The sequence below is a fragment of the Acartia tonsa genome, chromosome 1 (assembly GCF_053477335.1).
Source record: "Acartia tonsa isolate MP-2025a chromosome 1, ASM5347733v1, whole genome shotgun sequence".
Lineage (NCBI taxonomy): Eukaryota > Metazoa > Arthropoda > Copepoda > Calanoida > Acartiidae > Acartia > Acartia tonsa.
The window spans coordinates 10,527,095-10,671,273 of NC_137260.1; the positions used below are offsets into that span (position 1 = coordinate 10,527,095).

Genomic DNA, 144,179 nt, shown 5'->3' on the forward strand with positions numbered 1-144,179 from the left:
ATTTAACACACAATAAGTGTCTCTAAGACTTCACTTTCCTCACTCTGTATATAACTTTATAACTATGTAACCATGTATATAACTCAGGTTACTTTATAGAATATCTTATTATGTTATTTTGGGATTGTAGGAAGGCGTTATTGGCCTTGGCAGCTTTTTATAGTGCCTATAAAAATGACGTCATACTGTAGTACTATTGGTAAATCAAAATGTATACTGGCCTGCCATTGGTAATTTAGTCTGTGTATTTGCCTATCATTTGTCTTATTTGTCTTTTGTATTGTATGACGTAATATCTCCTTCGACACCCCCCACCCCATCCTTCCTCTCGAATTGTACAAATTGACATTAATTTAATCTAGTTTTGAAAGAATAGCTTAATCTTATAGCCCTTCATAAATGATAGCGGCTGTGTCCCTATCATATTGTGGAGGTAGGGCAGTAAAATGACCCAAAATCATCCTAAAGCTTCAGTTTAAAACCTTTGTGGAGGTAGGGCAGTAAAATGACCCAAAATCATCCTAAAGCTTCAGTTTAAAACCATCCCGTTACCTATATTTGAAGATTTCCAAAAAAAACTTAGTCAGTGGAGTGTTTTGTGAGATCTTAACGTACAAACAAAAAACATTACTGCATTATATATGGATTTAAAATATTTTTATTTGATTAGTGAAAATATTTGTTTAAATCTTTCAAAAATAAATCTGCTCTTTAGTAAATACTCAAAAAGATATCAACCATAAAAAAGGATGCTTTCTGATGTTTGATGTTTGGGACAAACAATGAAAAAAAGATCCTATTAGATCCAATTGTAGTTAAGTAGCTTGATATATAAGGCATACCAGAGACGTTGAAAACAGTACCTACTACTGCTATGTCTTGCACATGATACTTATAGTGTAGTGAGAGTAGGTGGAAAGCCTTTGTTTATAACAGTTAGGACTTCCAGAAAAAGGTCGCGCAATGAAAGGGTTGGCTATCTGTTGCATGTTACCTGGTATCCTATTACATTTTTTTTTTTTTGGGGGGGGGGGGTTAAAGGTTTGAGGTGTGCAGTATAATGTATTTTCAAAAAAAAAAAAAATTGGGGGGAAGGAAACACCCCTTTACTCACTTTAACCCCTATAGATTTCCTTGGGGTTACTGCCTTTGGTATTATAAATTAAAAGGCAAACCTAAAATGTTTCTAAAAATGTTTCTATTTGAACAAAAAGACTCAAACTATCCGAATCAATTAGTTTTTAACCAAACATGTGTATCATATACGATGTACCTACATATAGTATTTTCATGTTTAAACGTGGTAGCAAAATTACTTGTTTTTTTTTACATTATCAAAAGATATCAGAGATAACTTCCTTCTGCAAATGGATGTAAATTATACGTGGATATTATGCCAAGGAAAAAATGTCAATATAGTTCGCCAGTTTGGTCAGTTCGTATATCCAGTAAGCTGGAAGGAGAGAGTGTAAAGGGGGTGGGCGGGGGTAAGCGTTATTTCAGCCCGCTGCATGTTTCACTTTAGTTATTAGAGAACATGAAAATCTGGTGTAAGATCCAAGTGATAAAAAAATTATTCTTCAGCGTTTAATATGTTATCTCTTAGAGAAAAGTATAATATAAATCTTTTTGCTAATATGTAATAACACTAACTAAAAATAAAATTCGCCAAGTAATTCATTTCCATATTAGAATATATCATGCATTTATTACATTTTATGCTAAAGTCAATGCTATTTTTTCGTGTAACTGATTGAACACCTATCATGTATTTGTATTTTCTTTTCATCTCTCTCACAGACTTTAAAGTTTATTGGTGCAGATAAGCTGATATACGTTTATACAGCTAGGTTATTATCCTGCTTTAGCAAATATAAGTTTATGGATGATGGTCATCATTGCATATACTCTCAAAAGATGAATTAATTTTAGTATCTTGTATTGGTGCAATTTTACATAAACTTTATTTTGTAATATCATTAATCAAATCCTTATTAATTGGTTTCGAGCTTGGTGTAGGGCAACCCCCCCCCCCCTATCCTCAAAATGCTAAGAGCGAAGAAAAATATTATTTTTTAAAATCAAAGTATTATGACCTTAGCTACATCAACATTGTACTTATAAGAACATAACTAATTGTTATAGGAATCCGCTTGTAATATTAAATAATGTCAAAATTACTTAGTATTACACTTTATAGTTTTAACCCTATAGTTACAGGTATGATTAAGCAAAATTTGAAAATTTTATAAAGAATAAATGACATTTCTGAAGTAGAACAATTAATAGCTCTTTTCGGACCTCGGAAAAAAACGAAGGAGGCGGATTTATTGTATTTTCACAGTAGCTTTCTCCTATTTCAAGCTCTAACCTTGAGGGCCAATAATTATCATTTACCTAGCCTAACCTAATCTAGATAACTTATCAAAATCTACATTGACAATACGACGAAACTCGCTACTTCATTTTCTTTCCATGATCCCTCTTTTGAAAATATTTTTTTGGTGTTTTTAAAAGCACACCCATATTAAAAGATATTAAGCGGTTTCTTTTTATTGTAAAACCTTTCAACACGATGCTATCAAATTTTGAGTGTGTCTTATCCTTGTTTTATCTTATTATCAGCTTTCTAATTTAAATTTCTCGTTTAATTTATAAATTCTTATTTCTTACTTTAGCTTTTGGAAATAATATTCAAATTAAAAGTATTCCTACTTAGAATCTATCTAAATTAATGTACTTAATTCTGTATTTATCTTTTATCTATCTAATCTTATACTATTACTGGAATCTAACACCAGATTTTCATGTTCTTTTATAAAGGGAAACTTGCAAACCCTCTCTTCCCCCTCCCCTCCCCTCCTACTGGTTGAACGAACTGACCAATATTGGAGTTAGCAACCTAAATTGATGACAATCTTTTCCCTTACATAATATTCAGGTATATTATACATCTCTTTCTATGTTAGAATTCAAAAACTTATCTTTCTTACATCTTACATCTTATTCTAATAAAATGTATTTCATAAAGTCAAAACCCATTAAATAAAGTGAACAAATTTGGATACCTTTTTTCTTTCTTTCTTCAATAATAATAAATTAGATAAATCACCAAATTCGTCCCATATTTTCGTGACAAAAAACCTACAAAAAAATGTCATTTTTAACCCCTAAAAAAAGGGGTCCTTTGATGTAAGCTTTTTTTTGTTTGACATCCCACGGATAGAATACAGGAGTAAGGGAATGGTATATGAAAATAAATTCAAATAGGAGTACCTATGTCAACATAAGTATAACTATTTACCACAAAGACTAAACTTTTCTAACTAGCATCTATGGGCTCTGTATTCAAAGGGTCAGAAAGGGCCTGTAAAAATAACTTAAAACCATCCAAAGAATGAAATCTAAAAATAAAATAGTCTAAAACCATCACAATAACTATGTGAAGCTTATCTAGAATAGAAAACCCAACTGGTTCTTTAGTTATTGAGATCTTAAGCTTTAGACAAAAATTACATAACTAAATTTTTTTTTCATTATAATTTTTTTAACTCTTAAAACAAGTTTATTATACCCCCTAAGCCCTGTAGGTGAAACCATACCTATGGCGTGTTTAAAAGGGGTATTCCAAAGATTAAGATATTTAGACCTTACATTCAAATTGTTAAGTTTTATCAAGTTATAAACTTAAAATAAATTAAATTTTTATTATTTCAAACATATTTTATTGTGATTAAAAACTTCTCTCTCTCTCTCTCTCTCTCTCTCCAAATAATTTTAGTAAGGTAAGGAATCCTTCTTTAACGTAAAAAACCTTGGCTTAAACAAGTCCAATTACGCCCTTATTACAAATTGTTAGCATATGTATTTAAAGATAGGTACAAAGATTCTAAAAAAACATTGTAAAAAAATCCCAAAGTTTGGTTATTGAAAAAAAAACAATATGGCTATGAAATGTAATTTAAGGATTTAAAAAAAATCTAATGTCCTCAAATCTTAGTGCAAAGCACTAACAATATTTTATGTTTTTTTTCAGGGAGGAAGGGAAGGGGTTTTTATCCCAAATTTTATGTTAATTTTTATAGGGATTATAAATTCTAATAAATTGATTTGAAGAGGTATTCCACCTTAGACATCCTTGACCAAATGAACCATTAAAACTAAATGTCAATAAAGGCGTTCTTATTGTAATAGTTCTTTGTTTAGTTTGCTATAATGTTTGTTTCTGAATAACTTTCCTTTTCTATGCATGTATCCTTATTTTGAACCGTGGCTAACAGGATTTTTAGGGCACATTGAAAAGAGACCAAAATATCTGAATAGATCCCTAAAAAATATCTGTTTCTTTTTTAGTAGCGGAGCAACTCTTTTTTTGTAATTATAAAGAAGTCCGTACGTTCATATATCAGGTAATTTTGTAAACGTAACAAATACAAATTAAAAAACTGTTAAAATTGGTTTTAAACCTATTTGGTATTGTAAATAAAAACTAATTTGTTATCAATTTGTTTAATAGTAATTTTATTTGTATTACTAACTGCCTAATGGATGTAGAATATATGTGGATATTATGAAAGGGGAAAAATTTCGTCAATTTAGTTTGCTAATATGGAACTCATTTCTTGGTTTATCCAGTAGGAGGGGATAAGGTGGATTATGGGTATTTTAGCACGCTGCGAGCTTCAATTTATTTAAAAAACATTTAAATCTGGTGTAACATCCAATTAATAATATATCCATATTTCAAGGTCATTGATGCTCGACTTTGATGCATGTTAACATACTTGTTTTGGTATGTGTACTGGAATACGTCTTATTTGATATTTGTCCTAAATATATTACAAATATCTTATAAATATTATAAATATTTTATTTTAACACAATCCTAAAAAGTAGTAAGTGCATTTTGTCTGAAGCTTAAGATCTCAAAATTACTCTACCGATAGAGTTTTCTTTTTTTAGGAAAGCTTCACATAGCTCCTGTAATGGTTTTAAGCCTTTTTATTTTTATATTTCACTCATTTGGTGGTTTTAAGTTATTTTTAGCCCCTTCTTGCCTCTTAGAATAACGAGCCCCTAGATGCTTGGGGCGTAGCCGCTAGTAATTTAAAAAGTACCTTTTATTGTCTATAATGGTAATGATTTTGATATGACAAACAAAAATCAAAATTTCTAAAGTGGACTTTTTGGTATAGATTAAAGAGTTGCTACCCTTTTTAAATTTTACATAAATTCATGAATCATCACACAAAGTTTAAAATCAATAGAATTTGATATTAAAGCTGTACGTTAAGGAAGGACAGACTGTCCCAAATTAAAGAAAAGTTTATCTTTTAAAAATCAATTATGAGCATCAAATATAATATTATCCTGTAAAAGGATTAGAAAGAATTACAAAATTGACATATCATAATTTTTAATGTGTGTATTCGTTTGGAAACAAAATGTTTTTCATCTCAAAATTATGAAATAGCTAATACCTTTGAGTACATTAAACAAATGTTTATGTGTATATGCTATTTAAAATCTCGCTAACCGCCTGGGACTGAATTCAAAAAGGTGGAATTCAGAGTGTTTTAACGAATTTTTGGGGAGGGTAGATCAACCCTTCTAAGATAAAAGTATTTAAGTTGCAGATTCACTTTTGTTTAGTATTATTTTTAGAACACCCCCCAAACCAGGGATACTTTTTTTTCTTTTGGTTGAGTTGGTTTAACCCTAGAAGTGAAACGGTGGTCATACAATTCTGTCTACTCTGCTGTTATTTAATGAAAAATATGGTTATTTTCTTAATTTAATTTAGTTGCCTTTTCAGTCACTCGCAGCTACACTTATAGAAGCCTCTAGGGGCCTTAACGTGGGGTGGGGTGGGGTAAGGGGGGAGGGAGTCGACACCCCACTTTCAATTTAAAAAGAAAAAAAAAAAATTTTACGGGGTCATATTTTTCTAGGGACAATTTATCTTGGGAGTGTGGTGGTACAAAAACCCACAAAATAGTTTTATACCTTGCCAGGACCTATGAGAAGCTATGTGGGAAGATTCATATCGGTAGTGGTTATCGTGATACTTCGATACACACACACACAAACACACAGATACTGTTACTTTATTATAAGGATGAACAATTTCGGTTGTTTTCCTTGATAACTATTGTATTTCCTTTGATGTTTAATAATGAATTGATCAGAAAGTAATACAGTAGGGTAACATATGACCTATACCAAGCATTAATGTGTTATACATAAGTTTCAAAATTATATATAATACTCTAGTTTAATGTTCAATAATAAATTGTAATATACTATGGTAAACTATGACCTATACCAAGCATTAATGTTTTATACATTAGGGTTAAAAACATTTACCATGAATTGTAATATCCTTAATATGTTAAGATATGACTTATACCAAGTTTTAATGTTCTTTACATACTGTTTTTTAATGTTAATTAATGCATTTAATTATGGTAAGAGATGACTTCTACCAAAATTACTGTTTTATACATTAGTGTTATTATTATTGAACTATTATTTTTTTGAATAAATAATAAGAATAAAAAGTACAAAATATTGTATTGTATGTTGATCACCAAGATGAGATAATATTGATTTTAATTGGATTAAGTTATTCTCTTTCTGTTTATATTATTTTCCCAGGGTGTGTGTGTGTGAGTGTGTGTATTGTCATAATATTTACATTTGTAAAAAGATTAATTTTCATTTATATTAATTAAAAGTTAATATTCCGTTTTAACTCTAGAACTGGCAAAATAGTGTCAATGAACAATTTGAAACCTTCTCAAAATAAAACACATTACTATTATCTAGAAATCTTCTAAAACGAAACCTTAATATTTTGCTATCGTCGAAGTCCCTAGAAACAGTAGTGGCACTAGAGGTTGTGAGGAGGGGGAAGGGATTGAGAAGAAAAACTATATCGGTTCAGCTGTTAGCGAGATCCTTCGGTGCAGACACAGGTACGCAGAGCTCTTGTTACTTTATTGTAAGGATTGTTAGGCTTTATTAGTAGATGAAATACAGATAGACAAACAGGCAACCATATCTATAAAGAGTAGCTGCGCATCTTATAACCCATGAAGTTGTCATAATGATTGGCAATCTCCGTGTCTTTCTCTACCAGCACCATGTGAAAATAAAGTATAACCAGGGACATTTCCATCAAAGTCCATTTTCGAGCACTAAAGCTATACCCCATATTTTGGAAATTAACTGAAAATAAAGGTGGAGGTTCTTTTACTTTAAGTCGTGTAATATTGGGTACTGGGAAGCCCCAGTAGGGTTTGGGCACATAAGTTATAGAGCCTGCAGGCGTAGGGTTAGGGTCCCCACATTGGTTATGTATTGTAAAAATCCCTATTCCCTGGTTAATATTACTAATACAAAGACGACAAAACAGTCATAGGGAGCAAAAAGAGCATGGAAAATTAACAATATAATGCCATCAAAACAACCAAAAAAATTTCACTTCTTAAAAAGTATAAAAAGAAACATCTTATTTGATAGAAATACCAAAATATAAAAATTTCCAACAAATTTTAAGTAAATTAAACTACTGAATATCTTAAAATCGTCCCAAAGCTTTAAAAAATGTGTAAGACTGCTAAAAAATTGTGTTATTTTGTATGAAGAAATGTAAAAGTTTAACTAATATACGGTGTCATGAGAAAAATCATGAAAATTGATATAAAACATGATACTCAAAAAAGTTAAAAGCAAGGATGATATAAGGAAAAGTTGAAAATTAAATCAATTGCTATAAAAGTAAACATAAGTAAAATGGTACTACGTCAAACCCTAGATACGTCAAACAGTAGATGCGACAAACGCTAGACAGACAAACAGTAGACAGACAAACCCTAGACACGATATACGCTAGATACGACAAACGCTAGAATGCGACAAACACTAGAATATGATAAACGCTAGATTTTTTCTAAAGGGGACAAACAATAGATACGACAAACGCTAGAATTAATCCTTATAACAAAGTAAATGATGTTTGCTTGTCTGATCTCGCTAACCTCTGAACCGATCGGGTTCTCCTTAACAGGGTAGCTTCTCATAGGTCCCGGGAAGTTTTAAACTTTTTTGGGGGAAGGGTACTACCACCATCCCAAGATATTTTGCACCTAGAAAATAATTACACCCCCCACCCAAAAAATTTTTTTTTTTAAATACTAAACTAAAAATAGAGTTGGGGGATGGGGTGGGTTTAGAAGAAAGTTTTCTTATTCGTTGGCTAACCAACTTTTGGTAATTTAATAAATTTTGCATGGTTGGTTTAATAAGTTGAGTGTTCAAACGTTTCAACCACTAATTTTATGCAATAGGGGATGTACATTGTACATAGATTTTTCGGCCATTATCTTATCAATTTAGATCCCCCCATTGATAGTAATATAAATTTAATATTAATTAACAAAAAAATCCAGAATATTTTTTTAAGTTTAAATTCTAGCGTATGTCGCTTCTAGTGTTAGTCGCACTTTAAAAATTCTACTGTTTGTCGCGAAATTGAAAATTCTACTGTTTGTCGTAGTCTAGTGTTTGACGCATCTATTGTTTGACTGTCTAGTGTTTGACGCATCTACTGTTTTTCTGTCTAGCGTTTGTCGCATCTACTGTTTGACGTATCTAGTGTTTGACGTAGTACCAAGTAAAATATACATATTTTTATAATTTGAAAAGCTTTATTTGAGGTTTTAAGATATTTTTTAATGTTTGTTTAACTTTCTTAAAAAGAAAAAAAGTAGATATTTAAAAAGACTGTTTTATAAAATCCTTCATGACGGATTGTCCTTAAAACAATTTTTTTCTTGTTGAATATCTACATATACCCAAATATCCAATTTTAATCCTTTATGTAAAAATCCTTAAATTTAAGTAAAAGAAAATGTTCAAAATTAATGTTACTCAATTTTATTCCACAAAAGGCATGTTAGTTCGTCAAATATAGTAATTTTTTGCGTAATTTGAGTTTTATTTTTGGCAATTTATTATCCTTTGTTTGTCTTGTAATAACCAAGACTTTTCAAAACATTTATTACAGAAATTTTAAAGAAAATGAGAATGAAAACATCCATAAAAGCGAAGCTGAACAATTCAACATGACAACATTTTAAATACTTTAAGAAGCAAAATATTATATTATTAATATATTAAAATCTAAAGAATTAATTATTAGTATACAGTCTAATGTTAATGTTAATGTATATAGTCTAAATACAGGATATTCAAAAATATGGATTGCCTTCATATTGTTACCTAATTGTTTCAGGAATTATGTATAAATTAACGATCAATGCTAAGCGTTATACCCAAGATTTTAAACCAAGTTTAAACCAGTTTTAGGCTAATTTGACAAAATATTGAGAAGTTTGTTCAAACTTTTTACTTAATAATTTAGTTTTTACATAATTTATTTCGAGTTAAACATGAAACAAACTATGAATTTATGTAATTTTAAATGTTTATAATAGATAAATTACGAATTAAGGAATATAAATCATGTACATTTGAAGTATGAGATATTATATTTTTGTTTTAATAGAAACTCAGGAAAATCATTTAGAAAATCGGAATTTATACCCATATTATGTAAAATTGTTAGAGCAGATTTTACAACAAACAATGATTGAGAGAAACAGTTTAAAATGGTCCATCTTGATAAACATTCAACTTTACTAATTTTTAATGAGCGATCTTTGGCAATTAGAATTAGCAATGATAGTTGAAAAAATATTTCATTTTTAGCAAATATAGGGTACCAAACATTAAAAAGATAAAAAAAATTTTTAAGATGAATGAATTCTGGGGTGTCATTATTAAAATAATAGTCTAAATATAAGGCAAGTGCATGTATAAAGAATTTTGGGTAAAGGCAAACGAATAACGAGTGTTCTATACTACTTTCTACATTACATAGATTATATTTAGTAGAATCACTATGACCAAAAAGACCAAGTTTTCGTTTTGATACAAGAGTGCGGGAATATTTGATTGAAAAAGAAACTTTTAAAATACAGGGGTAGAGGAAGAGAGAATAATTTATTGAAGCTCAATTCAAAAGTCTCTGTGTCAGGGGAAAATAGACCATCTCTCAAACGAGTTTTTTTCCATGCTTAAACATAAATTATCATCAAATGAAATTTCCCTTCTTTAACAGAATAATATCATTACAGTTGCAAATATTTTTAACCACAGAATAATTGGAGATCTATTGCATCTCACTTTTCTGTAGTCACCAGAAAAGAGTTTATGAATTTAGGAAAACCCCTTATTGACCTAAACAATTTTAATCTACTTAATAATTTTAATCCATAAAACTTTGCAAAAATTGTTTCTTTCTCTCTTACTCACACAAAATAAAAAAAGCTAAATACAACTTAAGTTGATACTATATTACCTTTGATTTATATCTTAATATAAACTTAGCCTCTAGGGGCTACTACCAAAGAAGATCCCTCCGCTCCATATATTTTAATTATAAATTCTACCTCCCCCACCCTCCGAGACAAAATGCTCAGTAACCTGTGAATAAAAACATTCTTGTTTTTCATAATTTCTGTGTTTCCGTTAAAAAAAACACATTTTTTGAGAAAAAGGGTAACACGCAACACAAGTTGATTCGATTTGGTTTTAACACAAAAACTGTTTAGTTTTTTAATAGCATAGCTAAGATATAAGTCTGACAGTGCGTCCGTCCGTAAAACTTAATGTAAACCATGACTGTTTTAACTTTTAACAGACTTGAGAATGTGGTTTACACTTTGATAAAACTTGGCGTTTTTTTTTTATATTGGAACTAATAATAATTTTGTTGCCATATTAGTAAACAACAGTTTACCGTAATACCTTTATTAAAAATATTTTTTTTGATTTTCTTCTTAACGATAATGTTCGTTAAGATCTCGCTAACCATATAAAAAGAGTCACCTAGTTTTCAGGATGGTTTACAGCCCTCTTACAGCCACTAAACTTTGCATACAGAGCACTAAATGATAAGGGCGAAGTCTGCATTGTAAATCTTTAGAAATCTAGTTATTATAATAGATGGCTACAGTTTTCTATAAAGCATATAATTTGTCAGTTTTATAAAACAACGTTGCTAATGATTTTTTGATTGCTGTATTACAATATTTTAGATGGATGGATACAAAAATGAAAAAAAATTGTTCTTTTTAAAAATCTTCTAAATCTAATTCTGGATCAATAAAAGCATATTAGAGTTATTAGTCCATCCGTTTACATGATCTTACCAGACAACAAAAACAAACATATTATGTAATTAATAAAGTTTAGATAAAATGTTAGATTTAGAGATTTTTATGAATCCTCATACCCTATCCCTGTCGAAATAAAAGTATATTGGCATAAATACAGATGTTATCAACGGTTTTCAACAGGTCAACTGGAAAACAACAGATAATCTGACATTCATTTCACTTCAAACAAGGATGACAATATTGGTAGAGGCGTAGTCTATGACAATTGCCAAAAAAGCTCAAGACTTTGGGCTGTTTATTACACTAGTCCCAAAATCTTCGGGTATAGTATCTTTCGTGGCAACGCCTCTTAAGGGGCGTTTCGTCGTATTTTCACAGTAGCTTATCCCCTATTTCTAGTCCCTGCGGGGCCAATTGCCTAACCCTGCGAGGCAATCAATAGTTTAGGTTAAGTTATGTTAGGCTAACCTAACTTAACCTAACCTGAAATAACCTATCAAAAGCTATTGTGAAAATACAACGAAACGCCCATAAGAGGCGTTGTCACGAAATGGACTATACCCAAGTCTTCTAATAACGTTTTATTATTTGTTGGCTTAACAACCAATTCGTTGGCTTGGGGACTGTTATTAAATTTCGATTGGTTGGTTGGTTCGTTAAATTGATTGTTCAAATATTTCAACCACTAATTGTAATCTACAGAAGGGGCAAATTGTGCATCATCAATGGGGATGTCCAATAATTTTTCGGCTATTGTCTTATCCCTTTAGATCCCTTGAGATAAATAGATAATCATGCAGAAAAAATATGTAGTTTCTTAGGTAATTGAAAATATAAGTTTGTAGAGTTGTCACGCATCCAAAATAAAGATGTTGTATTCCGCCTTAATTTTCCCATCTTATTTTTTTCCATATTTTTTTTTAACGGTTAACTTTGAAAAATGAACTTTGAATTTTGAAGTTAAGCAAATATCATAATTATAAAATGTTGTAGTGAAATTGACAAAATGTCTGAAAATAATTTTAAGATTAGGGCTGGCGTCATTGTAGTCAGTAGTCACTAATGCATTAAAATAGGACAGAGCTTGAAAATATAAAGTTTTTATAAATGTTAGGTTGCACATCCAATCGAAGACAATTTATCCCCAGAAAAAAATAACTATAGACATAAAGCTTTCAATGTTAAATAAACGTGGATATTATGCCATGGAAAAAATTGTTGTCAATTTAGCTTGCTATCACGGAAGTCATTAATAATTGGTCAGCTCGTGCAACCAGTATGAGGGGTAAAACGAGGGAAATCGTTATGTTAGCCCGCTTAAAGTTTTACTTTTTTAGAGAACATGAAAATCTGTTGTAAGATCCAGGTAGTAATATGTCCATTTAAGTATCATAATATATTTTTTAAAATTGTATGTAAAAATTCTGACAGAGGCTAATTTTTTTCTCTTGAAAATAAATCTATGTCCTGTAATATAATTACAATATAATACTGTGTCGTTTTTAATTATAGGGCTCATTTTTTAGAAGAAAATCAAAACCCCTTTTTTCAACCGAAAATTTGGTGTAAATGAAAAATTATATTTTAATTAATACTCATGTTCTTTTTTGTCAGGAAGGAGTTGGTATTATCAAAAATTTTCGTAGATTTAAAAAAAAAAACAAGGATTACAACCTCCAAAAGTACAAAAAATATGGTTCGACAAACAGACAAAGTTAATTGCAGAGAAGATAAAAATAATATTAGGAAAGCAAAAATCACGAAACCTTTATAAAAATATAAAGTTCAAAATTATGTAGTATAGCCATGAATCCGACGGTCCAAGTAAATTTACAAAATATTTCAGACGTCTAACTTAAAAAGTCTTATAATTTTTTATTTTAATATCCGCAGAAAGCTGTCTGTAATACGATGGGCTACATTACCAGTGGCGTGCGAAGCACTTTGTCTAGGGGGGGGCATTTTGAAGATTTTGTAAAATTTTGCCCCCCCCTAAATCAAAGTGCCCCGGGGGGGCACTTTGCTTTAGGGGGGGGCATTTTGATTTTATATACTAATTTTAAATAAGGGCGTGTTAAGGGGTGGGATTATTTGATTATGGGCCTTCTAGTCCTTATCCCTTTTTCCCCATCCCTTCTCCCATCCCTATTTCCCATTTATATCTCCCATCTCTTCCCCCCCTATCTTCTCCCCCATCCCTTCTCCCCACCATGCAATGACCGAAGGAAAGGGAGCTAGAAAGCATCTTCCAAAAAAAAGTACAAAAGATAATTTAACCTTCCAACCCCCTCCCCCCCCCCCCACCACCACAAAACATTTTTTATGGGAGGAAGGGGATGTTATAAAATCTCAGCAGGAAGGATGAATAACCCCATTAAAAAAATTTTTTGGGGGGGAGATAAAAACACTCATTTTGGAAATAATTTACCAAAAATAAACCTAATATGTAGAACTGATTTTAAATATTTCTTTATTGTATGACAACAAGGATGACAACATCTATTAGTAGCAAAGCACAAAAAATCATTAATAAGAATACAGACAAGAAGATTTAAAGAGCATTAGTTTAAATAAATATATATTTTAGGTAGAAAAAGTCACAAATCCTTTTTCTTGTATGTTGTGTGATGACAGTCAAAGTAAATTACATACTAGATGCTCAGAACAACGAGAGATTTTATTTTTTTGATATTATAATCCACAAAAAAATTTATTGTGCTATAAAATCCAAAGATATAAAGAACTTTGTAAAAAATAAAAAAAAATACTTGTCCTTTCATCTACAGATATGAAAATCTCTTAGAAATATGGAAAACTTTGGGGTATAGTCTCTTTTGTGGCAACGCCTCTTAAGGGGCATTTAGTCGTATTTTCATAGTAGCTTTTAATAGTTTATTATAGGTTAAGTTAGGTTAGGTGATTTTCCCGCAGGGTTAGGCAATTGGCCCCACAGGGGCTATAAATAGGGGAAAAGCTACTGTGAAAATATGAAGAAATTAAGAGGCAATGTCACGAAAGGGACTAAACCCGAAATTTGATTTTGATACCCTTAGCTACAAAAATTTTGAGAATTGGACCAAACAATGGGGGAATTGTGAAAGATACAAAATTGCCAAAAACGTCATAAAAAGCAGTCTGACCTCCAGAAATTTCTAATATTTAATTATACTCCATAATGTTGGGAGTGTTAACATTAAGTTTTAGCCTTCTATCTTTAATTGCAGTTAAGAAAATTACATTTCCCCATTAGCATTACAAACTGACAGCCATAGTTATTATAGAGAAGAGAAAAAGTTATATCAACATATCCTACCCTCTTTAAATGGCAATTTAACAATTTGTCAATTTTTCATGAAGTGGTGTTTTCAAGGATTTATTAGGGCTGTGTGCAAAGCGCACCGAAAAATATTTATTTCCTCTTTGAACTAAAATCAATTAACTACAACAAGAGTGACGTATTTTAACAAGTTTTGTAAGGGTATGTACACAAAAAAATTATAAACTTATCCTGAACATCATATGACATCATATATAGTTATTAATTTAGACAGACATACAATGTTGAAAAAAAGGCTTAGATAAATACCAACGCTGTTTCATTTTTATTTAAATAACTTTTTGATTAAATATTTGATTTTTACAAATGTTTTTATACAATGTGATAAAAAGCAGAAACCAATTGGAAGGGCGCGAAGCGCAAATTTTTTTCTTCAAATATGCAGGGAGGAGGGAAGGTGTTTTGGGCTATTTATTACACTAGTCCCCAATATTTCATATAAACATTTTCTTATTCGTAGAAAAAGTCACAAATCCTTTTTCTTGTATGTTGTGTGATGACAGTCAAAGTAAATTACATACTAGATGCTCAGAACAACGAGAGATTTTATTTTTTTGATATTATAATCCACAAAAAAATTTATTGTGCTATAAAATCCAAAGATATAAAGAACTTTGTAAAAAATAAAAAAAAATACTTGTCCTTTCATCTACAGATATGAAAATCTCTTAGAAATATGGAAAACTTTGGGGTATAGTCTCTTTTGTGGCAACGCCTCTTAAGGGGCATTTAGTCGTATTTTCATAGTAGCTTTTAATAGTTTATTATAGGTTAAGTTAGGTTAGGTGATTTTCCCGCAGGGTTAGGCAATTGGCCCCACAGGGGCTATAAATAGGGGAAAAGCTACTGTGAAAATATGAAGAAATTAAGAGGCAATGTCACGAAAGGGACTAAACCCGAAATTTGATTTTGATACCCTTAGCTACAAAAATTTTGAGAATTGGACCAAACAATGGGGGAATTGTGAAAGATACAAAATTGCCAAAAACGTCATAAAAAGCAGTCTGACCTCCAGAAATTTCTAATATTTAATTATACTCCATAATGTTGGGAGTGTTAACATTAAGTTTTAGCCTTCTATCTTTAATTGCAGTTAAGAAAATTACATTTCCCCATTAGCATTACAAACTGACAGCCATAGTTATTATAGAGAAGAGAAAAAGTTATATCAACATATCCTACCCTCTTTAAATGGCAATTTAACAATTTGTCAATTTTTCATGAAGTGGTGTTTTCAAGGATTTATTAGGGCTGTGTGCAAAGCGCACCGAAAAATATTTATTTCCTCTTTGAACTAAAATCAATTAACTACAACAAGAGTGACGTATTTTAACAAGTTTTGTAAGGGTATGTACACAAAAAAATTATAAACTTATCCTGAACATCATATGACATCATATAGTTATTAATTTAGACAGACATACAATGTTGAAAAAAAGGCTTAGATAAATACCAACGCTGTTTCATTTTTATTTAAATAACTTTTTGATTAAATATTTGATTTTTACAAATGTTTTTATACAATGTGATAAAAAGCAGAAACCAATTGGAAGGGCGCGAAGCGCAAATTTTTTTCTTCAAATATGCAGGGAGGAGGGAAGGTGTTTTGGGCTATTTATTACACTAGTCCCCAATATTTCATATAAACATTTTCTTATTCGTTAGCTCAACATCTTTTGGGACTTAAATGGAATATTGATTGGTTGGTTAATTAAGTTGAGTTTCCATACGTTTCATCCACTAATTGTAATCTATATAAGGGGTAATTTTGTGTATCATCATTGGGGATGTACAAAAAAAGATACTTCCTATTAAGGTTAAATGAATAGTAACTGTCTGTTTGGCGCGAAGCGCCAAAAAATTTTTTTGTTGAGTATTTCTTGATCTTTTTTTTTGGGAATTGGGAGAGTTTTGCTTTTTGTAGGGTAGGGGGCAAAAAGGGGCATTTTTGTTTACCAGGGGGGGGCAAAACGGGGCATTTTTCAACATTTAGGGGGGGGCAGGGGGGGCGGTCGCTAGGGGGGGGCAGGGGGGGGCGTTTTGGTCGCTAGGGGGGGGCGATTGCCCCAAACGCCCCCTTCGGTTCGCACGCCACTGTACATTACTATTAAATGAATCACCATGTAAGATTTGATAATATTCCTTGCAGTGATTGTAAATTTTCTTTTTCGGTGGTCCTGCATTTATTTTACAAGGTTAGTTTGGTTTAGAGTTAGAAAATACGATTACTTTGGTTTAACACATTACTAGCTGCTCCATCATTCAAGGGTACTGAATTAGAAGGGAAAGGTAGGCGCCATGGCAATAGGCCAAATCTATAAAAAAAATCAAATAAAAAAAAAAATAGCCTAAAACTGATCTAGGACCTTTGTGAATTGCACGGCACTTTTTAAAGGACAAACCAAAAATACTCAGAACTTTGTAAAATAAGATATATTCCTGAATAATCAATCATCATTATCAGCTCTAAAGGGTTATAAATGTTATATTTTATAGGTAGTTACTTTGACTTTTTGCTCCTTCTTTATATTGTGTAGGTATTAGCTATAATTTTTAAAAGCGAAGCTTTTCTATAATTAGGGTCGGTCCGTCCGTCCGTCCGTCCGTACGTCCGTCCGTCCGTCCGTCCGTCCGAGATAGATAGCTTTTATTCGTTAATTTAGGCATGTTAGAATAGTCCTATCGATATCAAACTTTGCATTGTGATTCCTGTAGTAGTTAGGTACGATTTAGAAAGCGTAGCAACTCTATAATCATTACCAGAATGTCCGTACGTCCATTTTAAACATGTTGATTTTTCTACTTTTTTAAAAACAAATTTTTATGTGATCTAATTATCCGTTTGATCTGATTTTTGGTATATTGATTCCTGGGACAACAAAGAAAAATATTTAAGCGAAGCAACTCTATAATCAAGTCCTAAAAATGTAAGTATATCCATAAACATTATCCTGTATCAAGCAGTTTTTCAACAAATTTATTTACAATTTAGCTTTGACTCTTATACTTTTATATTCTGATCATTCAGTTTAGACACTATACAAGTGTTTATGTCCGTTTGTCCTACCGTTTCAGTGCTTCGCTTTTATGGATGTTGTCATCCTTGTTTTTTATATATTTTCCAACCTTTTGATATTGAGGCCTTTATCCGGTGGTCCCTAGGTTCATATTTGCAATCAAACTAATGTCAAAATTGATGTCTACATTAGAGTTTATACAAAGAAGAAGAAGAATACCAATTTTCCATTTAGCCAACCTGAAACATGATCATTTTATTTTTCGATTGTTTACCCAATAAAAGATTAACTTAGAACAATAATTTGTCGCATATTATTATAGGCAGCTTTCCACGGATATCAAAATGATAAGATAAAAAGAAGGCCCAACCTGACAAAACAGGTATTAATTTTCGCGGTGAATTGTCTGTATTACGATGCTTAATTGGTTTCGAAGCTATAATGGAAAATTATTCAAGAAGAGTCCAGCTGTTTAAGGAATCTTAAGCAGCAACCAAAGAAAGAAACCCAACTTCTTTATTAAATAATTTTTTTATAATAAGAATAATACTAGTTTTAACTTTATTTTTGTATGAAAATTAGTCTAAATTAAAGTGTATTTTAACTAAAAAGCTAAATCATTTCACCTCTTTAATATCTAGCTAAAATACAATATTTTTACTGCAGTAGTGTATGATATATTTTAGTCCAAATTGACGTGTATTTCAGCTACCGTTCTCAAACTCCCGCTAATTTCTGGGACCTGTGAAAAGTATTATGGAAAACAACCGAGAGAGAGAGGACAATGGGCTGTTTCTTTTACTAGTCCCCAAAGTTTTATAATAATGTTTTCTTAACAACTTTGGGAACTTTAGGGAATTTTAATTAGTTGATTCATTAAGTTGGGTGTTAAAACGATTCAAAAACTAATTTTAATCTACTGAAAGGGTAATTTTATGTATCATCAATTTATCGGCCATTGTCTTATCCCTTTAGATCCCTGAGAAAACAATCCTGGTTAAACATGGAACCATTAAACTTTACTATGAAAAACCTACAAATTAATGCTATTCGCATAATGAATGCATACTTATGTTGATAAAATGGCAGCACAATGTCTAATACTATTATATAAAGTAATAGGTTTTTCTTTGGATGTAGCTTAAGATTTCGATAACTACTGAACAGATTGAGTTCTCCATTTTATGGAAACTTTCAGGTGGTCCCTGGATGGGTTTAGGCTATTTGATTGTTATTTCTAAGTTTGGTTTTAGGCTGTTTTCCTACTTTCAAAACTCCTTCGAATATTTACCTCCTAGATGCTTAGAGCGCAGCTTCTAATAATTAATTAAATCATCACATCTGTTTTTTACAATCCTTATTTCTATGACTGACAAAGAAACCCCTTAATTTGAGACCCATCCCTAATTTTTTGCTATTCTTGATTTTGCTTTTTCTTGCTTCAATTTTCGATTTTCTCTTTTTTCCTTTACTTTTATATTAGACAAATATATTAAAGTAGCTTGATATATGCGTTTGTTTATGTTCATTAAGATGTTAAATTTAGATTGAAATAGTCTATCCATGTTAAGATATCAATAAAATTGAAATATGAAATAGTTTCATATTTCTCTGATTTATACTTATTTTAAAAACCATAGTAGTGTAAGTATGTTGATATGGTCGTCCAGTTAGATCATAAGAACTGTCGGAACATTAGGTTTGTAATTCTTGGGCAAGCTTTCAATTAGTATTTGGTAGAATATGTTATTGTTTGTTGAGGGGTGAACCTATTTAATTTAAAATTTCTCTAAAACACAGAAACCTCCAATATTTTACTTGGTGATTGATACTCATAGTCCTTTTCTGGAGCAAAGAAAATGATGGCTAGTGGCGCAGTCGCTTGAATCTATACTAATAACTCAATTATCTCAACTAATTTCACTCAGAAAATGTAGCAACTTCATCAAACCTAAGTTTTGGTTTTCAAAGGTCACCATTTACTGGGATATTACAATATGATTTCAACTTGATTTTGCTACATTCATAAAGTTATTATTCAATATAGAGATCCTTGGAAGCATGTACATATAACGTAGCTACTATAGACAACATTTAAAGATTTATAACTAAATTTAAAGTAGTATTTGTTATCAACTAGGAAAATTAGAAATAAACTGTTTTTTTTTGATTATTGGAAATGCAAAATTTTCCAATCTTATGTAATTAGGGCCTTATTAATTATGGAAACTAGTACTCTAATCTAGACTGTCTTCAGAAGCTATTTCCCTGGGCCCAAAAACGGAAATTATTATCCACTCATGCCCCGGCCCCCTACTCAGACAACCCTATCCCTGCAGTGCCCCTCTGCCCACTTAACCGTACCCCTGCATTGCCCCCTGCCAACCTAACCCTAAGTAGTTCCTCCCTCCACTTTATAAACTCTTCAATGTTCCATATAACATCCCCTACCTATCATCAACAGAGAAAAGTATTATAAAAAGCAAAAGATTGGACATTGGACTGTAAATTACATGGAACCAAAATTTATATAAAAACGTTGGTAAAACTTGGCGCTATCACTCAAAATACCCTCTTAAGCAGAGATTGTATTTTATAGAAAGGCTAATTTTGGTTATCAATTTTAATTTTTTTTTAAATTGGGAATGAAAATCATTTTACCATCCCTTTAAATGATCCCTTAATATCTATAGATATAAAACAGAGAAAGAATGGACAATGGTTCATAGAATATTCTTAAAATTCTTGCATATTAAAGCTATCTTACTGCTCATTCGAATACAAAGCCTTTAGATGATAGGGGCGTAGCAGCTAGTAATGCAAAAAAACTTATATAAAGCAGTTAAATAGCTGCTTTAATGCTTTAATGTTATTGTAGCAGTAAGTAAAAGTGAATATCTTTTCTAAATGTTATTGCTATTTGGTTTAGATATTAAATTATTTTTGAAACAACTCTTCTAATATATAAAGGTAGGCATCTGAAGGGTGAAGACAATGGCCGATACATTGAAATACATCCCCAATGATGATACACAAAATTACCCATTCTGTAGATTAAGGAATCAACTAATTTAAATTCACTAAAGTCTCCAAAGTTGATAAGCTAACGAATAAGAAAACTTTTAAAACTTTGGGGACTAGTGTAATAAACAGCCCATTGTCCCCTCTCTCTGGGTATTTGATTTAATTTTCAGAATCTTTGTCAACATACAAACTAAAGTCCTCCCTTCCCTCTCTAGCTCTGATTGTGTTGCCCCAATTGTGTCTTAGAAGTTAGTAATTTAGTCATCTTCCATGGTTTGTATACATAGTTAGATAGATAGATAGATGGGTTGGGTAGATAGATCGAAATATATCAAACTTGGTTGGATAGATAGATAGCTCTTTCTTCCTTCTTTATCAATCTCCCCCACTTACTCAAATACTACAATATAGTATTACCTTCCTTCCCCTCTCTGTTTACATTAAACAATATCCCCCCTATTCTGCTTTGTTATATTTTCCTTATGAGTAACCATAATTGAAGAAAACCAAAGAAATCAGGGAAATCTTGCCGTACAGGCACGACATGCTATCTGCCTTATTGAGCTAACACCACCGCACCAGTACGTTATTTTCCCCATGTGTGTGTGTGTGCGTGTGTGTGTGTATTGGGTAATAACATACTTCGTTCAATTTTGTCTTTCCCGCGTTTGACGGATAGATGCCCGTCGGCTAATTTTTCACCGGCTTGATGAAATTCCCCATACTTCCCCCCTTCTCTGTCTCTCTCTTTCTCTCTATGTGTATGTGTGTGTAAGAAATACCACCCAAATCGACGGACTTTAAGAAGTTGTAAATGTAATAGTATACTATAAGCATTTTACACAAGAAGCATATATTTATTAATGCTTATCAAAAAATAAGCAATTTTGCTGTTATATTAATAAAATAGTGAATTATTTAATTAAAAGAACTTAAAGTGATATAAAATGAAACGATAATTATAAGATCAATAAAGAAGTGATTTTTATTTAATAATATTTTAGTGAAATGAAAATATAAACAAAAAATATATAGCTAAAAAATGTTGTGCTTTAGACAAATTTTGATTGTTTCTTCCTTTTTCACATCATCGTTAGCTGTTCAGGTATAGTTTTTAATTTTTTTATGTTGAACCAGCGGCTGCGCTCCTAGCATCTAAGTGCTTTGTAATAAAAAGAAATAAGTAAGTAGGGGCCAGAAATATATCTTAAAGGCTTTAAATTTAGCCTAAAACCTTCTCTAATAATACTTCCCCAAAAAGGAAAACTCAATCAGTTTAATACTTTTGAAATCTTTACTTTTATATAAAAGGTTTATAACATTTTAGCACAATTTATAAGATGAAAAATGATAATTTAACATTAAGCTTTTGGAGGGATTTGACACACTAAAAAAACCTTTGACTCCTCCAAATTTTTGCAAGTAAAATTTAACGTATCCTTAACTTTTGACTGTCTAGAAATTGGAATAAAAACATTTTTTTTTATAGATTCGATTATTCTTTACATTATTTCATTAGCTAAAATCTATACCATAAAGTAGTAAGTTTTTTTTTGACATTGATAGTCCATATGGGTTGCATTTTTTATGAAGTATCAAAAATTGTCTTTAAGTGGTTACCTCCCCTGGCCTTCTTTTAGATGCTAGGGTTGAAGCAGCTTATAAAAAATATAAGGTTAAACAATTATCTTCATATAGTCAACAATTATCTAACTATTATCCTGAAATTCTAAAACAAAAACTATAAAATTATTTACTAAGGATATATAATTCAATCCAATGGAATTAATTAGATATTATTAAGCTTTTAAAATATTTAAAAATGCTAATTTTAGAAACATAATATTTATATAAATATAGATTAAAATGTAATTAACAATGATAAAAACATGTTTGATTATTGTCAATTTAATTGTACGTTTTAAATAAATAGGTTAACTACTGCAATTTTGTTTCATTTTTATTAACGTTTCAAATACTAAAACTAATTTATTCGAAGCTTATTTCAAATTTATATTGTTTAATTCATATATTTTGACTATTTAGTTTTATATAATTTTAGATTTATAACTATTTAGGGGGTGGGTAATTACCACCACTCTTCTCAAAAAAATTATCCCGCCTCTCCTAAAAGATTTTTTTTCTCAGTTTTCCATTTAAAAGTAAAATTGAAAGTGGATTGTCGACTTTCACTCAACCTTCTCTCAAGTAAATAAAAACATTAGTTAAAAAAAGATTGATGAAATTTATTGCTACCTAAGTATTATTAGGAATTAAAAAAATAAAATAATAAAGATAAATTTTCAGGAATGGATAGAAAAACCTGGATACGCCGAGGTCAACCCGGGCGGGTCCGTGATCCTACCCTGCAGGGTGCTCAACAAGAAAGGAGAGTGTAGGTGGGAGCGTAACTCCCTGCCTGTGGGTGTCCACCCTGGCAAGTATGAGTGGGCCACTGGTAGTGGGGTGGAGGACTGCTCCCTTAGGATTCTCTCAGCGGAGATGGAGTATGATGACGGAGACTGGGTCTGTCAGGTACACGGACGGTTTAATACTTTTGTAGCGTGGTTACTCTTCAATTTTTTTTTATATAAGTCTGAATATCTATTAGACATATATACATTAATGTGTACAGGAATATTAAACTTATCAATTTAACAAGTTTTGCTTCAAATGTAGATATACTTATTTGTAAAGAAAAAATAGTCTTTATTTCTTTATTCTCATTAGGAAGGGAGTAGATATTGCACTGTAACTTAAACTGGTACCCAAAGTTTTATGAATAAATTCTCTATTTCATTTTAAAAATCTTTATTAGTTTGTACAATCCTTTAGTGTCCAAATGATTCAACTAATCATCTAAATCAACAGAAGGGGTTATTGTGTATATTGTAAATGGTGTTTTACATCAAATTATAGTCCATTGTCTCATCTCTTTTTAATTGTAGGTGACCGCCAGCAGCTTTCAAAACAGGGACACACTAATCTCCGAAGCAGCCAAGCTTGTTGTAAGAGGTAAAAAAATAATTAGAACAAGGATGACAACATCCATAAAATCGAAGCTCTAAATTTAGAAGGTAGGCCTAACGAACATTGATACTTGTAGAATGTCAGAACTAAATAAGGACTTACCCTATTTATAGGAAAGCTTTGCTTTAAAAGCAATTTCATTGGAACTGTATCTGATTTCTTTTACTTTGTACTTATTAAAAATTTCCTTTAGACTAAATGCTATGCTGAAACTAAAAAGAAATTTACCGTAGGTTATATACTTTATATAGCATTTTAAGAATTTAAGTTCCATGAGGAACACATTTTACACATTTATACAGTAAATATAGTAAAATTGATACACTTAGATTAAAATAAGACACTATTTTTATTATAAATGTCTAGCTAATATTAGTAGCGAAGCAACTCAATAATTCATTTTGTATGTACGTCCGCTTGTCCGTATTTTTAAAGAGGTAAAGTCATTTGCTGCGCTACTATTATAAATGAACTGTATTTTTTTGTTTAAATTATACTATAGCTGACTTGCATTTCATAGTCTTATGTTGCTATAATAACAGCTAGAAAGTCCCAATTTATACTGTTCGCCTGTATACTCTTATTGTGCATGCATATTAAAAGTATTTTACTCCATAAATGTCGCTTAGGCCGGGGCATAAATAAATAATTTAGTCTCAGACCTTAAAAGGTAAAGGATTTAGCCCTGCAGGGGTTGAGGGAGAGGTAAGTTTGGTCTAATAAAATCAAACTATTTCTTAGCAAAGACTTGGGAGAAATAAAAAAAAATATTTTGCTTATGAACATATGTCAATCAAAGTCATTTTATGCATTTTTATCTATTACACGTTATCATGCTGCAATTAATATCATCCTAAATATAGAAATACTAGCTGGTATTTTATTTTCAGTTGTGGCATTTCTCTTAATTTTTCTTATTATATTATTATTGACCTAGCCCTAAATGCCTGAATTAGCCGGGTTGATCCCATTTTATGTGATGATATCTCATCCAAATTGCACGATGGATATCTGTAGAACATTTTTGGACAATTTTTTTTTGAGATTATTTATATTATCTTTGTTAAATTCGAGTTATCTTTATTAATGGAAATTGCATGAATTATCTATTACTAGCGGCTGCGCTCCTATCAACTAGGACCTCTGATTTAAAGGAGTACGGAAATTAGGATAATAGCCTAAAACTAAACTAAAACCTAAAACCATCTAAGAACCCTTAAAATGAAGATCTTAATCATTTCAGTAGCTATTGAAAGTTTTAGCTACAGTCAAAGAAAACCTTATTACTTTAATAGACCAATGTGCAAATAGACATACGTTAGGTTTAAAGACGCTTTAAGTGGTATATCACAATTGCATTATTAAAGCTAATGTATAAATTCAATTGTTATATCTTAGCTTTAAAAATTCTAGGACATAGGCAACTAATGTCTTAGGTATATATTGTGTGTAGCTAAATTAAATGTCCTCTATTCAAAAGGAAAAGCCTTTACTTTTTTGGTACCCTATATAATTTGATACTATTTAAATTATTCTACCTGCATTGACTTATATGCTAGTAGACCACCCAAATCAATCCCCTTTTAAGTAGCGAAGCTACTCTATAATTCACTTGGTCCGTCCGTCCGTCCGTCAGTCCGTAACGCTATGGGGGAAATGAGATTTACTCAGCTCCTATAAAAGATAGAATGCTGAAATTTTTTGACAACATTCCCATCATTAAGAAGCACAATTAATTATAAAACATCAATGGCGTTAGGACCGCTTTTTAGCAGGTTTAAGGCTATTTTTGTATTTTTCACATTTTTCTCCATATCTTCAGTGTTTATGGTGCGATCTTCAAATTTTTTTCAGTTATAGATATCTAAATTAAATTTCCAGTCGTTTAAGGAAAACGACTATGACGGTCAGACTGGTTTTAAGCAGGTTTTAGGCCATTTTTGTATTTTTCACATTTTTCTCCATATCTTTGGTGTTTGTAGTCCGATTTCCAAAATTTTTTTAGTAATAGATATCAAAATTAAATTTCCTCTCCTTGAAAGAAATCAACTATGACAGTCAGACTGCCTTTCAGGAGGTTTTAGGCTATTTTTTGTATTTTTCACATTTTTCTCCATATCTTTGGTGTTTATGGTAAGATTTCCAAAATTTTTTCAGTTATACATATAAAAATTAAATTTCCTGTTGTTTGAAGAAAACAACAATGAAGGTCAGACTTCCTTTTTGCAGGTTTTTGGCTATTTTTAAATTTAAAAAAAAATTTTTTGGGATATCAGTATCAAAAAAATTTTCCCATTGTTATGAGCATCTTTTATGTAATTTACTTTGACCGTCATCATTATACAAAATAAAACAGGGTTTCGTGTTTATTTTCTCCAATAAATCAATTAATAAATACACTTCAAATCTACTTGTACGTATTACCATTCATGATTTTATTTTTTGTGCTACGCTACTTATGGATGTTGTTATCCTTGTTTCCATTTTATCTTAAAGAAATTGTTTTAAAAGTTAATTTTTTAGTGTCCTGAAATGGTCTCAGGCTATTCTTTTAATCTTCACGTCCTTCCCTAAAGGCTAGGGGCGAGGAAAATAATATTTGATAAATTTCTTAAATGTCGGACCTTTCTAAATATGACTAAAAGTCTTTAATTTTGTACCAAGCTTGTTAAAGTTGAGACACAATTGACACCAAAATAATTACTTTTTTTATAATTGACGACTGATTAATATTTTATTTTTTACTAAATACTTTTCAAACAAGGATATGACATTTTTATCCATAAGTAACAAAGCTAGACTAATTGATAAAGAATATATTTATGTGGATATTATGACACGATAAAAATTGTCGTCAATTTAGGTTGCTAACAAGGTAATCATTTATTGGTCAGTTCGTTCATCCAGTTGGAGGGAAGTGATGGGGTAAAGTGGGTACATTTTATCGTTGTTTTATCCCGTTGCAAGTTTCACCTTATCAGAAAACTTAAAATATGGTGTAACATCCATATAATAATGTATCCATTTCTAGACAACAAAAATGAATAAAATGTATATAAGATATTACTTTTATCCATAAATCACATGACTTTAAAACGCCCGGTGTGATATGCTTTTTAGATAATTACATAAAATTGATAAAAATATTAGTGATATGCAAATGGAGAAAAATTATTTAAATATCAAAACTTAGACTACGCCTATAATTCATATGTATCTAAGTGTATCTAAAGGCCAAATAACTTATTATTAACATAATTTATATTATTGGAAAAGCTAATTTCATTTCATATATCTTTTATATTGAAACTACCGGCTGCGCTCCTAGTAGAAAAATAGTCTAAAACCAAACTTAGATATAAAAATTAAAAAGTTTAAAATAAGAAGCTTCCATAAAGTGAAGAACCTAATCAGTTTAGTAGTTTTCGAAATCTTAAGCTGCAGACAAAAAAAACTTTACTCTTTACTATAATAGGATTGTTCTGATAGATCAAATTAGCATATCTCTTTAGTTCTAACTAAAAATGTAGGAAAACATTATAGAAAATCTATATTTCCGAAAAGGATATATTAATAGAAAATTCTATGTCTATGATTCAATACCTTTTACATTTTTTTTCAATTTATGCAAAAGATTGAGACTGGTTATTAATGAACCAACCAACTAAAATTTAACAAAAGCCTCCAAAGTTATTAAGAAAAAGAATAAGAAAACGTTATCATAAAACTATGGGGACTAGTGTAATACACAACCCAAGTCCCTTTTCTCCCTGAATATTCAGTAATATATTGATAACAATTAAGATTTATCTCATCAATAATGATGCTAGCTTGTTATTGCTGCGCTTTTTACGAACATAACTGTTTGTGATGTAAATCAAAGTAAAATTTTAAAATTTATAGATAGATATTTAGCCCCATATTACTTATTTTTAACTTCTATACTAATCCTCTAATCCTGATGATTAGTAAGCTTAGCAAATTGGACAATTTTCTTCTCACCTAACTTCTTTTACTCAGGGAAAAAGGAAAGGTAATCATTAATTGTTGATAGTAGTAAAGCAGCTTATAGTGTCTAGTAAAAAAATGATACGATCCAATACAAATGACCAATGATAGGCTATTATACATAATACCATTGGTAAATTACAATGTACACTGGCCTTCCATTAGTCATTTGTATTTTATGACTTTTTTTTTGTTAGGCACATGATTTATTATATCATATTTTATAAGCTGCCTCATGCAATTATCTAATTGAATCTTTTATTCAACTCTTACAGGAAGTTCTAACCCTGCGGGGCCCTTTTTAAAACTTACTTAACCTAAACCTAAAGTCGTACAATTTACATATTCCTAGCGTTGACTAGCTCAAAGATAACCTGGGGTAAAAAAAGGATTAAATTTCTTTACATGTTGAGTCAGTGACAAGTATTAAGGAAAACAAACTTTAGAAATGAGGTATGATGCAGAGAGGTATGTCACATTGGGCTGTTCTTTACACTAGTCCCTAAAGTTTCATAAAAACGTTTTCTTATTCGTCGTCTTGACTTTGATTGTCCTTTGATTGGTTGGTTAATTAAGTTAAGTGTTCAAACGTTTTAACCACTAATTCATTACCCCCATCTTAAGAAAAAAAGCATAAAACCATTGTTCGGTTCAGCTGTTACTGAGATCTTAAACATCAGAATCTGTAGACAGACAGACGGACATTCTCCTACTTTGTACTATAAATTGTCTGTATCCCAAAATGAAGCTAAAGGTTGACAACATGTAGGGACAAAATGTTTTTGCTAGGCTAATCTTTCAACCTACAAAAAGCTAATTCCCTACAAATTTAAGATGCGTTCCATCTCTAAAAGCTTTCTTCTCGTGTTCATTGTAATAAATTATCTTTTCTGATTTATATTCTACTCTTCATTTTATTATTTTTTTCTATACTGGCGGGTGCGCCCCAAGAGGCCTCTAGTGGCGCTTGAAGGAGAGGGGTAGTCGAACCACTACACTTTTGATATTAGTTTTAAAATTACCATAGTAATTTGTTTCTTGGGGCTATTTCTCTTGGGAGGGTGGAGGTACCCTCTTCCAAAACCTTTCCAGAACCTATAAGAAGCTTCACTGTAACCATATCGGTTCAGCGGTTAGCGAGATTCTTCGCAACAGACAACAAAACTTACTACTTTATATAATAGGATTTTAATTTTTTTATGTCCTTTTTTTCTCTCTTATGTACATATATCAATTATATTTTCTTAAAAGAGAGCTACGCATTTTGGAAAATAGTTTCTTGTTACTCTAAAAATAGTGAGCAAAGTTTAAATAAACACGAGGATGTAGGGTTAGGATATCTTATACCTTGTTTATTTGTAAATGGGCAAATTTAATTAATGGATTTAATTTCACAATTTTTAAAAGAAAGCTATACATGTTCTTTTTATCTTCCATTTACGTATATCTGGATTTTTTGTCGCATGCTTTTTTGCACATTGTAAAGATAAAATGACAAAATATGGTAACTTAAAACTTAGTCTCTAATTAATAACACAGAGCTATGTTATGTTTCTACTAACGTCTGCGCTCCTAGCATCTAGGAGCTATTTATTCTAAAACCAAACCAATATAAGAATTTAATAGCCTAAAAGTATCACAGGACCCATTTAAAGCTTACCAAAAATAGACAACCCATCAGATCACTAGTTATTGAGATCTTAAGCTTCAGACAAGAAAACCTTACTACTTAATATACGGGGATGTATGTATAATATCCATCTAAGTAACTATTTAGCTATCTATCTCTAAAGAATTAAATAGCCTCAAACCATCACAGGATCTATGTAAAGCTTATCAAAAATATAAAATCCAATAAATTCAGTAGTATTCATTAAGATCTTAAGCGTCAGACAAAAGCAAACCTTACTACTTTTTAAAATATTATTATTATATGTATAAACACAGTTTAATTTTTTAACTTTTTTTTATTGATGGAAGACGTATGTTTCTCTATAAAAATAGATCATCAGTTCCAATTGAGATGTATAAAATAAGAGTTAAAAAAATATATGTCCTTCCATTTTGAATCCTTTATAAAGACTAAATAAGAAAGAAGTGTTAGAAAATTATACCCCCTGCGGGGTTTTTTACTGTTTATATCCTCTTGGGGTTGGGGGGGAGTTATCATCTTTATATAAAACGGGGCAGGTGTTTAAAGAGAATCTTTAAAGAGAAAAAATAGGTCATATTTTATCGTTTGCAGTTTTACAAATTAATACATATTATATAAAAAATAGGATGTATATTTATCTATCTATCTATTTCAGTACCTCCAGAGAAGGTATACCTGAGGCTGGCAGGAGAGAGCCAAGCTCTGGTAGGAGATCTGGTGGCCGGAGCCGGGGAAGAGGTTGAGGTGGAGTGTGTTGCAGGTATATATTTTCTATAGACACCTTTCCGCGGATATTAAAATGAAAAAATATAAGATTAAAACCATTTTTATTAGCCCCGAGGGGCAAAAGGCCCGGACTAACAAAACTTCGTTTTATGATTTTTATTTTAATATTCGTGGAAAAATATTGTCAGTCAATGCTATTGTTTTTTTTTCATTTCTAGTTTTGAGAGAGTGTTAACACTTCTTTTTTGTTCTCCTATGTTTGCAAGTAATATCAATTATTCTTAAACATTCAAAATTATGCACACTTTTAATTTAAAATGGAAGAGATATTTTAACTAAATAGATTTTAAAACTTTTCCATTCTGAAATTCATACATTATTTCATTTTATTGGTGAAAACTAGTTACAATTAGTTAAATTTTAATTAAAAAAATGTAAAATTATTTTCTTTTCTACGGAATTAATATCCAAAAAAAAATTTGATACTTATTTAATAATAAGTATTTTGTATATATTAATACCAATAAAAATAGAATATATTAAATTCAATAAATCCGTAAGAATAATCCTATTTTAAAATGATTATAAGCTTAATAAAGAGATTTTATAATGTTTAAAACCACTTATCCCATTCAGTAGCATAAAAACATAAGAGCCACTTATAAATTCATAGATTTTTATTTAAAGTTGAAAAGTAATTTATCGCATCGTTTTGTAGACAGCTTTCCCAAGATAATAAAATGTAATATTATAAGATTAAAACCAGTTTTATTAGACCCGAGGTCCCAAGGCCAGAGATAACAAGACTGGTATAAATAATATTACAATTTTTATTTTAGTTTTTGTGGAAAATTGTCTGTAATACATTGCTATACATGATTTTTTAGTATAGATGAGAACCGGTTATAATCCTGCGGATATTGATCGAATTTAAAGCTATACTTGAAAATAATCTAATGGAACCCAGTATTAGTGTCGGACTGATTATGACGTAAAAAAAATAAAATTAGCCAATGAGAGGCCATAATTGACCAATGGTAAAATTTATAGTTGCCTCTCATTGGCTAATTATTTTTTTACGTCATAATCAGTCCGACACTTTTACTGGGTTCAATCTAATGGTAAACGCATCTAAAAAACCCGTAAGCAGTATTTTAAGCTGTACTTTAATATTTGTCTGTTCTGTTCCATTTTTTCTTTTGTTGTTTTGTTCCTGCGGTCCCTGACATGATTGAGATATGAATTTATGTAAATTTGAAGAACTACTTTATACTTTCACGAATATATGGATAGATAGATTAAACTAAGAATAATGTTTAAAAGTATTATATCATATCTTAAAAATTTAAGAAGGAGGACACCCAAATATTTTAGCTAATTCAAACTACAGTTTCTTTTTTTTCTCTGTTTGATGTTAGAGGAAATATTTATCTTTATTATTGGCGGCGGTACAATTTTTCTTTTATGAATAATCCTTCTATTCGTGAATCTTATCTATTTTAACAAGATCGATCATGTTAAAAAACTTTTGACATATTCATCTAACCCCAAATCTTCCAAAACTTGATAAATAATCTGAATAGAACATGGCCCACTGTTATTAAGCACAGATTAACTTTTTAAATACTTTTCTATTTACTAAATGCCTCTAGGGGCAGTTAAAGTTGAAGGAAAAAGTGGCATTTTCAATTTAAAAACAAGTAAACTTTTTTTGGAGTGTCATATTTTTTTAGGGACGATTTCTCTTTGGAGGGTGGTGGTACCCTCTCCCAAATAAATTATTATATTTCTCAGAACCTATTTGATGCTACCCTTTAAAGGAGAAGCATATCGGTTCAGCGATTAGCGAGATCCTTTGGTACAGACAGACACACACACACACACACACACACACACAAACACCCTGTTACTTAATTATAAGGATATAGTTTACTCTATTCTAAATCGAACCGCAATTATTGTCTTTCTTCTATTGATTAGTTATCATTAATTTTTATCTCTATTCTGAGAGATTTTTCTTTCCCCTACTATTTAAACAAACCTTGGTAGAAAAGTGTTCCGTAAAAAAACGTAGATTAGTAATTAATTAGATCTTTTTTTCGAGTAGAATTATAACATAATAACTTAATGAGTTTTCTCTTTAAAAATTGCCAATTGGTGTAAATAAAAAATTATAGGGAGATTTTTTCCAGTATGGCTTCACAGCCAAGCGATGTCCGCTGGATTAGAACCGGTTCTCAGCTATACTGAAAATCATGTATATCAAGTATTACAAACAATTTTCCTAAAAAATTATAGTATTGATATTATGATGATATTTGGGGTTGATCAACCCCCCCCCCCCCCCTTATCCGTAAAGCCCTGAACACAAGCTATTCTAACAAAAAGAAAAAAAGCTAATGTTAAAAAAATATTTTGGTTATTTTGTATAAAGACAAACACAAGTGGTTTCTAATTTCTATTGAATAAAAAGTTTTTATCCTAAATATTCTATAGCAAGGGAATCCATTTATATTCCGGTGTATCATCACTTCCACCCAGGGGCGTCCAAGCTTTTTAATTTGGGGGGGGGGGGGTAAAAATTTGAAAATATAAATTTTGGGTGGGGTAATCCTAATATCATAGAGGCAATTTTTTTTATTTGGGGGGGGGGGGGTAAAAATTGAAAATCCAAAATTTTGGGGGTGCCTAGACACCCCCAAATTCATTTGGGGGGGGGGGGGGTAATCACCCCTTTACCACCCCCTTGGACGTCTATGCTTCCACCAAATGGTTATATTATCCAAACAGTATGACTAAAAAATACTGTTTTTGTCTCCTTGATAACCTCACATAATTTAATTAAATGATCCCTTAATTTTATTTGCTCTTTTGTCTGTTTTTAGTTAGACACTTTTAGAATATAAAAATAATGTGAAGTGAATATTTCACAATTAATCAGAAATATAGTTATAATGTATATCTTACTGCATTCTTTTGATTACAGTGTCTTTGTCTTCAAGTCTTAAACTTAAAAATATATTAGATTTTTAATTATTGGTCAGAAAATCAAAACTATTTGAACATAATTTTTTTCTGTTATATCCTTATCTTCTTCTTCTATAATGTTTTTTATTTATAAATATAAGATATATAATATTTATATTATTATGTACCTATGTACATAAAACCCTATGTGTGTATTTTCGGAAACAAAATATATGCTAGGTGTATTGCGAAATTTAGTTAAAAGACCATTTTGTTATCAAAATAAATGTTTAAAGGCTGGAATGAAAAAGTGAAAGAAGATAAACTGTATTTACTCCAAGTTTTCCACCATTCAAAAACCAGCAGTTTAATGGAAAAACAATTGATTTTTTTTCATAACATCCCTACTAAAAATACATATACGCTTTTATTGAATAAAAGATGGATTATTTTACTTTAAATTTAGAAAATATTGTTCCATTACTCAAGGTGGAGTATACAAGTTGTTTTTTTTCTTTACCACGGGTTTGGGTTTATGTTAACGTTAATAAAATTAGCAAATTTTAAAATTTTGGTATTTTGAATATAAAACAGGGTAGAAAAAAATAAAAATTGTTTTCAAGCAGATAACAAACTCATTGTCTATTAATTTCCATTATTAGAGGATTTTGCTAAAACATCTTTTGCTGAGCATACCCCAAACCTATAAAAGCATATTTTGTACAAGTTATGAAGAATGGTTTTAGATGTTCTATATTGTATGTTTAACATAATATTGATGGATTATAGAATATGTTTATTCACTTTTTTTTATAGAAAGGCAAGGATGATAAGTTGCAATCCTAAAAAATATTATTATTCATTAAGTTTTAGGCTTTTGAGAATCAAGTCACTTCCCTAGTCCCCAAAGTTTTATAATAACGTTTACTTATTCCTTGGCCTTACAACTTTGGGGACTTTTTAAAATTTTGAATGGTTGGTTGATTGAGTTGAGTGTTTAAACATTTCAACCAATGATCGTAGTCTACATAATGGGTAATTTTGTTTCTTATCATTGGGGATGTCAACTAATTTACGATCATTGTCTTATTCCTTTAGATCTCTGTTAACTTACAGACTGACCATAGTTATAAAGTAGCTTCAATACTAAACAACAGAAGTGGTAAGGTTTATTTGACCAATTTAATACAATTAGGGACGTTCTACAATGAAATAACAATATTAACACCGAATGATGTAATATCAAAATATTAAATAATATTAAACTTTATATGTTTCTAGGGTTTTAAAAAAATGACCTAACTAAAAAATTAAGAGAATTAAAAACTAGAAGCAAAATAACTAAATACTTGAATGTAAAATCATTGACTTTTTGTGTCACCACTATGCATTTAGAAAAGATGGACAAACAAACAGACAGACAAACACATGACCAACAAAGCTCTTGGTGCATTGTGTCTTAAGTGTCCTATACAAATGTTTTTATTAGGTGTTCTTGTAATGTAGTAAATATTGTACACTAGCTTATCTACGAGAAACTGGTTTTATTGGCCGAAAGTCAAGACCTCATAAATTCTTGCTTTTAAAATAAAATACATATAGCAATTATATCAATTTAAAAAAGTACATATCGTGCTAAAAATGTAAACACTAAAATGCCTAGGTTTTGAAAAAAACATCTATTCTGTTTATAAAAAAATCCAAAAGAATGGAAATAGAATGAAAATGGACCTTTTTCAAACAAATCTTTGTTGATTGCTGAAAGTAGAGAGATTTTTATTCAATAAAATATTTTAGAATCTAATTAATATTCAAAGATTTTTAGGAAAGTGCAAAAATCATTTGTTTTCTTCAAAAGCAGAGCAACAAATAATTGAAAATATATCAGAGAATCTGCGCATAGTCTAGGAGCGTAGTTAATGTCGAATGTAAAACTTGTTAAATTAGAGTTGCCTTAAAAAATACTAGCGGCTGTCCCCTTAGCATCTTTAGGAGGGAGAGCAGTGAAATTTGCTGAAACCATCAAAGACGTAAATTGAAAAATAAAAAGTCTTAAACCACCCAAAAACATGAATTTTAAAATAGAAATAGACTTAAACCATTTCTTCTTACTAATATGAATTAAATTTGCCTATCTTTTAGTTTCTGTTTTTAAATCTTTTTCTGTCCGTTCTTGTGATTGTTTTTCATAAGTCTTATCCTTGTTTTAGGTTAATTGTATTAGATTTGTTGAGTCATTTCTACAATTAACGTTTTTGTTAAACTTGAGCATCAAAACGGTCAACAAGAATTGTTTCAAATATTTGTACAATATTTGACTTTACCTTCTCTGTTAAAGCGGTCGACATACACTCTTTTGACATTATTTATGGCTGAAGTATCATTGACAAAAACTATTGTAATGGATTATCTTGAATTTTTCAAAGTTTTTTTATAATATATTTCTGTACAAAGTTTGTAAGTGATCCATTTTTATATTTCTTTAAGTAAAACTAAAAATAACACTCACATACTTATTTATAACGACTTTTTAAAAAAAAAGACAATAAAAAGCTTATTTTTCATCTAAATCATAAGGTTTTAGTGCTTTGCTTGGAGATTTTTGTAGGGGTGTGAATAATAAAATAATACAATTATCATAAAATAAAGTAAAAGAACTAACTATTTTATATTTTCAGAGGGAGGAAACCCCGCCCCCCGACTGGTATGGTTCTTGGGAAGCACCCCATGGCAGAGCAAGGGGGAGGCTATAGAACAGGCCCTTCAGAGTCAGGTATATAAATAGATAGATAGATACAGTGGCGTGCACAGGGTGTGTGAAAATATGTATAAATAGACATGTAATCAAGTAGGGAGGGGTGCATTAACATTAACAACACTAGTCCCCAAAGTTTTATAATAAAGCTTTCTTATTCGTTGACGTCTGGGGACTCCAGTGAATTTTGATTAGTGTGTTCATACAGTTCAACTATAAATTGAAATTTACAGAAGGGTTAATTTGGTGTATAATAATTGGATATGTACATTAATTTATTTGCCATTGCCTTATTCCTTTAGAAAAAAATATAAAAGTTTTATATAATTCATTAAAAAATATATTTAAATTGTATAATTCATTTTAAATCTTTTTCTACGGTTAAACCCATCCAACAGTCCTTTAAATTTTTCTCTATCTTAGTAATTCCAAATAATCCTTTTTAGGATTTCAACTTTTTATATTTATTGTATTGGTTTATAGTCAGTGATTAGGATTTAGATTAGCAAAAAGAAAATTCCACTAGTGCTTCGAAACCGTCCAATATCCGTTGGATTAGAACCGATTCTAATTAAAATAATAATCATAAGATTAATACCAGTTTTCTTAGCCCGGGCCTTACGCGATGTGATATATCACTGAACTTTACAATACAATTGTATACAGTAGTAATATTGTCATCATGACAATAGTGTTAAATTGTATATAGAGGTTTCTACCAGTAAAACTTACTTTCAGATAAGAACATAAATAATGTCGACGTAACAAAGTCATTTTTCATGATTATATGTAAAATTTTTCAATGACATATGGCCATGTGTAGGTCAAAGCAATTCATCCTTATTAATAGGGTTAAATGGTACAAATTTCTATATAGATACCTTTTCAAACAGTTTTTTTTATAAATCTTATCCCTGCTTCTTTTAAAAACTATTTCTATAAAACTGTCTGAAAGTAAATTGAAATACAAAATGGTTCTAGGAATAAAGTCTGTCTGTCTCTTTGCTTTTCTTTTAGTTTTATATGGTTCATTCAATATGATATATCAAAGATTTCTTCTTTTGTAGCGCAGCTTCTCTATAATTAGACTTTGTCAGTAAGTTTGTCCGTCTGTACATTAAAATTAGGCGAGTTACATAAGCTGTTTCTCAAAATTTAAGAAATATTAATCAATCATATTTTTAGGTGTCACGGGTTCGAATCCCTGTGACGCGCGAGGACCACGGGACCGAGGTTAGGTGCGAGGTTAGGCACGAAGCCCTTCCGGAGGACAAGATTCTTATGGAGGCAGCTAACCTTAACATTCACTGTAAGTACCTTTTTATAATTTTCTGACCAGAAACATATTCCTATAAAGTAAGGAGCTATCTTCATAATAAAGTAAAAGGATCTCTGTCTGTGTGTGTGTACCAAAGGTTCTCGCTAACCACTGAACCTATAAGGTTCTCTCTTACAGGGTAGTTACTCATATGTCCTGGGAAGGTTTACAGCTATTTTTGTGGAGGGTGCCACCACCCTCCCAAGAGAAATCGCAAAAAAATCAAACATAATTGACACTTAAAGTCAGTTTTTCTACTTAATTAGAATATCTTTGAAAGTGTTTATTCTTGTTGATATGAATTAAGATATCTTGTTTGAAAAAGTTTAATAGCAGAAAAATTAGGTAGACAAAAAAGTTTTAAAAAGCAATTGAATTTACATAAATTTTTGCTAAATATAAAGTGGTGTTTAGAAAAAGACGCTAATTTTATATTTGATTTTTGTTAATTATAAATTCTAAAACTAATTAGTGCATCCATCTTTCCTTTTTCTCCTTACTTACTGACGGATTTGATCAAAAAGTGATTAAACGAAATAATAATTTATAGAATTTGAAAGATTTCTTGATAAATATTCAAAGATTTTTTGTTGCTTTTTTCGAACATTTTGTAAACACACATCATATTTAAAGTTTTTGAATTAATCTTAAGTTTTCAAATAGTTTACAGATTGCTGAATTTTAGTTTAGAATTAGGTTTATCTTTTTAAAAACTTTTATATTTTTAATATTTTCCCCCTTTTTATCTCTTTTATTTTGGGCTTTTATCTCTCTCTTTCTCTGTCTCTCTCTCTTTCTCTATCTCTCTCTCTCTCTCTCTCTCTCTCTCTCTCTCTCTCTCTCTCTCTCTCTCTCTCTCTCTCTCTCTCTCTCTCTCACTCACTCTCTCTCTCTCTTTCTCTCTCTCTCTCTCTCTCTCTCTCTCTCTCTCTCTCTCTCTCTTTCTCTCTCTTTCTCCCTCACACTCTCTTTTATCTATCTATCTCTTTATTTTCTATTTTATTAGGGGAAAGAATAGTTATCTCTCCTTTTTAACCATAATTTGATTTTTTATTTGAATTTCTACCAAATTACCTCCCGAGGGAAAAAAAAGTCTGTAATTTTTTTAACACGCTAAAAGTGTTCTAATAAACTTAGATTTCATTCAATAACATAATAACTGTTATCCTATCTTTTTTTATATTTATTTGGTATTATAATTTAGAAAGGGTCAAGTCACAAGTTTGACTATTTGCTAATATATTCCCGTAGTCTGTCCGTCCGTCAGTCAGTCCATCTGCAACGCTATGGGACAAATGAGATTTACCCAGCTACTATTAATGATAGACATCTATTTTTTTCTTTCCAACATTCCTTTTATTATTGGATCTTTCATGTTAAGAAATTTTTCATCCTTGTTTTTAAATCTCACAAAAAAATATAAGGGGGAAGACAAAAATTAGGTTTTTAAAAACAATTTATAAGTGTTTTTGTAATAAAAGCCTTTTAAAAACTTCCTTTTTTCCTAGTTTAACAAAAATAAGAATCTAAACAACATTTAGATTTTTACCAAAAAATTTGATTATTGTGGAAGTTTTAAGATAGGGTTGATATAGGTTAATGTTGGTTAATATTATAATGGACATAATGTTCACGCAGATATCAGATAATCAAGCTTTTATAATGTCCAATTAAATATATTTTAGTCATTATCGACTTTTATAACTTGTAATTAAATATATCAGAAGCTAGAGCCTATAAAAATGACGTCATACAATACAAATGACCAATGATAGGTCAATACACACGCTAAATAACCAATAGCAGGTCAGTATATATTTATATGACCAATGGTAGGCCAGAATGGCGTCATTTTTTACAGGCACTATAAAAAGCATCATGTATCGACTAACTTTTTAAAATAGAGAGATTCCCCCATTACAGCAAGTATGTTTTAAATTTTTGCATTTGCTTAATAAGAAAATTGTCTACATCAAATAAACACTAAACCTGAAAGTATAAAGAAGTAGATTTTATTTTTATTATATGTAAAAAGGAAGTCAGAATAGAATACTAATGGTGGAAAACAAGGTTTGAAATAAGTATTCAAAAAAGGGATTAGGTATAAAACTGTATGATTTAAAAAAAAACGAAATATCTACCCACAAAGTATCATTCTCATAAATACATTATTACAAATAAGCACCATTTTTACCATTTAGTTTTTAAAAGATGGAGACGAAGTAGATAACATTACCTTTTTTTTTATCATATTAATAGTTTTTTTTAGTTCATACTCTATGTCATTATTAGATTGTAATATTACACCTACAGTACTCTTGTAATTTATGCTTTAAATACTTTATCTTAAATGGTTACTTTGATAACCACATAATTTTAGATTTATGATTATACATCCCTATCCTCTTTCCTATTAAAAATGAAGATATGAATTTCTGTAATCATGTTCAAAATAATATTTTATTCATACATGTATGACCCATTTTTTCAAAGATTTTTACCTAATTTAAATATGTATCTAGAAATTTGTTCAAATATAAAAAGCTTTTTTTATGAGTTTATTTTTTTATTTCTCAATTCTATTTCATTAGAAGACATTTAGCAATTTGTAAACATACAATTTTAATGATTTATTTGCTGTTAGCGAGATCCTTCGTTACAAACAGACTATTCTTTTTCCTTGTCTAATCCTTTTATAACTGGAATGAGCTATGAATAAAAGCATACTTGTTAAGTATAAAAAAGGGCATAATGTACATTGTACGGCTCTTTTGAGTCCAACTGTGCTAAAAATCACATTCATATTTCAAATCTTCGAAATCAGGAAAGATTATCATTTGAAATAGAATTATTATCTTTTTTTTTCGCCGCCAAGAAAAGTAACTAAGTTAATGCAAAATTGTGATGTAATCGTTATCAATAAAGAAAATGATATAGGCAGAATAACTTTCTTTATATGGAATATTTCATTGTGCTTGACTTTTCAAAAACATTTTAAAGATCTTACAATAATAAATCTCTTCAATTGCAAAAATAAATAAATTTCTATAACGTAAATGTTAAATTGTTATTGTTTGTAATAGCGGCTACGCCCCTAGAGATCATAGAGGGGGGGGGGGGGGGGGGATCAACCCTGTAGACCTTCCAAGTACCCATGTAAAGTTACACCTTCCAAGTTACACTGTAAAGGAGAACCATATCGGTTCAGTGGTTAGAAAGATACTTCAGGTCAAACAGACAGAGTTCCTGTTACTTTTATACAAGAATTGTGGGCTACAGTTTTATTCATAGAGCATAACTTTTTTTCCATTGATGTATCCCTGTATAACCTCGCTAAATGACCAAAAGTTAAAAGAAATGTTTGTAATATATCTGTGAATATTATAATAAATTATCATGGTAATTTAATGTTTATTTCTTATACGTGCTAGGAATATTTTTACAGGAGAAATTTTATATTCATTATATGTTATTAAGATACTATAAAGTCTTTTTTAAATTAATGCTTTGTTATACTTCTAATAAAGAAATTCAAGTTAGATTTTTAACCATTTTAGGCTCTTCAGAAACTTTCTGATTGTTATAAAACTTTATAGTGCCTATAAAAATGACATCATAACATTAGTCAATTGAAATATATACTGGCCTATCATTGGTAAATTAAAATGTAAACTGGCCTGTCATTAGTAATTAGTCTGTTAAATGGCCTATAATTGATTATTTGTATTGTATGACGTCATTTTTTATAGGTACTATAAACAGATTCAACTAGGCTTTTTTTTGGTCAAATTAGGACTAAATAATTCCAACTATCTAACATTACATCTGAATATTATAATTATTCGGTATTTTTTATACCTTAGGCCACACTTTTTTTTTATTGTTTTACTTTCGACCTGGTGTTATTTATACTACGCTTTACCGTTTAATAGAAACCGAGTTCAGAAGAGCAATTTCAATTATTACAGTGACAAACACATAAAAGCAAACATACCATAAGATTGTTCTTTCATTCTAACTAAGTTTTATTCGATAGCAAATTATATTACAATTATAACGATTGGTCAAGCTGTTGGTAATTCTTTAGTTATCATGGTAGCTGGTTAAAGTGTCTTATAAATCAGCCATGTGACGTCTTAAAATGAGGGAGATGAGAGGAGAAAACACTTTAAAAAGATATGAATAATCCCTCATTTTTATGACGTCACAAGGCTGATACACTTTGTCCAGCTACGTTATCAAGTGGTTTTTAAAACATACCCTTTTATCAACAATTTAATTTAACTAAATAAGAGACTTTTTTCTTTCTTTTATATTAGTTTAATTGTTTGTGTTAATTCAAGTACATATATTTTTACACAACAAGTAAATAAAACCAATGCATTTTTTCCTCCGGATAGTATTAATTGCGTCACTGAAAAGGTTTAAGGTATAGATTTTTTCAGAAGAAATTTTCTTGCTAAAGAATAAAACAATTATAGTAAATCACACTTTATTATATATTTTAGTACTTTATTATGATAGAAATCACAATCACACATCCCCTCTTTTTTCTTAAGCCTTTATTTATTTTATTATTTTTCAACCCTCTGATAACAAAGAGTGGTTGTAGAGTTTTGTACACTAAGTACAAATAAAAGACCATTCTAAAGTAATTTGTTTTAGCCTCTATGGTCCCTAGACCTCTAAAAAAGATTGGCTTTTATTTTGGGAGAAGGGGGGGTGGAGGAGTTGACCATTCACTTTCAAGTTTAGTTTTAAAAAGAAAAAGTAATAGCACTTTTTAAAAAGGGATTGTTTTTCTAGGGATGATTTCTCTTTGGTGATTGAAGGTACTCTCCTGAAAATAGTTTTAAACCTTTCCTAATACTATGAGATGCTTTAACATAAAGAAAAACCATATTAGTTATTTTTACACACTCAGAAGTTCAATGTACAAACAAAACAAAAATCACATATAAATCATTGCGACCAATTCTTTTTTTCCAAAACATTTAGTTCTAGAGTATAAGCAGATAGGTTTAAAGGGATGAGGACAATTATACGAAAGAAAAAAAACAAATAATCGAACGAGACAGACAGTTGATTTTGTTGTAAGTATATTTGATAATAAGATTTTCTATAATTCTAAAATTAGCCCATAGTCAATAGTGTGTTGATAAACCATAAACTCTTTTGTTAAATATTTGTCACAAGCAATTGAAACTTTTAGATGACAAAAAAACTTCCAGATTTAAACTGAAATAGTTGAATTGTTTCACACAATATGATCTTTTCTCCTATAGCTTTAGGGATTTTGAAAAATAGGATAATTTAAACATAGATTGAGAGCTTTTGTGTCGGGTAATTTATTTGAATTAAAAATAAATGCTTCTTTACATCATGTATATGTTTAGTTAAAATAACATGAACAAAACCGAATAAAACTAAATTCAGATCAATGTATTCCGATCCAATGAACGATATGAAGTATAAAAGTTAGTTTGCCTAAAATTTAAGTTAACATTGTGTCAAATAATAACTTTAGAATTGTTACTCTTTATAATATCTGATGGTTTCAGTAATCACCTTGCAAAGTTTGAAATCAATAGGACAATTCTAACATGCCTAAATTAACAAACAAAGCTATTTGATGCAGATACAATATTCGATCCTATTATTGAAAAGCTTTGCATTTAATAAATATTAGCTATATTAAATGACAACCTTTTCGATATAGATAGGATTTGGGGTTAGATTAGCTATACTGATCGATTCACTTGTAATATATACAATACATACTATAGAAAATGTTTAGAAAAATACCAAATAGATTACAGATAAATCGCATATAAATCAATCATTTTTTTATCAGACGTTTGGTATTTTTATAGGGTATCTTTTATGTTATTTTATTTAAATGGATGTAGAATATTCATGGATATTATGTCAGAGGATAAATTGTCGTCAATCTAGGTTGCTAATGTGGAACTAGCTTATTGGTCAATTTGTTCATCCAGCAGATGGGGAGGAGATAGGGTAGAGGGGTGATGATGGTTTTATTTGGCCCGCTGACTGTTTCACTTTATTAAAGAACATAAAAATCTTGTGTATAAGATCCAAGAAAATATATATCTTGAGAGAGAATTTTTGTAATTTCATAAACAACTTTACAAGTCAATATACCTAGTCTTATTTAAACTTTTTTTCAGATTCGCCCCGAGTAAGCATCCAACCCTTGGCTAAGAAGGAGCTGACTGAGGGAGACTCTATTACTCTACACTGCGCTGTGTCCGCTAATCCGCCAGCACAGGTATTCAAATAGATAGATAGCTGATAAAGGAAATAAGATAGATGGAAAGACAGTGCCTATAAAAGATGAGGTTATACTGGCCTACCATTGGGCAATTAAAATGTATACTGGCCTGCCTTTGGTAATTTAGTATTAATTTGGTCTGTGTAATTGCCTATCATTAGTCATTTGTTTTGTTATAAAGAGCTTCATTCAAAGAAATAAACAGAGAGCATAAAGAAAGATAAACCGCCAGTTAGACTTACAGAAGATTAAAAAAATATAGATCGATAGCTAAGTAGTAGGATATTAATAGACAAATTTTTGGGTATCGATGTTAGTATGCTATATACGATTTTTCAGTTTGTCTGAGAATTAATCGGTTTTGAAGCCCTGCTTAAATTTTTTTCTTTTATATTTAAGACTCTATAGTAAGTATTTATTTTTATAGGTTGAATGGCGTATGGAGGGTGACGAACAGCCCATAAGTAACGGAGAACAGCTGGAAATCCCCCGCCTTACAAGATCCCACACCGGAAAATATATCTGCCAGGCATGGAATAATATGTAAAGGAGTATAAATCATAGATTTTAAAATCAGTGAAATTTAGAAAATTTAAAAAACTGTTCATAGTTTGAATTAACAGTAATAGTGTTTTCAATCAACCCGACTTAAAGTAAAAAGATTATTTAGTCTTAAATACTTATAACATAGTTACGTTAATTGTAGTAATTTTCATTTTGAACACAGTAAAAGTGTCGGACTGATTATGACGTAAAAAAAATTAGCCAATAAGAGGCCATTATTGACCAATGGTAAAATTTATAGTGGCCTCTCATTGGCTATTTTTTTACGTCATAATCAGTCCGACACTTTTACTGTGTTCTTCATTTTCTTTGGTTTCAGTAAAACAAACTACCTCAATTCTTTCTACTCTTTACTTATTATTCTATGAAACTCTCAGGCTAAAAACTCTCTTGGTATTAGCGGACCTCAGAAAATTGATCTCAGTGTTAAGTGTAAGTTTTTTTCTTTGCTCGGGTCCCTTCAACAAGAAATTATTCGTATCATGGAGAAAAAAAACGAAGTAGCGGGTGTTGTCGTATTTTCACAGTAGCTTTTCACTGGCCAATACCCTAACCCTGCAGGGCAATCATTAACATTAACATTATCTAAACTAACTTAACCTAACCTAAACTAACCTTTTACAAGCTACTGTAAAAATACGAAGAAACCCACTACTTCGTTTTCTTACCATGATATCTTTGGTTGGTTTTAGGCTACTTTCCTGACTTATCGTGCCCTCCCCTCGAGGGTAGGAGTAAAGCAACTACTCATTTTTAAAATGAATAAAAGCTTTAAAATCTTTAAGCTTTAAATCCAATTATAGAATAACAGTTTTTTTTCATGTATTTTTTTATTCAAAGTTGGAAAATAAAAGAAATAGGAGTCTTAACTATTCGTATTGTATTGTGTTTTTAAAGACAATGATTTTACAAATATAAGTTCTTTGTTATTAATATAAAATGCCTTTAAATTGGACGATATTATCAATAAAACACCTTACTTTTAAAAATTATAGTATATTTCCTTCGGGTACTATTGCAAGACTATAAAGTTACATAACAAGGACGCAATTGTGCAACAATTGACAGACTACTTTTTAAAATAAAGGAAAAGAGTTTTAGCATCATACAGGGAGAAGAATGTTTTAAAATTCAAAGTCTTATATTAATTTTTTCTTATTCGTTTGGGAATAATGAATTGTGTCCTAATATGTGCTCAAAACATTTCAACCACTAATTGTAATCTACAGAAGGGGTAATTTTGTGTATCATCATTGGGATGTACATCAATTTATCGGCCATTGTCTTATCCCTTTAGATCCCTAGTAAATTACACATACGGACTTGAAAATGTGTATTGATTGTTGATATGATGCTGTACTTTTACCACAATTTTTAAGCTCTTTGGATTTTTCCTTTATCTGAGAAAAAACGTTAAATACACATATTTAGTAAAGTTTCAGCACTTTTCATTTTTAATAGCACATTAGTCTCACATTTCTGTTCAAATAATTATATTTATGGCACTTTTTACTATTTAAATTGGCTTATGGGGGCGTTAATTTAAAAAAAAGTTTGGATTTATAATTTGGGAGAAAAATAATGTGTTATATTTTGTTGACTTTAATAATTATATTTTAATTTACATACATCATATAGGAGAAAATTAAATATTTTACATATTATAAAATAATTCTTTAAAGTGCTAATCAATTAAGTAAAGATTATTAATTGTTAGGTAACATGTTTTAAAATATTTCGACATTTCTTTTTATAAAAATTAATACAGTTCTTATGTGCTAATAGGGAAAGATATTTTAAATATATAAAATCAATAAATCCTTCAATTGTAGGCAATATAAAGTGCTAATAAGTTTTAAATTGATAGGACGTTTCACCCATAAATCTGTGCTAATAAGGGAAGATGGATAATTGGATTTAAATTTATTTCATCTTGTTAACACACCTAGACTTACCAAGGTTATACATACAGGACACTTATTATTTTTTCTTTGATCTAAATGGATACGACAATGGCCGATAAAATGATGCTCATATCTAATAATAAAACACCTATTTGCCCCTTCTGTAGATTATAAGTAGCTGTTGAAACGTTTGATCACCTAACTTAATGAACCAACCAATCAAAATTTAATAAAAGTCCCCAAAGTTGTTGAACTAACAAATAAGAAAACGTTATCATAAAACTTTGGGGACTAGTGTAGTAAACAGCCCAATGTCCCCTAACCCCCCCCCCCCGCATATCTAAGAAATATCTAAGAGGTTAGAAAACTATGCTATAGTAAAACTACAGATAATCTTATGGCATCTTCAGTACATATACCAATCTCTAAGCAAAACTAGAAATATGTTTTAAACAAATGTCTATTTATAAGTTTACCTTTATTGCTGACTCTGAGACTAGCCTTCGCTTCGCTTGCTAAAAATATTTTTGGCTTTAATCGGCTTAGGCTGTTATCAAAAACAACGTTTTAGTTTTTAAGCAATAATTTTTCCACCAAAATATTGTTTTGTTATCAATAAAAACAAAAATTTGTCATCTTTTACTTTACCTTTACTAATGCTAGATACAGTTTACATAAATAGTTTAACTTTTATTTCAACTATAATATATGGTTATTATTTTACAAGAGTTTTGATTCTTGAATTTAAAGATTCATTTTATTTGCTGTTTTGGATAAACGTAATCAAAATCTGGACGCTCTGTTGACTTTTATTAGCACTTTCAAGATTATAGGGAGCGAGAACAGATTTTTTGAGCATGTGTTTTGAAAATTTAATTTTAAGTTAAGATTTCCAAAATATCCTCATGAATTTTGAGTAGAAGCTAATAAATTATATATAATGAATATTAATCCTCTGCCAAACTCTGTCTTAGGTAGCTTGCAATTGTTGGAAGAAAGTAGGGATTGAGATTGATTTATCCCACATTATCATTTTCTAAGACTTTATGAATTAACTTGATTTTCATCTATTTGTAAAAAATGGCGTGACATGTAATACAAATAACCAATTATAGGCCAATACACAGAAAATTACCAATAGTAGGCCAGTATACATTTTAATTGTCCAATGGTAGGCCAATATCACGTCATTTTATATAGGCACTAACTGTATTTGAGCAAGTGAAATGTTAAAATATTATTATGAAAGTTAATCTTATTTTGGCCTACAAGAGCTTAACGTGACGAACACAATAGTGATAAACAGATTTTAGCCAGGGAGTAAGGGAGGGGACAATGGGCAATTAATTCAATATAAGAGTTATCAAAGAAAGGGCATGAAATCCAGTTTAATCCAAAAATTTGTAGGAAATTATAAAGGGATTGTTAATTGAATAATAGATTTCCATAGCGTCATGTAAAGTGAAATCACAACTTGTTTTTGATGAAATATATTGAGGTTTTTTGGTGTGATTTTTATATTAAAAGATTATTGGACCCGGCCAGCTGCTAGCAAGAATATGACTGCCCCTTTTTATTCTGTTTATTTCCCTTGCCCCTTGCCCCCACCTCCCTTCTCCCTTCTCCCCGTCTGCTACATTCCAAACTAACACAACGAGTGTTTATTTCCCTTCCCCCCACTTCCCTTATCCCTTCTCCCCGTCTGCAATATTCAAAACATACATAACGAGTAGCGGCATTCTATGCGCAAGTCCCCAAACTCAGTCAGAAACTGCTAAATTCTTGCACATTCCCTTTAAGCCAGTCCCCAAAGTCTGAGACTCCTAAAAATTGAATATTCGATCCATTGTCCCCTCCCTTACTCCCTGGATTTTAGCTCAAATACACAAGATTAGATGTTCCTTCAAACATATCTGATTTTATAGTTTCAAAATCAGCTAATTATTTTTTAAAAAAATATTTCGTATTGATGATTAGAGGGGGGGATATTTTACCCGAGGAAACATTATTTTGTCAGTAATATTAATTTACAATTATAATTTTATAGTTGTCATCAAAAAAGAAAATTATACACTCTTTAAAAAGAACTGTCATAATGCAAAAAAATTGGTTTATAAGTTTATGTTTATGTTTATAAGTTGCAACTTTATTTACAACTTTCTTGCTAAGTAAAATTATTTGCTTAAATATAAGAACACTCTCGTCCAAAGCAGATTAAGGCCTAAATATTAAATAACAAACAACTTAACAAAGCTAAACTTGATATTATGATAAAATTTTGGTATTAAAAAGATACATTTCAAATCACGAAAATGCCTTATTTTAAGAATGAAATATTTATTTCAGAAAAAATTTATCAACTTTCTTTTCTGTATACATTAAAAATTAACTTTTTTTAGATGGTGCCATCGTGAAATCTGTAGAACCCGCGGAGAGCAACCTGCACAAGATGGTCAGCGGCAGCACAAAATTCGTCTGTCACGGCGAGGGCAACCCCACGCCGACTTACCGCTGGATCCAGGTGTCCGCCAGCGACCACACGGAAATTGTCCGCTCCGAGGACAATTTGTTGAACATCAATGATATTACATTCAAGGACCAGGGGGTGTACATGTGTGAGGTTAGGAACACAATTAGGGGCGAGCATCTGGTGACGCGGAGCGAAGCTATTAAACTGGAGGTGGAAGGTCCCCCTATGCTGGAAACCAAAGAATCCAATCATTATGTTGTAACCGGAACTGATGCCAAGCTGGAGGTTAAATTTTGCGCCGACCCCAAGCCGGAGGTTGTATGGGTGCGCCAGGGCAAAACGGACGGCGAAAGCGGCCGGGAGGAGGAGATTCTGTTCCAGGGCAAGAGCGATAATTTTGTGATCAATCAGCTGATTGAAACTGCCAGAAAAGACTGCTACACTTCAGTGCTGACACTTAAGAGCCCGAGCAAAACTGAGAACCATGAATATCGAGTGAAGCTTAAGAATCAACACGGAGAAAGGGAACACCAAGTGTCACTAAGAGTTGGAGAATTGTTATCACAAGAAACACTTATCGGCGGGTTGGTCGGCGGTCTGCTGGCACTTGCCATCGTTCTGGTGGTCATGGTCTGCTGCTGCCGACGGTTTGTCTGCCCAAAAGATCCTAAAACAAAACAGGATATTGAAAGGTGAGACTTTTTAAAAATTTTCCTTACAAATTGTAAAAAAGTGTATTTAAGAATTAATGTGTATTTAAAGAAGAGAAACGTATTGTTATTTTTTCTCAATAATGTTTATGGAAAATCAGGGAAGTAGATGACATTGGATTGTAAATTATACTTGTCCCCAAAGTTTTTATACACACTTTCTCATTTTTGTTTTGAAATCGTTGTGGCAGTCTCCAAACTTTTCAATTAATAGATATAATTTTCAGAATGGGGCGAGTTTGTTTATACTAATTGGGGACATGCATCAATCAATTTAAGTCCAATGTCTTTTCAATTAACATCTCTTTGGAAAATAAAATCATATTTCTATATTTTTTTCCCGTTGATTCATTTATCAAAAGCTTTTTTAGTAAATTAATCTAATTAATTACACTTAAATACACTTTTTTTTCTATGATTTTTTGCATGTATTGTTCTGTGAGTCGTGTGTCTATTTCTCTTATCTATGAGGATTTATCTTTTTTAATGATATTTTCTGTTATAGATTTTGATATTTGTAATCTTTGCTAAGACATATATATGAATTCTAAAAAACATTGGCCTATTTACTGTTAAAGTATAAGAAAAAAAATGTTTTTTAGAATTTATGTCCTTTTATTTATTTTTTCGCCAATAAATTCTTTTCATCTTAGCACGTGTTTTAGTGTTTTCTTACTTTTGTACTACTTTTGATATTTTTGTTTTGTTTATGCTATCATTAATGTGTGAGTAACTTATTGTAGATTTTTACAAAGGAATCTTTTGCTTATTTGAATTAATATTTCTTTATAGATCCAGCATAAGTTACTTTCAAGAAAGCATTTCGACTTTGTATTTAATGTAAAAAATGACAATTTGATTGTTCAAAAAAATCTGATTTGATAAATGTTCTGAAATGCTTTCTACGTTTTATAATTTTTATTTTATTTTTTTGTTTTGTGTTTAGTCCCGTGAGTTGTTCCTCTAGTGACGTCAGCTCTGAGTGTCAGCACTCTGACGTCAGCAGCCGCACCACCACCAATACAGCCGTCGCGGCTGGCGGCACAAGCAGCGGCGGGGTTCAAAATTACCATTTCGGTAGCGTCTTAAGCGGGGAAGAGTTGTACATTGAGGTAGGGGCACGAGAATGGCCGTTTGGCGAAACAGCTTAAAGCTGCTTCAAGTTTGTCCTACAAACCAGCTGCAAGGCTGGTTTTATGGAGGGGAATGCCTTAGTTTTAATTATGGTGGTGGCTTAACTTTACTGTAATCTTTGATTTAGAATGTGGTGGAATGCCTTGGCATAATGTATCGGTGATAGTGGTGAAAATATTAGTTTTATAGGATTAGACTAACTAATAATATGATAATATGAAACAATTGACAACAATGTTATGTAACAAAACTAAAAAATGCATGCTTTATAAACTAAAATACTTCAATGTTTGTTTTTGTTTATCCTTATATCACTTATATCTTTAAAACAGCTCCAAAATAGAACAAATTCATGTTTTATGCCCTTTTATTGGGGTAGCAATTACAATTTGTGTGTAAGAAAACTATAGGTCTCTAACTTTTCTTAACATGGTCTAAAATTTAGTTTTAAACTAGTTTATTTGTTGCTTTTAATTTCCCTATAGATTTAAGTTTTTAAGCTTTCTAAACACTTTTTGATTAGGAAATAACAGTAAAACATTAGTCTAGCTTGGGTATTAACTCTAATGTGATATTAGCATAGTAAAACAAGTGTCTAAACCATGTTTACCCAGTTAATCTTAGGTGCTGTTATTAATAGTATAGCTGTCTCAACCATGACACTTTGGTTGAGTGTGACTTCCGAATTAGCGGGAAGTTCTCGAGATCTTGTTGACTTACAGACAAACCCCCAATACCAGGAACCATCAAGTTTCAACAGCAGGTTTGATTATAGATTTATTGAGGCAACTATTTCAAAGTCCTGAAATTACAAAATCAATTAATTCATAATTCCAGTTTTTTATAACCACGTAATCTTAATTGCTTTTTAAAATCATTTTTCTCTACGGTTAAGAATCTTTGGAAACTTTGGCTTTAAAGGAAAATTATTTGGTTTAATAAATCATTGTTAAATGCAAAAATAAAAGCACATAAAAAATTACTAAAACATAATATTAATCATAATTAAGTTTCATGCTTAGCTGGCTAAAGCCTTTTTAACTAAATATAATCGTCCTATACACCATTCCACTTAATAAAATTAACAAATTCTACCTGAAGTTCTTATGGTTTCAAATCCCTGGTATACTAGGGTTGTTCACGCACTATGAGACCAATGATAGGCCCAATTTTGTTCTCCGAAATCTTCACACACTCATATCTCATTCAAAAGTAACGAACGTGGGCGCATCAAAATATAAACAATCCATACCGCGTCACTTTATGAAAGGAAAGTCAAACAAGACGACATTTGCGCTTAATTTGGGATAATGATAAGGAATTAATTTCGATCTTGATAAACACAAAGCTTCCTCGAAAAGAGGTTAAGACACACCCCCCGTTTGAAAGTCAAATTAACTTCCTTAACGAGATTCAAGGTTTTTTGCGCTGAGCACTAGCAACATTTCTCACTAAACTCAACTCACCATAATCACATGAGAATGGCCACATCCCGAAAAACGTGACAATTTTTGCTCCTAACTAAATGAAACCCCGTGAAATGCATACACTATATTATACTCCTCACTAGGACTCATAATACCTCACATTTTAGGATAGAAGGATGGGGATTGGTTTGTACCATACAATATTCCAGGCACATGACACTCACAAGATCACATACACAAATCCTAAAATGTATAATCCTATTAATCATGATGTTGTAAATATAACAACTTATACTAAATAATAATCATTTCATAATCAATAGGTAATAATCATTATTAATAAATCAATAAGTACCTACGAAATCAGATTGAAATGTAAACAATAATGGTAATATAAAACGGAATAAATCTTAGACAAGAAATTTAAGATTTATAGGTACTTAAAACTAAATTTGTTAAGCATCAAAAAGAGTAGTAAGAAAAATATTTCAAAATCCTTGGGCAGAAAGTTTTCAAACTTAATGAATAAGAACTGTAACTATCTTAATCAACAATAAAACTTTTCAATACTTAAATAATAGCAAAATAATAATAATATCTTCGTTAGAATTTTCATCGAAATTATGAAAAAAAATACCAATTTTTCTTTGTAAAAAAATATGAGACTTTAAATATGAATTTTCAATCATTCCTTGATCTGAAAAAAAATGTTTTACTTGATTGAAATTCATATGTAATTTTAAAAAAAAATCTGCTAAAAAATACTTGATTTTTTTCTTAGAATAAATATCGAATCACGCAACCTCGACACATTTATTCCTTCTTGGTAAACTTTTCAGGTAAGTTTTATAATGAATTGTACTTTTGAAAAGAAATTAAACTCAATAAAATTAAATTTGAGCATATGAAATAGAATAAAAATTAATCGCATTTCGGTTGATTCTTATTTTAGGCATAAAAATAGGCATATGAAATGTGGCTTTTTTTACTAAAAAAAATCTCAGTTTCCATAAAATAAGAATCAATTATTAATCATAATTTTTAATAACTGCCTGACTGATACAGCATGTTCTTCCAGGGGAGATTTATCTGTCAGCCTGAACATGACTCTTGCAGTCTTTCTCCCATCCTCAATCCTCGTCACACGGCCCATCCGCAAACATCTCATCAGCGGATTGGTACTCGTAACCAGCACTATATCTCCGTCAGCTAGCGGCTCCGCCATCTCATCTTTCCACTTGGACATCCTTAATATCTTCGGCAAAATCTCCTGGCGGTAGGAAGTCCAAAACTGGGCAGACAAATCTTCTAATAACTTCAACCTGGAGGAAATTTGGTCCTCCGGTTTCATCGCCACATTGCACAACGGCTGGCGGTCTACATTTCCCAGCAGCTGGCCAGGGGTAATCAGCTGCCAATTCTCCACATCGTTCGCAGCTTCTATCGTCAACGGTCTGCTATTCATTAACTTGCTAACCTCTGCCAACAGCACCAGGAGCTCATTAAAATTAACAGAACTATTCACCAACTTCTTGAACAGCAATCTCTTGGTTAATCCCACCATTTTCTCAGCTTGCCCAATAAAATGGTGGGCTCGGGCCGGGATCTGGGACCAAGAAAACTCTACCTGGCTGCCCAACTTCTGCTCTAAAACCTTGCGAGCAGCGGATAATTGTGTGCCCATGTCGCTTACTATAACCTTCGGCAGACAATGAACAGCCTCCAACTTGCGCAGGGACAACAGGATACTGCTGGTATCATACTTCTCCAAGGCATCCAGCCATAGGGCCCCTGAGAACCTGCAGACTACCACGAACACCCACACCTTCTTCGTTGCTGTCTGACTCCTCGTTTTGGCGGTAGCTCTCCTCGTAACCAGCGGACCCATAAGGTCAACTTGCACAGCTTCAAATGGCCTGCTCGGAACCAACTTGTCAGGTAACACATCCTTCATGGTAGTACGACATTCCTTGGCCCTCTCAACACTGCAGGGCCAACACTTCTTCACCTCCATGATGGACAACCTCCTTGCCTTTACAATCCAGCACCAACGGCGGCTCTCAGCTAAAGTTCCACGGACACCAGAATGAAGCTCAACATGCGCCTCTCTCATAACGATAGAAGCTAACCAATTACTAGGCTCCAAAATTACTAAACCTGGCATGTCTTCAAAAAGCATTTTACGGCCACCAGTAATGGCGTCAATGACGGGCTCGCCACGACCAACCATCTTTAGGATTTTCATCTCCCTGGTCACATAATTACCTCTGGGACCAACGACAGGCCAGGTCAATGATACTTCATGCACTAACGGATTCAATGACGAATAATTGCCTTTAGCGTCATTTATCCACTCATCCTGTTGGCTACGTGACACAATGAAAAGTTCCGCCGCCGCCATAAAATTGTACAAAGACGGCTTGTACACAGAATCTGCGGCTGCTACATGACTACCAGCGGCTGTAGTCTTGCCTTCTTGTCTGCTCTTTAGCTTCTTCAACCAGGTGTTCGATACTTGCAGGACAGCTGCCATAATACGTTTGGCCTGTCCAAATGATCTCCTGTGCTTAAACCTAAAGACATCTTCAGCGGCTTCTCCGGCAACTTTCATTGAACATAACTTAACCATTTTGGTATTCAACTCCTCCGGTGGTAAATCCTGCTTGACTTGCTCGGCAGTTTTCACCGGCCACGCACTTTCATCCTGGCGCAACCATTCTGGGCCCAATCTGTACCTGGAACCTGGTCCTAAATCTGATACCTTGCAGGTGCTTCTGGTGCCCAAATCTGCAACATTGTGTGTCCCAGGGACCCACCTCCAGTCATCCTTGTTGGTTGCAGATTGGATTTCTCCAATGCGATGAGAATTAAATGTGTTCAACATGGCACTGTTGGAAACAATTTGTGATAAAACACACGATGAATCAGTAAAGTACATCACTCTGATAACATCAAAGGGCAGGGCATCTCTGATGGACTTTGACAACCTGGTGGACATCTGGCAACCCATCAATTCAAGGCGTGGAATTGATTCAGTCTTGACCGGCGCAACTCTTGACTTGGTGGCTAGCAGGAACGTTTCAAACCCTTGCCTAGTTGGCCACCTCAAATATGCCATACATGCATAGGCCTCTGATGACCCATCCGAAAACATCATCAAGGATGGAAGGCCAGTTGGTTCCTCCGGGACCACACAACGGTCAAACTCCAATTTAGCGACCTCAGCTCTGTCCTCCAGCGACTTAACAAGTTCATCCCGTAGACTTTTTGGAATGAAATCTTGCCAGCCCAAATTCAGCAAACATGTTTTCCGCAGGACAAGTTTAATTCTCAACAGGATAGGGCTGCAAAGCCCGAGCGGGTCAAAGGTCTGGGCGGCGAACCTGTGGACCATCTTCTTTGTCAGATTCTCGTCCAAGGCGTCCTGGAGGTTGTACAAATCAGCATCCTCTTTCACCTTCTTTCCCTTGACTTTACCATCTTGGTTGACTCTCGTGGCGATGGATAACACATCAGTGGCTGGCTTCCATATCAGCCCAAGAACCTTGGTTGGCTGGCAATCATCACCAGAATAAATGACTTGTTTGAAGGAAAAACTACCTTTGCTGATAATTCTGTCGGCTTCATTCATCATCTCCTTGGCTTCTGGCACAGATCCTGCTCCCGAAATAACATCATCTATGAAGCTGTGCTTCTCAAGCTTGACTGCAACTGGAATCTGAGGTAACTTGAAATCTTCCTCGGGGTAGGTAGGTATTTCTGGCTCCTTCCACAATTCAGGTTTTGCAACAATATCACTACCGTTTATCTGCCCCTCTCCATACATCTCCTTGACCTCTGCTTCACTCTTTCCGCCGAACAGGCGGGACGTCAACTTCAGGGCTGTAACTGCCAAATTTCCTGCAGCCAACTCGCCAAAATTCACCACTTTAGTCAGGTAAATTTCAAGAAGACCGTCTGGCGTCGGGGAAAATAAAACTCTCTTCATCTGGCTGTTGAACTCTGTGGCCAGGATGGAGTTATAAAACTTGGAAATGTCCGCGGTTAAACCAACCTTGTAACCGCGGAAAAGCAACAAATGATAAAAAATCTTCTGCATTGGCGGCGGACCTCCCAGCATTATGTGATTAAAACTGGTACCCTTGAACGTCAGAGAACTATTTGCACACAATCTCATGGGTGTGGAACTTGAATCCTCCTTGAAAGCAACCACTATTGATGAACAAGACTTAGGCCCTTCATACTTCAATTCTTCAGGCGTTGCTTTTTGAAACACGCCTCTGGATATGGCGTCATTGAATACCTGTACATACATATCATAGGTACCTTCCTTGACCATCTTGGCACGATCCTTTTCAGCAATTTTGCGGGCTAAACTCTCGTTGTAGGGCAAAGTGTGAGGATCTTCAATGTAAGCATATTGACCTGTCCACTTGTTGGATTGCAAGTCTAGTGTTAAACCTGCCTCAATTATTCTCTGCCTCTCACGCTGGTCCCAGGTAGTGCCGTCGGCCATAGCCTTGCACTCTTGACAAGCAGTACATCCTGGACAAAGTGCCTGCGGCTGTACGCCAAACGATTCAGACGTCAAAAAGTCTGGCAAGGTGCCTCCACTGACACTGACAGCCTTATATGCCGACTTTTGGTCTCCAGCTCCACCGTCAGCACTTGTACAGATAAAACCACTACCAAAAATGGTTCGCCACAACATAGACTGGCCCACTTTCTGGTAGGTTGATGGAAACACGTCAGGATGTGTATTTCCAATGATGATATCTAAGCCTCCACTAATATATGTAAATCTTTCTGGCGGCATCTTAAATATTTCGGCGGCAGTTTCGGGGTGGACCGAACGCATCTCGTTGGCCCCGCCGAGGGTAGGCATGACAGCTGCCTCAAACTCCCTCAAATTACCGTCCCTATCCTTCAGATAAAACACAACATTGCGGCAGGAAGTCTCACTGCCGTCAGCTACAGAAATAGTTGTATATCTGCCGGTAGATTTCAGCTTCAACTTGTTGGATAACTTCTCAGACACAAGTGGCAAATTTGCACCAGAGTCAAACATGACAGTGGCGTGGCAGGTGCCGCCGCCAGGTGCTACAACAGGAACTAACTGAAGTAAGAAGGTACAGGGGCTGGGTGCAGAACTTGACTTGTAGACTGTATTCACACCAGCACTAGCCTCATGGATCAACCGGCTATGATATCTGTTGCAATTATTGGTGCCACAAACACCAAGCTTATCCGATTTATTACACTTGTCAGCAGCATGGCCATCACACAGGCAGAGCTCACACAACTTTTTCTGCTGGACAACTTTCTTTCGGTCAACCACATCCATCTTCTTAAACGTGAGGCAACGGAAAATCGGGTGTTTCTCCTTGCAGCTTTCAACAGGACATGTACTGTTCCACTTGGAAGCCTTGTCCTTTCCAGCCTTTCCATTCTTATTGTCGCTGCGGCCAGATACTTGCGCGGCGGCAGCTCTGTCACAATTTCTCTTGCCGGCGCTAGTGTCATAGGACATATCACCGGCCAACATTGCTCCCCTGGTCCTCTCCAGCAGTTCTACAATCTTCTGGATGTTTGGTTGGTTCATGCTACCTAGCTCCATCATAATTTTCTCTCTCAGGCCATCTGGGCACTTGTCTTTGAAAATATGAATAAGAGTTAGGTGGTGGTAATCCTTAGCTGCAGAACCAACGATGGCTTCTACTTCCTGCATCGTGCTCTTGAAGGTAGCTATTGCACTAACCACGTCCACAGGTTTATCCACAGGTTTCATCTTGTTCAGCTTAGTTAAAATCTTCATGAACCGGCGGGTGTTTGATAAAAACATCTGATCGAGAAACAACCATTGTTCATTATGATCTCTAATCGCTGACACTTGCTTGCGTAGCTCCGGGTTGGTTATCACCTTCTCCATACACAACATCAAACTTAACCTCTGGTCAGAAAATCCGTAACCAGCGCATAGATCTTTAAAGACCTGTTTAAAGTTGGAGTAATCCGTGTCAGTACCGTCGAAGGACGGCAACAAACTGTTGTCCCAGCGCCCATACTGCGGGTTGGAACTCCGAATATCCACGGCAGACATACTTCTGGAGAGTATGGCAGGTGTTCCACTCTCATCCAAGTTAGATGAACGACGTTCCATCTCTCTAAGCCTTCGGTACATATCACGTACTTCTTGGCGCAACTCCATGGAAATTTTAAGCACTCCCATGTCCATCTTCACCTTCTCAATGACGTCGAGGTTCCTGGCGACAGTGCTTGACCTCGCGTCGTCTGAATCATTGTCAAGCCAGTACAGAATTTTTGTACACTGCTCCAACGACGCATAAACTTTATCTGCAACAGTTTTCTGTTCACTAGCTTCATCCAAATCACGCTTGAACTCGCGCAACTCACTAGTCTCCACGGCAGGTTTTAGACTTTTTATTAGGTCAGATTGGTCCTTGACCTCACTAAAAATGTCACGAATTGATTTTAAATTCACATTTTCACATGAACTAAAACTTTGGCAGGCTTTTAGATTGTCATAAAACACTTTTAACTGTTCGTCAAACACTTCTAGCCTTTCACTGCCAATAGCGATAGCTCGCTCAATTTTCTGCTTTTTGGTTAGTGGCATATTGATTCACTAGGTACTTATTTCACAGAAAAAATTGTCACAGTTTATTGCATCAATAATCACTGGATGCTATTGATCTCTTGAAGAATGCTAACGCCTATTCTTCAGCTACTTTGAAATTGTCTCAACCATGACACTTTGGTTGAGTGTGACTTCCGAATTAGCGGGAAGTTCTCGAGATCTTGTTGACTTACAGACAAACCCCCAATACCAGGAACCATCAAGTTTCAACAGCAGGTTTGATTATAGATTTATTGAGGCAACTATTTCAAAGTCCTGAAATTACAAAATCAATTAATTCATAATTCCAGTTTTTTATAACCACGTAATCTTAATTGCTTTTTAAAATCATTTTTCTCTACGGTTAAGAATCTTTGGAAACTTTGGCTTTAAAGGAAAATTATTTGGTTTAATAAATCATTGTTAAATGCAAAAATAAAAGCACATAAAAAATTACTAAAACATAATATTAATCATAATTAAGTTTCATGCTTAGCTGGCTAAAGCCTTTTTAACTAAATATAATCGTCCTATACACCATTCCACTTAATAAAATTAACAAATTCTACCTGAAGTTCTTATGGTTTCAAATCCCTGGTATACTAGGGTTGTTCACGCACTATGAGACCAATGATAGGCCCAATTTTGTTCTCCGAAATCTTCACACACTCATATCTCATTCAAAAGTAACGAACGTGGGCGCATCAAAATATAAACAATCCATACCGCGTCACTTTATGAAAGGAAAGTCAAACAAGACGACATTTGCGCTTAATTTGGGATAATGATAAGGAATTAATTTCGATCTTGATAAACACAAAGCTTCCTCGAAAAGAGGTTAAGACAATAGCAGACAAAATTATAAATTATTTTAGGGTAGCAATTATTAATGTTAAAAAATGCAAATAATCTTTAATTGCAGCATTAATCTACCATGATTATTAATTAAATTCTTATTTGTCGATATAAATCAAAGAATTTGTATCTATGTCAACATTACACTTCCATTTTAACAGGATATTGAGTCTAGTAAGTTTGTAACTAACTACTTATTAAGTAACAAACAAAACTTCTTGAAACTTTCAAAATTTTGTCTAAAAAGTAAATTAAGTATGATTCATGATTTGTTCAAACGTCATAGCAATCTAAGTATATGCTTTTGATTTTATGAAGGTTATAGATTAGAGTAAAACACTAGAGAGAGAAAGGGTTAAATAACTGTATCTCACCATCGCAACCACCTTGTGCAACCTTTCTATTGGGTCATTGAAAATCAACCAATGGAGTCATTTATATGAACACAGACAAGTAGCAGAAAATAATTTAGAAGCAGACGAAAGAGGTCTTTGCAAAAGGAAGGGAGGTAGTTGTCTGTATATTGTACATCTATACTATAGATCTGTTGGTTATAGACCCAACAATTTCATTACTACATGACCAAATTGAAATAAAATAGTAGGGAGTGGGATAGTTTTTTCTCCATATACCTAACCTATGCCATGAGATCTAACTCTTTGAAGAACCTATACCTAAAAATTACAGAAACCGGTCTTTTTGTGTAAAAAAACTGAGCATCCAGCCTATCACCTTGTGGTGCATTTAAGTAAACAAAGTGCATTATAATATAAATACATTTTAGCCACGGATAAGGGATGTTCATAACTCGTTCAAATTACTTTATTTCTTCTAGTGTTTTCTACCCTATTGTCTCGGGAATCTCTTTTCTAAGGGGGAGGTCAGCAAAATAACCTACAACCATCCTGGGAGCTATTATCAAAGCTTCTCTGAATAGGAGAACTTAACAGCATGATCAAATTCACCCTATTATACATACACAGTAGTTAGGTTTTTTAGCTGATGCTTAAGATTTCAACAACAACTGAACTGATTGAGTTTTCCTTTTAAGGGATGTCACATAGATTCTTGGCTGGTTTTAGGCTATTTCATTATTAGATTTAACCTTTGGGATATAGCATTCGGTTATTTTTTTGCCAACTTCTTACCCCTTTAAATACAGAACCTCTAGATCCTAAAGCGCAGCGCTTAAAACAAATATAGTATGACAACTATGATGCCTTTATCCCTGGTATTTTTTTGTGGTGAAGTTGCTTGCATGTGCAATTTATCTTAAACTTTAACTCAACAAAAATCTAAGTACCTGCAATTATTTATCCAGCAATATTTGGCGCGTAGCATCTCTATAAATATAATTTGGATTTGAATGTATGTTTTAAATCGCTCTATATGTTCCATTTCCGTTTTTAGTTAAAGTCAGGGAGGGAAGGGACGTTGGGCTGTTTATTACACTAGTCCCCAAAGTTGTATAATAAGTTTTCTTATTCGTTAGCTTAACAACTATGGGGGCTTTTATAGAAATTTAATTATTTGGTTTGTTAAGTTTAGTGTCAAACCGTTTCAACCACTCATTGTAGTCTGTAAAAGGGGTAATTTTGTGAATCATCATTGGGGAAGTACATCAATTTATCGGCCATTGTCTTACCCCTTAAGATCGCTGGATAAAGTTATTCCTTCGTATGTTCATTTTATCCATACCTTACTCTTTTTTACTTTTCCCCCCTTGTTTTCGTCTTTGATCATTTTCAAACTTGTTGACTTTTTCATTATGCATCGGTTTAATCGACAATTTTTAGATAACTAAAAAATTTTAAGATTTAAATTTTAATGGTTGATAAAGTTTGAATTTTTCTCATAATTATTAATAGAAAAAAGTAAAACAATATCACATATTTCTTTAAAATTGAAAATGAGTTAGAACAATATTAGATTGATTATTCTTTCCCTCCATGATGGATCTTTAGGAAAAAGACAATGAAGTAGATACATGTTTATACACTATATCACAAAAATTATCGCATCTGTATATTAAAACTAAAGATACAGCTAGTTTTTAGCATATAGTCAAGGAGTTAAAAGTTTAATTTGTGTAATTGTGTCTATCATCATTGGGGATATATATCAATTTATCGTCTTTTTTCTTTTACCTCAATATTCCTGGATGCCAGTGAAATTTACGGTCTAATATCCCCTCCCTCCCTCCCAAACCCAAATATTTTAAACAACAAAAGCAGAATATTACGAATAAAAATCGAAGGAAAAGATTATTTTTTTAAAATTCAAGTTAAAACTACTGATTAATCGTTTTATGTAGTCGTTGTTAAAGTCAATTAAAGTATTTTTTATCAATAGTAAATACTAATACACAGGTAAGTGTCAGGGAGGAAGGGAATGAATACTGCTTACATTAATCTCCAAACTATTTTCTTAAAAATAATGATCCCATTTAAAATTAGGGTCAAAATTGATAAATAATTAATTTTCCAGTATGGCGTCGAAGCCAATTAATATCCGCTGGATTAAAACTTGTTTTCAGCCATACTGAAAAATCAGGTGTAGCATAGTTTTACAGACAATTTTCTACGAATATTAGATTTTTAAAAATCATAAAATTAATACCAGATTTGTTAATTCTAACAAAACTGATTTTATTGTTATAACTTTTTATTTTTAAATTCGCGGAAAGCCTTCTATAAAACTAAGAGATAAATAATTATTTCTCTCCCTATATCCTTGGAAATTAGGGTAGTAGAATATAAATATTTCAAGCATGTCTGAACAATGCTCAAGTTTATATATTTAACTATAAAGTGGTCCTACAAATTATTGAATTGATTAGAGGAAAAATTTAGTATGTTGAAAATCCTTATAGTTCCTATAAAAATGACGTCATACAATACAAATGATCAATTTTAGGCCAATACACATACTAAATTACCAATGGTAGGCCAGTATGAAGTCATTTTTGATAGGTACTATAAAAAGCTTCAGTATGAAATCTGAGACGATAATATATTCTAAATCGCAAAATAATTTTTTTTATCAATTAAAGGCCAAACTTAACACATGCAACCTTTACTCATATTTTTGTCGGCAAGTACTTTGTAGTAGTGGGGACAAAAAAATATTTACACTCCCTTTGTATCACCCCCAAATAAGTTGAATAAAGAGAGAAAGACATGTGTACATCAATAGAGTGGCACTAATTTTAATCCATAGTTTATTATAAATATATTTGCTAAAAGTTTGCTTCTTGGGCTATAAGAAAGAAAGGTCAGAAGAAGAGCCTAAAATCCTCCAAAGACTTGAATGTTAAGATGGATAAGCCTAATACCACCCAAGCTTGCTAAAAATGTTAAGCTTGCAAAAAAGCATGCAAAAAATGGACAAATAAAAAAACCTTACTACCTTATATAATAGAACTTACTAGCTGCATCGCCCCAAATAGATTAGTTGACAATTAACTATTCTACTGTTTTAAACCTCCATTTTAAAAATTACTTCATATCATTATTGTGATAAAATTTTACAAACCTTCCACTTCTTTTAAAAAAAACTGGGGTGGAAATTATTTTTTTTGGACCATCCTACCAGAGAGCTGACTAGGGACAACATTCCTAAAATGGTTGAAAATTTAGCAAATTAAAAGAAAACTTTGTAACGAGCAGAACTTTTCAGAGAGGGGTCTAGAATTTTATTAAAATAATAGATCTAATAATAATGGATACATAGTAGTACAATTATTTAATAAGTCATCTGAAATTGTAAAAAAATGCATTTAATGAAATAGTTTTTTTAAGTTCCCTATTTTGGTGAATGTTGTTATAGAATTGCTCATTTGATCAGGAGTAATTTGGGTTTACTTTAATTTGTACATAAATAAAACAAATATTTATGATTTTTAAGAGGCTAATTTATTGAAACATTTCAAGTACCTTGTCCATATGTTTTTAAATCTACTATTTATCCCAACAAGTTACTGGCAACAAAGTAAACTCTTTCTACTTACTTGGTGGTCCAAACATTTGAAACTTCTCTCCCCCCACCACATCTTCTTTTGTCGCGCAGGGATAGTCACTAGGATAATGAAAAACAGTTGAACGAAGCAGACAAAACTATAAGTAATTAACAAAAGATAAGTCCACAAATATGCATGCTGTAAATATTATTAATATAGTAATATAATATTCAAAGAACTATAGTAATGGATTTATTAATCCTTAGATCTTACACCAGATTATCATGTACTGTAATAAAGTGAAACTTGTAGCTGGCTAAAATAACGATCTTCCAATCCACCCCTTTTTCCCTATCCCCTCCCCACCATCTGGATGAACGAACTTACCAATAAATCAAGTCCATGTTAGCTACCTAAATTGATGACAAATTTTCTTCTGTCATAATATCCAGGGATAAGGGATAGGAAACCTGGCCATTAATTAGGTCCCGGCCTAGATTCTAAAGGGATATTGCAACTATTTCAAATTACTATCAAACTGGCGGATGCTCCCAAGTATCTATCGCTCTAAACCAATAAGAATCGGCCTGTTTTTAACAACCAATCACCAATTGGCGAAAATTTTAAAAGCAGACAATTCTAGAAAAAATAATGATTTCGTCTGCTACTAAAAAATAAATATAAATGGTGTTAGATCACATTAGCTTAATTATTAAATCTGCTTAGAGTTAAACATTAACCCTTACAGATCGGGGGGGGGGGTCATATTGACCCCCCCCCTCTAGTTTTTTCAATGTCATTTTTTTTGTAGGTGAGATAGAGAGTTGTGACTTCATGACTTTTTAAGTTTAGTAATTATACGTCGGCAAGAGTTGATTTTATTAGGATATCTGGTCTGTGTCGGTCGTGGTGTCCGGTCAAAGTCGGTTGGGTAGCACTAAAATTAAAAAAAAATTCTAAATAAATCTTAATTTCTACATTATGACTTTTGTGTATAAGGTAGAAACCTAAATTTTTTTTTGTGAATACTGACCTTATGAGAAAAGTGGTGTTATGACCGTTTGACCGCACCCTGACCGACTTTATGACCGATTTTTGTCCGGCTTTTACTACAGACATATATCATGAATATCGTGGCTTCTATTACAGCTAGAGACCTATAATTTTTTTTGGTAAATCCTTGAGCAACAGTAAACAGATAAAAATATTAATTGGTGCCGCCAACCGCCGTTTTACCGCCGTAACCGCCGAAAATGGCGGTTTCCGTTATTTGCCGTTTTTCGGCGATGATCAGAAAAAGTAATTTTTTTGTTATGAAAAATAAAAGTTCGTCCTAAAATTTTGTCATCCTAGCTGCAAAATTGGCCGCTCTACAGCTGTTTTAAAATTTAGCGGCTGGCCGCTAAAAAGCGGCTAAGGAGCGGCCTGACTGCTATGACTAGAAAAAGTAATTTTCTCTAAAAATACACATGAACCACCAGAAAAAAATTTTACGTCTTTATCTGTAACAGAAGCCGAGATAGAGGGGGGGGTCAATATGACCCCCCCCCCGATCTATTAAGGTGGGAATTGGGGCCCGATCTGTAAGGGTTAAAAAAGGGCCATATAGAAAAAACAAAAATAACGGGATTATTTTTTGGAAAGGAGGTACGAATTTTCATTTGGTAGTTTATAAATTAGATGTTGTATTTTGAATTTTAAAAATGTAATACGGAATTGATACAACACTTTAACCCTAATATATGTACAATACACAATACAACACAGTACAAATATATCACTACTAAGAATACTTGATAGAATGTTACCCAAGTGCATATTAATTTATTTATTTTGAATTTTAATTAGCAATGAAATTTTCAAATAAAATTTTTACTCATTAATAAAAATGCAAATAATACAAACTAAAATCTGTCTGAGGGAAACCCAACGATAGCTTTCTGACAGTTCAAATTACCAAAGTAAAAGATAAAAAAATTTTGGGAGAGAAAAAACTTCATTTTAACAAAAGCCATTAATATATAGGTTTATAAAAAGTTATGTTTTTTACTTTAAACAAGCTACCTGAATTTGATTCTATACTTTATCTACACACACACACACAGCTTTTTTATTAGCGTTTTATACGAAGCACTGCGCCATCCCAAAACTGGTTTATTAGGCTAGAAATAGGCCTAGGCTTGAAATAGGCCTGAAATAATATTTTCCTACGTTTCCCATCTCTTATCCCTGATAATATCCACGTATATTCTACATCCTTCATTACATTCTACTTTAAAAAAAAAAAAAAAAAAAATATTTTAGACATAATAGTTTTTCTTTTATTATTATATCCCTATTTGAACAAATAGTCCTACCTTGCTTTGGTATTTATATTTACCTTAACCTAACTAGAGATGTATGTAGAATATGTAGTTAAATTATGTATTTATGAATTTAAGCATTTGAAATTTGCTTAGAATTAGAACACTAACCCAGGACAGTAATATAAATAATCAAAATTAAATACTGTAAAAGAAAAAAAGAATTGTATGAAATGAAGAAACTACATATTGTTTTTAGTTTTCTTAAGTATATTGTTGAAACGCTGGAAAGTGTCATGTGTGACGTCATAAAAATACGTCAAAATCCATCTCTTTTTTAGGGGTTTCCTATCCAACTTCTCCCCTCATCTCCTGCTTAGACGTTTTTTATGACGTCTCACATGACACTTTCCAGTGCTTCTATATTGTTTTGATTGTTTACTTCTGTTGTTGTTACTAACATTATTAAACTAGCTAAATTATCTAATTTATACACTTACCATAGCTACTTAATAGTTTATAAAACAAGGTTAATTATTTCCTTAAGCAGCGCAGTTAAGACAGGATAAACTTAGGTCGTTTAGCAGAGACTAATCATTGATTCATTATAAACAATGGCATGATCTTAGGATGTTATTTACATTTTTTTTCCACTATTAATTTTATTTATAATTTCAGGAACGTATGAGTGGCCACTATTATGAAGGTGGACTGAACAAAGTTGACCTGCACAACGACTCAGCTGATCGTGTGTACGCTGGCGCATTTGCACATGCGCAGCAGCATCACCGACCACTCAGTGTTCAGTCCAGCACTGCTTCCTCCAGCTATCCACAATCTAGTCCAAATAGCCTTGTCAGCGACAACAGCCAAAAAAACCGGTTCAAACCAGTTGTTACAACAACAACATCAGCTGTTTTCCAAAATGGCGGCGGTCCTGCTTCCCGCCAAAATTCCCAAACCGCTGTTAACTACAAAGACTTGTGCTTTCCTAAGACTTCCAACTATGGCAGCATGCGCAAGCAAGCCAAAAAGGCACAATTTGTTAATAAATCACGCAATAACGATTGTTCTGACTACAGTGATTCCTCTTTAACCGATATTAACCAGCAAAATCAGCTGTTTTCAACACAACAACAACTACAACAAGCAAATAATTCTTCACCAAACATAATGACTCAGTACACGGCTGTGAGTGTTTAAAAACTGATTTTTTTCATACATATTTAAAAACTGTCGTTTAATCAGAAACAATATCTAAAAGTGAATGTACCTAAAAGTGCATATAAAAAGTACCAAAAAATGTGAAAATCCCCTCAAGTCTTGAAAAGTACCATGTGTTAAAGACATTCCGGTTCTAATCCTTTCTTAATGAAATCATATTGTTGTTATATACATACAGGGTGTTCCATATATGTTTTTTTTGTATAATTGTTAAGGCAACCAATATTCAAAATAATTAAAATTATAATTGTACAGTTTAACTTGGTAAAATCTACATCATTAACATTTACAAATTTTATACATATTTGTGAATTTGGGTTCTTAGATCATTTAATTTTTGTTATTTTGGAACTTAATGTTCTTGCTTCACTTTTTATGATTATAGGATCATAATTTCAAATAAAAATGTATTCATTGACTGTTTTTCACTATTTTTATAATTCATACTGTATGTAACAGCATAAAATTTTACTTTTGGAACACCCTGTAGAATTTACATGCTTATTAAGTTATTATTATTATTAATATTAAATGTATTACTAAATCATAGTCTTTTTCAATAGTCAACGAAATATATGTATTGTACCAGTAACAAATCACTTTTATTTTTTGTAGCAAAGCGTCTCTACAACTATTTCTTAAAGATTGTCTGAAATATCTGAGTAGGAGGAGATATTAGTCTGTTTATGAGACTATTCTCTAAAGTTTTATAATAACGTTTTCTTATTCGTGGGCTTAATAACTTTAGATACTTTTATTGAATTTTGATTGGTTGGTTGATTAAGTTGAGTGTCCAAACGTTTCAACCACTAATTGTAATCTACAGAAGGGGTAATTTTGTGTATCATCATTGGGGATGTACATCGATATATCGGTCATTCTCTTATCCCTTTAGATCCCTCATGAAATTTAATTTTCGTTTAATTACTTATTTAAGTTTTTAGGACAAAAGGTATAAAAAAAATAAAAGCCTTAACAAATCAGGATTATAATCCTCTATATAAAAGTAACAGGATGTCTGTTTGTTGGCATACAACCTGAAGATTGCAAATAGATAGAAATCTCAAAAGTTTCGACAGGGAATAGATAGATTGAATAAAAAAATGTGATAAGTATAGATATAAAACCCAGACAAGTACCTGGCCCCGGTCTTGAAGGCCTTTTTTGTCTACTATCAAATTGCTTTCTTATGTTTTGAAGCGACTTGGCTGTTGATATTTACGATGCTATTGGCCAATTCAAAGAACCAATTGAAAGTCGGCACGGGGTCCACGGTGTGGGCACTTCTTTATTGTTTTAATCTAATTGTTTTGTAGATATACTACTAAACATTGGAAACAATGACATGATTTAAAAGTCATCTTTCCACTAATTTTATCTTTATAAGTGCTTCCTTAGTGTCGAAAATTGGTTAAAATTACAGTATAATAATATTTTCAATTATTTGTGTGAGGTTATTGCAATAAAAGCCAAGGCCTAATAGGATGTATGTGCATGTAATTACCACATACATTCTCATATTATCTATCTATTTATCGATATAACAAGGAAGACTAATATACTCTGAAGCAACGTAAATTGAACAAAAAAGTTGACTGTCTTCTTTTCAGAAATAACCTAGAGGCTAGGGTTAAGGGGTCAAGTATCCAGTTATAACGCTGTAATAAGATTTAAAATTAAATTTTTAAATGCTTAAAGATCTTTCTTATTTACTAGTTTACTAATGATGATCAAAACAACTCTACTATAATGAGTAAATATTAATAAAATGCATAAAGTCTAAATATGCATAAATTTCTCTATAGCGATAAAACCTATATAAATATGGGTCTAAGTAATCTCTATAATAATGAAATCTGTATAAATATGAGTCTAAATTATCTCTATAATAATGAGATATATATCCCTGGGAAATTTACATTTCCTTGTGCTCCCAACTTCCCAAGATCTACATTTATACAAAACAGCTTGAAACTTGTCTTCTTTCTTTGCTGTTTTGTATCCTTTTATATAAAGTAATAAAGATTTTCTAAAGATTAATATCTCAATAACTACTGAACTGATTTAGTTTTACATTTCAGGAAGACTTTACATAAGTCCTGTGGTTGTTCTAGGCTATTTTAGTTCTCATCAAGCCTCGGAAGGTTTAAGCAATTTTCTAGCCCCTAACTGTATGCGGCATGCCCCTACGTTTGCAGAGCTCCTAGTTGCAAGGAGTGTAGCTGCTAGTTATTATCACTAAAGTCTGAAAGATATCCTTAACTTTGAACTTTGATAAAATGTGAAAACAACATTTGAAGTTGGTATACTTAAAATATACAAGTAAAAAATTATAATATATTCAATTATACGCTTTATGCTTTATGGCATAATTAATTGAAAAAAAGTCTTTTTATTAGACTAAACAAATAGCAAAATATTGTTTAAGTGTATGAACATCCTGGCAATGCCTATAAGTTGAACTACTGAACTTGTAATTACAAACTATCACCTTTATGTACCACTACTATTGCATGTATGTGGTTATCTAGTAGAGTAGCTACTCTATATATTACACTAGCAGCTTCGCCCCTAAAGGTAATGGGAAGTCAACCCCCTATATAGAATCGTTCTTAAAGCTGAAGAGATATTATCAAAAAATTTCACCTAATTCAGTCTATGGAAAAATTAAACCCAAGAAAAAAAAGCAAAATAAGGAAAGTTAAAAAATGGTGGGTTATTTCTTTCTTTTTTTTGGGGGGGGGGGAGGTATCTCACAATAAAACCAAAACAGGACCAATAGGTATATTCCATAAATATTAGAGCCCTATCGGTTCTGTGGGTACCGAGATCTTAAGCTTCAGACAGACGTAAAACTAGAAGTGTATGTAATGTATTTGTTTATTAAGTAAGATGTCTCATCTTATGTATTAAAATTACCACCCATTGTCAAAAACACTATTTTTAAAAAAATATTACATTTTTTCATAAGAGAAACAACATAAAAACAATGGTAAAATGAATTACTAATATTCATGCGAGTCTGTCTATCTATTTACCAATTCATAATTACTATTTGAAGAACAGCAATTATAGAAAATGAGTTTTGGACCGCCTAAAATTAATATCAAGGTTTGTAAGGTTTGTAAATTAGAGATCTAAAGGGATAAGACAATGGCTGATAAATTTATTTACATACCCAAAGTGATGCACAAATTACCCCTTTGTAGATTAAAATTATCGGTTGAAACATTTGAACGTTCAACTTAATGAACTAACCAATCGAAGTTCAATAAAAGTCCCCATAATAGTTAAGCCAACAAATAAAAAAACGTTAATAAAAACTTTGGGGACTAGTATCATAAACTCCCCATTGTCCCCTCTCCCTCTAGGGGGAGCGTGTAAAAATGGAAAGACAAATTTAAAGACCTTACTTAGTTTTAATCAAAGGAAAGGTTTTTAATCTATCATAAGCTAATCTCTTCATTGATATCAATTGCAGTACCTAATTATTTACACAGAATATGTTTTATATTAAAGAGAAAGTTGACGCTAGTTAGATACATCTTGGTTTTAAAAAAAAGGTCTTTAGGTGACATTTCTTATAAAGAGAAAATTTTAGCAGACAAGATTTATATAAATTTATACAAAAATTACATAGAATTCAGGGAAAAGGGAACGTGATTCTAACAAATAATTCTAAGTAAAAACTTCCCCTAAACCCCTTCCCTTTTTTCTCCTCTTCTTACCCTTTCATTTACACCAAGAAAACAAGTTTTACTTCAAATTTTCTCCAACAAAATATTTAATTTTAGGCAATGGAATTAATTTGCTGAATAACCGTCCCTGCATAGATAATTTATAACTTTAAATAGATGTAGAATATACGTGGATATTATGACAGGAGAAATATTGAGTCAATTTATCAATAACATGTAACTCGTTTATTGGTCAGTTCGTTCATCTATTTAGAGGGTAGATGATGGGGCAAAACGGGTGGAAGAGTAAAATAGCTATTTTATCCCGCTGCAAGTTTATTTTTTTAGAGAACAAGCAAATCTGGTGTAAGATTCAAGTAATAATATATTCAGCATAAATACAAATTCATATATGTATAAAGCTGTATAAATCCTTAAAATAAATATAGGCGATCTTGGTTTTAATATATTGTATGTATTCTCATAATTAACCTATGCATACCATACACAGGATACAGAATACTAAAAAATAATTAATATAATAGGGGAGTTAAAGATTTAATAGATTGTTTTATCCATATAATAAAGTAACAGGATGTTTATCTGTCTGTTTTTTTTGTACCGAAGGATCGCGCAAACCGCTGAACCGATATTGTTCTCCTTTACAAAGTAGCTTTTCATAGGTCCTGGAAAGGTTTATAACTGTTTTGGGGGAGAGTACACCACCCTCCCAAGAAAAATCGCCCCTACAGACAAAACAACAGACAGACATCCTGTTACTTTATTATATTTAAAAAAATATTATTGCTCATAATTCTTTTTCTGAATAAAAGTCCCCAAGACCACCTATGCATGTAATCATTCTTATTTTGATTTCTTGAATATCCTATGGATGGTTTACGATATAAAGAGTTATTCTTAATTAATTTATCAGGATCTATTGCTCTTCAATATTCTTCGATGCATATAAATAAGACCTTTTTGATTTTATCCTATAACATAATGTAATAAGCTTTTTTTTGTCTGCAGCGAAGGATCTCGTAAATAATAAAATAATATGCATACTAGTAGCAGGGCTCGGCAGCTGTGTATATGCTGCAAATCTGAGCCAGTTTTTATATTAAAAATGTTAATTATAAAACGGATAGTCATTATTATTAAGCTTAGCCAAAAGGCATCAAGCCGATATTTATAAGTTATATAAAAGTTGAATTTACTGCTGTCAAGCTCGGTTGCCGAGCCATGAGAAGTAGCAAAAATTATCTGGAAATAATAGAAGACTAGTAGCAACTGTTATTCTGTGTTACACCTGCACTGATATACACCATGTTACAATGGAAATAGAAAAGTTCCAATAGACAATGTTTATTTTTCCAAAAAGTGGCGATTCTAATGATCTGCGTAGCATTTTGTACTGTTTACACAAGCCGCACAATTTAAATTTTTATAAAGGATACATTTTTTGAACAACCTTTGATTACCAAGCTCTAATATGACAACGCTGAAAGTTAAGACTTCGGAAACGGCCCAGAACCATTGAACTATCAAGTTTTATTATGTGTGACACATGACATTCAATACCAAACCCACGGCAAACAGTGTTTATGTAAAGTCGAGAAAAAATTTATTGAAGTTTTTATTATGAATATTCCATACGCTATTAATACAATTAAAATAATAGTTATTTATCGCATCGTTTTCGCTTGAGACTTAAACTAAATGTGATGCAAAAAAAAACATTTTTTCAACCAAGGACTTCCAAGCTTTTTTATTGAAGGGGGGGGGGGGGGTGAAAAGCATTTTGGGGTAATCTTTATATCACATAGGCAAGAACGTCAAAGCATTTTTTTGTTTGGAAGGGGGTTAAACACCCCTTTACCGTCCCCACCTCTTGGACGTTCGTGTTACCCACATTGTATGAACTTAAACTAACGCATTCACCTTTGACTGTATGCCTGTTTTTTATGCCATACATACACACACACACTTTTTGCAACCACGATTTGTGTGTTCGTTAAACCTATAACAACCAGTGATATTAAGGCTTAACATATATGATATAACAAAATTTATAAGCAATTAGCTTTCAAAATTTAGGAAAAAAATTATTCATGTCTAAAAGTAACCGTACTATTATTAATAATAAATTTCTTTAAATAACCTATAGTTTATACTTTGCTGTAATTGAAATCCTAAGTATTTTCTTTTGGAAAACTAAACTTTAAAAAAAATATTCTTTTTGCAGTAGTAAAAAAAAGGAAAATTACGCTTAGTTTTTTATTTAAATAATCAATAAAATTAAAATTATATTTGAAGAAAAAATCACCTCACAGACAAAAAATGTACTAAAAGCACATGTAATTAAAACAACTCTAATTTTGAAATTCGTAAACCCTTTGTTACCGAAAAAAAAACATTTTAATTAAAAGCGAAGCTTTTCTATAATTAGGATCGGTCCGTCCGTCCGTCCGAGATATTAGCTTTTATTCGTTAATTTAGGCATGTTAGAATTGTCCTATCGATTTCAAATTTTGCATGATAAAATCATCCGATTGATCTGATTTTTTGATTACTGATTCCTATTACAATAAGGTACAATAATATGAGCGAAGCATCTCTATAATCAAGTATTAAAATGTCAGTATATCCTTAAACAGAATTCTGCATTTAATAAGTTTTCCAACAAATTTACGTATAATTTTGTCAAACATTATATTTTCATATTTTGTATATTCAGTTCTGACACTCAACAATAGTTAATGTTCGTCTGTCATATCGTTTCAGAGCTTCGCTTTTATGGATGTTGTCATCCTTGTTGTGTTTAGAAAGTCAATCAAATCAATTTAATGTCAGGTCCAAAATCAAAGCCAGGGAACTACAGAGAGCCAATCTTTCTTATATGTCCAAACGACCGGGATACTAGTTTATGTAACACCCAACTATTTGATTGCACGACCTTTGTCTGGAAGTCCTTCCTGTGCATGGTGATGAGTTGCGCCTGTTTTGGACCAAGACATCCCCGATTATGATATTCTTTTAATTTGTGATTTGAGATTTGAGATCACACCCTCAACGATGAGGGGATGTGCTGTTCATCTTAACTTTACATTACCTTCCTAATATTCGTAATCAATCAAATTATGGTAAGATTTCATTATTGGCTGTATTGCATGAACAAAAAATGCGCGATCCTCCAAGTATGGAGCTAGAAAAAGGGCACAATGATTTTTTAACACCATATTGGCTTTTTAGAGTTCATAGCTAAAATTAATTCCAAATGAAGTTTATATAATTCTTAAGGACTTTTACTTTTGAGAACAGTCGGAATGATTGTACAAAAAGAATAATGCTTGTTTAAATTCCATTGACCTATCCAAAGCGATTTTTTTTTATTTTGGGTTGGGACAACAAAACTGGTTTTAATCTTTTAATGTCAATATCCGTTAAAAGCTGTCTATAATACGATGCGATGAATAACTATGTATTTATTGAATTATCCTCTACTACGTAAATTAAATTTCATTGTGGCTGCGAAGTAACTCTATATTTTACTTTGTCCATCTGTATGCTGTTCCTTGCTTAAATCTATAATGGATCAATAAAAGAATATCTTAATAACTGAGACTTTTTTATGCCGTTTACAAGCACACATAGATAGAAATACATCTAAGTACTTAATTCAGTATAAAAAAAAATAATTTTGAAATGTCTCATTCCAATTTTTGTCTATATAAAAGGGCATACAGGTATTTTTATTACAATTAGACATTACATAACAATTCTGTTTCTTGTACCTACGATTAGGTTGTATTATAACAAGAACATTTATGTTTATTTGTTGCCCAGCTATGTATCTAACTATTAATATATAAAGGTAATTTATAATAGGTATTTCTATAATCCTTATGATAAAGTACCTGGATCTTTGTCTGTCTGTCTATCTATACGGAAGGATCTTACTATCCGTTGAACCGATATGGTTCACTTTACAGGATAGCTTCTCATAGGTCCTGGAAAGGTTTATAACTTTTTTTGGGGAAAGGTACCACAATCCTTCCCAGAGAAATGTAGAGGAAATTAGGTCATTTGTTATTTAATTTTTAAAATATCTCAAAAAAATAAGGAAAAACAGTATTTTTAGTGACGGATGGACCGAAAGAGGGACATGCCCAAATTAATGAGTAGCAGCACTAGAAAAAGGAAAATGAAAGTGTGTTATGTAACATTTAAACATTTGATTATCGAAATTATGTATTGAGCAATTTTGCTTTGTAGAAAACCGCCTTTCAATTTTCATTACACGTTTAAGGCTTAGTTTAATGTTGATTGTGGAACGTTTGAAAAACTTAATAATTTAGAAGCGAAGCTGCTCGTTGACTTTAAATAAATTATTCAGTTTGAGAAAATCTTATTTAATTTTGCTTGAGATTCTTTAGCAGGTAAAAGCTGATGAATAAAGGAAATAACGGGGATAAGTTTTTCAAATTTTACATTTCATCTGTTTAAGTTAAAATCACAATGTTCTTATGATTTATTAAAAAAAATCCTTAAATTCTAAATTACTTAAAATCTAGAATATACAGTAATATACTTTCTCAATTATGCAGTAAATAAAGTATGCAAAATCTTCCTAGGAATTGCCAAAACATTCTCAATTGAAAAAGGTATTTAAGTAATAGAAGTACAAACCTTCATATCATGAATATAAGGATCTGGTAAATCTTTAAGCTCATGCCTAATTGTAACAGCAATCTTTTTACGAGAGTTATTTTTAATTTGGAACAAAAGCACATAAATATCAAAAAAGAACTAAAAATAAATGAAGAAGATACATTAGAAAAACATTTCAACAGTTATTTCCTGTTCAAATTGGGTTATGCCGAATATTGATTAAAATCCACAATCATTAGAAAAAGACAAATAGAAGTTATCAAAAAAAATGCAATTTCTCTAAAATAATTTTAGCAAACTAGAGACGTTAAACTGAACTTTAAAAGTTAACTAAAAAACATATATTAGGTCCCATTTCTATCTCGTGGGACTCTTATGACTTTTACTTAACCTAACCTAAACTAAAGTTTCTATTATTTTTTGTTGTGGTCCATGTGCAATATATGAAAAACCACCATAAGGCCTAAATCAAAAGACATATTTTGATTTATTGCATTATTATTGACAGCTTTCCGCTGATATTTAAATGAAAAATTATAAGATTAAACCAAGGGTTTGTTAGCCACGACGAGGGGCCAAAGGTCCGGGGTAACAAAACTTGTTTTGGTGTAATGATTTTTATTTTAATATTCATGGAAAATTGTCTGTGCTATACATGTTTTTTTAAGTATGGCTGAATACTGGTTCTTATACAGTGGATATTGATCGGTTTATTGTTTGATGGGCCTCACTTTATTTATTTCCCAGTCATTAAAACTAAAAATTCGGCCCAGCACTAATATGAAAAGACATTAATATGAGGGTACTTAGATTCAAATAATGCTAGAAATAAATTGATGATAAAACAATTTTCGTGTTTACAACTAAAATGAGTTCCCAGATTTTTTTGGAACATTAGTTTTACAGTAAAATTTCAGCTTAAATCAAATATCTTCTTTACTATTACGACACTTCTAACTAATATCTAAAGAACCGTTCTCTAGAATTAAAAGTTAGGGGGGAGGATATGGGCTGAAAAATTATTTTAAGTTCAACACCACACCTAATATTAAAAAGATAGTATACTATTATTATTTGGGAGTTGATAATTATTGAGATATAGAGACAATATCTGCCAATTGATGAAAAAAACATATCCAACAAATGATAAAAAACAGATTTTTTTATGATACAACCAATGATGACTACATTCAGAAGAGCGAAGCTCTGAAACGGTAGGACAAACGAATATTAATACAGTATATAGATGTATACAAGTAAAAAAAATAAGTAAATTTGTTGAAAACCTGCTTAAATACAGGATACTTATTAAGAACATACTGATATTTTTAGAACTTGATTATAGAGTTGCTTCGCTTATAACATTGTAACTTTTGCTAATGGGAATCATTATTCCAATAATCAACACCACCTTAATATTAACAAGGATGACAACATTCATAAAAGCGAAGCTCTGAAACGATATGACAGACGAACATTAACTTTTGTTGAGTGTCTGAACTGAATATACAAAATATGAAAATATAAGGTTTGACAAAATTATACGTAAATTTTGAAAAACTTCTTAAGTACAAAATTCTGTTTAAGGACATACTGAAATTTTTAATACTTGATTATAGAGATGCTTCGCTCATAATATTGTACCTTATTGTAGTAGGAATCAGTAATCAAAAAATCAGATCGATCGGATGATTTTATCACATAAAAATTTGTTATTAAAAAAGTAAAAAAAATCAACATGTTTAAAATGGACGTACGGACATTCTGGTAACGATTATAGAGTTGCTAAGCTTTCTAAGTCGTACCTAACTACTACAGGAATCACCATGCAAAGTTTGAAATCGATAGGACAATTCTAACATGCCTAAATTAACGAATAAAAGCTAACTATCTCGGACGGACGGACGGGCCGACCCTATTTATAGAAAAAGCTTCGCTTTTAAAAAGATAGTTTACTGTTATTATTTTGGAGTTGATAATTATAGAGACATAGACGAAGCAGTTTTAAGTGCATATAAAATATGACGTCATACTAGCCTACCATTAGTCAATTAAAATATACACTGGCCTGCCATTGGTAATTTAGTGCGTGTATTTGTGTATCTTTGTTCATTTGTATTGTATGTTGTTATTTTTTATGGGCACTATAAAAAGCTTCGACATAGACCCAATATCTGCCAATAGATCAATAAACATATCTAACAAAAAGGAAAAAAGTTGATTCTGATAAAACAGTTAAAATCTATTGGCCTATCATTGGTCAATTGAATTGTATGACGTTATTTTTTATGGGCAATATATAAAAGTTTCGATATAGACCCAATATCTGCCAATAGATAAAAATAAAATATCAAACAAAAGGGAAAAAAGTTGATTCTAATAAAACAGCTTAAATCTATTGGCCTATCATTGGTAATTTGAATTGTTTGACTTTATTTTTAGAGGCACTATAAACAGTATCTGCCAATAGATTAAAATGAAATATCCAACAAAAGGTAAGAAAACAGTAGATTCTGATAAAAAGCTATAATGTATGAATTTTCTCATGCTTGTTTGTTAATTGTTAATTTTCGGAAACCATTTTGTATATTGAATACTTTTGTTGTTGGGAAAATATAAGATTCTCACAATGCAATGAAAAAAGAAAGATTTCTAAAGATTCTTTGGGCTAAATTAAGAGATATAAAGAAGGGTAGATTTGCAGCCTAGTTCTCTAAACCTTAAAGCAGTTATTTACTAAGTATATTTGCGATATCTTTTATTTAATAGATTCTTCCAATTTTTAACATTTACAAAATGACCTGCTTTATTGCTTCAAGATCCATGTCAGATCTGTATAGGAAATAAATGTCTATAAAGAAGCTCAAGTTTTCCCAAAAAAAATGTTTAAAACTCATAGTGCTCCAATAATCAATAATAAACTCTCATTGGCCAGAACGAAAAGACCCATTATTTTACTCTAATAAAAATAAATTATTTTTTTTTCATTTCATATTGCTACTTACATTATATTGAAGTATTTAATTTCTTATCATAAAAAAGAAAATTTTAATTTATAGTATAGTAAATTTAAGAAAACTCTGTTTTAAAAGAATTCGATTGTGGCGACACCCTTTGTGTGTTCAAATATTAAAACTAAAATATTAATCATATTAACCCTTTTGTGATGGTAATGTGAAAAAAATATATAATTGAAAAAATCTATGTAAAATCATTTAAATTATTAGATACTTATAGAAAACTAGCCAATGGCGAGATAGTTATATAGAGCCAACTCTAGTTATTGATATGTTACAGCATTAAAAAAATTTCTGCTTGTGTTTTTAAAGTAGTTTCCCATTTTTAATAATCTTTATTAATTCTAAGACTTTTGGGGAGACAAATTTCTAGAATTTATATGTTATAATTATTATTTTTTTATCATTTCTTTTCAATCTTGATATTTCCTTTGGTAGTTCTAGGTTACTACTAGTAGTAATGCTTATTGTCAACGAAAAACCTACCAATTTAGCTTTCATGGGCAGCACCATTTTTTCATTATTTAATGATCACAACTTTAACATATTCCTAATTCTCTGTGGTAAATTCATTCCTTCGAAGTTGAAACTTGGTTTTGAGAATTTTTCTTTTCAAAATGTTGACCCCAAAACTCCCTCATTTCCGGTAATTAGAACTATGGCGGTTTCTCCAGTTGTTTTCTATATAAGATTACATAAATATTACAATTTTGATAGACAAATAATTTACTGTATTGATAATATTACAAACTTTAAAATTTACTTCACCTCACCAATCGATCTATTCTTACTTGGATGTTGCACCAGATTTCATGTACTCTGATAAAGTGATGTTCGCAGCTTGCTAAAATAATGATAAACCCCGTTTAACCCCACTAATACCCCACACTGGATAAAAGAACTGACCAATAATTGAGGTCCATAGGAGCAAACTTAATTGACGACAAGTTTTCCTATATCAATATATCCAAGTATTGTATATACTACATCCATTACCTAAATTTTCCACTAAAGGTGTGATTTTAAAACAACATAAAAGCTTTTGAAGACAAATTTTTTGACAAAATACATTGCTTCCTCTGTATTTTTGTCTTGTATTATAAGCTGTATTTGTTATTGACAAGAAAACTGACTATTATTTTTTACTGGCAGAATAGTTAGAACACATATCTATTTAAATCCACATTGATATTTTGGTAGCATTATAAGAACACTGAAAAGCCTAATACAATAATTATCAATTTTCTGCTAAGAATTCAATTATTGTGTTCCATTTAAGATTAGGCAAACAATCACTTCAATATTATTTTTTTTAAACAAAAAAAATAATCAAAACTTCATTATAAAGTTTACGTCTCATATAATTAAAAACCCAAATAAAGTCAAAATCAGACTATACTATGTAAAAGATTTAAAGGAAATGAGTTAACATAATGGATATAATATACAAGGATATTATGACTGGGGAAATGTTTTCTTCAATTTATTGGTCAATACGTTCCTCTAGTAGGATAGGGATGGGGTAAAATGTGTGGATAAAGGGTATTGTTAAATTAGCCAGCTTGAAGGACCATTAGATTTAAGTATGCTAAAATCTGGTGCAATATCCAACCAATTATATTTCGATTGTTAAGATATGTATATCCTATTCCATTCGATATATTATTACTTGGATGTTGCACCAGATTTTCATGTACTTGACGACAAATTTTTTCCTGTCGATATATCCACGTATATCCTATATCCATTCATCGTTTTCCAATGATTGTGGTAACACCTATAGTATTTATCTAAATAATCAACGGGCCCAAATCAGATTATATTGACCTGACCTAGAGGAAAGGGAAAAGACATTGGGCTGTTTATTTTACTAGTCCTCAAAGTTTTATAATAACGTTTTCTAATACGCTGGCTTTACAACTTTGGGGGCTTTAGTGACTTCTGATTGGTTGCCAAAAACGTTTCAACCACTAATTTTTATCTAAAGAAGGGGTAATTTTGAGCATCATCGTTGGGGATTTATCTAAATTTATCTGTCATTATCTTATCCCTTTAGATCCATGAGAGGAAAGTCTTTCAAAAGTTTATTTATTTATCATCTATTATCATCTAAATGTTTTAAATGGTTTACAGAAATAATCATACATTAAGCATAAACCTATCTTAAGCAGTGGCGTGCACAGGGGTTTTTTCCACCTGGTTTTTTTTAGTGGGTGAGAAAAGAACCTTTTCCTACCCAATTTAAATTTTAAGGGGTATGTTGACAATCCCTTCATCAAGCATCTAAAGTTTCTTAATATTCAAATAAAATATTATTTTATATTAAGTGTGCCTTGATTAACAAAACACAAGTCATTTTAAACATTTAATTCTAGAAGGACAGTCGGACATGCGGAAATTCCTTGTTGAAGATAGCTGCGATACCTAAAGATACCATTAAGAGTGTAGAGGCATCTAAAAAGGTTGTGTAGGATTGACAGAATGATGAATGAAGCAAGATGTTTTTAGTTTAATCTAAACACAGGGGGTCAGTCTATTAGGTAGGCTCCCGCAGGGAAAGGGGATACTAAAATTTATTTTTTTTCTTAGTTAGAGTTGTAAAAAGATATGTCAATATTCAAAAACATAATTTCATTCTAGAAGATTTGTTTTAAAGTACATTTAAAAATATTTATTATTGACTACTTGATATCATCATCATCTAACTAAGATGAAAAAAAAACGATGAATTATGTTTATTATTAAGCATTATTTTCAGAAACTTATACCTACAATAACATTAGGGACATATACATATCTATAATACAAAGTAGAACGATGTCTGTCCGTCTGTCCGTCTGTCTGTCTGTCTGTCCCTTAAGATCTCGGTAACCACTGAACCGATCGGATTCTACTCTTCAGGGTATCTACCTATTGGTCCTGTGGTGGTTTTAAGCTATTTTCTTGGGGGGTGGGACACCCCCAACCCCCCAAAAAACAAAAAAAATCCCCCCCCATTTTTTTTTTTTTTTTTTTTTTTACAAATTTTACGAATTTTATGAATTTTACGAATTTTACGAAATTTACGAATTTTACGAATTTTGCGAATTTAATCGCAAAATGTTTTCCTGCTGGGTAGGTGCGAAAATTTGTGATCCGTTCTGCTGGGTAAGTAATAGAAGATGTAATTATACCTCTTAGGGCAAAGCCCCTAGAGGCTAGGGGCGAAGCCACTAGTAATCTTATATAGAACTTAATAGAGGTAAAACTAACAAAATCAATTACAAATCTAATTATTTGTTCAATGACTTATCCTATCGCCCCTGAAAAGAAAGGCACAAGTGTATAGCAGAATTTCTACATACAATAAGTATTTAATCAGGGATATATGAATAATTTTATTTTGTGTTTGTCGGTTTTTCCTTTACCCTGGGGTCATGGTGACCTTGTGGAGGCTCGCTGACGCTTCAGGTACAACTTTTCTCCACACATATTCTGCTTTTAAAATGCAGTGTAACGCGCTCAATCGCCAAGGGCAATAAGTAAGGTAACACCCATTAGACAACCAACTCTTTGATGTTACGACCTTTGTCTATAACTTGAAGTATCAAGAGTGCATGGTAAGAATTGCGCCTGTTTTTGTCAAAGGCATTCCCCCTACTCTAACTATTTATGTCTATCACCTGACATAATAGCAATAGAAAACATTTTTAACGTCTTTAGTTATGGCGAGGTGTAGGGCCGATATTTGGACCTAGCAACTTCCCGACAACGAGCAGATGCACTACGTCTTATGTCACAGTCGCAGGTTTACCTGGGTTAACGAAATATGAAACTTTAAAAACCGGGCACAAAGCTTTAAGAGTAATTGGTTTATCAAAATCAAAATCAAGTTATTTATATGAAATTATGTTGCATACTAAAAAGTACTTAACTATTTATCCCTTTACATTAATATGCCTAGTTTCTTATAGAAGCAACTTACATACTTTTAAATAGATTACTTTTGTTAGTTTATATGGTACAAAAAAAATTACTAAAAGTCTAGTAATATTGGATTCTAAGATGCATTTATAACGAAAAAAAATAATCTAATTTGTATTTTTTGTTGCTTTATGATACCCTTTTTGGAACTCGCTTAAATATTACATTTCTTACCCTTATGTGACCTTCTAGCAATGCATATGGCAGCTTTAATGGCAGACAGACAAACCTACCGACATAACTGCTTGCCATAAAAATTATATATTTTCCGTTACTTAATTAAATTTCTATTAAAATAAGTGTCTTTAGCCAAGAAACTATCAAGGAAAAATATTTGTAAAAATCAAATATTATCTTCAAGAAAAGTATATACGATATAGATAAAATCTTCTAAAATTCTATTTAGATCTAAGCACAAAGAATATTCAATCTAAATATATGTTTGTCTGTACTTCTGTCTTTCTGTTTGTCAGTCTTTCTGTCTGTCTAACCCTTTGATTGTGAATAATGACATGAAAGCCAGAATAGATGGATAAAAGAGTAAAAGTAATAGAGTTACTAAAACAATTTTTTCATCTAATATTTTTTAACATGGTAAATAATTTCCTTACAGCTTTGATAAATTCCATTTGATAACAAGAATGACAACATTCATAAGTAGCGAAGCACAAAAAATATCGATCAACGGACGGAAAACAGAGAACGTAAAAGAAAACACTTCGTTCTTTAACAATTCAATGTTTGTGATAATATTTCTTATTTTACGAAAGATGTAAAAATGGAGAAAAATGTTAACTCTAATAGATTGATGGGCAAGAGCATTTAAAATGCTTTTCCGCAACAGAGGTAACTTAGAGCATAGAGCAATAAAAATAATCTCAATTAGAGTTATAAAGATTTGTGTCTTTTTATCTTTAGTGTAGATACTTTTGAATTGAGACAATCACATAGCTAGTCAATTTGTCAACTGAAGAATGCTTAGAAAGACTGTATTTTTATTACATTCAAACATTCAAAGCCAATAAATTTTGAGTAAAATCTATATCATTGGATTACATTGATCTTTTTAATCAAGCAGATTTTCTTATGTCAGTAATACTTTTGATAGGAAAATGAGTCAATCAAGAACTTTGTGTTGGTCTAATTCTTAGAATACATGGTCTACTATAAGCAGAACCAATGTTGAATCCTACCATATCAAATCATTATTCTCTGCCTATTTTCAAATTTTTTCTCCCTTTTTGAGTAGCGAAGCTACCCTATAATTGTCTTTCTGTTAGTCAGTCAGAGCGTAACACTATGGGAAACATGTGATTTTCTTGGCTGCTATTGTAGATAACTATCTGAAATTTTCTGTGAGGACTCCTATGACATATGCACATCTAGTCCATCTGATCAACAGAACATCTGCTCTATAGCTTATTTTGTTTTGCTAATTATGGATGTTGTCATCATTGTTTTTTTTTGTAGAGGTTGAATTAAGTAAAATGAGTTTATTAAAAGATCAACTTTCTCAATTGCAAAGCATATCAAAAGTAATAACTATTGAGACCTACTTTTTTTGTATGTTCGGATTAGTGTGAGCCAATTTAGATTTTACAATATTTTAAAGGAAATTGGAGCTATCTATTGATGAGAAAACACATTTTTTCAATCAAAATACATAAAAATATAAATAGAAAAATATATAAATATTTTTTCAACTATTTTTGTCTTTTTTGGCTATAAGTTATAAAAATTTGGCTCTGCTTCTAAAAAACCTGGAAAAATTGGTATACAGCTCCAGATAAATTGGTTGGCTGAAATATATTCTAGCAAATATGATAATATATCTATCTCTACGATTGTCCTTTTAATGAATTAAATTGGTAAATGTCTCCTTGGCCTATTTTCTTTCTTTGAAAACTTTATCTAAACCTTACAAAAGTCAGTGCTTTTACCCTTCAGCAAAATATTTCCTATCACCTATATCAGTATATATTTATTTTGTTATTTATTTTGATATACAAAAATGATTTCGATGCATTAATAGTTATTATAAACAGCTTTCAGAGGATATAAAAATGTATTTTTTATTTTTTTTTATTTGTAGAAAACAGGATATAATACGATGCTGTATAATTTTTCAGTATGGTTTAGAACCGGTTCTAATCAACCGGATATTAATCGGTTTCGAAGCGATAATGAAAAATACTTTACATTAGATTTTATGTTGATAATACGATTAAGTTATTTGTTAAAGAAATATTATAATTTTTGAAGATGAGCAAAATTTTGTAGGACTATTTGAACACTTTATAAAAGTTTAACATTTGGTTTCAATAGCAAACTTTTTAACAATGAGAGACATTGAGACTAATTTTGCCAACTTTTCTGCCCTTCTACTCTTTTTTATATAATTTTGTTTTATAATTGCTTTTGGAAAAAAGGGTCAACTATTTTCTAAATATTTTTCATCAATTTCAAATCGTCAACTTTGATTTTTTATTTGGAAGGAGTTTACAAGTGGCCTGTAGAGAATTAATACCCGCCCCTCTTGTGGGGCTACCCTTAGTACCCAGAATAACCTAACCTAACCTGATTTAAAGTAACAAAGAAATAATGAAATAAAGGTAAGGGGTGGTGGGTTACCATTGCTGCTGAAAAGGGTACTTTGTTCGCCTTTTTTTCTCATTCTAAAATTCAGTAATTTTCTATTAAAAATAATAAAAAACCCAAGCACATTATACAATCAGTAAAGCCCCTTAATACATATTCATTCAATTAATAAGTCAGGAAAAAAACAATACGAATCTTAGCAAACAGACATTTTAGGGAAAGTTTGATTTATAGTCTAATAATTCTCTAATTTTAATAGAGTCATGTTAATCACATTACATTGTAAAACTTCGTCATAAATATTTTGCAGTTTGCTTATTAAGAATAATGAAGCTAGCCTACTAAGATATTCATTATAATTCTCAAATATTAACAGAAAACAACAAGTGAAATAATGAAAATAAACTACCCTTTATACAAAATAAGTTGACCAATTAGTTCACAATTTCACGTAAGCTTTGTATTTATCCATGGAGCGTTAGTATGGGGGGTGGCACTTTCAATGGAGATATATTTAATTTATTAAAAAGGGGGAAGTAAGACTTTAGATAAATTAAATAAAAAAAACCGCAGAGCTAATTGAGAATTTCATTAAGTCTTTTTTTTTTTGGGGGGGGGGGGGGCGGGGGGGGCAGCACCAAGTTTCTTTAAACCCGTAAATTTTCAACCTTTTTGAATAAGTTTTGAGTTTGACGTTGTTGTTTTAATAATCTTACTAATCAGATAACGATGCACTAATCGTGATTTTTTAACAACACACACTAACTACGCCCTTACAGTTTAGAGCATCTTCTCTAGAACATCGTCATGTTTGTTCTAACGTATTATAATAACTAGTGGCTTCGCCACTAGCCTATAGGGGCTTTGCAACAAGAGGTAATTAAAAAAAAACATTAAGTAATACTGGTGCTGCCAGTAGCTTTATAACACTAACTTACCCATAAACAAAAAAATGGTGGGGGGGGTATTGGGGGTGTCCCACCCCCCAAGGAAATAGCTTAAAATCACCACAGGACCAATAGGTATATATCCTGAAGAGTAGAATCCAATCGGTACAGTGGTTACCGAGATTTTAAGGGACAGACAGACGGACGGACGGACAGACGGACAGACAGACATCATTCTTCTACTTTGTATTATAATAACCAAACGGTGGCGTGCACAGGTTTTTTTTCAGAGGAGTGTAATTTTTGTGTGGGTAAACATAAAAAATGTGAAATTCCAGGGAGGGATGGAACATTGGGTTGTTTATTACACTAGTCCCAGAAGTTTGATAATAAGGTTTTCTTATTTGTTGGCTAATGAGTTTTGATTGGTTGGTTCATTAAGTTGAATGTCAAAATTTTTCAAGCAAAAATTGTATCATAATTATGGATGTACTCATTTTATCGGCCATTGTCTTATCCCTAAAAAAAGCATGTCTTCATTTACCCAATAAAAGGTAATATATATACTTTTTTATAGAATAATAGTCCATTTCAATGCCTAATTTACATTCTCCACTGACCTTTCTACAGAATGGGACACTTTAATCAAGTCCTTCATTCTAAGTTTTGTCTACGCAGAGAAATATTTTTTTTTTTTTTAGCAATTTACTTGGATGTTGTACCAGATTTTCATGTACTTTGATAAATTAATGCTCGCAGCTGGCTAAGATAACGATATACTCCATCGAATCTACTCCCTTTTCCATATTCCCTCCACTCATATGGAGATGCGATCCCCAATTTTCAAATTCTTTGAACGTACGAATAAGACTTTTACAGAAATGCTTCGCATCCAGACTATCTACCTATGTTTAATATAAAGTTTACACTATATAAGAGTAGAATCTAAATATTTGATTGACGTGCCCCTGTAATTATCAAGTAAAACTCAGACACGAGACACAATTACTTTAGCTAGGCCCGAGGCATTATTTGTATACTTTTATGCATTTATAGGCCTATCTTTACCAATATAATACCATATATGGGTAATGCTAGCCTAATCATGGTAAATTGTATGTGATTTATTAATGTTATATGCTTATTAAAAACATTATGTTTATTGTTAAAGTAATCATGTAACCATTTAGTTCAAGTATGTATGCCTACAACCATAGCCTGATTTACGTCACAAGTTAACATACAGACACTTTATTAAACAGACAAACGCTTAGATCCTTATTATAAGTTGATGTTATAGCATGCACCTCTTAAAATAAGTTAGTTATTTATTGACTCTCCTACCATCAAGTTCTTCTGGCTTTAAAAGGTAATGACTTAGTTGTTTGGCATGCATTGTAGTTTAAATTTAGGACCCTCAGTACTTAGCATGAATTGAGCTTAGGCCTTATGTTAGAATTCTAACACTTAGCACAATTCACTGCTTGGGACTTAGGGCACTTTTCTGTCCTACACTACTTATGTTTATTACCACTTATCCTGTAAATATTTTCATACTTAACTTATTCACTTGTAATGTAAATACACTTTATAAAATCATTTTCCTTCTTTAGTACTTAGTATACTTATATAATTCCGACCGAATATCATAACCAACCATTTATTCTTAGTTTAAAGCAATATAATACTTCGCGTGGGTCTTTTGTTGAGCTACCACCAGCTCAACCAAATTCGTATTATACTTGTGGGAATAGAGGGATAAGCATTCTAAATTGACGAACCGACGATGAGAATGTCTATGTGTATTGCAGTAAAAGTAGGATTTTTAGTAGTACTCATAGAAGAGCGATCTCCATACCATAATATTGGACAAGCGCCCCATTCGCACTACCACATACTTGAAATTACTAACCAATAAATGAGGTCCATATTAGCAAGCTAAATTGACGACAAATTTTACTTTGTCAATAAATCTACATATGTCCAATATCCATTCATATAGCCATTCCGACGAAGGGTTGAGATACTATATTTTTTATTGCTAAATATAATTTTACTCTTTAAATTAAAATTTATATTTACACTGTAATGTTTTTTTTTATATCTAATATCTAAGATATTGTTAACTTATTGTCCCACCACTTGAGCCAGGAAGTTGTCTGGGTTATACATCTATACATTTATATTTATTGTCTAAAGAAAACAGGATAAATGATATAAAGAAGGAAAATCTTGAGACACTATATCAATCAAGTTGGGGATAAAAAAGTTATTGAATTCAGTGCCCATCCAATTTAGCAGATTTTTTCTTAATGATTTTTTATAGTTTATGGATTAAGTAACTTTACGTATAGAGACATATTTATTCCATTTATAGAGTAACTCCTCTTATAAAACTTATTAAAATATTTCAGAAAAACAAGAATCTATTCTACATAATTCATTGTCTGTCTGTATTTCATTACAGTTTTATTTAGAACCTCTCCTTGTAATTAAGTATTTAAAATAAAATATACATATTTAAGTATAGTCTAACTATAGTTTTTCGTTGTTTTGATTGAATTACAATAAAATTTTGATTAAAACAATCCATCAAACAACGGTTAACTGTTTAGACATCTGCCAATATTTTGTTTTTATTAAACAGAGAAAAATCATGGTTAGGATTATTTACTTTTTAAACTTCAAAATATATTTTTTACTTTACAAGTTTTGTAGCTGCATATCTAGTAAAGTAAACCTCTATTCTTCATATTCTTAAAAATTAATTCAGTTTAAAATACATCTTATTATTCAAAAAAGATAGATCTTTGTTTGTTTGTCCGTTTAGATCTTTCTGAATTGATTCAGTTCTCACAAAAGTCCTGTGGTGGTTTAAGAAACATAAGTTTTGAGATGGTTCTATGTTATTTTTTGCACCCTCCCTCCCTCTTCGAATATATATCTTTTAAAGTAGGGGCGCAGTAACAGTTTTATACATAATCCAACATATTTGACCCAGGGATCTAAAGGGATAAGACGATGGCCGATAAATTAATGTACATCTCCAATAATTTCCTCTTCTGTAGATTACAATTACTGGTTGAAAGATTTGGACTCTCAACTTAATAAACCAACTAATCAAAATTCTATAAGAGTTCCCAAAGTTGGTAAGTCAACGAATAAAAAAAACGTTATTATAAAACTTTGGGTACTAGTGTAATGAGCAGCCCGTCCCTCCCTGTATTTGACCAGTTAAGGTTATCATTATTCACTCTACAAAGAATTGAAAAAGAAAAAAGGTGTTTTATACACATAGCAGAAAAATCACTTCATATAGAGCTAATTTATAAGAATATACATGATTTTCTAAATAAAAACAAAATGTTGTTTTAAGAGACGCCTAAGCTTTTTATTTTGAGTGGGGTAAAATGAGGGGTTTAAAAAGTTTGAGGGGGTTAAACACATCTTTAAACCCACCCTTGGACGTCTATGGTTGTTTTGAACTCCCGCTTAAAACTACAGCATTTTCTAGGCATTTGCTTTCATAATTTTTTAAATATGAATTTTAACTCACTAACAAGCCAACGTAAAAAACTTGTAGTTTAGCTTTATTAACATAAGATTTCACATTTGTTGATTATGCTAAAAGTAAAAACTTTAAGCGGTATTAAGAAAACTGTATTGATGAATACTGTAAGTTTTAAAGAATTTGCCCCTAACTATTGACAATTTAATATAAATATATTTCTACACAATAAGATCCCCCAAAATCTACAGTGTGGTCAAAATATGTAATCCCAATTGGCCCTTTTCTTATACAAACTTCAATTAATAAATAAATTCAAGTAATATTCAAGTATAGAACTTTGTTTATAATCATCATTATTTCATAATCTTTTTTTGATATGATAGTGACTGCTGCCTTTGCTTCAAGGGGCTGTGAAATCAAAGGAAGAAAGGAAGAAAAATAAAATAATCGCAGTATTATAATCTTACAATAGACTAGCCTAAAACCGTATCAGAACCTAATTGACCCTTCCCTACAGTAGATAACCCAATCGGTTGAGCAATTATAAAAATATTACGCTACGGACAAAGAAACCTTAATGCTTTATATAATAAGGATTAGTTGATTAATAAATTTTGTGTGGAGAAAATGTAAGTATAACTAAAAGTTTTAGAAACACACTGTAAGATGGACTTTTTTTATATTGAATTCTTTGTAAAATGTGATTAGTACAAGAAATGTTAGAATGTTGGTGAAATGTTAGTGGATCAATGTAACTTAATCTTTTTATCTTTCAGCTAGCTTCACTCATGGATATAGAGGGATAAGTTAATGATCGATAATGAGGGATATTACAATGGCCGATAAATTGCTGTACATCCTCAAATATAATTACCTTTTGTAGATTACATTTGGTGGTTAAAATGTTAGGATACTCAACATTTAACGATTCAGTAAAGGTCACAAAAGTTGTTGAGCCAATAGATAAGAAAATGTCATAATAAAACTTTGGGGACTAGTGTTATCAAAAGCCCAATATTTTCTCTCTCCCTGAGATTCACTATTCTGCATTCCCAGAAAACAGCTTTTTAGCCTTTTAGTAAAAATATAATTTTTTAAAAATAATATAGGATATCATTTAATTATCTTAATAAGAGTTGTCATTTAGCCAAGCTACTCTATAAGTGATTGTGTAGGTCTGTTTGTCTGTCTGTCCTTCTGTATTGAAAAGGTGATACCCATTTCCTTCCCCGTACTTAAAACAAGTCTTGAAATAAAATTGCTCATTCACTGCGGGGCTCAAACTCCTGTCCTCTTTACATTATTACATAGCCTAATCATAACTATACTTGGGGTTCAAGGGGTTCCTTTTACTTAACCGGTAATAAATGTATCTTTTATTTTGCTGTATTGTAATCACACCTCGTTTTTATCAAGTTGACCCATTTCCTCGTTTAAATTCATGATTGTTGAGTTTCCAATTAAATATGTAAAGGATCAAGATTCACATTTATACACAGACGTGCAAGTAATACAGCAAATTTTAAGATTATTTCAGTCCTTCGTATATAAAAGTTAAATAACATGTTTTTCATTTTTAAGATATATAACAAATAGGTTGTAATACTCACATATGTTCAAATTATGCTTTGATATAAATGAGCCATAGGTGCAAAATATACATACAGTTCTATCCTTAAAAGTAAATTTTTTATTTGGCGACCATTCTCCTAAAGTCCAGCATGCGTGTATTATTGATTTATTTTAGTTTTTGAGCCAATGTATTTGCTTTTATTATAATATATTCATCTAATATAAAAGCTACCAAATTATTTTTGTTTTCTGCAGTAATGACTTGGTTTAGTAACAGGTACATAGGTCACTTTTCTAGTTCATTCTTTATTCATTTTTCTTACATCGTTTTCAGCCCTGTTTTCAGTTGCTTTTAATAACTATGTTTTTTTTGTTTAGTTACAATGTTAGTCAACCTATTTTACATTTAAATTTCTGGGAAAGTAATCAAAACATTTTTAGCAACTTCTTTTTGTCTCTTTTCTAATTATTCAAAGACTGTGCAGTAAATATGTACTAAATAAAACAGTAATAGATTTCTTTTTAATAAGTTGTACTTTTTATAGAAAGTATATTGTGTCTTAATTTTTTTCATAATTCATTCTAAAATTGTATTAAAAAACTGATAATATCACATTCTTTAATATTAATTCAAAAATATTTAGAAACATGTCCTGTAAGAAGCTTGACTTAAAAGGAGAACTCCATCGGTCTAGCGGCTAACGAGATAAGAAGTTACAGACAGAAATACAGACTTCTGGTGACTTTCATACAAGGAAAATTCATATTTTATTGGCATACATTATCAATGGAGTACAATAATTATACTACTAAAATTGGGGAGGGGGGAAACACAACGTTAACGAGGATAATATTGTCCATAAGCAACAGATAAAGAATCAACTATCCATACTATAAAGAGTTTAAACATTCCGACAGCTAACTTCACTTGACATTTATCAGCAAAACATGAATTCATATAATGGAACAGTAATTTTAATCCTATTATATAAAGCAGTAAGCTTTTTTTGTCTGTAGCGAAGGATCTCGCTAACCGCTGAACCGATTGGGTTCTCCTTTACAGGGTAGCTTCTCATAGATCCCGGGAGGGTTTATAACTACTTTCTTGAGGGATGGGACACCTCCAACCTCCCCAAAAAAATTTCTTTTTAAAACTAAAATTAAAATAGTGGGGTCGACTACCCCCCCCCCTCAATTTAAAAAAAAAATTATTTTTTTAAATCTAAAATACGAAAAATTGGTTTGATCAAACCTCTTAGGGCAAAGCTCCTAGAGGCTAGGGGAGAAGCCGCTAGTTTTAAGATAAAGTAACCTTATAATAAAGTAAAAGGATGTTTGTTTGTTTGTCTGTACTGAATGATCTCGCTAACCGCTGAACCGATCTGGTTCTCTTTAACAGAGTAGCTTCTCAATCTCATAGGTCCCAGGAGGGTTTTTAACTATTTTTGAAGAGGGTTCCACCACCCTCCCAAGAGAAATCACAATAAATAAAAAATCATAGAAACTTGAATGCAACAAAAAAAAAACATTTTAAGTGCCATTAGAGGCTTCTAGGGGCGTAGACGCTAGTTGTAGGATAAAGTAAAAGAAACTATATTGGTACACTTTTCTGCAATTCTAATTTTAAGTTCTAAATTTAAATGCATACAATCAAGACAACAGATTTTACATTAGAATGCTCATTTTAGAGGATATGTCACACGAAAAAAAATACATGTTGACTGTAAATGTTACGCCATCCTTTAAAAATATCCAACAAAAATTGTTACCATGAAAAAGTGAAGTAGGTTTCTGTACTGTAGGTAAAATATCAGTGAAAATTTCAGAAAGGAAGGGGACAATAGGCTGTTTAATAAGCTAGTCCCCAAGTTTTATAATAACGTTTTTCTATTCGTTGGGCTTAACAACTTTGGGGACTTTAGTGAATTTGGATCATGGAAAGAAAACAAAGTCATTCCTAATCACATATCATTTTTGGAAAGTAAATACTTTCTTGAAGCCAATCTTAACGAGGAAGGTATTTTTGAAAAGGGGAAAATGTGCAGAAAACACCTATGTAAATTAGAAAATCCGCAGAAACCATTTTCAAAAGTTATTTGCAAACATTTGCAATGTTAATTTGCAAAATTAATTTCATGCCTTAAATGACATATTTTGAAATAAATGTTCTTATGAAAGTTTTTATCTATGAGTTTAGGACATGTTCAAGACATACATTTTATTTTAAGTGTTAGTTTTTTCGCCCTACGTGTGAAAAAAGGCATTTCTCACATTTTATTATAGAAAATTGCATATAAACACAAAAATAATTTTTTTCTGCAGTAAACATAATGATTGGTATAAAATCTATCATTTTAAATGCAAAAGTCAGATACTGAATCCTTTTTAGAGCGAATATATTGCAAAAAGTTACCAGGGCATTTTAGCAAAGTATGAATATTTAAAGAAATGAATACTTTTTATTCTTAATATACATATTATATAAATGAATAAAAAGAGAGAGAAAAAAAAATATAAAACAAGGTATATGTTTTTTTCACTCTATCATTGAATAAAATGCACTTTTAGGTTTGATTATAAGCAACGCATCACATAAAAACTAATTTTTTACAGTTATTAAACAAAATCAATGCAATTCTACAATCAAGGTAGTTTTATAAAGCAGTAATCCTTTTTGTAGCTATATTTTTTGCCAAATTTATTCTTTATTTTTATAAATAAACTTAATTAAAATCTAATGATTTGAGATTTCGTAATAAAGAACTTCATATTTTTACTGTTTAGACATATAAATTTCAAAGAAAAAGATTAAATCCTTTAAGTTTGAATAAAACTTTATTCATTTACATAATAAAAACGTTAAAATCATTAAAGAATCTAAAAAAAGAAAAAAATAAGTAATTTTTATAAATGTTTTTGTGTCGTCTTTATAAACTCTTTCCGCTTTTATTATTAGACTGATAGAATTTAAAATTATAAATAACACTTGTTGGGCCTATCCTATTATATAAACTAAGTAAGATATTTTGTCAGTATCTTAAGGTTTGATACTGCTAAACTGATTGAGTTCTCCATTTTAGGGAAACTTTACATTGGTCCCGGTATGGGTTTAAGCTATTTTACGTTCCCTTCTTAACCCTTCAGAAAACAGAGCCCCTAGAGATAAATAAATTGAAATTATTTTAACCTAAACAGTCGGACCCCTTCCAAAGCTTAACCCTTAACAGTTGGGCCTCTTGCCGCACCTTTATCGGCCAGGGGGAGGGGGGGGGCGTTCAATGCCTCCCCCCCCCCCCCTATTATCTCACTTCCTAAAGCTAAAAGGCTTAAAATTTTTGTGCATGCCCTCTGTTTGATAATGAATTTCAGACTATAAGTGAGTGAAAGTCAATTTTCGCTTCCTTCGCCCTTTTATTTAATAACTTTTGTTTGTAGGTCCTTTTTTACTAAAAAATTTAAAACAGCTATCATTTTCTTATTTTATCTTTTTCATACAATGTTTATTTTTATGTGAATTTTATAATAGAAATCTTGTTTTTATCAGGTGGAACTATATTGTATTCAGAGCCATGATCATGGACATCAAAGCTTTTTTATTTGGGTGGGGGAGATAAAAAGACGAAATTCTTTAAAATCCTATTTTTTTGGGGGAAGGGAGGGTAAATACTTCCACCAAAATGGTTGTTGGTAAATTTTTTGGTGGGGGAGGGGGGGGGGATGAGTAAAATAACATTTTTTTCTTCTTTAAAGTGTTCATGAAGCTGGGAAAATATATGTCACTAATTAATGTTTGTTAAGAATGCTATTTTGAGAATTAAGTCTTAAATACTTCCCATTTAAAAATAAATCAAACTTTAAAAAAACGAATTTTTTCCCTTGAAAACATTGATGTATTTTGAGTTTTATTATACATATCTTAAAACATATCAAAATCGACAAATAACAATCTTTTTGTTGAAGTTTACTTGCAAATTTAGAGTAGAATAAATTCTTTTGTTACATACATATTAAACTAACCAAAAAAGTTTGTAATATCTTTTTATGGGGAGATTAAACGATTTCTACCGATAATCGAAACGATATTACCAAAAATGGGTATAAGGTCAGCTGATTTATAGTTGTTGATCTTGTGAACATAGCACCCTCATCCTATCTCAATATTTACTACTTCCTAAAAAAGCTTCATCATACTGCAGAGCTAAAAATACGATTAGGCCCCCACATAATTTTAAAGTTTTTACTATAGATAAAATCTATAAAAAATATTTAAAAGAAATTTAAAACATGAATTAATTAAAGGTATAAGCGTTTTCTGAGTAGAGCCAGGTTGTATAAAATACATACACACACACACACAAACATACATAGGACTCCACAGAACTTGATTGTTTAATACTTCAAAACATGGAATAAGATAAAGAGCAAACAAATTATATTCTTTTAATATTAATCTGTTATTTATGGATGTACATTAATTAAAGCAAGGCTTTTATCTTAATCCTAAACACAATGTAAAGATGGTTCCTGAGGTAACAAATCAGTCAGCAATAAACCTATACAAAAAAAATGAAATAAAATAACATGTTTTTTCAGTTATGAGAATAAAATTATTTACTTTTTATAGCTATTGAAATTTTCCCGTAATGGTCCAAACTTACAACTTAAAATACACTGAAGGGACTGCAACTTTTACAATATTCATTAATGTTTGGTTTCTATACTTCAACTTAACAAAATTCGTTGGTACCAAACGAAAGATAATGAGGGGGGACGGAGAATGGAAGGGGAAAACACGAGAATGGAAACGTAAGTGAGTGAGTGTGTTTGTGTGTGTGTGTGTGTTAGGCAGGTATTAAATTAAATTTGACACATTACGAGGAATATTTTACATGATAAAATGCTTATTTTTATGTAAATACTATAGAAACGCGCTATATTTTATGCTGAATTTGTGCAGCAATTCTTATTTTTTTATTCTATTTAAACATTTCAATTCTGAAATATCATTCTTTCTACAGATTTAAACAATTTTTCTTTTGTCCCTATACCTGCATAAACAAAGCGGTATTTTGTTAATGATTTTATAAAATAAACCAAACTTTTTCATTACATTTTAGAGAAAGTTCAAAGATAAATATTGATTGAGATATAGTACAAAAATATTTTCTAAGTATCAATTTTTTTGTTTTTATCTGCAAGCAAAGAAATAGCTTATTTTCTCTTAGTTTAATTCTTGCTCAGATTTTAACATTATTTTCATGTGGAAATACTCTCAGCGTTTTAAACTGATTTTTTTCTAACTTAATTGAACTTTTAAGGCATAATTCTTTGAAAATTACTTAAAATATAAAAAAAGGTAAACAAAAATGCATTTTGAAAAATTAAATTCGCGATCACTTTAATATACATGGTGCCTGTGACATCCCCAAATGCGTTTTGTGTGTGTGTATGTGGGGAGGGGGGTAAACAATAAACACACCCTTGGACATACCTGACAAAACAAAGTATTTTCATTTTTAACCTTTTTAGGGTGTCCCAAAGTGAAAAAAATTATGCATAAATAAGACACAGTTTTAATCAGTAATTAAAGGCCTGTTTTATGTCACTTGGAAACAAAGTAATCAAAAATTAAAAATTCTCAGTACAGAAAAAAAGTTTATCTAACAAGATTTAATACCAAGAAGAAGAATTGGAGAGAGCTAATAAACATACAGACATAGTATACAGTATTGGAGCCATTACAAATAAGCTGCTGAAAAAAATTAAAGGCATTTAATTTTCATAACAATGCTTCTCTACTAAATGAATGACTGTCCCACAAAAAAAACATATTTAATTATTTGGGAATCGTCCCTTTCGTAACGTGGCCCCATAAGGGGTGATTCGTCGCATTTTTAAAATGGCTTTTTATAGGTTATTTTAGGTTAGGTTATATTTGGTTAGGTGATTTCCCCACAGGGTTAGGTAATTGGCTCCGCAGGGTTAGAGCCCCCCCGCAAGGACTAAAATAGGAGATAAGCTACTGTTTTAAATACAAAGAATCGCCCTATAAGGTGCGATGTTACGAAAAGGACTACACCCGATTATTTTTATATTACTATGTCACCTCACTTTTTAATAATTCACTATATTTTTCAAAAACCTTTTTTTCACCCTTATAATTAAAAATTTCTTTTGCCCACAGGGAGAAAATATTCTTTTTTTTCTATCTAGGTATATCAAATGGCTGGATTTTTTAATCATTACGACATGCATGTTTAAATATAAAATAGAGACAATGCGGTTTTTTTTAATGTACAAAAGTAATTTTATTACAAGAAAAAAAGAGTTTCTTTCATAAGAACTAAAAGTAGCTTTTTGTTCATGTTAAAAATCCTTTTTATGTTTCTCAGAAAAGAATATTATAAAATACATGCATGCCTGAAAATTAGTTTTAAAAATTCGTATTAAACAGGAAAAAGAAACTAAGTCGTCGTTATATTTATTGTTTGTTCTTTTTGGTGTAAGGTTTTTTTTAATGAAACTTTTTTGGATCTCGTTAATTCGATTTCTGCGGATTTTCTGGTTGCCAGAAATGAAATCTACGCATCTTTTTTAGCTAGATGGCATTTGTCTGGTTAAGATTGGATAAAAAATTCTTTGGTTGGTTAAATTTAATAAGTGTGTAATTAGGACAGAAGTCACTGGAAATTGATCTAAGGAAGGCTACTTATGTCCTTCATCTAACAAAATCTAACTTAAGGGAGGTGACTTATGTCCTTTGTCTGACAAATTCTTACATTAGGAAGGCTGCTTATGTCCTTCATCTTGCAAAACATAGCAAATTCTTGCAAAACATAGCACATTCTTGCAAAACATAGCAAATTCTTGGAAAACTTAGCTTTTCTGTCCTTCACATAGCTAATTCTTGCAAAACATAGCAAATTCTTACAAAACATAGCAAATTCTTGCAAAACATAGCAAATTCTTGCAAAACATAGCAAATTCTTGCAAAACATAGCAAATTCTTGCAAAACATAGCAAATTCTTGCAAAACATAGCAAATTCTTGCAAAACATAGCAAATTCTTGGAAAACTTAGCTTTTCTGTCCTTCACATAGCTAATTCTTGCAAAACATAGCAAATTCTTACAAAACATAGCAAATTCTTGCAAAACATTGCAAATTCTTACAAAACATAGCAAATTCTTGCAAAACATAGCAATTTCTTACAAAACATAGCAAATTCTTGCCTTCGGCATCTCGGGGCTAAAAAACTGGTTTTAATCTTATAATTGTACATTCTATATCCGCAGAAAGCCGTTTATAATACGATGAAAGAAATAACTATTATCAATCATTTTAAATATAGTGTAAAATGCTAACTTCAGGTGTGATCATTCGAAATTCTTTTGTCTATTACATCTTGATAAACTTTGCATTTTGAAAAAAGAGTAAGAATTCAAATTAGAGTAATTTATCGTAAACTACTTTTTAAAAAGTAAACTTTTAATTGTTCTAAAAGTGTGTAATTATTGCAATATTGGGATTTTACAGTTATCCCCGGGTAGTAAAATAAAAATTAAAAGATCGATTTCTATTCTATTGGCTCAAAATGCTTGGGCAAAACAATAGGGAATAATTTTATAAGTTTTATTTTATTATCAGTGGAAAATTTTCTATAATACTATAGCAATACTGGAAAATACTTCAAATAGCTTAAAAAGTAAAAACCTCATCTGGATATTTAAATAGCTTGTCTGCGAGACCACTATGGACCAGCAATTTAGGGATCCTTAGTTGCAGACAAGAAGACCCTACTACTTTATATTTTAGGGTAAAATCTATAATAATTTTGATTTTGAACACTAAAATTAATAAACCAACCGATCAAAATTCAATAAAAGTCTCCAAAGTTGTTAAGCCAACGAATAAGAAAAAGTGGATCATATGAAGGAAATGAAGTCATTCCTTAAAAGGACAGAAATTTCATTCCAAAAAGGACAGAAATCATCTTCCTTTTTCTCAGATAAGTGAAATATGGACAAAAATCACTCTCCTTTTTCTCACATATCTGAAAAAGAGAATAAAAATCACCTTCCTAAATCTCACTTAATCTTCCTAATCCTAAGAAAATTCTACCTTTTCCTTACACATTCTCACTTATTCTCAGATAACCTACCTTATTCTAAGAAATTCTTCCTAAATCTAAGAAAATCTACCTTACTCCCCCAAATTCTTCCTTGGTCCCCCAAATTCTTCCTTATTCTAAGAAAATCTACCTTATTCTAAGAAATTCTTCCTTATTCTAAGAAAATCTACCTTATTCTAAGAAATTCTTCCTTATTCCAAGAAAATCTACCTTATTCTAAGAAATTCTTCCTTAATCTAAGAAATTCTACCTTATTCTAAGAAAATCTACCTTATTCTAAGAAATTCTTCCTTATTCTAACAAATTCTTCCTTTTTCTAAGAAAAACTACCTTATTCTAAAAAATTCTTCCTTATTCTAAGAAAATCTACCTTATTCTAAGAAATTCTTCCTTATTCTAAGAAATTCTACCTTATTCTAAGAAAATCTACCTTATTCTAAGAAATTCTTCCTTATTCTAAGAAATTCTACCTTATTCTAAGAAATTCTTGCAAAACATAGCAAATTCTTGCAAAACATAGCAAATTCTTGCAAAACATAGCAAAATCTACCTTATTCTGAGAAAATCTACCTTATTCTTCCTAATTCTTTCTTATTCCCCCAAATTCTACCTTATTCTAAGAAAATCTTACTTGTTTTAAGAAAATCTACCTTATTCTGAGAAATTCTTCCTTAATCTAAGAAAATCTACCTAATTCTCCCAAATTCTTCCTTATTCTAAGAAAATCTACCTTATTCTAAGAAATTCTTCCTTATTCTAAGAAAATCTACCTTATTCTAAGAAATTCTTCCTTATTCTAAGAAATTCTTCCTTATTCTAAGAAAATCTACCTTATTCTAAGAAATTCTTACTTATTCTAAGAAATTCTACCTTATTCTAAGAAAATCTACCTTATTCTAAGAAATTCTTCCTTATTCTAAGAAAATCCACCTTATTGCCCCAAATTCTTCCTTATTCTATGAAATTCTTCCTTACTCTAAGAAATTCTTCCTTATTCTAAGAAATTCTTCCTTATTCTAACAAATTCTTCCTTATTCTAAGAAAATCTTTCTTATTATAAGAAATTCTTCCTTATTCTAAGAAATTCTACCTTATTCTAAGAAAATCTACCTTATTCTAAGAAATTCTTCCTTATTCTAAGAAAATCTACCTTATTCTCCCAAATTCTTGCAATATATAGGGATCCCAAACTCAAAAACAAAGTTTCAGCGCGATTCGACCACCCGTTCTTGAGATATGGTGACCTGGTGTCCTTGGTACCAACGGTAAGATTTGGGAAATGGTTCGAATCCTTATTAAATTTGTAAGTCCCAAAATATTTTGGCACTTAGTCAAAATTTTGAAGAAAAAATACCCAGGTGGACAAATAATTTTGATCAAAAAAGTGTCAAAATATTTTTGGACTTTGGACCAGATTTACTAAGGATTCGAACCATTTCCCAAATATTACTGTGGATACCAAGGACACCAGGTCACCGTATCTCGAGAACAGGTGGTCGGATCGCGCTGAAACTTTGTTTTTGAGTTTGGGATCCCTATATATTGCATGAATTTGGGAGAATTAGGTAGATTTTCTTAGAATAAGGAAGAATTTCTTAGAATAAGGTAGATTTTCTTAGAATAAGGAAGAATTTCTTAGAATAAGGTAGATTTTCTTAGAATAAGGTAGAATTTCTTAGAATAAGGAAGAATGTCTTAGAATAAGAAAGATTTTCTTAGAATAAGGAAGAATTTGTTAGAATAAGGAAGAATTTCTTAGAATAAGGAAGAATTGGGGGGAATAAGGTAGATTTTCTTAGAATAAGGAAGAATTTCTTAGAATAAGGTAAATTTTCTTAGAATAAGGAAGAATTTCTTAGAATAAGGAAGAATTTCTTAGAATAAGGTAGATTTTCTTAGAATAAGGAAGAATTTCTTAGAATAAGGTAGATTTTCTTAGAATAAGGAAGAATTTGGGAGAATAAGGTAGATTTTCTTAGAATAAGGAAGAATTTCTCAGAATAAGGTAGAATTTAGGGAAATAAGAAAGAATTAGGAAGAATAAGGTAGATTTTCTTGGAATAAGGTAGAATTTCTTAGAATAAGGTAGATTTTCTTAGAATAAGGAAGAATTTCTTAGAATAAGGTAGATTTTCTTAGAATAAGGTAGAATTTCTTAGAATAAGGTAGATTTTCTTAGAATAAGGAAGAATTTGGGAGAATTAGGTGGATTTTCTTAGAATAAGGAAGAATTTCTTAGAATAAGGTAGATTTTCTTAGAATAAGGAAGAATTTCTTAGAACAAGGAAGAATTTGAGGGAATAAGTTAGATTTTCTTAGAATAAGGAAGAATTTGTGGGAATAAGGTAGATTTTCTTGGAATAAGGAAGAATTTCTTAGAATAAGGTAAGTTATCTGAGAATAAGGGAGAATTTGTGTAATTAAGGTAGAATTTCTGAGAATAAGGAAGAATTTGGAAAAATAAGGTAGATTGATTAAACATGGTTGTAATAGTGAGGAAAAGGAAGAATTTCTAAGAACTAGGAAGAATTTGTAAGATGGTGGACAGAGGTCACCTTCCTTTAGTGAGAATTTGTAAGATAGTGGACAGAAATCACCTTCCTTAGTGAGAATTTGTAAGAAAAAGGAAAGGAAATAGCCTTCCTATACCCAAGGAAGGGAATTTCTGTCCTTTTTAGGAATGACTTCATTTCCTTCATATGATCCGAAAAAGTTGTTGTAAAACTTTAGTGATCAGTGTAATAAATAGCCCATTGCCCCCTCTCTCTTTCTCTCTCTCTCTCTCTGAGTTAAACCCCCAGAATTAAAACTATTCAAACATTACTGCAATGCAATGTTGTAAAATAAAAATAAAATAACATCAACAAAAATTGCATTTCCTCTTAGGGTGCTCTAAATAATTTAAAGTGTGTTTATTTTTGGCAAAAATGCAAAAATTTCAACATTTTCCCATTCAATTCTAATAAAGAAATAACTACCCTCTATATAATCAAATAAATTTCCCTTAAGGATCTTACAAACGGCTGTGCGAATAATTTTCATTTAAAAAGTATTTATGTTGTCTTTTTTTAAAGCGAAGCTTTTCTATAATTAAGGTTCGTAAGTCACGGTTTGTTATAAAGAGCTTTACTTTTTATAGATGTTGTCCTTGTTTTAATTCAATTGCGTTGATTCCTTAAATCTTTTGGTTCTGACAAACAATTCTGAAAAACGTAAAGGTCCACTCTAAATAGTTCAAATGAATTATATAGGAATTGAAATAAAAATAGCCATGGCCTTTTTAGTTTTCTGTACACTTTCACAGTTTCATATTAGATTAAAAATAAATGCAAAATTTTGTGTACTGAGTACAAAAATGTTGGTTTTAATCAGCATATAAACAAAAATTGCATGTATATTTTTAATATTCATTTTAATAAAGGGTTTATTTCTCTAACAAACATCATGTTATTGTCACTTTCAGTTAAACAAATTTTCTGATTTCAAGAATATTTTTAATGTATAAACACTAAACAGCATTGCTTCAAAGGAATCCTTTTTAAAAATTCTGCAATTTTGATATTTCTTTTTAGATGAAACAGGAAAAATAGAGGTTTATTAGGAGACCAACAGTTCTACGTGTGGGCTCTCTTTATCTTTCACACACAGAAAATAAGATAGAAAAAAAACGGAGAAGGGGGGGGGGGAGGGGCGTTCAACGCCCCCCCCCCCTCCCCGACCGGTAAGGGTTAAAATATTTCTATTGTATTACTATCATGTAGAATTTAAATATCGGAAGAAAGTATTAGGACAAAGAAAAAATTATCATGCAATTGCCCTATCCCTATATAATAGGTAAATGATCGATAATGGTATTTATCAAAGATTAAGAACTTGAGGTTTATTCAATTAAAATTATTTATCCCAATGTGTTTACTATAAACTTTAATAGGGTGTTTCAACAATAAGTTTAATAAGTGCAATTTACTTTCTCTTAGGTTATTACGGCCTTTATGCTTATGAGCCTCTTTGGTCTGTCCAATAAATGTATAAGTATAGATGTTTATCTCAGAGACCTACCTGGTTCCAGTGGTGGGGATCTTTTTCGTCTGCAAATTGCTTTCTGCTCGTTTGTAGCAACTTGGCTATGTTGATATTTCCGACGCTTTTGGTTTTTATTCAAAGACCAAATTGAATTTCGGAACAGGGTCCCCTCACCGTGAACATACAACTATAAAAATTTTCCTCATAAATTTCCATAATGAACATTTACTCTATAGTTAACAATATGTGTTCGTCTGGATGCTGTGAGTATTGGTGCAAAAAATATGACGTAACAAAAAAAATTAGCCAATGAGAGGCCGTTATTGACCAATGGTAAAATTTATAGTGGCCTCTCATTGGCTAATTTTTTTTGTTACGTCATATTTTTTGCACCAATACTCACAGCATCGTTCGTCTGATTTATAAATATAGTTAATGTGTAATAGAATTTTATAGCATCGTTTTATAGACAGCTTTCCGCAGATATTAAAATGAAAAATTAAGATTAAACATTTAATTCTAAATTACAGTTTAGAACAGGTTCTTATCCAGTGGATATTAATTGAGTTCGAATACATACTGGAAATAAAATCATAATACTTATTTTTACAGTATTGTAAAGTAACTTGAAACTGGGCTACTCATTTATTTGAGATTAAACCACGATATTTGATCGAAAATCTTGATTTAAGAATAGATCCCTAGAAATATGAATAAGTATTCAATAAACAAAAATGAGAAAATAAATAAAGAACCACTCTTACTATTTACAAATAAAAAATTCATTTAATTTTCTTTCTAAATATATTACTTTGCAATATTTCAAGTAGAAAATACTTCCTTTAGTAGCAAGTATACTTAATAATTAGGTAGGTTCTTATGTATGGTAGTCCGTTGACAATAGTCAATAGCAGTTAAGAGTATGCAAGCAGTGCCTTACTTTATCTGATTTCTTTACATTTTCTAAATATGTTACTTTTGATAATTATTGTTTTTAAAGACAAGCAGCCAAAACCTAAATTCAAAAATATAATGTCCTTAAAACAACCCGAAACATGTAAAGTCTACCAAAAATGAATAAATCAATCGGATCAGTGGTAGGCGAGATATTATTGGACAAACAAAAAAAAACTTTTTATAATAGGATACTGAAAAATTTATATACCTCAATGAATTTTTTAGGCTATTTACAACTTTTAATTGTTTTTCTGTATATTTGTTCCTAACTCATATCTTGATATCCCTAGTAAATGGTAAACAAATACCCTACAGGAAACCTGCACTTATTCACTGCTTTTAGGTAGAGTGTTCATACAATTGAGAACTTTTTTTTGATCCTCTTTTATGCTTTTGCATAGCATCTTTTACACTCCATACGCATCCGCTCGTCGTCGGGGAAGGTTCAAATCTCAGCTAAACACCGCTTCATAACTAAAGAAATTAAGAATGGTTCCTACTTCTGCCATGTCAGGTGCGCGACATAAATAGTTAGAGTTGACCCAATGCAGACGTAACACATTACCATGCACAGTTAGGACTTTAAAGACAAAGGTCGTGCAATCAAAGGTCGAATGAACGCTTTACACAGCAATTTTAGGACTCGGAGTATGTTTCAATGTGCATGGTTGATCTAGAACCCGAAGCGACACCAAGCCCTCTACAGGTCGTCATCATCTATTATAATATAGTTAGACAAAAAGATTATATAGAACCATAAAGAAAGCATGATAAGATTTTGTTCTAATAAATAATAATTACTTATTTAATTGTAATTAGCTATTTTTTAACAACATAGATTTTGTAGGAACACCAACTAAGGATATAGGTATAGATGAGCAATAGATAACTCGTAACTAGAATTTTCACTCTCAATTCATAATTTCCAGAGATATAGAAAGAGAAAATAAAAGAAAAATATTCTTTTCTGTAGAATATGTGATACAACACAATTTTCATATTAGCTTGTACGCTCTAACTAACTCATAAGACTCATAGTAATCGAAATTTAATTACTTGGATGTTGTACCAGAACTTCATGTACTCTATTAAAGTGATACTCCCAGCTGGCTAAAATAACGTATTTCCATCCACCCTTTTTACGCCCTTCCCCGCTCATACTGTATGCACGAACTAACCGCTAAATGAGGTCCATATTAGCAAATTAATTTAAACACAAATTTCCTTTTTAATCTTTTTAAATTTCTTGTTTTTCTTATGGTATATTTTCTAGTAAATATATCTTTTCCTTTATTCCCTGACTCTAGTTAAAATCTGCAATTGTTTCATATTGTTAAATTTTCATGCTTGGTTTGAAAGATTTTATACAGATTAAGTAAGGGTTAATCATACCCACCCCCACACCAATATTTATAAAGATTAAATAAGGTTCAACTCAATGGGTGAGATTTAAGCATGAAATTGTTCTATTTATTTTTCAATTTTGATCTCAACTAAATCCTCCTTAAGCTACTCATGACCCATACTTAGCATTCAAGACATTTGCTGGCTCTTCTATTTAAGAGATCTTAGTGGAAAAAACTTGTTTTCAAGGCTGTTTTAGAGAAAATTAAAATATTTAATTATCAATCAGTAGAACAACAGAGGCTACGAAAAATTACTGCACCACCTTTCCATTTAACACGTTGAGTTTGATTTTAAAAAAATCTAATTAATATTAATGCATTAAAATATGAGAAAAATTTGAAATTTTAACAGTTTTTTCCTCCTGACTGACTGAACCAATATTGTTTTAATTTTTATCTTATAATAAATATCAAGGCTTTCATACTAATTCAACTTAATTTCTTTAATAAGAATTGGGATATTTTAGATCCTTTTTTTCACATTTTAACCTCTTTTCATTTTCAGAAAACCTTAACCTTCCTACTTTTAGCTGGCATGCAACTGAGATTTGACAACCATGTGCATATTTCACATAAAATATGAAATGCCAAAAATACTGAGATCCAATAAATTATTTTCACAGAGCCTTTCAACCCTTTGGTAAATTAGGTGTTTCCACCTAGCCGCAAATTCTTTAAATTATTTTAATATTTTTAGTGATGGGATTGTTCTTCGCAAGAACAAGTTAAAAGTCCAATGAAAAAAGCAAAAAAATGCTGTTTTTAATCCTTCCCTTCTAAAAAAGATTTTTTTTATAATTTTTAAATATTGAAGGTAAATGTTTTTAATCTCTTTTTTTATTTTTTTTGTTAAGTTAAGTTAATAAGTACCTAAATTTATTTTAAGGGACGAATAAATCTATCTTTATTGTTTTTAACCTTTATTTTATTTTATTATATTCATTTTAAAACACAGGTAAATTCAGTTCAAAAAAAAAAGCTGCAAATTTTGAGCATAGTTGTATGAACATATGCAAATGAAACTTGAATAAAAAATATGAGCATCAAACTAAAAGTTTAAGTAGCGGGAGGGAGAGGGGTTAGCCAATCAACTTATTTGAAATAGACTTTTAGAACATTTTTGGATCAACGTCTCAAGTACAAAATCAGATTTATTTATTATTCTACTTGCTTTAATTTTACCTATTTTGCCACAATTAAAAGATATAATGCAATGATGATATATGAAATATAAGTTTTAAATTATAGGTGTGATTATCTTTAAAATTGTGGAAATATATGATGTAAGGGGGTTGCAAAACCCCCCTAAACGCAACTGCTTTTAAATACTGAATGATTTTTAAAAGGGTTGACCTAAATTCCAAAGGCTGACCCATGTCTTTTGTGAACTTTAAGCTAAAGCTCTAAACTTCTGTGTTCTGATTTATCTCTATACCTAATACCTTTATTGCCTGATCTCTATAGGGGAGGAATATAAATTTTCCAGAAAGTTTTGAAGCCGTGAAATCTTAGGGATATTCTCAATGAAATATTATTCCATGTTTCCATAAATTATATCATGTGATCTTTCAGCAATAAGAGTTTTATTTAAATATTATTTTTTTAAAGCGATGCTTCTCTATAATTAGGGTCGGTCCATCAATACGTCCGTACGGAACGGATAGCTTTTTTCGTTAATTTAGACATGTTAGAATTGTCCTATCGATTTCATGGTGATTCCTGTAGTAGTTAGGTACGATTATAAAAGCGTAGCAACTCTATAATCGTTAACAAAATGTCCGTTCGTCCATTTTAAACATGTTGATTTTGGAGTTTTTTAACAGCAAATTAAAATGTGATATAATGATCCGATTAATCTGATTTTTGGAATGCTGATTCCTAAGAAAACAAAATACAATGTTATTAGCGAAGCATCTCTATAATCAAGTCCTAAAAATATAAGTATGCATGTCCTTAAATATTATTCTTTATTTGAGCAGTTTTTTTAACAAATTTGCTTACAATTTTGTTTCAAATTTTATACATTTATATTCTGATTATTCAATTCTGACACGCTAGAAGTGTTAATGTTCGTTTGTCTTACCATTTCAGAGCATCGCTTTTATGGATGTTGTCATCCTTGTTATTCTTAACATTGGGCTGTATATTGCTTTAGTCCCTAAAGTTTTATGATAACGTTTTCCTATTTGTTGGTTTAACAACTTTGGGGACTTGTATTTATATTATTGGTTGTTTCATTAAATTGAGTATTCAAACATTTCAACCACTAATTGTTATATGTAGAAAGGGTAATTTTCCGTATCATTATTTGGGATGATTGTACATCAATTTTTTCACCATCGTCTTATCCCTTTAGATCCCTGAAAACTACTATTATATCAATTAATCAACGAGAATAGTTTAAGATGACCTTAGCAGAAACAATTGAAATTGTTTGCTTAAATTATCTTCAAAAATGCAAAGTCATTGTCAAAAAACACTTAAAAAGTGAATGAGATAAATTTTCTATAAAATAATAATGAAACAACTTTAAAAGGTATTATATAATTATACAAAGAAGAAAGCAATTGAATCTTTAATTTGATATCGATTTTTCCCCCTCAAAATGTATAAAAAAAAATTAGATGATGATAAAAATCAGTTAAAATTAAAAAACCTAAAACTTAGGACAGATAGACGGTAGGAAAAACAGACATCATACTACTTTGTATTATAGACATTCATTAAATAAAGAATAAAAAAGAAATAATAAAGGTTCAAAAACCTTGAACAAAAGAAATTGTACATCTATTCATCTAGTAAGAGTGTTAGTTGTAGTATTATCTAAGATATGTTTAATGAATGAGTAAATTCACTTATCTCTATGTTTTATAGAAACTGCGAGAAAAAAGTTTAGATTTTGCAGTGCATCATACATTCTCACAATCAATTCTAAATATACAATAAATTGAAAATAAGAAGGGGTGTGTTAGTTTTTCTTTATGCTTAATCCGGCGGGCTGCCCTATTCCTGTGGACACACCTTTTACCCATTAAAACTTAATCTAACCTGATCTATATTAAAAACACACAAAAACTTCCCCCCGTCTTATTTTCAATTATTTCAAATTAAGTAGTTTTGCTGTTTCTATCTCGCAAGTTGTCACCCAGTTTGTATAAACACCTCGGAACTCCACTCCCCCTAATTACATTAATTGCTGACAAATGACTCGTAAGAATTTTTGTGCAAAAATGTTAGTTATTCAATTATTTGTTCTACACATTACTCTTACACCATACATATTATTCTTTTAAGATATTATGATCAAAGAAAAAAAGCCTCTTCAGTGATAGATTTCCTCTTAAACTGTCTTTCGAAATAGTTGCAATTTTCAGGAAAGCTATAATTTTGGCCAGTAGTAGATGTGAAAGGACCCAATTAGAAGATGGCTCTGAAAAGGAACCACGAGTTAGAAAATTTTTCTTAACAATAAAGCGACAAAATAATGTTGAATACTCGGCAAACCTTTAAAACATGTTTATAATATTTAATGATGAGTTTTCAACAATATTGTGTCCATAAAAAAAGATTAATGAAAAGTTAAATTGAATTTTGAAATTATGTTTGGTGACAAGCAGATTTCTTTCACAAAAAATTTTGAGCAACTGTGAAAAGATCGGCGATTGTGAGTATTCAGGGGTAAGGTAGGGACAAGACCCGCGCCATTAGTGTCGGCTTACTGTCGAGGAGCTAGTTGGATTCGAGTCTCGACCACACCGCATATCATAGTACTAGATAAAATGGTACCTAGCATTGCACTGTCTGGCGCGTTACTTCAACACAGTATAATTTGGGGGAATGTCTTGGTACTTAAACAGGTGCAGCTTATTACCATGCACAGTTAGGTGCAATCAAAGGGTTGGGCAAATAGACGCTTTACAATGTAAACATAAAACGCGGAGTATGTTTTCAGGTTCAGAGGTCTAGAACTACTAAAGGTCATCAAGGTAGGGACTAAATAGATAAAGTTGCTGTTATTTTATCAATAGCTTAAAGTTAAATAGGTTTATAAAGAGTGGTAGATTTTTAAATCTTGGGTTGGTCATAGTCTTGATGAAAATATGAGGAAATTAGATACTATAACAAATAATAGAAGGAAATTAGCCTTGGCAATTTTATGAATAAAATGTGGCGTTAGGCGTCCATTTATCCCTCTAACTTTGTAAGCAACGAAACTACATTTAAATACTTGTGTCATTAAGATTATAAACTTTAAGTAATAATGAAAAAAAAAATATTTGAAACTATTTTACCTGAAATATTAAAGGACCACAACATCCATAAAAATGAAGCTCTGAAACGGTATGACAAACTAACATTTAAATTGTCAGAACTGAATAATCAAAATTTAGATTTTTAAAAGTTGAAACAAAATTGTAAGTAATTTTTAGAAAAACTGCTTAAATAATAGGATAAGGTTTAAAAACATAATTACATTTTCAGGACTTGATTATAAAGACGCTTCGTTTATAACATTGTACTTTGTTGTCCTAGGAATTATTATTCTCAAAATTAGATCAATTACATCACATAAAAATTTGTTGTTCAAAAAATAAAAATTAAAATGGACGTACAAATTTTCTCGTATCGAACGATTATAGAGATGCTACGCTTTATATATTCTACTACAGGAATCACAATGCAAAGTTTGAAATCTATATGGCAATTCTAACATGCCTAAATTAACGAAAAAAGCTATCCGTTCCGGACGGACCCCAATTATAGAAAAGCCCCACTTTTGAAATGGAACTTTATATAATTATGTTTTTAATGATTCTCCTTTGCTGTCTACCCAGGGATATATGTATCTATCTTTCTTTCGAGTTCGACCAAACCAAAGTCTATCTGTCTATCTTTCTGTCTATACAGGTATATGTCTACAATCTTTTTACCCAACCATAGAATCTGTATTTGTTCAACCCGCTTGCACGTGGCCTTTGTGAACCAGTTTCCTAGCTTCCGTTTCTTTCCCAGCTTTCATACACAAGCTGACAGCTAGTTCCGGACATACAATACAAATATACCAGGATTATAAAGACCTTAGAATTTAAATGTCTCAGCAGGTTAATTAAATGGGCAAAATAAATTGATGAATCTCTTACCTTTGGCAGGCCAGTATATATTTTAATTGAACAATAGTAGGCCAGTATGACGTTATTTTTAAATGCACTATAAAAAGCTTCTATATTGATACCATTTCTTATCCATAATTTCTTCTAGGGTGAAATTTTCACACAAGTATGATTTATTGTCCATTTTACATCACTGTTACCTTGGTGAGGTCAAGGACGTCCATTATTTAATTTTTTTGAGGGGGGGGGGGCGGGGTTAAAAGTCACCTCCCCCAATCCCAGCTAAAATATAAATTAGTTGATAAAGTAATCGGAAAAATGATTTGTAGCTATATTTTATGACCACATAAGACCGTATAGTGTAATTGAAATATGGAAGATATCCAGGTTTCTATATTGTAATATTGCTACATTTGTAAGTCTTTAGACTCTGCTTTATAAAAGGACAAATGAAAATATTTGTTGACAAAGGGATTTATTCTTATTCTTTACTAAAAATACATAATAGAGCTCTACATAGAGTAATCATTAAACACAAATCACTGTGCTTTCACTCTAAGATCATAGCACCGATCCCCCTAGAAAGGAGGGGGCAGGGGATCTACCCTGTCCTCAATATTACCTAAGTTAAACTACCCCCCTCTCTCATTTTTCAAGTAGATTATTTGCTCGACTCGCACTTTTAAGGAAAACTGCCAGTAAAAGGCGAGTCATGTTCATAAGCTGCGTAGCCTTAAACAATTATTTAACTTCTAGGTAAAAAAGAAAATGTATGTACTTAATTAAATGTAATAAAAAATCTTCAGGACTTTATAGTAAATGTAATTGTTTAATCGACGACAGTATTGGTATGTTTATTGTTTATTCCACAAAATCAGGTATGGGTATATATCATCATCGATAAAATATCAAAATGTACAAAGTTATCGAGCAGCTAATCTTCTCATAAGCAGAGGGTGATGACTCTGACAAAACTCTATAATTATATCAAAATAGAATTTATTCTTTAATTTTAATCTTTTCTAATGAAATTCTTTGTTTTATCATCTTTGTCTTAATTTACATTGTTTGTATTCAAATTATAATTTTAAACTCTTTAATTACTGTCAAAAAGATCAAATTAAGTCAAAGACTGTAAATTTAAAGTTCAAATAAGTATTTTAGAAATTTCTTTCTATGTCTTTTTCAATCAGTTTAGTTACACTAAAATTTTTTAAATTGTAAATCCTAATGGACCTAATTATTTTTCATTCTTATGGCCTCTAGGGGCACTACAAAAAAGTGAAAATGGGGATAAGGTCTACCCATTGCTGATATAAAAAAACGATTTTAGTTTTAACAGGCTGACTCAAACAGCTGGGATAATTAATAGATTAAGTTGTATATTCCAAAATATTTGTAAAAATAGATGTTAACAATTTATTTTGTCTATATTTTAACATACAATATTAATGATCTTCTAAAACCAACCAAATGCATAATACAAAAAATGGTTCTTTAAAACTAGATACAGTAAAATAACAGATAGTATATCATCTAAACCAACCTGGTATCTTACTGTTAGAGCTTATTTATAATTATCTCTAAAACGATTGAATAACGCTCATAACATATTTAGCAAATTTTGCCAAAATGACTATCTATATAATAGATAGTCAGGAATAAAAAGTGTCTGAATATCCTTCAGAAGAGAGTTTCTAATAAATGTTTTCTCAGAAAAGGACAGACATTACTAGCCTATGATTTGTCCTCATATTGGCTAGGAATGAGCTGAAATCAATCTCGAGATGTCTATAGAAGCCTCTTGACATGCTTTTCAAATAACACGACACGTCTTACGGTCTATCTCTTACTCTGAAAGTTCTTTGTACGAGTAAAACGTCTAAAACGTTATTTTTGTCATTATTCGAGAAAAAAAATTGTCTTCTTTTCATGATCCTATTGCCTTTTATTCCTGAGATGCAGATATATAAAATTATTGTTATCCAATATCCCTCTCTCTTTCTCCGCTGCTGGCCCAGTTGTTATAGAGTGTGAGAGAATCTGGGATATAGGGAATTGCAAGAAGAATCTGCATGTGATTTGTATTTTAATTCACTCAGTAACTCAGCATAAAATCAAAATAATAAATGACTCAACTACTACTAACCCCATTAAAAAACGTTTAAAAGTTACTTTATTTTTCTAAACTTATTGTCCAAATTTTCAAAAGAAGGAAAATAATTTAAGAGTTTCGATTTGAATGATTTTAGCATTATAAGCTTGTTAAAATTTTATTTGATAAAAGTAGGTGCTTTCACTTTCAATTAGGGAGGTGGGGGGTGGTGGGGTTCCAAGCATATGCCCTTGTAGGAATAACCTTGCGGGGGCTTTTACCTGCGATATCCTAATCCTTCGGGACTTCCTAGTACCCAATAATTTTTTCTTTAATATTCGGGGTGGTGGGGAGGTGTTTCAGTGCTCAACAAGGTAAAATATTTACTTGAATATAAATGTTGGAAACTTTATGATTTTATTCCAGTTGCTAAAGTTTCCTTGAATATTTTTTTAATTGAAAACTATTCCTTTATCCGTGAATTTAGAATGCATGGCAAACTGCAATTTGTTACAATACTTTCATTGTTACGTGTTACCTAATACCCACACCCCCCTACATCCATTTCCCACTTAACTTAATTTTGCTCCCCTTGTTAGCAGCGCAGCTACTCTTAAATAACTTTGTTATTTATTTCCAATTAACATACTTCAGACAACTAAAAATTATTTTTTTTAAACCATAAATTCAGAGATCTAAAGGGATAAGACAATTGCCAATAAATTGATGTACAAACCAAAGGATAATAAATAAAATTAACCTTTCTGTTGATTACAGTGGTTGAAATGTTTGGACACTCAACTTAATAAACCAACGAATAAGAAAACTTTATTATAAAACTTTGGGGACTAATGTAATAACAGCCCATTGTCCCCTTACTCCCTACCATTTCACATATACTCTTTACATATACTTTTACATATCATTGTTTCGCTATTGTTGGTCACAATGACCCTTGTTAGTTTTAAACACATATTTGTGTACACCCCCTTATCTAAAAATTGTTACATATTTGTGAAATGTGCACTTGAAAAGAAAGCGCAACTTTTAGGTGATATGGCTATGTCAGATAAGTTATATACAAGGTTTCGCTTTATTAGTAAAATTTTCAGATTTTCAACTATCTTGAAGTTATATTTAAAGGAAAAAGATACGATTTTCTTAGTTTTTCGTTGATTTTTAATTCTGCTCAGTTATTTGACTTCAGTTTATGTATTTTTGACTTAAATATAACATTTGAAGAAAATGAAAAGTTTTTTTTACTCGAATTGTGTTACATTGCTATCTAACATAACCTATTTAAGATATTTAAAAATTAAAGAATAGGAATTTTTAAAATAGTCTAAAACCACCATAAGAATACTTTGAAACCTAGTAAATATATAAAAATTGATACACTGAATGGCAACAAAAGTTATTTTTTTAAATTTGCGGATAATCGTTTGAATGAAAAAAAATCTTTGAAATAAAAGTTAGGAAATCTTTCAAATAAATAAGTATACAAATCTTAACCCAACCTTATTTTAAAACCTTGATGACAATTTTTGAACGGGTATCATGAATTATTCACCATCTCCCTCACACTTACAAATTTTTACATCAAGGTCATATTAGGATAAGGTTTCTGGATGTTTTACCAAAGTGTTGGGTATTTTGCAACATATTTATGTTCAATTTTATTTAGACTTACAAATTAATGTTCTGCTTATTAAGTTTTGAAACTAACAAGTATTATTGTTCGTTTGTCCCTACTTCTAGATTTAGAGCTTCTCTTTGATATATTTTATTTAGATAAAACTATCTAGCTAATTTTCAGACATGGTCAATGACTATGGTCATCTTTGATAGGTTGTAGATATAAGATTGTGATATGTTCACTATAAAATAAATTAAAATCCTAGAAATTAAAGTAGTTTTTTATGAATTCACTAACCGCTGGTCCAAGCTTGGACCTTTTTGGGGGAAAGGTCTTTTTAATCTCTAACCCACTTCCAATAAAAAATACTTGTTAAGGAAAGAAATAAAAAATCATCCCCCCACCCCCCGAAAAAAACTCTTTTAATGTGCCCCTTTACCTTATAGTAATTTAGATAATCAAACATTAATAGTATGATCTATATTTTACAACTTTATTTACATTTTCCATGACGGTATACATAAACTATTATTGACAAAAGTCGCACATGTTCAAAAAAGCCATAATTTTGCTTGGATTGTGCGTGCATAATTGCAATGTATAGAAAAACTTCGCTTTTTTTGACAATTTTAAGTATCACAAATTTTGTTTTTATGTATTTATAACAGTTTTAATACATAATCGATAACTAAATATCCAAAATGTTACATTTAATACAATTGATTTCATCTATTCCAAAATAAAAAAAAAACAACTATGCTAATTTTATTATATAAATCAATAAGCTTATTTTGTTTGTAGCGAAGGATCTCGCTAACCGCTGAAAAGATATGATTCTTCTTTATAGTGAAGCTTCTTATAGGTCCATGGAAGGTTTTTAGGCAAGGCTCCAACCTCCCTGTATAAAAGGAACCCCACCTAAAAAATTAATATATTATTTTTTTTTTACTTTTTAAAACTCAAACTGAAATTGGGGGGGGGGGGGCGAATTTTCACCTAATGGGTTCTAGAAGTGTATCTGCTAGTTACCTAAATATATAAAGAGTAAGAATTTGCTAATTGCTGAACTGATTTATTTCTCCATTTTATGGAAGCTTAGTAGAGTTTCCTGGTAGGTTTTTAACTATACTAGGGGCGTAGTCAAAATAATACCTGCAACTCAATGTTCATTTAAAGCTTGTCATTTTACTGGATAATGCTCCTTTCCTTAATTGAAGTGCTTAATGTTGAATATTGAATAATGTTGAGAAAGGGGACATTGGACTGTTTATTAAACTAGTCCCCAAGGGTTTGTGATAACGTTTTCTCATTTGATGGCTTGACAACTTTGAGGACTTTCAATGGATTTTGATTTGTTGGATCATTAAGTTGAGTGTCCAAACTACAGATGGGGTAATTTTGTGTATTACATAAATTTATCGTCCATTGTCTTATCCCTTTAGATCCCTGTGAATACAAAGAAATTATTGATTCCAAATAAACACACTTATGGTTGTAAACAAAGCAAATTTCTCAACTCATCCTTCATAATACACAGAAACAAGTATATGGATAAAATGACACCTACACACACACACACACACACAAGGGGTGTGTAATTGTGTTTTGTAGTTAATGGGAGTACGAAGAAAGGATGTACATTCTTGTGCTATTATCAAAATTGACATCTAAGGGGCTTTAGTTGTATTTTTAATGGATGTAATTATACGTGGATATTATGACAGTGGAAAAATGTCGTCAATTTAGCTTGTTAACATGGAACTCGTTAGTTTTTTAGTTTGTTTATTCGGTAGAAGATGAGGGGAATCTTTTTTATTCAGCTGTAAGTTTCACTTTATTAGAGAACATGAAATCTGGTGTAAGACCCAAGTAATAATATATCCATTTATTTTTGTTAATGCAATTCAAAGAAAAGGGACGTGCAACATTATGTTCCATTACAAATGACAAACCAATTTGAGTAATAAAAGGCCAATTTTAAGTCTGCACACACCTCCAAAAAAGTAAAGAGGGAGTGAGGTTGAAGTACATTTAATATATATCAGTCTTGTAATTGATGTATTACAATTGATATTACCTATTCTCATATATATTTTAATTTTTAAAAATTGTTTTAGTTTATCAAAGTGGTAAAATGTAAAATAGTCTAAAACCATACCATTAAATTCACCAATAAAATAACATAAATAAACCTATGTTCTATATCAAGCATTCCTAAAGTGGAGATCTTAATCTGTAAGTTTTTGGGAGATTGTAACGTCAAAGAGAAACATCCTTACTACTTTAAATAAAGGATAATTTATGCTAATGATATTTTAATTCTTTATTATTAAGCTAGAGGCTACGTCCCTAGAGGCCTCTAGAAATCGATAACCTATAGAGGTTGGAAGTGGGGCCTTCCCCAAAATATATAAACCTTTCCTGGACCTATGAGAAGCTACCCTGTAAGGAGAACCATAGCGGTTCAGTGGTTAGCCGGATCCTTCGATAAAAACAGACAAATAGACATCCTGTTACTTTATTGTAAAGATTCAAAGCTATATTGATATAGTAGATCTATTGTGCGTATTCCATAATCATATTTTCGATATAGAGTGTAAATTAGTTACACTTAATATAAAAATCAATACCATATTAATATCAGATTCCTAATAACATTTTATTACATAATTACAATACTATTTCAGTCTATGTGAAGTAGATATTCTATTGTGATAAAGCTTTATAAATGCCTTTAGCACTAAGTTGAATATCAAAAGTTTCAGCCACCCACATATGAAATAATAGGTTAATGCAATTCATGTTTTCTTTGTAATTAAGACAATCAACTCATAAGAAAATACATTTTTACGTGTTTTAGATTTAGTTACTACAAAATTTAAATATATCTTTACCCCTATCTATTTATAATACAAATTATGTAAAAAGAAAAAATAAGAAGTCTATCTCAATCAGCAGGCGGGGTGACAGATTGTTGGGCGGACAAAGTGATTTATAAGGTAGATTCACTACTAAAACAGAAATTCTTGATATTCTGTTATAAGCAGTAAGGTTTTTTCGTTAAGATTTCGATAACTACTGATCAGATTGAGTTCTCCATTTAAGGGAAGCCTCACACAGGTCCCTGGGTGGTCCTCTCGAATACAAAGCTACTAGATCCTAGGTGCCAGTACATAAAGAAAGAAAAAAAACCAGTAATACCTTAATCTGACATTATCCTTTGTTTACCTTGTGGAATACTGTACGCATTGCATCGGAAAAAAAATAACAAATCTATTCATAGATTTTCTATATTATTCTTTTTGCTTAGAAAAGTAATTAGAATTATGGGCTAGTTTGTTTAAGTTGGATAGGTAACTAGGGAACAATAAACATTTGTCTTTGTTGAGATACATAAATTCATTAAGATATACAAAGTTTTACATACATGTACCTATCGGAATGAACGGGTATACCTATTTTATTGATAAGTATGCCCACTGTGGGCTACAATTGAATCAAGACAAAAGTAAGTGCCGAGCCCTGGGACCTATGTAGGGTGAAAATATACATAAATCCTTGATGATTCCAGGTGGAGACAAAATATTTTAGCGGGGTCTTTTGGTTTTTTTTCAATTTAAAGTTCTGAAAAAAAATTGAAAAAAATATGAAAATCTTTAATAAAAAACAAACAAAAAATAATTTTTAATATTTTTTTTTATTTAAAGATACAAACAACTTATATAAATACTGTAAGCTTTAAAAAAATCACAATTTTCAAATTTAGACTTTCAATATAAAGATTTGTAGAAAAAACCTAACAACAAATTCTAACATATTTCTGATCAACATAGCAATAAAACGTCTTTTGCAAAATCTTTATCATCAAAAATAAATAGCACTTACTAAAGACTTTTTTTCATTTAAACTTATACTTTTCACATTAATTAACTTTAAAGATTGATTTTTTAAAAAAGAAAGGTTGCGTGATTTTTTTATTCATAATTAATTGCCTAATTTTGAGATTCAGATAAAAAACCTTACTGCTTTATATCATTGGATACTCTACTAGCAGCGACTACGCCTCTAGAGGCATATAGGGACCCTTAGGTTGGGGGGGAAGACGAACCCCTCCTTACAATTACAGTTTTTTTTAATGAAAAAGTTAAAAACATTTATTTTGGAGAGTTGATTCTCTTGGGATAGTGATGGTACCCTTCCCCAAAATAGTAAAAAACCTTACCAGGACATATAAGAAGCTACCATGTAAAGGAGAACCATATTGGTTCAGTGGTTAGTGAGATCCCTTGGTGCACAAAGACTCACATAGAACCTGTTACTTTATTATAAAGATACATATATACACAGAAACTCTACAATCAGAGTATGTCTGTTTGTTCATCCGTCTGTATAAAAACATTACAGAATATATTTATTTGGTACTAGCGGCTACGCCCCTAGAGGCCTTTAGGGGCACTTGAGAGGAGAAGAAGTGGTTGAATTTTACAACTAGATTTTTATTTTAGACTTAAAAAGAAAAAGTTATTTTTTGTGTGTGAAATGGGGTCCTTTTTTAGAGGTTGATTTCTCCTAGGATGGTGGAGGTACCCTCCCAAAATAAGTTATAAACCTTCCAAGAACCAATGAGAAGCTACATAGAAAAAAAAGAACCATTGATCATTGTTAATTACTATTCAGGGATCTAAAGGGATAAGACAATGACCGCTAAATTGATTTACATTCCCAAATATGATACATGGATAACCCTTCTGTATGTTTCAGTTAAGGGTTGAAATGTTGGGCACTTAATTTAATAATCCAACCAAACAAAAATCGCAACAGGTCCCCTAAGTAGTTAAGCCAACGAATAACAAATTCCTATATTAAACTATGGGGACTAGTCTAATAAACAGCCCATTGTCCCATCTCGCTCTGATTAATATATTTCTTCTCAGGACCATGAAAAACTTGAACCAAGAAGAACTATATCAGTTAAGCGGTTACAAAGAATCTTCGGTACCGACAGACACCCTCACACATACACACACACACAAACAGACAGACACAGAAACTGTTACTTTTATATAAGGATTAATAGACACTAAACTACTCCTTAATATGTTGATCCAATATCAGTCTAAAAGATAGGTCAATAAAGAAGAACCAAATTGGTCCAGCGATTAGCAAGAACTTCAGGCACAGACAGAAAAAACACACGGACATCCTATCTTTTTTTATACAGGGATATAACTTTTAAACGATAGGAAATTTTTTTTTTCCAGATGATATTTCTCTCCCTGCTTTAAAGCACTATTTATGATACAAAATAGATTGATGTCTGTTTGTCCATCTTTCTGATGCTTAAGAACTGATATGGTTCTTTTTTTACTTTACTATGTAGCTTCCCATTGTTCCTTGGAAGGTTTATAACTTTTTTTGAGAAAGAGAAGAGAAATCTCCCCTTAAAAAAGGACCACAACACACAAAAAAAACCTTTTTCTTTTTAAGCCTAAAATAAAAATATAGTTGTTGTGCAACCCCTTCTTCACCTCTTAAGTGCCCCTAAAAGCCTCTAAGGGCGCAGCCGCTAGTACCAAATAAATATATTCTGTATTGTTTTTATACAGACGGATGAACAAACAGACATACTCTGATTGTAGAGTTTCTGTGTATATATGTATCTTTATAATAAAGTAACAGGTTCTATGTGAGTCTTTGTGCACCAAGGGATCTCACTAACCACTGAACCAATATGGTTCTCCTTTACATGGTAGCTTCTTATATGTCCTGGTAAGGTTTATTACTATTTTGGGGAAGGGTACCATCACTATCCCAAGAGAATCAACTCTCCAAAATAAATGTTTTTAACTTTTTCATTAAAAAAAAACTGTAATTGTAAGGGGGGGTTCGTTTTCCCCCCCAACCTAAGGTTCCTTTATGCCTCTAGAGGCGTAGCCGCTGCTAGTAGAGTATCCAATGATATAAAGCAGTAAGGTTTTTTATCTGAATCTCAAAATTAGGCAATTAATTATGAATAAAAAATCACGCAACCTTTCTTTTTAAAAAAATCAATCTTTAAAGTTGATGAATGTGAAAAGTATAAGTTTAAATGAAAAAAAGTCTTTAGTAAGTGCTATTTATTTTTGATGATAAAGATTTTGCAAAAGACGTTTTATTGCTATGTTGATCAGAAATATGTTAGAATTTGTTGTTAGGTTTTTTCTACAAATCTTTATATTGAAAGTCTAAATTTGAAAATTGTGATTTTTTTAAAGCTTATAGTATTTATATAAGTTGTTTGTATCTTTAAATAAAAAAAAATATTAAAAATTATTTTTTGTTTGTTTTTTATTAAAGATTTTCATATTTTTTTCAATTTTTTTTCAGAACTTTAAATTGAAAAAAAACCAAAAGACCCCGCTAAAATATTTTGTCTCCACCTGGAATCATCAAGGATTTATGTATATTTTCACCCTACATAGGTCCCAGGGCTCGGCACTTACTTTTGTCTTGATTCAATTGTAGCCCACAGTGTGCCTCTAATAGAAAAATACACCTAACTAATTTTATCAATTCTATTAAACTGTTTTTAACCTATTTTTAAAACGTATATAAAAAACATACTATGACACCAGTAAAATCAGACTGCAGAGCCTAAATTTGAATTAAGTCCCCAATAAAGTTCTTTTGGGGAATTTAAATATTAATTTTTACTGTTGCCGTAGTCATTTTGATCAAAGCAAAAGGTCTTTTTTTTATTTGGGTAAAATTCGTAGCTTTTAGAGTGTTTTGCTTCATAAATATTGTATTCTGGTATAGAGTAAAATTAGGCCTTATGATTTTACTATAAAAATTCACTAAAAAGTTAAATTTTTACAATATACCAATGAATTAACATTAACATGTTTGTGTTCGTTCACCTATTTTAAACACATAAAAATTGGCTGTAAAGGGGTAAATTTGATGTCAACATGACAAGATGTCAACAAATGTTTATGCAATACAACAAAATTATTTTTGACACATATACAAATATGATATAAAATAAGATTATTCAAACTTATTTTTTTTAAATATTTTTAAAAATTATGTATCTTTTACGTGTATAGTTTTCATTCTTTTCATTTTAATTAAATAAAAATTTTTTAACTACATTATAAATAAGTCACTTTGTGAAAACACTCTTTCGGAAATCATAAAAAATTGAAATGAAACACGAAATCTTATTGGTTTAACTTTAGCAAAAGTGTTTTATTGTATTATGTTAAATTTTTTACTGAAATTGATTGTTTTACAAAAAAAATTATTTCCATCGAACAGAGTAGAGTTTTTTATTATTGTATTGATATAAACTGAATCATATAACATTGTTCTGTAAGAAACAATTTAACCCCAAACTAAAAGTTGCTTTTGCTTCCGTCAAAATGATCACAGCAACATATAAAATTAATCTTTAAATCCCCCCAAAAAAGTTTATTGGGGACTTAATTCAAATTTGGGCTCTGCAGTCTGTTTCTACTGGTGTCATAGTATATTTTTGATATATGATTAAAAAATAGGTTAAAAACAGTTTAAGACAGTACCATTTGAATGCTCTCTTTACACAACTAGCAAACAAAACAATCATTTTTTTGTAAGCCCAGACTTTCGGCACCTCAGGGCTAGCAAATTTTAAAAATTTTCATTTTAATATTCGCGGAAACCTGTTTATAAAACGATGCGATAAATAACTATTCACTCAATTTAATGAATCCATGGAACAAAGCATTAATTAGGTAGACCGTTCTATTCATCTTTCATTGACTTGTTAAAAGCGAAGCTTTTCTTTATTTAGTTTCAGTGTGTCCCCAAGTCTGTAGCAGTTAGCGCTTATCATTTTAGCTATTGTTAAAACAGTCTTTTAAAATGATATAATTATCATAATCACATGGTTTTTGGAACATTAATTTCTATCATCATTGGGAACAATGTTATAAGCGAAGCATCTCTACAATAAAGTCTTATAGTCCCTTGTCAGGGTTCGTTTACTGTCCTTCAGATTTGTTAAACTTCCTTTAAAGGATGTTGTCATCCTTGTTTTTTATTTTATCACTGATAATAACCCACTTGAACCTTGTTGGAATGGAACAAATGCATTGATTCCCGATAATAAGTAAAAGTAACCAGGAATATTTGTCAGGGATCCAAAGGGATAAGACAATAGACGAAAATATATATATATATTCCGAAAGATGATACAAAAAATTGCCATTCTGTAGAATCCAATTAGTGTTTGACACTCAACTTAATGAGCCAACCAATAATAATTCTAGAAGAGTCCTCAACGTTGGCAAGCCAAAGAATAAGAAAATATTATTATAAAACTTTGAGGACTAATATAATTAACAGCCCAACGTACCATCCCTCCCTGAAAAGTAACAGTAATATTTGTCCAGGGAATAATGAACAACTAATGAACTAAGAAAATGTCAAATATTACATATCCTTTTATTTAAAGAAGTAACCGTTTTTTTTGTCTGAAGTTTAAGTTCCAAATTTTAGGTCAGCTTCATATAGATGCTATTATGGTTTAAAGCTATTCTTAAGCCCCTCTCTAACACTTTAAATACAGAGCCCCAAAATCGTTTTTTAAAATGTTCCTGTACCGTTGTATATTTTTTCAACCTTTATATTCTTCTTATATCCCATCCCTTACGCATGATAGAAAGGGAATGAGTTTAGTGTCAAGTAGTGAATGCAAGTGTTAGATTTGTGCATCCTGTATTTCTACATTACTTTGACAGCTAGTTCTATTTGGCCTGTTCATGTAATACTGCGAGAAAAAACTATTAATTTTTAGAAATTCTAATAAATGTTTTTATTTTTTTTATTTTCAAAAGCGAAACTTTTCTATAACTAGGGTCGGTCCGTACGTCCATTACGGTTAGCCCTTTTCGTTAATTTAGACATTTAAGAATTTTCGTATCGAGTTTAAACTTTTTATGATTTTTCCTTTATTAATTAGGTACAATTTAGAAAGCGAAGCTACTCTATAATCGTTACCAGAAAGTCCTTACGTCAATTTCAAACATTCTGATTTTTTTCTTTTGAGAAAATTATTTTAAATGATATAATTAGCCTTTTCGTCCTAGAACAACAAGGTATTATATTAAAAGCGGGGCATCTCTATAATGAAAGTATGTCCTTTTATTGTATCCTGTATTTCAAAATTGTGCAACAAATGTATGTACAATTTTGTTTACACTTACAAATTAATGTTTGCTTATTAAGTTGTGACACTGGTTTTAGAGCTTCGCTTTTATGGATGTTGTCATCCTTGTTTTTTAGTGTAAATAATGTCTTTGAAATGTTATATATCCCCCCCCTCTCCACAAATAAATAAAATAAATTTTTTTGTATGAACACACATGATTTGATTGACAAGTTCATTGGGTCAAATCTTGACGAAATACAACGGGTACACTTGTCCTTTTTATTATTACACAAATATTAATAAATATCGATACATTATATACAGGGCAGTTTGATATATCATTATTATACATCTATTCATTTAAGGATAATATGTTGTAAATGAAGTTATATTTCCAAAGTACAGTTAAGTTGCGAAAATAATCGAAGAACTGCATCAATATTGCAAAAAAATAAGGAAAATTACAATTTTTGACAAGTAATTTAGAAATATAATTTTTGAATCATGGAAAGAAAACGAAGTAGCGAGTCACAGTAGCTTTTCTCGTATTTCTAACAACTGTGGGGGGCTTTAACACCGCGAGGCAATCATTAACATTTACCTAACCTAACCTAAATCAAAAGCTGTTAAAATACGACGAAACCCACTACTTCGTTTTCATTCCATGATCCTAATTTTGAAATTAAAGAAAACAAAGATGAATAATAAATTTATAATATGCTTCTATAATTAATTGCAATAATTTTTATTTTTAAAAAAAACCTAAATTTGTTATCCTTGTGTTTTTAGTGGAATCCAGTTTGAGAATTTAACTGTTCTAAGATTGTCTCAGATTTCCAATTTACGAGAAGATGTGGATTTGATACTCACGGATTAGGCGTTGGCAAATAATTTTAATAGAGTAAGATATATGGTACCAAACATCTTTTTTAGGCAACTTTTCCATGTAAATTTTATAATATAAAACTAAAAAGAAGTGTAATAGTAACTTAGAATTTGATCACTTTTATTGATACATATAAACAACAATGAAATAGAACAACTTGGATATTATGACAGGGGAAAAATTGTAGTCAATTTAGTTGCTTACATGGTCATCATTAATTAGTCAGTTTGTTCATCCTGTAGGAGGGATTTATGGGAGTATCGTTAGCTTAGCCCACTTCAAGTTTCACTTTGTAATCTGGAGTAAGATCCAAGTAATAATGATTAAATTTCAACAATTTTGTATCTAAAACTTCTTTGTTTGCATTCCTCTATCCCTGAAGAGGTAACACTATGACAATCAAGTTGACACATCTTTACAAATCAGGGAAAAAGAGATAGAAAATAGAAATAATTAAAAATTGGAATTATTTTTATTCCAAAAGGTAGATAGCTAAGCTGAATATATCATGTTATGAAACCGACATAGATAAAAAATCAGGAAAGGGCCAACAAGCAAAATAAATCTAGAATAATGGGGGGCAGTTTAAGATTTGTCTTTTCTATAAAGTGTTGACCCCTAAAATAACAAAAAAAAATAATTTGAAATGGCCAAATATTATTCAAAGTAATTATGAAAAAATATCCTAGTAGTACATCTTATAAGAATTTTGAAAGCACTGTTTTTGATATCTTTCACGAGTTAGATAACCCAATACTGTTTATAGTGATGATGATATGTCAGAATAGTGATATAATATGGATCTTCAAGAAACTATTGCAACTTACACCTTTAGACAAAGATTGAACGATCAAAGAGTTATTTGCCTAATAGATTTGATTTTACTAATACCATGAGCTTTGATTAAAGAAGATACAAAGAAAGCAGGGTTCTACAGGGATAAGATAAATGCCGATAAATTGATGCATATTCCTAATGAAGATACAAAAAATTATCTATTCTGTAGATTAAAATTAATGGTTAAAACATTTGGACATTTAACTTAATTAACCAACCAATTATATTTCACTAAAGTCCTTAAAGTTGTTAAGCCAACGAATAAGAAAACGTTATGAAACTTTGGGGTATAGTGTAATAAACAGCCCATTTTCCCTTCTCTATCTGCAAAGAAAGATAGATACTATAATTTTCGCACTATGAATGCATGGTGTATTTTGTTAAAATTTCTCTTTGAAAAGTGTATTTACAGCTTTCAAAGCTATTTAACTCTCACAAAAGTTAACTTTTCACTTCTATACTTTACAAGGGTAAACTATTTTTCAGTTTCCCTAAATTTGATTAGGAATTTTTGTTTATCCACACCCCACCCTCTCTCCCATACATGCAATCAAAGTATTTTTTGTGAAAGACGTCAAACTAATATTATTAAAATCCGAAAAAAATATAGTGAAACATTTAGCTGGCTAAAATAACGATCCACCCATCCAACCTCTTTAACTCTTTGAAAGAATGAACTGACCAATGCATGATGCCCATTTTAGCAACCTAAATTTATGACAATTTTTACCCTGTCATAATATCCACGTAAATTCTACACCTATTTTAAGTGATTATTTTGGCAAGTCTCTCGTTTAACTAATAAGAATATTATGCATTTAAAAATATATATATATAGTGGATTGAAATTAGTAAAGATGAGCGTATCTCATCTTAAATATGCAGATCACAGTATCACACTAAAGATGTTAAAAATGTTTCTTTAATGAAAGGTTCAAACAATCAACTCTGTGTTTATAATTTATAGAGATTGGAACTTTTGGAACTGGACAGGTATGGAAAACTAACTAATCCAAGGTCAGAAAGAAAAAATGGAAATAATGATCACCCTTTATTGCCCTATACCTGTATCCCTGTCAGTAATTTGATAATAGAAATTAAGGGGATGGCCTGGATAAAGGTTGTCATTGCAAATAAATGGAATAATGGACAACAATTTCTAACATTAACACCATTGAGATATTGAGATAATGCTTGTTTGACCTTAGCGGTTTCCAAGCCCTTTTTTAAAAATTATTTCACACCACTTCATTCGGCCAAGCCCCTAGAGGCCTCATGGGAAATCGATCTTTTCACACTTTTAGGAAGTTGGAGGTACTTTCCCCTAAAATAGTCCAGAACCTATAAAAAACTTCACTGTAAAGAAGAACCCTAACATGTTAGCGGATAGTATGTACTAGAAACACACAAAAGCATCGTGATACTTTTAGTTACTTATATTTAATAGGGCAGCATGATTTGAATGCTTAGTTATCTTTTTCAGATCAGTTGCAATCTACGCATCCCCTCATTGTATTTTTACAAACCACCAAGCCCTTTAATTTCACGACTTTTGACTGGAAGTATTAACTGCACTGGTTGTTGATTTAAATCTGTTTGTGTTCAAATATACTCCCCAAACTGAATTTTTAACAAGATTTCAGTCAAGATTCGAAGTACCTTATCGTTAATGCTGGGGTGCATTTTATAACTGCCCTAGAACCAATATCTACTTGTTTGTTTGTTTATTTTGTTGACATTGAACTAAATAGCTGTCAGTCAATACATTGTAATGGTTTAAAACCTTCAATAAATACCAACAAATAAACAAGGTTAATAGCAAATTTTCTTTTCAAAGAAAAAAAACCAAGGGCAGCATTAAAAAGTAACCTTTTTTTGAATAATCAGCTTGTAGTAAAAGTATAAACAAATTTATAAGAGTCTTAGTAATCCTATGATATAATATTATGATGAGTTCAGCAGCATCCCTTTGGTCCTGGAATGGTTTTGTACCATTTTATTTTAAAATTAAAGTCTTTGAACGGTTTTGGGGTTATTTCTGCCCACCCTTTTTCTGTGAAGCAGCTTTGCTCTTGAAATTTATTCAAAATCTTTAAAGCCAAAGTTATAGATATTTAAGAAAACAAAATTATGGACTTCCAACCTCTTTTCCATTATCATAAGGTTTACATTTTAGATGATTTTCCTCTGTTTTCACACATAGCATTAGGGTGTGCTTATCTGAAGGATAAACAATATATCCTCTAACCTTTATGAAAATAAAAAAAATACTATAACTTATTTGAAAACTATATAATCATCTTGATAACAAAAGTGGAAAAATTAGTGGCGAAATAGCTTTTCATTCCAATGATATATCTCTCCCACCTTTGGATGAAAGTGGTAGTAAATGTCTGTTGTGTAAATAAAACTCACAACTGCACACCTACCTTTACCTTTTAAGTTTCCAGTGTTCAAACAATGATGACAAATATTTAAAATTTCTATGAAAAAGCAACTCGATTTTTCACAATGCTTTTATAATTTGATTAGGCTGTTAGTCATTCTTTAAATAGATTTAAGAGTACGTCCTCTCCTAACTTTATTTTTCTGTCTATTTTACTGATTCATACACAATTTCTTTTAACTACTACATAGTTTATGTTATTTCGTATAAAGTTAATCGTCATAATTTTCGTAGTTTTGAAGATTACAACCCAGTAGAGATTAATTTGTGATTTTATTGGCCATTTCAAACCAAACTTACACTTTGGTCATTGACAGGGATAAATAGAAAGTTATATTCGTCATTTTACTGGCCAAACTTGTTAGTCATTTTCAAGGATATGTGAATAGATATCGTGTGAATTCATTAACCAAACTAAACTTACACTAATAAATATATTATTACTTGGATGTTACACCAGATTTAGATGTTTTCTAAAAAAGTGAAACTCGCAGCTGGCTAAAATAACTATAACAACTGTCAACTCCCTTTACCCCATCCCTTCTACTCTTAATGAATGAACAAATTGAGTAATAAATGAGCCTTGTTAGCAATCTAAATTAACAATAATTTCCCCCCTGACGTATATTCCTTCTTACACTTTTTTATTCTAATGGCTAAAAAGATATTTTTTTTATGTTGAAATTTTCAATTGATTTAACAATCCCTTTATCCTATAACCAGTGTCCTACAATCAAAGATTTTCAAGAACCTTGTAGTGGTATTTCTAAAATTGTAATATTTTAAGACACTCTTTAGACTAAAAGGTGTTGTAAATCATTTCATCTGTGTAAAATCTTGTTTTTTCGCTCATAAAACTTCTTGGTAATTTCCAATGGATAAAGGGATAGGATATTGAAAATCAAAAGTATTTTCATCTTGTTATTTAGTTATTAAATAGCTGGCTAATGATAAAAAATATATAGACAAAATTATGTTCTTCTTGATAATAATAATTTATCTGCAATTATTTTTTAGGATCTACTGCAGTTATGATAATAATTTTGTGCAAACATTATCTATATGTTCAACCGTTTGGCCATAAGCAGCTTTTATGTTTATAGATTTTTGTATATAATCGTTACCAGGGCCATTTCACCATAAACTGGACTAGATCCAATATTTATCTATCCCCTCATTCCTGGTGATTCCCAGATACATTGCTAACTATAAAACATAAAATATACCAAAGGGTCATAAATTTAATTAATTGGAAGACAGTACCTGCCAGATTTTAATAATTTTCTTTCTTGCAAATTCAATGTTAATGGTCAAATTGTGATTTAATAATATATTAATTTGTTAACAACATATATTTGAGATAAAGCTATTTTTTGTGTGCAAAATGTATTGATTCCTAATTTCCTAACCTCTAATATATTATTCCTTGTTGTTTAAATTCCTTTTAGCACAAAACAAATTACCATTACCATTTTATATTTTAGTAGCGAAGCTAATCTTATATTGTATTTTGTACGTTTTGCAAAACAGCTGTAAAAATATTCATAAACTTATTTTAACAAAAAAGGGGGGAGGGGGGGGGGGTTAGTTATGAAGGGCACTCGGAACATTATGGAATGCTAAATAATAATAAACAGCTTCCCAGAAATAGGTGATATGAGGCTAATTTAAATAGAGATTTTCCAGCTTCGAAACCGCTTACTATCCTCTGGATTAGAAACGGTTCTCAGTCATACTGAAAAATCATGTATCACATCGTATTACAGACAATTTTGTGCGAAAATTGAAATGAGAAACGACAAGATTAATACCAGGTTTGTGTGTCAGGGGGCCAGAGACTAATTAAACCAGAATTAATCCAAAAAATTGTCGTTTTGATCCGCAAGAAAGCTATTTATGATACGATGCGATAAATAACTATACCTAGCTATTTGTAATTTCGTGTTTCTCAATTATCGTTCAAGAAATTTTCAATCTACGATTAATATTATTTCTTTATCATTAGTATATAACTGTAAAAAAGAAATATGTATTTTATTAATTAAAATAGCTGTAAACCTAACCGCACTCATAATTAGATATTAACCCTAATTTGTAACAAAAGAATTATATTCCCCCAATCTTTGCTCAAAGCTAGGGTATGCTCTTCTGAAAAATTTTAAAAAGTCTTTGTACATTGTAGAAAATTTAAGTATTGGCTTTCATTAATATCTTATCTTAAATCTTTTTGAAAATATAGGAGAAAAAACGTCTAATAATAGCAAAGCTTTTTGAAAATATATGCTAAACATAAGTGCAAGAGAGGTTGAAAAAGAGGTAGAAAAAGATTTTCACAAATCCAATGATATAAAATAGTTAGGTTTTTTGTTATGAAGCTTAAGTTTTAGAGTTTAGAGTGGTTTTGAGCTATTTTAAGTCTTGGATTGGTTTAGGCTATTTTCTCAATCATTGAATGCATATCAACTATATGTTAGGGGCGCAGCCACTAATAGTAGTAAAAACCAAAAACAATTTTTTTTGTATTGTATGTCTCTATCTCCTGTTCTTTCTATGTTTTCATTTTGTCTGTTTCATTCAAATCAAACAATGCAATGGAGTCTGGGTTTTAAACTCTTTTTTTTTCTGTTCTTTTCTTCTTATCCTGTTTGATAAAGTAGTAATGGTTTTTGTCTGGAGAATAATATCTCAATAACCAATGATCTGATTGTGTCCTTAATTTGAGGAAACCTTCACATATGTCCTGTGATGGTTTTAGGCTTATTTAGTTGCATATTTAGGACTTTGTATGGTTTTTAGTCCACTAGATGCTAGTTTAAGATATAATAAGATATAAGAGGTGGATAAATACAGAATTAGCATAAAAATCTCGCAGAAAAAAAACAAAAACTAATTATATATTTTTTAGTCCTATAATATCTTACCTTAAACTTATTTTAGAATTGCTACATATTTTACCTGTCTTCAAATTTCTAATCTAAAGTTGCTGAATTTTGTTTAAAACTTGAGTTTTAGGATTAATATCTTTGGAGGGATGCAATTGTTTTGTAGGATATTATATTTCCACAACCTTTGTTCACAAGTGTTTACACAACCTAGCAGAATTGTTTTGTAGGATGTTATATTTCCACAACCTTTGTTCACAAGTGTTTACACAACCTAGCAGAATTGTTTTGTTGGATATTATATTTCCACAACTTTTGTTCACAAGTGTTTATACAACGCAGCAGAATTGTTATGTTGGATGTTATATTTCCACAACCTTTGTTCACAAGTGTTTATACAACCCACCAGAATTGTTTTGTAGGATATTTAATTTTCACAACCTTTGTTCACAAGTGTTTACACAAACCAGCAGAATTGTTTTGTAGGATATTATATTTCCTCAACCTTTGTTTACAAGTGTTTATACAACCTAGCAGAATTGTTTTGTTGAATGTTATATTTCCACAACCTTTGTTCACAAGTGTTTATACAACCCAACAGAATTGTTTGTAGGATATTATATTTTCACAGCCTTTGTTCCCAAGTGTTTATACAACCTAGTAGAATTGTTTTTCATGCCTAAGTATTTAAACAACCTAGCAGAAAGCACCAAAATTATTATTTTCTTCTATAAGTTAAATTTTCTTGAAGGAAATTGTCATAATTGTTTTTGCAGGAACAATTTTACTTCAATGCAAAAACAACCCTTTTCTTTATATATGCTAAGGATTAAGCAATTATAAAAACAAGATTTGTATTCTTTACCTCTCTCCTACATCTCATCTCTGCTAATTCAACTAACAAACGGAATATGTATTCATAAAAATAATGTCAATTAATTTACTAGAATAGCATACTATGTTTACAGGAATTAAAGGATTGCTGTCATTTTTATAACTAGCTAAAGTATAGTCACTTTTTTTTAAGTAGGGTGAAATTATGTAAATTTTAATAGTAGTTATATAATAAAGAAGATTTTTAATTAATCTGAAGGCTTTTTCTACAACTATAATGAGGTTTTTTTTTGACAGGACTTTAAAACAAAAGTTATGCAATTAAAGGGTTGTTTGTTTGTTTGTTTGTTGGATGTTGACTATGAGATCAATTAAACTTGAAAGCTTTTCCTACTAGTATACAGACTTTTAAACAAAAGCCGTACAATCAAAGGGTTGTTTGTATGTGGGATGTTAACCATAGGATCATGAAAATCCTTGTTCAAATATTTCTTGAGCTATATTTGTCCCTTTCCACGATTTTTTTTTATATGAGATACTTCAATTCTCTCAATAGAAATAATTAACATAAAATTGATTTTATTAAATAGACTGAGAACTTAAATTTTATTTTTAGCTATTAAATTTTAAGTTTTTTTCATGTCCTTTTTCTAACTTTAAGATTGGTTGTCAAATTAAAGTTTTATATGTAAATGTAAATTATTCCTATTCCCGTAAAATATATGTACATTGCAGTTTTTGAGATCCTAAGGGACAAATATAATGCCATTTTATTTCTTTCTCACACTAACCCTAATTAACATTTACAGACAAAAAGTATTACAATGGGATAAATATTTTTTTGTAATTCTATTTTAAAAGATTTAATCTTTAGTCAAAACAAAGCTGTTTTTACATATGGATCACAGGTAAAATCAGGGTTTTAATAAAAAGTTGCCAATTAAAACATATTTATTTTAATTAAGATTCACTACACAGACGAATTGATATATTCAGAAAAGCATAGCTACTCTTCGAGCGTAAAAAAAATGTATGTATGTATAATTGAACCTTGCCTGAAATTGGAAAGACCTGCATTCACCTTTCTTTGTCTCCTAATGGCTTGACATTCCCTTACTAAATCACTGTGAACGCGAATGCTATGACTTAGCTATTTCTTTCAGATTTAGATACTTTATATAGAGACACACATCCTGTTACTTTCTTTATAAATTTAGTTTATTTAAAGTTGAAATAATACTGAGATGGTTTGGCTTGTTCAAGTACTACTGTGGAAGAATAGGGTGGGATGCAAAGACCATGTGAGTTGAAAAAGACCAATACATATTGTACATTGTAACATAATTTGTATGCATACTTGCAAAATGAGGTAAGGTTGGAGTCAATTTAACATTGTGGGTATGTTGTAATTTCTGACTGATTGTCTAGACTAAGAACCGATGTATGGACAAACGAACTAACCAACCTACAGATCAACCTACTGAGCAATATACATACAGACCAACCTACAGAGTAACCGACAGACCATTCATGAGGTCACCCTAAAGATCATACTGCAAATCAATCTACATTCCAATCTACAAACCAACTTACAGACCAACCTACAAACCAGCATACAGACCAACCTACAAACCAGCATACAGACCAACCTACATACCAACCTAAAGACCAACCTACAGATCAACCTACAGACCAACCTACAGACCAACCTACAGACAAACCTACAGACCATCATACAGACCAACCTACAAACCAACCTACAGACAAACCTACAAACCAACCTACAGGCCATCCTACAGACTAACCTATTGGTTAACCCATAGACTAACCCATGGAACAACCTACATACCAATCTAGGGACCAACCAACAGACTAATCTTATTCTACAGACAAACTTATTTGTTATGATTTGACATACCATTCTAAAGACTAACCTAATATCAAATCAGAGACGAATTTTAAAAAAATACAGATCAAAGCACAACATACCAACCAAAACATGAAACCAAAAGTGTAAGTTCACTCTAATGTCTAAAGAGACTGAAGTATAAGACTTGAAGTGCACTTAGACAATTTACCAATCTTCTGGGGGTAAAATGTACATACAATTATACCAATATGTAAATACTCTGTTGTGTGTTGATTCCATGACTGAGCTTTGGCTTATAGTGGCTATTGGATTATTAGGTCGTTTTTTTGCCGTTATGCACAGTATTGTACTTGTTTGAAAAGTACTATACACTATATTTTTCTATTTGTAATAATGTATGAATACTTGCTTAGGACAACAATTTGTATTGAATTTACTGTGTTATGTGTCCTACCAATTTAAGCACGAGCATAGTTTTCAATATTTGTTTTATTCTATTGATTTCAATTCTTGCAAAAAGATTCATGTAACAATGAGGTATACATATAGAAACTTGATAATCATTTTTAACATGGCTAATCCTATGGCGATTGAACACTACGTAAGAAGCAAAGCATCTCAATAAGTACGACAGAAAATGCATGTTCTCAACTTTTTATTACGGATCTTTGTTTAGAAGTCTTCAATTTTCACCACAATTACCAACCCCACTTATTATGAAACTGGCCAACAATATAAATCGGATTATGACAAATAATTTACACAGACGCTTACAATAGTAACTCTTATTTAGAACATGTTGTATTAATAGGTAGATAGATAGATAAATAAATAGATAGACAAATAGATAAATCGAAAGATAATTAAATAGATAGAGTGATAGATGAATCAATTGATAGTTGGATGTAAATATAGTTAGATAGAAGCATTTGTCATTTTCTTAAGTGGGCTACATTGACAAATCTATACATCTGAATAGCCAGTAGGGAAAGAATAATAAAAGAAAGATAATGAGTTGAGTTCAAGTGGGTAATCTTCTATTCAATTGGTAGCTGATTAGTCATATAAGTTCATGGATAGATATATGGATTAGTAGATAGATAGCTAGAAAATGATAAATGTCTAGAAACTAAATGGATAAATAAATATATAAATATATACTTATTATTATTATTTGATTCTTTATTTGTCTTTATCATTTACTTACAAAGATTACATTAAAAGTATAACAATATTAATTTAAAACTCATTTAAAATATTCAAGTTGGGTAAAAATTGTTTATGTACACATATATAAAAGAATAGCATTTCAAAATTACATTGGTTAAATAAAAAAGATTTTTTACAATCTGTGACATTCCCTTCGTTCAGTCATATTTTAATTCCTCAGATTATAATGGATCACATTTAATGTGTGATTGGCAGACTGAATAAATATATACTTATATAGCTATTGAAATCATAGACAGAAGTTTGAACATAGAAAGATAAATAAAATGAATAAAATATTTCACAGATTTTACGAAATGAAATTAATTATAATAATACTATTGCTTTGTCTCTAGCCTCTAGTTCAGGGCGGGGGAGATTAAACAAATAACCTGAAAAACACATATAAAGCTTACCTAAAAATATAACCAATTTGAACTTGCATTTTACGAGATTATTAGCTTTAGACAAAAAAAACCTTACCTACTATATGTATATTATGAGATTTTGATAATTGATAGATAGATAGATAAAATATTAATATATGGTTTGCTTGATAGATACAAAAAGAGAAATGTACAGCAAAATTGAATATATGTTAATAGACAGATAGATAAATAGCAAGCTAAAAGGGGGAAATTTAGGCGGGAATATTAAAAGGGGAAGAAAATGAGCTGATTAGGCAGGATTTAACATCGGATTAACAATCAGCAAATCAAAGTTCCGAGACCATATAATCCTATAAAATTACAACTGATTTGTATGTTAATAAAGACAACAACTCTTATGTAATATTATTAATTTATATAACTTTAAAAATATTATAAAATCTGCCACTTGGTACCATACACCCTACTTATGATGTCAGTTTTTATAGATAATTTCTAAACCAATTTAAAATGTACCAGTAGACAGTTTCTTTGAAAGGCAAAAATGAATATTTAATTTAACCTTTATCCTTTAATATAAAGTAGTGATTTTTTGTACTGAACCAATTGAGTTCTCCAAAATGTAGGTAGTAATCTTTATATAGATTCCAGCGTGGCTTTAGGATATTTAAGATATGGGATGGTTTTAGACTATTTTTCAATCTTCGAATACAAAGCCTCTAGATGATAGGGGAGCGTCTTTCTTCAAATAATTTATCGCAAGAATTCTACACTATCTACGCAATTTATCTTTGTACACAATCTTAACAAACAGACCAATAAAACCACACCAACACACCAATAAAAATACATTATTATTTATTCCATTTTTTTATCATTTAGAAAAGTGAGGGAATTATCTTTTTATATATTTATATCCAATATTTTTAAAAATAGATTTTAAAATATCGGAACCACTCTATAACTAAATTATTTCTGTATTGTAAGACGTCTTTCCACTCAGTTACGTTTATTTTAGTTTAAAAACCGAGTTTTATATTCATGTTCATACATAAGTCATCAAAATTGGAATACAACAAAATTTAAACATAAACACTTCAAAACAAGAATAAGTAAAATCATAAGTAGCGCAATAATAAGCTAACATCAGATTGTAAAAAAAGAAAAGATATAATATACATAGATATACAGTGCGGTGAGGAATTACTGTAGTAAACAATTGTTTTTTTTGTAAATAAACACCTGATTATGCCATACATGTTAAATATCAAATTCCAGGCAATTAATTTACATTTATAAAATCCGCGAAGAAAAATATATATTAAGTTTCTCTAATCTTTTTTGACGAACCGACGTTATGACGTACGGACAGACTCTATTTATTAAGAAGTAGTCGCTAAGGATTAATTTAAGATTTCTACCGTATTATAATCAATATGTTCAGCAATTTGTAACGATTTGAATCATGTAACATTTGTTCTATATATTACCACTTTACCCCCATATGAAAATATCAGGAACAATAATGCCAATATATAACAACAGGATCTCGTAAATTAAGGAAATTCCAAAATTATTTTGTCATTATAACTTCTTTGATATTCAAATTTCTTTTCCCACAGATAAGTGGGTTTAAAAGTCAAATCTAATGTTTACATTTTTGAGCATAAGACAAAGAAAGATATTCTAAAAAAATATAATCTAAGTCACACTTCCCCAAGAAAATAACTTAAAACCCCCCCAGGACCTGTATGTATATTTCCTGAAGAGTAGAGCCCAATAGGGTCTGCGGTTACCAAGATCTTAAGCTTCAGACAGACAGACAAAAGATCCCAAGAAAGTTTGTACACAAACGTACAAGTAGTTTTCTTGTGAATATGAGAATCATGTTAGATTATGACTTTAGGAAATAAAAGATTAAATCTGGTTGTAAAGTCTTTTTTTTACACTAAGATTTTACACTATTTGAGCATAAACTAACCAGTAACCTAACTGTTACCCAATGTGATTGTAAGGCCTTAGAAACAGCTCTAAGATTGTCAAAAATTCACCCCGAGGAAAAACCAAGATAATAAAGGGAGCACAGCTGGCTAAAATTGAACAAAAATAATAATATGAATTTTATTCAAATTATATTTAACCTTATTCCTCAAGTGAGCTTTTTAAAGTTAACATTTTGGGATTTTCTTTAGTGTTGGCCAATACAACTGAATAATAGCTTAAAACCATCACAGTACAAATCCCATATAATTAACCAGATTGTTTAGTCATTGCTAAGATATTGGGTTTTCTCGGACATTTAAAATTTTTTGACATTATAAAACCACTGAACTTTTGTATACAAGCATTCTATTAATACATACCCAAATGTATGTGTAATAGATTATTCATATACCTAGATTCCCTAAACAAGGGTTATTTTGTAAAAATATAGATATACTTCTTTTTCAGGTTACAAGACAAATATTTAAAAAAAAGTATATGTCTTCAAAATAACTTCCATTGCACAATTAAGGTAAACAAAAGAGGAGGAATGGTTTTAAAAAATGGATGTCCCCACCCCGTGGAAACTATGCCGACTTTCAATTGGTTCTTTGAATATTAGGCAATAGCATCAAAATATTATCACAGCCAAGTCGCTACAAAAGAGCAAAAAGCAATTATCTAGCAGACGAAATGGTCTCCAACACTGGATCAAGGTAGTTATCTGGATTATAATTCTGTACATTTATTATTACACATTTAATCTTCGTGTTGTTATTTTATCAATAAAAGTTTAATTTTATTATTATGATTAGAATAACATTAAGAGTTATTTATATATAGGTTTCAAGTTGTAATTTTTTTAGTATCTAAAGAAATAGTTATGAGTATAAGGTTGATTGGCTGTCTAATAATTTCTACTATCATATATTACATACTCTTAGCGATTAGTAAAGGAAGTTAAAATCATTAACATTTCATCATTAACTTTTTATATGTCATATCAGATGATCAATAGTTGGTACTAATTAAGATTTATCTTACATAAAAACTTTAAATGTTGATGCGAATCGAGAATTTGCCTAATATATTTATACAAGAATTTATAAATTCTCTACTTCTCAAAAAATATTTGGTATTAATAATTTTTTTTATAAATTTTCAATTAATTTTGTGGAATTTCACAAGCAAAACCCTACAATATAAGGTAGTAATGTTTTTTTTGTCTGCGCAATAAGATATCAATGACTACAGAGATGAATGAGTTATTCTTTTTAGGGAACCTTTATCTAGGTCTAGGGGATAGTTTAGGCTAGTTCATTTTATAAGTGTAAGTTTGGAGTGGTTTTAGGCTATTTTTGGGAAATAAAACAATGAACAACAAGTTAGTACTCATTTATGATCCTCGTTACGTACAACCAAATTATCTTTTTATGTACCATACAACAAAATTATCTTTGACAGAAAAAATGTCGATTTTCTCCATTCAGGGAGGGAGGGGAAACTAGCCTGTAAAGTATACTCTAGTCCTCAATGTTTTATAATCACGTTTCAACCATTAATTTAAGGATTACTCAAGGGATATTTTTTGTTACTGAGTACTTTAAAACTCTAAAATCAAATAGCTTTCTTTTCTTAAGAATTTTTGCTTAAAATCAAATTTAAGGTATAGATCGAACGTCCAAAATAATGGTATATAAAGATTTCTTCCAGGTAGCGATCAAGCTTTGCTTTTATGTTTGTTGTCATCCTTGTTGTCCTAAGATTGATTGATCTATTGAAATATCTTCCGAAAAAGTTTAAAATCTTTCAATATAAAAGTTTTAAACAAAATTTTCTTCTCATATAAGTTTCTTTCCAAGGACTTTTATTTTACTTATGAGTCTAAAGAAGGGAAGCTACTATTAATAACACTCGCGAATTCTGCCAATTTCTTAATAGATCATTTCAATTTTCGCTGTTGTCTTAACCTCTTTTCGAGGAAGCTTTGTGTTTATCAAGTTCGAAATTAATTCCTTATCATTATCCTAAATTAAGCGCAAATGTCGTCTTGTTTGACTTTCCTTTCATAAAGTGACGCGGTATGGATTGTTTATATGCGCCCACGTTTTTCACTTTTGAATGAGACATGAGGGTGTGAAGATTTCGGAGAACAAAATTGGGCCTATCATTGGTCTCATAGTGCGTGAACAACCCTAGTATACCAGGGATTTGAAACCATAAGAACTTCAGGTAGAATTTGTTAATTTTATTAAGAAGAATGGTGTATAGGACGATTATATGTAGTTTTAAAAAAGGCTTTAGCCAGCTAAGCATGAAACTTAATTATGATTAATATATGTTTTAGTAATTTTTTATGTGCTTTTATTTTGCATTTAACAATGATTATTAAACCAAATAATTTTCCTTTAAAGCCAAAGTTTCCAAAGATTCTTAACCGTAGAGAAAAATGATTTTTAAAAAGCAATTAAGATTGCGTGGTTATAAATAACTGGAATTATGAACTAATTGATTTTGTAATTTCAGGACTTTGAAATAATTTCATCAATAAATCTATATTCAAACCTGCTGTTGAAACTTGATGGTTCCTGGTATTGGGGGTTTGTATGTTCGCCAACAGATCTCAAGAACTTCCCGCTAATTCGGAAGTCATACTCAACCAAAGTGTCATGGTTGAGACAATTTCAAAGGACAATTTCAAAATACTGAAGTTGAAGGACCTGCACAAGCAATTTCAAATGATTGGAGTTTGAAGGAGCTGCACAAGCGAATTTCAAAGAAGTGAAGGTTGAAGTTTAGGCATTAGCAAATTTCAAATAACCTGATGGTTGAAGGAGCTGCACAAGCAACTTCAAATGGTTCTGAAGAATAGGCATTAGCATTCTTCAAAGAATCTGGAGAATAGGCGTTAGCATTCTTCAATAGATCAATAGCATATAGTGTATTGATGCAAAAAACATTGACAATTTTTCTGTGAAATAATTACCTAGTGAATCAATATGCCACTAACCAAAAAGCAGAAAATTGAGCGAGCTATCGCTATTGGCAGTGAAAGGCTAGAGGTGTTTGACGAACAGATAAAAGTGTTTTATGAAAATCTAAAAGCCTGCCAAAGTTTTAGTTCATGTGAAAATGTGAATTTAAAATCAATTCGTGACATTTTTAGTGAGATGCGCAAGTTCAAGCGTGATCTGGATGAAGCTAGTGAACAGAAAACTGTTGCAGATAAAGTTTATGCGTCGTTGGAGCAGTGTACGAAAATTCTGCACTGGCTTGACAATGATTCAGACGACGTGAGGTCGAGCACTGTCGCCAGGAACCTCGACGTCGTTGAGAAGGTGAGGATGGACATGGGAGTGCTTAAAATTTCCATGGAGTTGCGCCAAGAAGTACGTGATATGTACCGAAGGCTTAGAGAGATGGAACGTCGTTCATCTAACTCGGATAAGCTTGGTGTCTGTAGCACCAATAATTACGACAGTTATCATAGTTGTATGTTGCATGAGGCTAGTGCTAGTGTGAATACAGTCTACAAATCAAGTTCTGCGCCTAGCACATGTACCTTCCTGCTGCAAATAGTTCCAGTTGTAGCACCTGGCGGCGGCGCCTGCCATGCCGCTGTCAGGTTTGATTCTGGTGCAAATCTATCACTTGTGTCTGAGAAGTTGTCAAGCAAGTTGAAGCTGAAATCTACCGGCAGATATACAAACATTTCTGTTGCTGACGGTAGTGAATCATCCTGCCGCAATGTGGTGTTCTATCTGAAGGACAGGGATGGTAACTTGAGAGAATTTGAGGCAGCTGTTATGCCTAACCTCGGAGGTGGCAACGAGATGCGCTCGGTCCATCCGGAAACAGCCGCCGAAATATTTAAGATGCCGCCAGAAAGATTTACATATATTAGTGGAGGCTTAGATATCATCATTGGAAATACACATCCCGACGTGTTTCCATCAACCTACCAGAAAGTGGGCCAGTCTATGTTGTGGCGAACCATTTTTGGTAGTGGTTTTATCTGTACAAGTGCTGACTATGGAGCTGGTCAGCAGAAATCTGCGTATAAAGTTGCCGTAGCTGTTGATAATGAACCGGTTGGTACTGCCGTAGCTGTTGATAATGAGCCGGTTGGTACTGCCGTAGCTGTTGATAATGAACCGGTTGGTACTGCCGTAGCTGTTGATAATGAACCGGTTGGTACTGCCATAGCTGTCGATAATGAGCCGGTTGGTACTGCCGTAGCTGTTGATAATGAACCGGTTGGTACTGCCGTAGCTGTCGATAATGAGCCGGTTGGTACTGCCGTAGCTGTTGATAATGAACCGGTTGGTACTGCCGTAACTGTTGATAATGAGCCGGTTGGTACTGCCGTAGCTGTTGATAATGAACCGGTTGGTACTGCCGTAGCTGTTGATAATGAGCCGGTTGGTACTGCCGTAGCTGTTGATAATGAACCGGTTGGTACTGCCGTAGCTGTTGATAATGAGCCGGTTGGTACTGCCATAGCTGTTGATGATGAACCTGTTGGTTCTGCTTGTGATGCTGTTATTGAGAAACCTGTTATTTCTGCAGTTGACGCTGTTGGTTGTGTTGCAGCCGGTTCTGATAATGAGGTTGGTGTTGTTGTGAATCAAGAATCGACCTGGCTGCTGCCAAGCTGGCCGCCCGACACAGGGTAAAGGGCCTGCAATATTGCGGGTGTTGCCGCCAGAAAGTTATTGAAAGTCTACCAACCCCACAAATCTAATTTACAACATAAACTATTTATGTGTGAAAATGATCTTTAAAGAAAAAATAATACAAGTTATATATTAAGCTTGTGAAGGGAACCTAAAAGGGTTCTGTAAAGAATAAGTATTCATTATTCAACTAATTTTATTGTTCATATTTAAGCACAAAAATTCTACAAAATTGTTTAGACTTTTAAAGCAGATTTAAAAGATTTTGTTTCTTTAAGTATGACTTCGAAAAGCAAAAGTTGTGTGTATTAACTACCAAATGATTTTTGCAGATTTTTTTTTAGATTGAGAAAAATAGATTTTTAAAATTATTTTTCGAGGTATTTTTTTTTCATGGTTCACGTTTGCTTAAAAAATGTTATTTCTCAGATTCTCATATGAGATAATGCATTAAAGTAAAGAACACAACATGTAAAATTATTATGATAATGTTTAAAATAATTTCTTATCATTATTTTAAAAAGATTATCGCAAAAAATCAAGATATTTGTTTTAATTTGTAAGCAAATAAAGGTTTTTCTTTCACTCCGGAGGCAAGGATTCCTAATAATCCACGCGTAAAGATTTTTTCTTCATTCCGAGAGCAGAGATTCGTAGTAATATATGTACCTAGCGACTTCAGACAAATTTTAAACCTTGAGAAGTATTTTATAGCAATTATTTCCTAGGTACATATATTTTCGTTCATGTTTAAAAATGTAAACTCTATTTTCTATGAGATAAGCATTTATAATAATGAACACGATGTATGATATTATTAAAATATTGATTATTATTTATATGAATATCACAGAATTAATTTAAGATGAACTATGCATATTTTAAATTAACCTTTCCTTCATTTTTATCGCAGATATTAAAATAAAAGCGGTTAAAAAAAAAAATTATGATCAATAATTGATTCTTATTTTATGAAAATTGAGAACATTTTTTTAGAAAAAAGCCACATTTTCATATGCCTATTTTTATGCCTAAAATAAGAATCAAGCGAAATGCGATTAATTTTTATTCTATTTCATATGCTCAAATTTAATTTTATTGAGTTTAATTTCTTTTCATAAGTACAATTCATTATAAAACTTACCTGAAAAGTTTACCAAAAAGGAATAAATGTGTCGAGGTTGCGTGATTCGATATTTATTCTAAGAAAAAAATCAAGTATTTTTTTTAGCAGATTTTTTAAAAATTGCATATGAATTTCAATCAAGTAAAACATTTTTATTCAGATCAAGGAATGATTGAAAGTTCATATTTAAAGTCTCATATTTTTTTACAAAGAAAAATTGGTATTTTTTCATAATTTCGATGAAAATTCTACGAAGATATTATTATTTTGCTATTATTTAAGTATTGAAAAGTTTTATTGTTGATTAAGATAGTAACAGTTCTTATTCATTAAGTTTGAAAACTTTCTGCCCAAGGATTTTGAAATATTTTTCTTACTACTCTTTTTGATGCTTAACGAATTTAATTTTAAGTACCTATAAATCTTAATTTTCTTGTCTAAGATTTATTTCGTTTTATTTTACCATTATTGTTTACATTTCGACCTGATTTCGTAGGTACTTATTGATTTATTAATAATGATTTATTACCTATTGATTATGAAATGATTATTATTTAGTATAAGTTGTTATATTTACAACATCATGATTAATAGGATTATCCATTTTAGGATTTGTGTATGTGATCTTGTGAGTGTCATGTGCCTGGAATATTGTATGGTACAAACCAATCCCCATCCTTCTATCCTAAAATGTGAGGTATTATGAGTCCTAGTGAGGAGTATAATATTGCGTATGCATTTCACGGGGTTTCATTTAGTTAGGAGCAAAAATTGTTACGTTTTTCGGGATGTGGCCATTCTCATGTGATTATGGTGAGTTGAGTTTAGTGAGAAATGTTGCTAGTGCTCAGCGCAAAAAAACCTTGAATCTCGTTAAGGAAGTTAATTTGACTTTCAAACGGGGGGTGTGTCTTAACCTCTTTTCGAGGAAGCTTTGTGTTTATCAAGTTCGAAATTAATTCCTTATCATTATCCTAAATTAAGCGCAAATGTCGTCTTGTTTGACTTTCCTTTCATAAAGTGACGCGGTATGGATTGTTTATATGCGCCCACGTTTTTCACTTTTGAATGAGACATGAGGGTGTGAAGATTTCGGAGAACAAAATTGGGCCTATCATTGGTCTCATAGTGCGTGAACAACCCTAGTATACCAGGGATTTGAAACCATAAGAACTTCAGGTAGAATTTGTTAATTTTATTAAGAAGAATGGTGTATAGGACGATTATATGTAGTTTTAAAAAAGGCTTTAGCCAGCTAAGCATGAAACTTAATTATGATTAATATATGTTTTAGTAATTTTTTATGTGCTTTTATTTTGCATTTAACAATGATTATTAAACCAAATAATTTTCCTTTAAAGCCAAAGTTTCCAAAGATTCTTAACCGTAGAGAAAAATGATTTTTAAAAAGCAATTAAGATTGCGTGGTTATAAATAACTGGAATTATGAACTAATTGATTTTGTAATTTCAGGACTTTGAAATAATTTCATCAATAAATCTATATTCAAACCTGCTGTTGAAACTTGATGGTTCCTGGTATTGGGGGTTTGTATGTTCGCCAACAGATCTCGAGAACTTCCCGCTAATTCGGAAGTCATACTCAACCAAAGTGTCATGGTTGAGACAGCTGTATATCCGCGCGGCGTGTCTTTTAATTGTCCATCGTTATCATATAGTGTCACTTTTATCTAATAAACATAAAACATTCTGAATTAAAGTAATTTTTTGACAAATGTCAATCAAAGGTATTTTTTTGACTGTCTAACTTGTTTAGCCTCACTTTAGAGATATTTTGATTCTTGTTTGAAAATATAATTGTTTCTATAAAGCACTGATAATTACATAATCGTTATTCGTTTCTATCAATATTTGTGAGTTTATTCTCCATTAACTATCCATATATCTGTAAACAAAAACAATCGATATATTATTACTTGGATATTAATCAAAATTTTCATGTACTCTAATAAAGTGATACTCACAGCTTGCTAAAATAATGAACTCCCCATCCACCCTTTTACCCACATCCTGAAAGAACGAACTGACCAAT

The 144,179-nt window shown here is 31.1% G+C and overlaps 1 protein-coding gene across 2 annotated transcripts; it reads left to right on the top strand.

Annotated features, from left to right (window-relative positions):
- Nucleotides 1-21,387: 21,387 nt before the first annotated feature.
- LOC145312967 (irregular chiasm C-roughest protein-like) lies at nt 21,388-67,159 on the top strand. 2 transcript variants are annotated; one of them, XM_080152181.1, is made up of 12 exons: nt 21,421-21,729; nt 22,932-23,159; nt 23,573-23,639; nt 29,972-30,076; nt 35,688-35,782; nt 36,950-37,073; nt 43,274-43,374; nt 43,805-43,906; nt 44,319-44,373; nt 48,245-49,007; nt 49,972-50,137; nt 66,018-67,159. In XM_080152181.1, exons 1-12 carry the CDS (start codon nt 21,667-21,669, stop codon nt 66,540-66,542), a joined length of 2,394 nt encoding a protein of 797 aa, XP_080008307.1. In that variant the 5' UTR covers nt 21,421-21,666; the 3' UTR covers nt 66,543-67,159. The 2 variants fall into 2 exon arrangements, with proteins under 2 accessions (XP_080008315.1, XP_080008307.1); XM_080152189.1 differs by lacking the exon at nt 49,972-50,137 and having other exon boundaries at nt 21,388-21,729.
- The last annotated feature ends 77,020 nt before the right edge of the window (nt 67,160-144,179 follow it).

Coding starts and splice junctions, on each gene's coding strand:
- LOC145312967 (XM_080152181.1), top strand. CDS start 21,667: ATGTTGTGCTTTAGACAAATTTTGATTGTTTCTTCCTTTTTCACATCA. Junction 35,783..36,949: donor AACAGGCCCTTCAGAGTCAG/GTATATAAATAG, acceptor TCATATTTTTAG/GTGTCACGGGTTCGAATCCC. Junction 50,138..66,017: donor GGGAAGAGTTGTACATTGAG/GTAGGGGCACGA, acceptor TTATAATTTCAG/GAACGTATGAGTGGCCACTA.